General features: G+C 43.7%; 1 protein-coding gene across 2 annotated transcripts; it reads left to right on the top strand.

The window, feature by feature from the left end:
* Positions 1-24,737: 24,737 nt before the first annotated feature.
* On the top strand, positions 24,738-139,876 carry CYSLTR1 (cysteinyl leukotriene receptor 1). 2 transcript variants are annotated; one of them, XR_005773826.1, is made up of 3 exons: positions 24,738-24,867; positions 129,263-131,127; positions 139,866-139,876. XR_005773826.1 is itself a non-coding variant. In XM_040404897.1 (2 exons), exon 2 carries the CDS (start codon positions 129,272-129,274, stop codon positions 130,310-130,312), a length of 1,041 nt encoding a protein of 346 aa, XP_040260831.1. In that variant the 5' UTR covers positions 24,738-24,867; positions 129,263-129,271; the 3' UTR covers positions 130,313-131,587. The 2 variants fall into 2 exon arrangements, 1 of the variants encoding a protein (XP_040260831.1); XM_040404897.1 differs by lacking the exon at positions 139,866-139,876 and having other exon boundaries at positions 129,263-131,587.
* The last annotated feature ends 4,303 nt before the right edge of the window (positions 139,877-144,179 follow it).

Here is a 144,179-nt window from a genome sequence, read left to right as displayed (position 1 = left end):
TGAATACCAAGGCTGATGCACTATCTCGTTGTTTCCCTGGAGGGGGTAATGTGAGTGATCCGGTACCCATTCTTCAAAAGAGGAGTGGTTGTTTCTGCGGTACACTCTGCTCTGGAGGGGAAGGTGTTAGAGGCCCAGGGGGACGCCCCGGTCTCTTGCCCCTCAGAGAAATTGTTTGTACCGTTGAACCTGCGTTTCGAATTATTAAAGGAACATCATAATTCGGCACTTGCTGGGCACCCGGGTAGTAAAGCAACCTTGGAGCTATTGTCTCGTCGTTTTTGGTGGCCAAGGTTGCGTCAGGATGTATTGGATTTTGTGTCTTCTTGTTCTACCTGTGCGCGCGCAAAAGTTTCGCATACACGTCCTGCAGGGTCTCTATTACCACTCGTCATTCCCAATAGACCATGGACACATCTGTCAATGGATTTTATCACTGACTTACCTTTGTCTGCGGGTAAAACAGTTATTTTGGTAGTAGTGGACAGGTTTAGCAAAATGGTACGCTTCATTGCGTTACCCGCACTACCTAATGCTAAGACTCTTGCTCAGGTATTCATCAGTGAAATCGTGAAGCTTCACGGGGTCCCTTCCGATGTTGTTTCGGATCGGGGTACCCAGTTTATTTCTAAATTTTGAAAAGCTTTTTGTTCCCGTTTGGGGGTACACTTGTCCTTTTCCTCAGCTTTCCATCCTCAGTCGAATGCACAGACTGAGCGTACCAACCAAAACCTGGAGACATATCTAAGATGTTTTGTGTCTGAAAACCAAGAGTTGTGGTCATCATATTTACCGTTAGCTGAGTTTGCCATAAATAATCGTCGTCAGGAATCCACTGGCAAGTCACCATTTCTTGGTGCATATGGTTTTCATCCCCAATTCTGTACTTTCAAAGAGGGGGGGTCTTCTGGGGTTCCCGAAGAGGAACGGTTTTCGTCATCTCTTTCATCGGTATGGCAGAAGGTGCAAGCTAACTTGAAAAATATGGGAGGTAGGTCCAGACCTAGGAGTGAATGACTATGTGTGGTTGTCTACTAGGAATATTAAATTAAAGGTTCCCTCTTGGAAACTGGGTCCTAGGTTCATTGGCCCTTACAAAATTGTAGCCATCATCAACCCCGTGGCTTTTCGCCTGGAGCTACCTCACTTTTAAAATCCATAACGTCTTTCATAAGTCGTTACTCAAAAAATATGTTCCACCTCTAGAACCGTCACCGCTGCCACCCCCTCCTGTTGTTGTGGATGGTAATCTAGAGTTTCAGATATCCAAAATTGTTAATTCTCGTCGGGTCCGCCGCTCTCTTCAATATCTGGTGCATTGGAGAGGTTACGGTCCCGAGGGAAGAATGTGGGTTCCTGCGTCTGAGGTAAACGCCGACAGGCTAGTTCGGGCTTTTCATGCCTCTCATCCTGAGAGACCTGGTCCTGAGTGTCCGGAGGCCCCTCGTAGAGAGGGGGGTACTGTCACGAGGGTGTCAAGAACCACGCCTGACTCCGTTATACCCGGGGTCAGGAAGTCGCATCGGTTAGCTGCGCGCTCTATGTAAGATAGGGCTGTTTCCTTATGGTAGCTTTCTGGGTTTGCTTTGCAACCCTTTTTGGCTCACTCAGGGATCTGTAGCTCCTTCTCCTCAGCTGTTCCTTGTCCAGCACTCCCAACCTCCTTATATTCCCCTCTCACACTTCTCTGGTTGCCAGATATAGAGCTTCCTGCCTGGACTTCTATACTGACCCTCTGACTGCTGGTATTTAGGAGAGGGCAAGGGAGGGCTAAGAACCGGGCCGGCACCTCTGCCTACCTGTAGCTCCCCTTACTTAAAACTGACCCATATAATAAACACGCAGGACAACAGGTAACCTTTTGCTGGGTGATGATCAGCCACAGCTTATTTATTTTATACGGCAAAACCAAAGAATATCTTGGAGCGGTATGCCAACCGCCGGACTCCCGGCGGGCAAGTACGCCATCAGCCATCTCCAACACTCCGCTGTATCAATTGCCGCCAGCTGTGACTTCATATCTCAACTCATACCGCCCTTCTTAAAAGAAGAAGATAATGTAAATAACTTAAAACCACGGTAAAAGGTCCAACACCCACTCTTAACCATTTCTTATAACATCGTTATTCCTTCATCTTTCCTTATTTTTATCTCTTTTTCTTATATTTTTTTTATTTTTTTTATTTTTATATATATATATATTTTTTTAACCAAAACCAAAGGAAAATCCACCCTGAAATACCCATTCAAGGGCGGGAGGGTGGGCAACTTGGCTTCCGCTGCAAAGAGGAAGTGCAGCAGCAGGGGAGGAGGTTATATACCCTGCTAGAGGGAGGAGACATCTCCTATTCGTCCCCCAGTGACGTGCCACCATAACTCTATTTAACCCCTCAGGCACCTAAAAGAAACCGGCAAGGTGCTACTATAACCACGGCTAGGAAGGGGAAGGGGGGACCACCAGTCCCTAAGCACCCTCCCTAAAAGTCGGGCGCTTGCCAGACTGCTGGTATTTAGGAGAGGGCAAGGGAGGGCTAAGAACCGGGCCGGCACCTCTGCCTACCTGTAGCTCCCCTTACTTAAAACTGACCCATATAAGGGGAGCTACAGGACAACAGGTAACCTTTAGCTGGGTGATGATCGGCCACAGCTTATTTATTTTATACGGCAAAACCAAAGAACATCTTGGAGCGGTATGCCAACCGCCGGACTCCCGGCGGGCAAGTACGCCATCAGCCATCTCCAACACTCCGTTGTATCAATTGCCGCCACGGAGGAGACCAGCAGCCTTAAACGGGGCTCCGACCACCACCCAGCAAAAACATGGCCTGTTCAATACCGTCCTGCAAGCCAGAAATAAAGATGTCCAAACCAATCTCTGTCAAGTGAGCACCATCGGGCCTCATAAGGGATCTATTATCACCTTCTAGTTGGCGATGTCTCACCACAATACCCCCACGGGAGCGCACAAACCGAGACATGCGAGAATTGACCGTCCTCCTACATTTCTCGGCAGCCTCGGCATCCCTGGCACCGTGCCAAACCACCCGAGGAATGATTTCGGACCATACCAGCACCATCTCGGCAAAAAAGGAAGAGAACCTCTCAATGTCAGAGCGCATGAGAGTCATGAGCTGAGCCAAGCGTGATAGACATAGGTCATTGCCACCGGCATGGATGACAAGAATCACCGGACCCCTGGAATGAAAACCGATATCTACCACAACAGTCAGGATCTGTGACCACTTAAGACCACGGATACCCCTCCAGGATACATCCACTTCACGGAATCCCAGCATCCGACCACCAGGCCTGCACTCCGCCCTTTGAGCCGCCCAGAAAATGTACGAGTGGCCCACCAACCAGACCGCCGGGCGCACCACACCTAAAAGAAAAAACAGTTAGTACCAAATGTAACATAGGATAACGCTGCGAACCCGCGCTGCACACCCACTGGTGCATATCATGCATAACAGCCTGGGAACACAAGAATTCACATACATATAACATACATATAACACATTTTTTTTTTTTTATATCAAGAGATCCGGCCTGATGTACCTGGCATAACAGGCAGACTGCCACCTACCAATGCGCATAACCTCCGACTCCGGCAAGCCAGCCCTGGCCGCCTCTGTAGCAGCGCCAATGCGAAACGAGTGGGTGCCAAAATCCTTCGGCTCAATCCCCAGCCTTAACAAGCAAGCGCGAAAAACAGCTACAAACTGAAATTTTGTCAAGGGGGAGGTATCCTGGTGAGTGAAAAAATTAGCCCCACCAACGGGGACTCACCGTACACCGAGACTAAACGAACCGGACAAGCCACACCAGGAACCTGGTGGAGAGGGATCCACGCCCCCTTTCCAAACTGATCCGTCTTAGATCTGCGAACCCGGACCCTGACAGCCCCATTCCCATAGACCACATCCTGAAATAACAACCCACCTGTTTTTTTTGCCAGAAGGGGGAAGCAATTCACCCACCTGAAGAGCTGCAAAAAAGGCCAAGCTAAAACAGGCCGAGAAAAGCTTAGCTTCAAACACTGAAGTACACACCCCCGAACAAACATCGACCAGCCTGCATAACAGGACAAATGAAATAGGCCGACGACAATCCTTCGAAACATATTCCTTCTTCCAACCCTTCATAGCCTGCCTGATGACAAAATGCTTAGAGACATCAGGCCAACCACAAAGGCGAAAGAAAAAGGCAACCCCAGACAACCGTCGCTGCGCAATTGGTGCAGACACATCCATGGATCTAAGTTTTAGCAACCATTCCACTGTTACCTCCAGACGGAGGGAATCCTGTGTGGAAACGTTCCTCGCTCCCACCCCCGATAACCAGTCAGCCCATGCCTTATCGTGACCACGCCAGGTCGCAGGAGACACCGAAGCTCCGACCAGGGACATCAGTTGGTGACCACCAAAGGTGCTCCGGACATTCCTTCCCGATGTGCTCCGCTTCCGGAAGCAGCTCCCGAAAAACCTGCCAACGAAAACGGGAAAGAGCATCAGCAATACTGTTATCAACACCTGGAACATGTCGAGCCCTGAAATAGATATTATACTCCAGACAACGCAATACCAAATGTCGCAACAGCGCAATCACCGGGAGAGAAGAAGATGACAGACGGTTGATACAATGAACCACACCCAGATTATCAGACCAAAAGCAAACGTGGTGATCAGAAAGATCGTGACCCCAGATCTCCACGGCCACCACAATAGGAAACAATTCCAGCAGCGTCAAATTCTTACAAAGGCCCAGAGAGCGCCACCACTCTGGCCAGGGGGCAGAGCACCACTCCTTACCAAAAATGGTGCCAAAACCACAGGAACCAGAAGCGTCTGAAAAAAGGGACAAAACCGAATTGGGCATCTCCTCAGAAATAACACACGTGTGACCATTGTACGTGTGCAGAAAATCCTGCCATACCTGCAAGTCAGCTTTCAGGGACCTAGTCAGGCGAATGCGGTGATGTGGAGACTTAGCCCCCCGAGTAGCCAATGACAAACGCCTGGAAAAAACACGGCCCATAATGCCCATAGGCATGACACGGCATGCAAAACAAAGCAACCCTAGCACTGATTGAAGCTGCTGTAGGGTAACCTTACGCACTGCCAGAAAACCTTCTATCAAATGCAACAACTTCTGCAACTTATCACAGGGCAAACTAAAAACCATATTGACGGAATCTATTTCAATGCCCAAGAAAGACAAACACGTGACAGGACCCTCCGTCTTTTCTGCTGATACGGGAACCCCAAACCTGGACATACAGGACAAAAACGTGTTGAGGAGCAAAAGACAACCATCCCCCGATCCCGGGGAAACAAACAAAAAGTCGTCCAAATAGTGTATGACCGATGAGGATAACGTCTCATACCTGACCACCCATTCTAAAAAACAACCAAACATCTCAAAATAGTGGCAGGAAATAGAACACCCCATGGGACGACAAGTGTCATAATAAAACAAACCTTCAAAAGAACAACCAAGAAGATGATGACAATCCGGGTGAACAGGCAAGAGCCGAAACGCCGATTCAATGTCTGATTTAGCCAAAAGGGCGCCCTGACCTGCCCTCCTAACCAGAGAAACCGCACGGTCAAAGGATACATATGACACTGAGGCCTCTTCAGGCAAAATCGCATCATTCACCGACGAACCCTTGGGGTGGGATAAGTGGTGTATGAGGCGAAACTTACCAGGTTCCTTCTTGGGAACAATCCCCAAAGGGGAAACTCTAAGATTAGGAAACGGAATAGATTGAAACGGCCCCTTGACTCTGCCCAAAGACACCTCCTTACCCAACTTCTCACGAAGAACCTCAGGGAGCTCCCTAGCAGATCGCAAATTATCGGAAAAAACAGGAAACCTACTCAAGACAAAAGGAATAAAGAAACCAAACGTGAAACCAAAGCGAAGCTGAGAGGCAGCCGCCTTATTGGGGTAAATGTCTAGCCATGGGGACATCTCTGCTACACTCACCGGGGTCCTTAGGGTCTCCTGCACCAGGGGGCTTGAAAGGTCTGGATGTGGGGCGAGAGCACCGGTTAGCGGCGTGGTTGCCACCACATGCCGAGCACTCATGCTTGTACTTGCACAGGCCTGCATATTTGCAATGGCCTTCGTTGAAAAGCCAGCACGCCCCGGGGCGGCGAACGGCCACTGGCCCTTGACCAGAACTAGCTCCGGAACCAGTGGCCGCACTAAGAAAGGGGGGCTGCCGCTGGGACACCATGAGGCGAAGCCATACATCAGTCGCCTTGACACCCCAACCTACATCCGGATGTAACGCTAACCGCCGCCGGAACTCTTCATCATATCTCCACCAAGCGCTACCGCCATGGGCTCTGTAAGCACTGTAAATGGTATCTTGGTAGACAAATAATTCCGAACAGCGGTCAGGGTGACGCTGACCCATAATACACCCCAACACTGAAAAGGCTTGCAACCAGTTATAAATGGTCTTAGCTACCCTGGGCTTGCGATCAAACGGCTTATCAGGAAAACGCCTCTCCTTATCAACCGTATGCTGATCCACCGATATAAGAGACCAAATGTCAATATATTGGTTGGACCAAATCTTTTCTTTCGCAGTGTCATCCAAATGACAACCCAGGGGGCTAACGCCACAAAAGAAAGAGTCTTTATATACTCCCGCTAAAACTGGGGCGCGTGACAAAGAAGGAGAAGGGGCAGGAGAAGGGGACATCTTTGCAAGCAATGCCTTAAGCACCGATTCCATATCCCCACTAACCCCCCCTCCCCCCCATGCCCCGGTATATTGGTACTCACCAGGTGCGTCAGTCGCCAGAACCGGAGAAGGACCGGGTACCGGGATCTCAGTCCGGGGTTCCGTCACTGGGGCCAGGCTGGGAGCCCTGGAGGTATGACTAGGCACCCGCCTCTTTCGTCTTGAACCCGCCGGCCGACCAGACTCCTCAGATGCGCCCGTCGATCCATCCGAAGTAGACGGTGAGCGCCATCTTGAGGATCTGGAACGCCTGCTGCTGCTAGAAATCCTGGAACGGTGACGGGACTGTCGTCTACGTGCATGGCAACGATAACGTCGCCTACTATCTGTGGACGATGACGAGGATCCGGACATCCCCCTGCGCCTGTGCGACTTAATACTACCCACAGGGGTTTGAGGCTGCAGGGGGGGTTGAGACAGGGGGGGGGGGGAGGTGAGGCAGGGGGGAAAGTTGAGGCAGCTGAAGGGAGTGAGATGGCAGAGGAGGGGGCGCAGCTACCACAGGGGGCTCTCCCAGTGAGGAAGCAGGCCCCATTAATCCTGCCTGGCTAGAGACTATCAAATTCGGGGCAACCCCTGTGGCCCCTTGCACATCAAATACGCTACCAGCCTGAGCTATAGGCTGAGAAAGAGGGGGGGTCGGGGGGGAGTCACAAGATTCAACGCTACCTTGTGCTCCCATGATGTTTAACAAACTCGCCTGCCACGCGCTAACTAACTCCGGAGCGGCCGGAGATGACGACACAGGAAGGGGCGGGGCTAAAGCGCACTGACGCGCCGAAGAAGGCTCCCGGCCGGACGGGACAGCGCGTGCGCGGGACCGGGAGCTCCGGTGAGTGTCTGGTGCTCTATGGGAAGGAGCAGGGGGGCTATGACCTAAACGGGTGGGAGGGCGGGTGCACCAGGCGGACCGCCGGCCTCCTTGAGAAGTAACGGCGCTGCCGGCGGCTTGCGGCAGCGCCCCCACATTCCCACTAAACGCGACAGTAGAAGGGGGCAGAGGGGAACCAAGGCTGCTCAAAAAGGAATGCAGCCAGCCCTCTCCCCCTTTCGAATAGCTCGCCATAAGGGCCTCTCTCAAAGAAGCATCCCTTGCGGACATCTCTGGTACAGACAGCCAACCTTACCAACTTGGCTTCCGCTGCAAAGAGGAAGTGCAGCAGCAGGGGAGGAAGTTATATACCCTGCTAGAGGGAGGAGACATCTCCTATTCGTCCCCCAGTGACGTGCCACCATAACTCTATTTAACCCCTCAGGCACCTAAAAGAAATCGGCAAGGTGCTACTATAACCACGGCTAGGAAGGGGAAGGGGGGGACCACCAGTCCCTAAGCACCCTCCCTAAAAGTCGGGCGCTTGCCAGGAGCTGTGTTGCTGCGTTCTCTGGTTGTTGGTCCAGAACGTTACCCTCCGGATCCCTGTTGGACCTTTGTGGTCTGCTGTGGTCGCCCACCTAGGTGTATGTGTTTGTCTGTATTGTCTGTCCTCTCCCTGGTGTTTCCCTCTTAGTGTCAGTGGTGCGGACTAGCGATCCCACCGGCCCGTTCACTATTTAGGGCTCATTTTAGGGAAAGCCAGGGTTTAGGCACGTGATCGCCGCACGGGTGAGGAACCCGTCTAGGGACGTCAGGGCAGTCAGGTGCCAGCCGCAAGGTGAGTCAGGGGTCACCACCTTTCCCTCTCCCTTGGGCAGGGCTTTCCCTTTTCCCTCCCTGTGCGTGACGCCGGTCATTACAGCATCCTGGACTATAACAGGCACATGGGAGGGGTGGATCTTTCAGATCATTTTCTGAAGCCCTACAGTGCCACATGAAAAACTAAAATGTGGTACAAAAAGCTGGCTGTACACAGTGTACAGATGGCAATGTGCAATGCGTATGTGCTATTTCATTCTGCAGGCCACAGAGGAACTTTCCTTCAGTTCCAAGAGGTGATTATCAAGGCCCTAATTTTTCAAACCCAGGCCAGGGAGGGTCCTAGTACTTCAGGAAGTTACGGTGCCTGTGTTGTACCAGGGCAACATTTTCCAGGTCAAGTCCCCCAGACAGCAAGAAAGGGAAGGACCCAAAAAAGATGCAGGGTGCGTTCCAAAAGGGGGATAAGGAAAGACACTATTTACCACTGCGAAACCTGGCCTGTGAATGCAGGAGTGTTTCAGAATATACTACTCATCCATGGAGTATTAATTTAATTCTATCCTTTATGCTCCCTGTAATATTTCCACTTTATATCTCTGATTTAGTCCACCTCGCTTGCATATCCACTTTCCAACAACCACTACATATTCTTTTCTGTGAGACAACAGTTAGGTCAAAAGTGCCTTTTCAACCCCTTAAAATGTTTGTACAGGGGTGCTGTTTCCGAAATGGGGTCACTTCTTGGGGTTTTTAATTGCTGGGGACCTCAGGATTTTTTTTTCTGCGACATGGCAGCTAAAATCCATTATTGCCAATTCAGGCCTGCAAAAAACATATTTTGCACTTTGCCTCTGGAGCCCTGTTGTGTGCCCATACAGCAGGCTACAAGCACATATGGTGTGTTTCCTGAATGGGGAGAAAGTGGGGAACACATCCTGGGGTGTATTTTTTCCTTTAACCCCTTGTGAAATAAACTTGGGGTCTGCTAGAATTTATTTTTTTTCCCCCACAAATGTATGCTTTGAAAACCTTTCACAAGTGTTTCTGTCTTCTGCGAGACATCTGTTTGCTGAAAAGTACCCTTTCTACCACTTAAAATGTTCGTACGGGGGTTCTGTTTCCGAAATAGGTTCACTTGTTGGGGTCATTTATGGGGACCTTAGGAATTTATTTAATGCAACATGGCAGCTAAAGTCCATGTCTTTTTATTCATGCCTGCAAAAAACATATTTAGCTGTTTGACGACTAGAGCCCTGCCATGCACCCATACATCATTTTTTGAGCACATATGGGGTGTTGGCATATTCGGGGGGGGGAATGGGGAACAAAATTTGGGGTGCATTTTGTCCTGTTACCCCTTGTGAAAGTGAAAAATGTGGGTGTGAAACAACTTTTTCTGGAAAAACTTTAATTTTTCATTTTCACAGCCAAGCGTTTCTTAATTCTGTAAAACGCCTGATGGGTCAAAGTGCTCACTACACACCTTGAAATATTCCTTGAGGGGTGTAGTTTCCGGAATGGCGGTCACTTTTTGCGGGTTTCCACTCTAGGGCCACCTCAGGGTGTCTTCATATGCGACATAGCTCCCAATTACCAGTCCAGCTAAATCTTCTCTCCTAACGCCATATGGTGCTCCTTCCACTCTGAAGCCTGCTGTGCACCCATACATAGTTTTTTGAGCACATATGTTGGCGTATTCGGGGGGAAATGGGGAACAACATTTGGGGTGCAAACGGAAAATGCAAATGTGATCGCACACTACATCCAGCACTCTGCCCTCCATGCTGGATGAGACATTGGTTTATATTTTGGCCAAAGCATAGTAAGCCACTCACCGCGTCAAGGTCGTCTCAATTGAGTGGTCCCTAACTCTTGTTCCTACCTGTTTATGGGCCATGACAGCCACATAAAATCCAGGGAATGCAGGTCAGCATGCAAGCCAAGTACACTTTGCTTGTAACCCCGTCCGGTGCCATTACAGCTTTCATCGGATCCAGGGATGCAAGTACCAACATGCATGCTGAACCCACCATATACTTCTCCTGGAGCCAGATGGCTAATGGTAGGTTCTATATAAGCAGACTCAGTTTTATACTGACTTTAAAACCAGCCTCCAGGACAGATTAACTGGTCAGGTGTGCAATGACTCCAAGGAGATCGCCACGCCTCCAATATATACTACAAAGAAAAAAATAGGGGGTTGAGTCAGCACAACCTGCCTGTAGGTGCAGATCACTATGGCGAAATACATATACAAACGGAAAATGCAAATGTGATCGCACACTACATCCAGCACTCTGCCCTCCATGCTGGATGAGACATTGGTTTATATTTTGGCCAAAGCATAGTAAGCCACTCACCGCGTCAAGGCCGTCTCAATTGAGTGGTCCCTAACTCTTGTTCCTACCTGTTTATGGGCCATGACAGCCACATAAAATCCAGGGAATGCAGGTCAGCATGCAAGCCAAGTACACTTTGCTTGTAACCCCGTCCGGTGCCATTACAGCTTTCATCGGATCCAGGGATGCAAGTACCAACATGCATGCTGAACCCACCATATACTTCTCCTGGAGCCAGATGGCTAATGGTAGGTTCTATATAAGCAGACTCAGTTTTATACTGACTTTAAAACCAGCCTCCAGGACAGATTAACTGGTCAGGTGTGCAATGACTCCAAGGAGATCGCCACGCCTCCAATATATACTACAAAGAAAAAAATAGGGGGTTGAGTCAGCACAACCTGCCTGTAGGTGCAGATCACTATGGCGAAATACATATACAAACATCCAGCACTCTGCCCTCCATGCTGGATGAGACATTGGTTTATATTTTGGCCAAAGCATAGTAAGCCACTCACCGCGTCAAGGTCGTCTCAATTGAGTGGTCCCTAACTCTTGTTCCTACCTGTTCCAACATTTGGGGTGCATTTGGTCCTGTTACCCCTTGTGAAAGTGAAAAATCTGGGTGTAAATCAATTCATAGGAAAAGGTCAGAAATTGATGGAAACACCACCAAAATGGCTGGGGAACAGCATGGGGAGGATGTCTCGATGCATCTTGGACTCTCAAGTCGCTGCATGGAACCATTTTGTCTGAGTAGTATACCACTTTTAAAGACTGACAATAATACGCACAAAACCGGAAAAAAAATTTGAGGAAAAATTGTTAAGAAACATTCTTTCCTGTATATTTACTTGTATATAAAGTGCAAGTGCTGCCAAAAATTACAAGGAAGAGGTTCTCCGATACAACCTGTATATCACACAATGGAGGGCCTCATTCACATTGTGGTACAATAGTTCAGGTAGTGGGACTCCTACACTCATAAAGCCTATGCACTAAGTGAAAGGGCTGCCAAAGATTACAAGGAAACGGCACTCCAAAACACCCTTTGTTACACATAAAGGAGGGCATCATACACACCCTTGAAAAACTTTGATTCATGGCCTGTTGGTAACCCTCAAAAATATTTGGAGCAAGGGCCTGCTGATCTGACCATCTAAAACCTTAGGGGTGAGGGCATGCTGCCGCATTGGTGACTTTAAATAACCTCTGGGCAATTGCACGTCCCCGTGACAGCGACGATCCATTTGGATGTCTACCCTATCAACTTTCGATGTTCTTTTCTGCGCCTACCATGGTGATCACAGGTAACGGGGAATCAGGGTTCGATGTCGGAGAGGGAGCTTGAGAAAGGAATACTGCATACAAGAGAGGTCAATGGCTGAAATCTGATTGGCTGTTGTTGTCTTGCCACTTTCCCTAATTGTGAACCACACAGAGAGGGTGGGTCAAGTTATTAAAGCACAAGCATGCAAGGAAGGCAGCAGGCGCACGGCAATTACCCACTCACGACTCGGGGAGGTAGTGGCCTGTTTGGTATGGCCCGCCTTCTCCCTTTTGCCACCCCACTGCCTCTTCCAGCCTGTTGGGATGCTCCAGATTCCTCCCCCTCTGTACTGCTGTCCTCGCTCGGCTTGCCACTTTCCCAGGTTGGGTCAGTGACCTCATTGTCCACCACCTACTCTTCCACTTCCTCACTCTGATCATCCTCTTGATTTGTTGACCTAACCACAACCTCAGTGATTGACAACTGTGTCTCATCCTCTTTATCAACCTCTTGAGACAGTAATTGTGGTTGACTCATTGGCAACTGTGTCTCATCATCATCCACCTCATTAAACACTAATTGCTGTTCCCCACCGTCATGTTCTTGTGACTGTGGATGCTCAAGAGGTTGGGAATCAGGGCACAAGATCTCATGTCTCTCTTCAAGTGTGCTTGGCGAGAGGGCCAAATCAAGTAATGGCGATGAAAAGAGATCCTCGGAAGTTCCGAGTGTAGGATCACTTGTTTGGCCAGACTCTCCATGGTGGGAGGAAGGAGGATCAGGGAGAGGATTCTGTTGACCAGATTCTTGGCTACTGAGACTGGACTTGGTGGAAGACAGGGTGGTGCTTAACCGACTGGAAGAATTATCTGCTGCAATCCAACCAACCACCTGGTCGCACTGGTCTGACTTCAAGAGTTTTGTCCTGCAATGCCCTGCAAACTGGGACATGAAGCTAGGTATCATGGATAATTGTTTTTCTTGTGCTCTGGCAGCAGACACAGTTTCAACGCGCCCAGGGCCATGGACTCTAAGTGAACCATCAGCATCACGGCCACTTCCCCGTCCCTTAATGCCTGCCTTGCGCATATTAAATGTTATATGCACACTTGAGTATGGAAAAAGGAAAATAGATTTCACTTTTATTTCTCCAATCTCTGGCCCTGACACACAGAATGTAGTTGGACAGATGTCACTAGTCACTGCAGACACCCTCTATAGACAAAGTATTGAAAATTAAGGAAAAAAAATTGTCATTTTCACTTATATTTCTCCAATCTCTGTCCCTGACACACAGAAGGTATTGGACAGATGTCAATAGTCACTGCAGACACACTTTATAGAAAACATTTGAAAATAATGGAAAAAATATAATAATTTTCACTTATGTTTCTCCAATCTCTGGCCCTAACACACAGAAGGTATTGGACAGATGTCACTAGTCACTGCAGACACCCTCTATAGAAAAAGTATTGAAAATTAAGGAAAAAATATAGTAATTTTCACTTTTATTTCTCCAATCTCTGGCCCTGACACACAGAAGGTATTGGACAGATGTCACTAGTCACTGTAGACACCGTTTATACAAAATATTAGAAAATAATGGAAACAATATATTCATTTTCAGTTATATTTCTCCAATCTCTGGCCCTGACACATTGAAGGTATAATACAGATTTCACTAGTCACTGCAGACACCCTCTATAGAATAAGTATTGAAAATGCTAGGGGAAAGAAAATTGTACTGTAGCTATAAAATGGCCAGCCTGCCACCACACACAATAGTCCTTAAAAGGACTTTTGAGTTTTTGAAACATTTTTATACTAAATTAATTGCGATCAGACTCCCTACACCCTCTGTCCCTTCTGGAAATCTTCTCTCCCTGACTACAAATGAGCCGAACATGCGTCATCGGGTGCTATATGGAACCCGATGACGTGTTCCGGCGAGCCAATCACTGTAATGCCAGTAGCCAACATGGCTACTGGCATTACAGTGAGGGCAGTACTTACCTGCACGTTTATTGGCTCCATAGCAGCCGCAAAACATGCGGGGAGGAGACTCAAGCATGGCACTCGAGCACATGCGGTACTAGGCCGAGTAACGCCATGTGCCGAGCATAGCGATGCTCGAGCCAACAGCAGTTCGGCCACGCATGCTCGCACAACACTAGTGGTTTCTAATATGTAAGCACCAGAAAGTGACTCCTAACTGAACTGATCCTCCAAAAATTGGGGTTTGGAAATGTTCTTAATAAAATATAATTTTTAAAATGATTCAATCATGAAGTAGACATATGGGGAATGTAAAGTAAAAACTATTTTTGGACACTCGTTCGCCTCGCTTCCTCTTGGGGGAAGCGAGGCGAAATGCGGGTCGGGGTTGGCGTCTCCTCCAGGTTCCTCGTCAGTATTTGTTACTCTGTTTACCTTGCAGTATTTTCATTATTTGGTTTTTTGTTTGGTTTAGTATGGCTTATGCTTTTAGGTCTAATTGGGAATTATTCTCTGGGCACTGGCCGTATGACCACCATACCTCGGCAATTATTCATTGTGCTATGCAAGGTCTTGTACAAGGTTGTGGATGTTTATCCGTCTTGTGAGGTCAATCATTGTCAATTTTGTCGGACTCCAGCAGACATATCATTACCGAGTTTACAGTACATGATCCGGTGAACTTTGGGGGGGGGGGGGGGGAGTATATGCTGCTACAGTACTTCATGCATTGCTGCTTATTTTTATATTTTTTATGAATAATTGACTAATAAACTATGATGTTATATTTTATGTGTGTCCTTGTATATTTGGGGAGTCTTTGTGGAATATCACACATATTGAACTATTCACAATTTGTTTTAATTGGATATCTATTATAAAAGTAGAGAAATTTAAATTTGGAAATTTGCTAATTTTTCCATTTTTTGTAAATTTGGTATTTTTTTATAAACAAAAATTACATTTTTTGTCTCAATTTTACCACTGTAATGAAGTACAATATGTGACGAGAAAACATTCTCAGAAAGGCCTGGATAAGTAAAAGCACTTTAAAATTATTACCACATAAAGTGACAAATGTCAGATTTGCTAAAAATGGCCTGGTCCTTAAGGTGAAAAATGCTGGGTCCTTAAAGGGTTAAAGAAGTGATCTAATGTTCATACTTGGCCTTAATCCCAGCACACTTTTGAAAGTGAAGCAGGGTGAAGCAGAAGTTCCAAAACTTTGTATAAAAAGCCACGTGCGACAGCATTAACGACATTTTAACGCCAGAAAAGATACATACCAGATTTCATAAATGTCTCTCTTTAAGTGTAGATGGTTACCATTGTTTGGCATTACAATTTCTATAAATCTTTTATGTGCCGAGCATTGCTATGCAAGTTGCAGAATTTTAGCATTTTGCAATACATGTAACTAGCTTTAAATAACCGTAATACTTCTGCTTTTAGTTTTAAGTATGCTACATTTGCCAGCAGCAAAAAGTTATCACTTTCTGCATCTTGCTGTGTAAACAATTTTTACCATTTATTGTGTTTCTTTTTTTCACACTTCTATGCATAATTGCTTCCTGTGTTGCAGGGTTTTAACACATATATTGGAATTTTTTAGTCTACAAACCAGTCTATGAACGTGTTGCTCTCCTTCAACAAAGTACTTTTTTCATCTTATCTGGATATACCAAAGCCATTTTCTTTCAGTCTACATAATGGGGCAGATGTGTTAATACTGTGGGACGGTGTAAACTTAGACAGACAGGCAGTCTTAAAATGTGGCTGATACTGGATGATAAATCTGCCACACCTTTTGACTGCCTAGTCTAACTTTACACCATCTATTTGTTGGCCTATTTTACACCACAAATTGCACCAAACTTTTGCCACCTTTCCTGGTGCGTAATGTTGCCCTTTAAGCCACATCCTTTTTTGTGTGAAGTCATGACCACTTTCCACTTGGCTTTGTTGGACGAATCAATGAGACAAAACAGTGTCTAAAGAAATTGATCAATGTAGTGCAGTGTTTGTACGTCACTATTTTGGTGCAAATTGTTCTAGAATTATGCACGATTTGATTAGTAGATCTCCTCCGAAAGAATTGTTAAGCAGAATGTAAACATTTTTCAGTAGAAAGTACTGGAGCATATGGAAAGCATATGGAGCGTGAAGAGTCAATCTTTATTAAAAAAAAAGCCCTTCAAATTAAATTCTTTGTATCCAGCATTGCCAGAAGCTACATGAATGCATGCAGCCGTATTTGTCCAGCCGATTCTCTGCGTATTTGCCGGGTTGCAGCCGGATCTCCACCAGTCCCCATTATAGCTAATGGGGCCGGACAGCATTCTTGTAGCTTCTGGCAATGCCAGATACTAAGATCCGGCAGGCTGTTCTCCCAAACATTAGTGTGAAACTAGCCTTAATATACAATTATGCAGGGGCGGACTGGGAACTAAAAGTGGCCTTGGAAAAACCGGTAAAAGTGGCCTCATGTTGCAAGTGGGTCCTAATTGACAGAAAGCAGGGCAACATATTTAGATAGGGCCAACATATGTAGACAGGGGCAATATGAGTAGGCAGGGAAAGCATAGTGCAGAGCAATATACCGCCCCAGCTGAACCAAATACCATATAGAAGCACAAAATACTGCTACCTGCGCCATAGCATTCAACTGTATCAATGTCCTGAGGAAGTCAATTCAGGAAGGCACCTGCAGCTGCTGGTCAGGTGCATAAGAGTGAATCAGTTCATTATGAACCTGCCTGGAGGCCATGAGGAGAGCTTGGGTGGCCTTCATAGGCATCGGCCCACCAGGAAATTTCCCTGTAGGGTCTATGGCCAATCCATTCCTGCAACTTTGGGACATCATTTCTTTTCTCATATTCTTTAAAACAATACATGAACAATATGATTCTGGAGGAAACGTCTTCAACTTAGATAACAGTAAAAGTCACTGAGGATATGACCAATTTAGGAATCTTCACATGATGAAAACAGGATCTGCAATATTTCCAGAACAATGCTACAAAGGTAAAATACAGAAAAAAACAACAACAGTATAAAACAATCCTCTCTAGCGAACTAAAGTCACGTAGGGTAACAAATGGAACTCTTAACCATTTTCTATTTAAGAATCAGTTTGTGGTTTGTCTTTAGTGCACTTTAGCAATCCAATTTCTGCGGTCTGAGAATAATCTTTGGGACACGTAAAAAATAATACATCAACCATGATGTTCTAGAGACTGGTGAAACTGTGAAAACGTGACTCACAGTAGACAAAACGAATGTATCATTTTTTTATCCAGCAGCAGCCCCTATACTTGAAATTTTTCATGTTGAAAAGAGAGAGCAGAGCCAAATGGCAGAACAATTATGGAAACATATCTAAAATGTATAAATTCTTCAAAGAAATATTTATAACAAGACTTGTCATACAGTAGTTGGAGTTGCCCAAAAAGTCTTGAGCTGTTAAATGTCTGAATGAAAAGCTGGATAAAAGAATGTGATCATAATCTAGTATTTTTTAAAATCACCAATGGCAAGTCATGATAGTATTGAAGAATAAAATAAATAAAGCATTTAAGGATTTTTTGAAAGTTTATAAACTGTTTACAATCAATCTCACAAAACACAAAGGAGTTAAAATAGTGAATTCTTTTTTTGAGGGTCAGTTGACAAAACTTGCCATTTTTAAGACATTTGAGGAATTGAGCAGCTTTAGGACAGTACAGGTTGTATGCAATATTTACCCTGCATTATTCAAACATTTTTGAGAGGCTTCCTAAGAAATTAAACAGACATAGTGTAAAGGTAAAATAGATTGGCCTTTATGAATGCCTTAAGACAATTGCATTTTAAAAGATTTGATCTAATATGTGATGTTCTTTAAGAACTGTCCAATTTTTCTTTACAGTTAGGGTACGACCACACAGTCAAGTTTCCTGGTGCAGTTTTGGAAGCCAAAATCAGGAGTGGATTATACAAGGATAGAAAGTATAAAGGACAGATACAACTCCTCCTTTAACTCATTCCTGGTTTTGGCTTCCAAAACTGCATGCAGAAACCTAACGACGTGTCTGAACCTTCAGGGTGCCTTTACACATTTTGAATTTTGTTACAGAAATTTCCGCAATTTCTGCATGGATTTCTGCAAGCCCTATTCAGGTGAATGGAACTGATTTTCAGTAGTGGAAATTTATGTAACAAAATCTGTAAAGTGAGAAGGCACCCTTACAAGACTGAAGTCAGTTACTTGGGCAGATAAATGAGTAAATGAATCAGCTGATCAGTTTCCATGCTGCTCACGATTAAACCTTGTGGAAAGGAACATCCAGTTAAGGCCTCTTTCACACGACCGTATGGCTTTTTCAGTGTTTTGCGGTCCGTTTTAAACGGATCCGTTGTTCCGTTTTTTGTTTCCGTTGTGTTTCTGTTTCCGTTCCGTTTTTCCGTATGGCATATACAGTATACAGTAATTTGATAGAAAAAATTGGGCTGGGCATAACATTTTCAATAGATGGTTCCGCAAAAAACGGAACGGATACGGAAGACATACGGATGCATTTCCGTATGCATTCCGTTTTCTTTGCGGACCCATAGACTTTAATGGAGCCACGGAACGTGATTTGCAGCCAAATATAGGACATGTTCTATCTTTCAACGGAACGGAAAAACGGAAATACGGAAACGGAATGCATACGGAGTACATTCCGTTTTTTTTGCGGAACCATTGAAATGAATGGTTCCGTATACGAACCGTATACGGAACGCAAAAAACGGGCCGCAAAACGGAAAAAAAAAAACGGTTGTGTGAAAGAGGCCTAACGATGTAGAGTCAAAGGCCTCTTTCACACGGGTGTCACGTTTTGGCTCAGGATGCGTCCCGGGTGCATTGCGGCAAACCCGCTCAAGTAGGTACGCAATTTCAGTTAGCTTTGACTGTGATTGCATTCCGTTGTTCAGTTTTTATCGCGCGGTTGTAATGCGTTTTGCACGCGCGTGATAAAAAACGGAATGTGGTACCCAAACCCGAACTTCTTCACTGAAGTTCAGGTTTGGGTTCAAGGTTGTGTAGATGTAATTATTTTCCCTTATGACATGGTTATAAGGGAAAATAATAGCATTCTTTATAAAGAATGCTTAGTAAAATAGGGATGGAGGGGTTAAAAAAAATAAAAAAATTATTTAACTCACCTTAATCCACTTGTTCGCGCAGCCTGGCTTCTCTGCTGTCTTCTTTCTTCAGGACCTGGGTAAACGACCTTTGATGACATCACTGCACTCATCACATGGTCCATCACATGATCCATCACCATGGTGATGGATCATGTGACGGACCATGTGATGAGCGCAGTGACATCACCACAGGTCCTTTTCCTCACAGATGAAGGCAAAAGAGATGCCGGCTGCGCAAACAAGTGGATTAATGTGAGTTAAAACATTTTTTATTTTTTTTAACCCCTCCAGCCCTATTTTACTTAGCATTCTGTATTAAGAATGCTATTATTTTCCCTTATAACCATGTTATAAGGGAAAATAATAATGATCGGGTCCCCATCCCGATCGTCTCCTAGCAACAGTGCGTGAAAATCGCACCGCATCCGCACTTGCTTGCAGATGCTTGCGATTTTCACGCAGCCCCATTCACTTTTATGGGGCCTGCATTGTGTGAAAAACGCACAAAATAGAGCATGCTGCGATTTTCACGCAACGCACAAGTGATGCGTGAAAATCACCGCTCATGTGCACAGCCCCATAGAAATGAATGGGTCCGGATTCAGTGCGGGTGCAATGCGTTCACCTCACGCATTGCACCCGCGTGGAAATCTCGCCCGTGTGAAAGAGGCCAAAGATGGAGTCTAAAATATTCAAACAATTAGGAAGTTGATATTTAACTCAAAGATTATGTTAAGTAGAGATGATTGAATTGATTTGTCTCATTAGCCAGGCTTCTTCACCGATGAGGGGCTGTCCTCACAAGTGAAGAAGCTCCCACCTGCCATATGATTGATGGGGCCAGGCATCCTGTGTGGCACCGGAAATTTCCTGCCAGCACTGCTAACAAAGCTTAAATATGGCTTCAGAAGCCGCTACAGCACATGTGCCACTACCGGGAAGTATTCATTTTCATGGAGGAATGTACTCCACGCAGAAATCTGCAATGAAATCCACATTGAAATCTGCACCAAAAAACGCACCTGCACATGGGAAGGTACCCTTAAGCTCCATTCACACATCCGCAATTCCGTTCCGCATTTTGTTCTGCATTTTTCCGATGTGCGGCCCAATCCGGAAATGCGGACCCGCACTTCTGGGTCCGCATTTCCATTCCCGAAAAAAAATAGAACGTGCCCTATTCTTGTCCGCAATTGAGGACAAGATTAGGCATATTCTATTAGTGTCGGAGATGTGCGGTCCGCAAAATGCGGAACGCACATTGCCGGTGTTCGTGTTTTGCGGATCCGTGGATCCGCAAAACACACACTGATGTGTGAATGGACCCTAAGGGTCGGTTCACACAGAGTTTTTTTAGCGCTGATTTTGAAGAATTTCTGCCTCAAAATCAGCTGTAAATCTGCTCCAAAAATGCCTCACGACATTCATTTCAATGGGAAGCATTGTAATAAAAAAGCGTGTAAAAAAGAAGCAGCATGCCCTATCTTGGGGCAGAAACCGTGCTGATTTTCCCATTCGAATTAATGGGAAGCAGAATAAAATGCACCATTTGAGATGTAAATGCGCCAAAAAACACTTGCGGGAAAAGTACTATAGAATTTATTAAAGTAAAAAATCTACATGAAAAATGCTTTACAAAAAATGCATCAAAAAATGCGCGTAATATCGAGGCATAAAAATCTTCTTGGATTCAGCACTGATTTTTTACATGTGTGTTTTAAAAATCAGCCGTGTGAACCGACCCTAAGGTCCCTTACAGACGAGCGTGAGCGGAATAGGTCTGGATACTTTGCGGATGCATTCAGTGAAAAATGCGCGATTTCGAAAGCAAATTCATTCAGTTGTTCAGTTTTGCACGCTCGTAATAAAATACTGAATGTTTACAAACAACATCTCTTAGCAACCATCAGTGAAAAAAACGCATCGCATCCGCACTTGCTTGCGGATGCGATTTTCACGCAGCCCCTTTCACTTCTATGGGGCCAGCGTTGCGTGAAAATCGCAGACTATAAAACATGCTGTGATTTTTTTACGCAACGCACAAGCGATGCGTGAAAACCAACGCTCATGTACACAGACCTATTGAAATTAATGGGTCCGGATTCAGTGCGGAGACTGCCAGAGATCCAGATGTTGGCTGCATACCACTGACACCAAGTAAAATAAATACAGTGAAATAAGTCTGCTATTTTATATTTATTTCCATTATTAGCATTTCCTTGCTATATGGTTCCCTAACAGCTGGATTTCCTCTTTTTATTTCAATTTACATTACAGCTATCCTTGCTATGTGATTCGTCATTTTTTGGTCACCTTATTCCACCAAAAATTGAATAACAGTGATCAAAAAGTTGTATGTGCCCCAAAAATGGTACCAATAAAAACTACAGTTTATCCTGCAAAAAAAACAAGCCCTCATACAGCTCTGTAGGTAGAAATATAAAAAAAAGTTATGGCTGTCAGAAAATCGTGATGCTATGAAAATTTAGATTTTTTTTAAAGTTTTTTTTTTTTTTTCAGTAGCAAAAAAATAACATACAAAGTTAGTGTTGCTGTAATCATATTGAGCCACAGAATATGGCCGTTATGTAAATTTTAGTGCCCAGTAAATGCCGTATTATCAAAACCCAAAAAATCTTGTCGGAATTGTGTGGGGTTTTTTTTCACCCCCCACAAAGAATTTTGTTCCCGTTTTCCAATACAAGACATAGTAACATAGTAGATAAGGCCGAAAAAAGACATTTGTCCATCCAGTTCGGCCTGTTATCCTGCAAGTTGATCCAGAGGAAGGCAAAAAAAAAAAACCTGGGAGGTAGAAGCCAATTTTCCTCACTTTAGGGGAATAAAAAATTCCCTCCAGACTCCAATCAGGCAATCAGAATAACTCCCTGGATCAACTACCCCTCTCTAGTAGCTATAGCCTGTAATATTATTACGCTCCAGAAATACATCCAGGTAAATGGTACCATTAATATAAATACAACTTATTACACACAAAAAATGAGCTCTAATATAGCTATGTGAACAGAAAATTAAAAAAGTTATAGCTATTAGAATGTGGGGCCGAATAAAACGAAAATGCAAAAATCAAAAATAGGCCCAGTACTTAAGGGGTTAAAGAGTCTCTGACAGCATGATCAACCCTATTAAATCAGACACATTGCCTGGAAGGGTTGATCATGCTGATCAAAACGATTCCTTATTTATCTTTGTAAGTTGCAGCATTGTGAAGACGAGGATTTTTATGCAAATAAGGCAGTTGGAGCACCAATGGGTGGGCTGTAGTGCTTCAAGCACTGCTATAGCCACACCCCTATGCTCATTACTCTACACCTCCCCTTTGATTGACAGGGCTAATAGTACTGTCTAATGGTGCCTATGCTGTGACACACAAATATATGGAGTCATTGGTGTCAGTGTGTTTCATCAATATCATACATTCCCCTGGGAATACATGATTTGGATAATGAGTTGTGGCTTATATGTATGTGATTATTGGTGGCAGTGGAGCCTCTACTTGGCGAAAGTGCAGGCCACTCCATTTGAGGTACCCCAGTCTCCAGCAACTGTTCCCTAATGATACGACCTCGAGTAGCTGGCGCTTTGTCGTTAGTGTTGAGCGCGATTATTCGAATCGTGAACTTTAATCGTGAATATCGCCACTTTGAAAATTTGCGAATATTTAGAATATAGTGCTATATATTCGTATTCGTGAATAGTGTTGAATATTCTAATCGTGAATATATTAGATTGCCAATTTTGGCAATCAAGTAAACAATGACAGGAGATCACGAATTCTCGAATTTGCGAATTTGTGGCAAATATTCGGCCAAAAATTAAGCAAAATATTGCGAATTCGAATATTGCCTATGCCGATCATCACTATTTGTCATCTAGGAAGATGAAATTAGGCCTGTGTTGTTCATGCAAAGGCACAATGACTGGATTAATGATGTTCTTCAAGTAGTATGGGCTTGTCACTGTACCATTCACAAATTGTAGGGCAGTTCTGTATTGACTAGACACACCTGCCCACACTGTAACACCACCACCAAAGACTGATGCAGTGGCTGATACATAGCACACTCCTTGACGTCTCAAACATCGTTGGCGGCCATAATTTCTGCTCAGCGTGAATTGACTTTCATCAGTGAACAGCACTGAGGCCCACTGGTCCCTCGTTCAGTGTAGATGCTCCCTGGCCGATACAAGATGATGACACCTGTGCCTGGTGGTGTGGTCAGGTACACTTGCAGGTCGTCTAGCACGCAGTCCTTGCTAATGTAAACAGTTATGAATGGTCTGATGTGACATTTTGGTGCCTCTCACCTCCCTTAAATGTGCCTGGAGCTCTATGGCATTCATTATCTGGTTCTACAGGCCATTGCTCACAATAACAAGGTCATCAGTGTGGGATGTGGCCAAAGGATGTCCACTTCTATGCCTTTCTGTGGCTCTTCCAGTCTCTTTGTATCTCTTTTGCAACCTGCTGGTGACTCTCTGTGACACTCTAAGCTCAGTGGCCACTTCTGTCTGAGAACATCCTGCTTGAAGCCTCTTAATGGCGAGGTACTGTTGATCAATTGTTAGGTGTCGTCTTGGTCTCATGATGTCAAAATGTCAACAGCATGATGAGGAGGACTGTTTAAATAGCAATTGTAATTGAACCAGGAAATTTATTGGGTGATTTATACTTCAAACACTTGTTGTGAATTTTGCCGTTAAGCTCCTTGTTAGAGAACAGCAAGTTGTGCAAAAAGTAGTGCAACATTGAACAGTTGAACATGTGCATTCAAAAGCTTAGAGAAGGTAATTTCCCCTTTAAAGGATAGAGTGCATTTTAGGTTCATCCTGAATTTTCACCCACAAGCCAAATATCTCAAACTTTTTCTGGGGAGTATATTTTTATAACTGCTTCCCTAACAAACCGAAACAAAAATTCACTTATTTACATCCTTTTTTGCAAGACTTTTTTGCAGTTCAGCAGAATCGCAGTTTTCAGCTATGTCACTACACTGCCTCAGAGAAAATATTACAAACTAAAGAAAAAAACATGATTTATCATTACCTTTCTGCAGATATGGGAAATGCAGTCTTTAATGCTAATACAGTGGTCCCTCAAGATACAATATTAATTGGTTCCAGGACGGCCATTGTATGTTGAAACCATTGTAAGTTGAGTAATCGGTTCCAAAGCCCCAAAATATCATCCAAGATAAGAGAAAATGAAGATTTAAGTCCTTACATATAACATTCAGGAATAGCAGCTAACTAGCAACTATTTTACCAGAGAAGTGTCCTTCATTGGTTGGATTTGAGTCTGAGACATTGTACTGTATGTTGAGTCTGGTTTCAACTTACGATAGGTCAGAAAAGGCCATTGTATGTTGAAAATATTGTATCCTGAGAGCATTGTATCTTGAGGGATGACTGTAAATACATTTCACATCAAGTTCACTTCCCCTTTAAGGGCACAGGCTTTGAGTTTCCAGATTACGGTGTGTGACTGGGCGTGTTGCTTGGGAGGTCCATGCAGGCACATTATTTAGTCTCCAGTCTCCTTTGCCTCTTGCCAAGCACAGATGTGGATTTGTCTGCTTGTGTAACTTTCGCTAGTCTTTCAGCATTCCCCTTCTCTTCTGCGGCATGTGCTAATCTCTGACCAAATTAAGACCTGTATCCTGCAAGAACTGACTGGGTAAGTCAACGAGATGTTCACTCTCCATAAATTATTTATATGCACTTCTGAAATGCTTAAAACTTACAGACTATATGATAGGTAATTGCTGATCTTTCATCAGGGCTCATTCACACTTTTGTGTTACAAATCTGAATTATCGTTCATTTGTTTTCTTTTCATTGAAAAGACAGTGGCAATATAGTCAAATTGATTTATTTTTCACATTGAAGTATGTTTTATTTGCACATTTTATTCTTAAACAAACAGCAAGTTCTAACAGATCCTCATACGGTATGTACTGTATTTTATAGAATTCAATGATATTGCATGAAAAAATGCACGCTGAGTGTTTACTTAGCTTACATGTGATTACTTATTCACTTTTTTCATTTCCGTTCTATATTTTCTATTTATTTTTGTAACACTAACAAAAAAACAAAAATATGGATCAAAATTTACACCTTGTAGCGAAAGACGGAATAAAAACATATACAATATGCAGGAAAAAATTGAATGAATTAAAAAAAAAATCCATATTACACATTTGTATTTGCATCAGTGTCTTAGGTCTCTTTCAGACAGTGATACGGAATGAGGGTCTGATGGTTTTGCATGCAGGTTTAATCGGTTTTGCCTGCTATGGTGTTATGTTTCAGTTCTTTTTCTGTCTGCATTGCATGCGTTTTTTTTTTTAAAGAAAATACTCAGCATCTCCTAGCAACCATCAGTGAAAAAGACATTCCAACTGGATGCCTTTCATTTTTCATGCTGCCCCATTCACTTCTATGAAAAATGGACAATATAGAACGTGATGCGATCATTCCTGAACGCAAAGGTTATCAGTGACAAATGATGCTCATGTGCATAGCGCCATTATAGTCCTTATATCTCTGACATCAGCTGTCAAATGAAAGGCTACCATATATATTAGATAGTTGGCCAAACCCCCAAAATTGGCATGTTCAGCCAATACACATCTAATATGTACAGCCGGCTTAGGAGCTGTGCTGTTCCGTCTGTTACAGTCTGCTACTATGAACTGTGTTCACATGCGGTCCTGAAGTCGGTGGCTCATGCGGGCAGCACAGTGGCCCATTAGTAGGCAATGTTGCTTTGCATGATGTACATATGTTCTTTCTGTGTTCCCATAACTCCATTAGGGCTCATGCAGTCCACAAATCGCGGATCTGCAAAACACAGATCCCGGCGATCTTTTTTGTGGACTTCTGTTAAAATGTCCTAACCTTGTCTGCAAAACGGACAAGAATAGCACATGTTCTATATTTTTGCTGGGCCGTGGAACCAACAGGTGGATGTGGACAGCACACGGGTGTGCTGTCTACATCTTTTGCTGTCCGGATTCAATTCGCAAGAAACGCGGATCAGATGCGGATCAAAACTACGTCTGGGTGCAGGAGCCCGTATTATCATTACCGCCTGGTGCTTGCAAAGTTTGCAAAATCTGCTGATTTCTCAGATTTTCTATACATGAAAACAAATGGACCTGTGTGGAACAGGGGATAGCTGAACTGAAAGGGGTTTTCTGGTTTCAGAAAATTTCTGCAAATTCAACCTCATTCTATGTATGATGGAAGTTATGTAATTTTCTAATATACTTTCCGGGTCATTTGTTTTATTCTTTTTTAAATATTTTGGCTTGCTGCCATTTAATGGCGTCCTTCAGTGTTGACTTCCAGAGCTGAAAATCTGACCTGGTCCTATGTCGGAAATACAGGTGCACGGCTCATCGCAGAGATGCAGTTCCAAAACCTGTACCGTCCCTGTAATGACCTGTGTGATCACCACATCTCCGGAACATATTTTCACCTCTGAAAGACGAGAATGAAGGGTCTGATTTTTTTATGGCGTTGTGAGGGTGAGACGCGGATGGGCCGGCAGCCCAGGCACATTTATCACTATTTAGACCAGAAAGTGGTGCAAATAATGACTGAAATCTATGGTAGCTCTGAGCTGCCAGAGGAGGCATATTATTTATGATGAGAGCGTCTTTCACACCAGCGTATTGAGAACCATCAGTCAGAATACTCAGGATTGATGATATACCATCAGTATTGTCATCAGTATTGCTTCCGGATTTCATCAGGATTTACATGTGTATTTCTTCCTTCCTTCATTATTTTATGCACTGCACAGACTGTAATGTGCGTATTTGGAAAGACATGATGCAGATTTCAAATACTGACTGTCGGGGGGTAATAATTCAATTAAGAATTATTAATTATGGTCATAAAAATAATTAACCATTAAAAAAAAAAATTATAAAATTTGTCATAAATTCTTAAAATCATGACCTGGTGAATTGTAGACAACCTAATTGATACAATTCCCATCTGAGTCCGACTATTTCCTCAGATAAATAAGTTCTTTTTGACATGAGATGATAAAATGTAGTTCTGGATTACACAATAATACACAGGTATTATAAAAATACGCAGATTTATTGGTTACAAGGTTATAAACATATATAAGTAAATAAACACAATGATACATGCAAATGAATATCTATAGCGTTAATATAAAGCATTACAAGCTTAACAATACATGTGAGTGGAAATAACTTGTCACATTATAACCAAGCTATTATTAGGTTAGGATATCAAAATATGAACATAAGTTATATACATTACTTCTGTTCAGAGAAAACCTCATGCTATCAGGATGGGCATGTCTAATCCTAGACATCAATATAGAATGCTAAATACATTCTGCCCCCCTCTAACCAACTACACATCACATGGCTTCAAGATGGGCAAATCCATCCAAGGATATAACTTAGAAGAGATAACTGTATCCTTCCGCTCCATCCTGGACTATTTTCACATATATGACTTTGGTAAGACTATTAAGACAAATAACAGCGATCTAGGATCTTAAATGGGAAGGACTTGAAACAAGTCTTTCCAGTGGCAATCCATCACTTAGCTTGGCGAAGAATGTTCTATCAATATATATATATATATATATATATATATATAATGTAAAAAATCGGACTGCACTCCAAGCGTATCTTCAAACAAGTTAGTGTTTAATCGCCCATATGGTGGCAAAAGCAACGTTTCGGCTCCAGCATGAGCCTTTTTCAGAAAAAGGCTCATGCTGGAGCCGAAACGTCGCTTTTGCCACCATATGGGCGATTAAACACTAACTTGTTTGAAGATACGCTTGGAGTGCAGTCCGATTTTTTACATTTTATAAGTGGGTAAGCACCTTTTACCATGCTTGGATATTGCACCCGTTCATTATTTATACCTTTTTAAGGTGGTGCTGCCAGTGGTTTTTTTCCTATATATATATATATATATATATATATATATATATATATATATATATATATATATAAGCAATTATTTAATGCTTTGCTAGATTATGAGTCTAGATTCTTCTGCAGGTAGAATGAAGCCTCACAATATCCTAAGACTTCATCTCAATATGGAGATGATCAATTAATTTATTATTTATTTATTCGCCAATCTAGATGGTATAATTTCACCCACACTATCAAATTAGTCTTAATACAATGACATATCATTTTCTGTGTCTCTTACCAAGTCCTAGTAGGAATCTCACTTCTGCTCCTAGGAAAGCTGGGTGGTCCATCAAAGCACATCTCACCATGGCTTTCATCTTGATAGACCCCTCTAGAGAGCTCAACTTCTCTCTTTTCTCTCTCTCCTCCTCTCCTCTTTCTGTGTATGGTTTATAATCACAAACTTATCAGTTGGACACACCTTTCTAGTTTGGAACTTTCCAATCATTGTCGGATGGGCGTGACCATTGATAAAAAATGTGACATCATAACCTTACCCAGAATGCACTTTTGTTACTGTTGTAATGTCACCTACTCATACCTAGGTGGCACTGCTGTATAAGCTATTTGCATCATAGTATAAAGGGTTAACTTATGTAAGTCTGAATATACATTTGACCTTAAAAGCTTTAATTCAAAGCCATAGGGATGAATTCTGACACTTGTAGCAATTAGAGACAGACCTCTAGTCGTCTCTCTGAATGTTTCTCACACTGTTGATTTATGGACTCATAATAGTATGAATGGCCTTGTTTTCTCACAGAGATATCAGTACCTCCTGTCATACTAAAGATGTGAATAATTGTTACAAAACACACATCTTCACAGACACTCTTTTAGAGATGAATATTCTCCTAATGAGAAATATATATAATATACTGGATACATGTTGTCTTCGTAACCTATAACAATATAATATGAACAAATATATATATATATATATATATATATATTATATGTCCTACTGATTGTCTTATGCTAAGGACTAACTAAGGCTCATTAAATTAATACATGAATATTATATATTTTTCTTCATTAACAAATACCTAATTGTATAGGTAATTATCACCAGCTGCATAGAGCTTATCTTTATCTCCCATCATAAATTTAAAAGTAGACAAGGAGGATTCTTCTCAGACTGGTACATTCATGAGAAGAATAACACTAAAAAGCAGAAACCTTTGTGTGACCTTACTTCGGCCTACTCAAGACATACAAAATTGCAACTATAGTCGAGCATGGCTCTTAAAGGTAATGAACATCCATCTTGACGAGAATGAATTGGATATCAATGCATTTACCTATGAAAAGGCACAGCATGACGGAAATGATACGCCCATGTGAATAGCTCCATTCATTAACATTAGCAGCAGACTCCGGGACATAAAATCCGGACTATAGACGGATTGCAAATATGCTTGTATGAAAGCGGCCTATCTTGTCATAAATTAGATGCAACCACCAGCAGTGCAGGCCTTGCATCATTTACGGGTGGTGCGCGATGACATCATCACACCGCCTGTGTGCGCTCCTGAGACACGCTGCAGGTGGTCACAATGACATAATAGCTTTGCGATCACCTGTGCCATTTAACCGCCTTATAGGCTTCAGTCTATGAGGGTACCAGCCACAGTCTAAGGGCACATTCACACGACTGCGCCGTGTTTTGCACCAGGCAAATTGCGGATGCCGCCAGCATGCGTTCCGCAAATTTGCAGAACGGAATGGGCGGCCCATTATAGAAATGTCTACTCTTGTCCGCAATTGCTCTATATTTTTTGAGGGGCCGCAGAATGGAACGACAGATGCGGACAGCACACGGTGTGCTGTCTGCATCTTTTGCAACCCCATTAAAATGAATGGGTCCGCATCCGAGCCGCAATTTTGCGGACCCAATTATATGGTTGTGTGAATGACCCCCTATACTGTTGTCTACGACTGGGCAGGTGCACTGTACTGCAGTCAATGACTGATAGCAGCACCGGATCATAATAAGCACCAAATAAAACACCTTACAATGGAGCCCCACCCGTGACAAACATCCTCTATATCAAAATGACCGTTATAGAAAGGGGACATACAGTAATTCAGAACAAAAAGGTATTTTAGTTGCACTTTGTGCTAGTAAAAAAAAAAAAGGTAAAATATGGAAAACAGTAATTATATTTCTCCAATAAAAACAAATTAAAAAATATACTAAAATAAAAATGACATAAAAATTAAGCCCCATATATAACTGAAAAAAAGCAAAAACATTTACATAACCAAACGGGGAAAAAATGGATAATGTGTCTGGTCAGGAAGAGGGGTAAATGGGGGTAAACTGCTTAAAGGGCATCTATCAGCAGATCTGTACCTATGACACTGGCTGACCTGTTACATGTGCACTTGGCGGCTGAAGACATCTGTGTTGGTCCCATGTTCATATGTGCCGCATTGCTGAGAAAAAGGATGTTTTAATATATGCAAATGAGCCTCTGGGAGCATCATGGGCGTTGCTGTTACTCCTAGAGACTCTGCTCTCTCTGCAACTGCCAAGTCCTCTCCACTTTGATTGACAGGACCAGGCAGTGTAAACATGATCACACCTAGACCTGACTTCTCCTAAAGTGAATCAAGGTAGAAAGGCCGTGGCAGTTGCAGAGGGAGCTGAGCCTCTAGGTGTAACAACGCCCCTGTTGCTCCTAAAGGCTCATTTGCATAAGTTAACACTTTGTTTATCTCAGCAGTAGTGTTGATCGCGAATATTCTAATTTTTATCGCGAATATTGACACTTCAAGAATTCGCGAATATCTAGAATGTAGTGCTATAGCTTCGTAATCGTGATTTTTTTTTATCAATACCCATGATCCCTCACTGCTTCTTGCGTATGGGCCAATTAGAAGGCTGCAATATCTGTGACTTTAGGAGTAGTGCTGATCGCAAATTTTCGTATCGCAAATTTTTTATTGCAAATTTTTTTATCAGGAATTCTCCGATTGCCAATTTTCGCAATCAAGAGAGTAATGACTGGAGATCGCGAATTTGCGAATATATGATGAATATTCGCCCAAATATTCGCAAAATATTGCGAATTCGAATATTACCCCTGCTGCTCATCACTGCTCAGCAGTGCAGGCACATATGGACATGGGACCAACACAGATGTCTTCAGCTGCCAAGTGCACATGTAACAGGTCAGCCAGTGTCATAGGTACAAACCTGCTGACAGATGTGCTTTAAATGTCCCTCTTTTTGACTTAGGAAATAAAAGTCCAATAATAAACTTAGTAAATTGCTCCAGAAATTATCCCCCTGGTTCCTAACAGTTTTTTTGACCCCTACTTTTATCATTTGGTGCAATTTGGACCTTATAAACCTAAAACTAAAAAACTATCCAAGTGTATAGATAGGCATGAAAAAAACAATCTTTCATACTGTGAATAGAAATTGCTCATCCTTTGCCATCCAAGAAGTTGAGAGGTATACCATTCCCTTGCAGAGCTGGGCCCCTGGGTGTGAAACTGCCAACATTTGCACGGAGTTTGTATGCTCTCCCCTGGGTTGTGCTTCCTTCTCGTACTCTTCAAAAACATCCTAATGGTTTACTGGATTCCTATGTACAGTAACTGACCTTACTGGGTGTTTGATTCAGATTGGGAAATTAGATTGTGAGCCCTGATACCAATCTATGCACAGCGTAAAATGTTGACACTATATACGCAAGAGGAAAAGCATACTGTAGTAAGTACTAACTTGGCGACCTGCCACCAGAAACAGAATCTGACATCTCAACACTCAAATGACTGTGAGAACTTCTTCGCACAGTAGGTCAGATTGACTACTGAAAATGCTCCAGATTACTGGTGTGAATTGTACCATATAACTGGCGCACTTGCAACGAGCGCCTCCCCCTATGTTTTAGACACTTCTCAAAAGTGTCTAGAAGAAAGGGGCACATGTTACTATGTTACTATGTTATCTAAGGCTCATTTCACATCACCGTTTCTCCTTTCCGTTCTCCGGCTGCATGCAGGACTTTTGTCTCCGCTCAAAAATCATATTCTGAGCGGACACCGAACGGACCCCATTATAGTCTATGGGGTCTTTAGGCTCCGTTACGCTCAGTTAGGTCTCGGTTATCTGCAGAATCCGTCCTTTCCGTTCTCCTGCTCCTCAACGGAGCCGGAGAACGGAAAGGAGAAACGGTGATGTGAAAGGAGCCTAAGTAAAGTCCTAAAATGCGCCAAATTTATTAACAATGAGAAACACAATTTTGGCAAAAGAAAAAATACTGGTTTACAAAAAAGTAACCAAGAGGGGGTGTAAGAAAGTGGCTAGAGAGGAGCGAAGTATTGAAAATTTTGATTTGGCTGGTTCACCTAATTTTACAAAAAAAAAATATTTGTTATAAATTACTTTGCCAGAAATCGTATTCCTTTGTAAGTAGAGAGTGTGTAACGACCCGGAGTGGCATTACCACTTCTGCACCCTGCTACTATCTCTAATGGGCAAAAAAAGTGTCACCTTATGTATTTTGTTCAGGTCCTATACACTGTGCATTCCTAATCTGTTTGCAACTGTAATGTTCAAATGTAATGTCCCTGGTTCACCAGCAGGTGGCAGCAAACACGGCAGAGCTATAGTTAGGTAGAATGGAGATTTCCATTCCATTCTAGCCCCCCTGGAGAGCATTCCATTCTAGCCCCCCTGGAGAGAAGTGGGCGAGTCCTACTTCCTGCAGGAAGGATGGGTCCCAGTTTCTAGTTAGTCTAGCTTCCCCCCTGCTAGGGGAAGGTGTGCAGGGGCACGTCTCTCCTGGACATGACCCAACCAGCCAGAGCACCCTCCGCTTTGCTGGCCATGGAGGCCAAAGATTGAAGCCTCAGGAGCCAGGAAAAAAGTTCCCTAGCCTAATCTGGAGACAGACCATACAAAGAGAAGTGCAGCATACAAGAAGAAGCAAAGTCATACAGTCATCCTGTCAGTACAGCAGAGCCAGAGATAAACAGAGATGTAGCAGAGTCGAGTTTGCCTGCCAATTTTAATGCTGAAACCTGCTGGGATCAAGACAAAGTCTGTAAACTGATTTTGGGAACGTTTATGCAAAGTAAAGCTGCTGTTCAACTACATACAAGGTCTTGACTCAATCTTTCTTTCAAATCCCTCAATTATTCTCCCTATTTATTGCTTCGGAGCCAAAGCCTGGGGTCAAGCCGTATCTAGGTAGGAACATCGTGACACACATAAAAGAGACATTTTAGGCCGCACTATACCCATCGGCATTCCTACACCTGGGTCACGTTATAGAGGGGCCTAGGGGGAGGCGCTTGTTGCAAGTGCAATGACAGGGACCAGCGATTGCGCTGCCCCTGGTCATTGAACCCCTCAGATACTGTGTTCATACCTGATCGTGGCATCTGACAGTAATAATAAAGTGTAAAAAATTTAAAAAAAAATTTAAAAAATCATACTTACCTCCTCCGTCTGATTGCAAAGAGTCAGCTGCCACCATCTTGATTGATGTGGTGATGTCATTATATCAGCCGATGTACTGACGTCATATGTCACTGCAGACAGGATTTCATGCAAGATCTTCAATCAAGATAGCGGTGGTCGACTGTTCACGCTGAAACGAAGGAGGTAAGTATGATTTTTTTTTATTGATTCTTTTTTTTACCGCCATTCAGGGGAAATTCAGCTTCGTGGCGAATCAAACTTTCCCTGAAAATCGGATCAAAGTCTACTTTGTGAACTTCAATTTCCTCGACACTAGAAGTGGCACGTCTCTCTAATTTACTTTGCTCTCTTGCAAAGAACAAGAGAGAGGAGAAGGTTCTCATAGGGTATGTACAGGAGCAAGAACCCTGGTGGGTTACACGTATGTACAGTAGTCTGTGACACCTGTATTTGTTGTGCACAACTCCAGTAAAAGGCTTTATAGTGATGGAGGGTCGGTGCAGCAGATGCTATCTGGAACCCCAGTAATGGTGGCCAAGTGGGGAGAAGAATTGCACAGGAATGAGCAGCAGTATGGTATCTGCTACATCTCTGGATGGATAGTCCATCTAGAGACTTGGCAGATACCCTACCCAAAGCCATAACTTTTTTTTTTCTATTCACACAGGCGTATGAGGGCTTTTCTTTACTTTTACCGTATTTTTCGCCCAATAAGATGCACCGGCCCATAAGACGCACCTAGGTTTTAAAGGAGGACAATAAGAAAAAAATGTTTTTCATTAGACCTCAGATCAGACCACCAATCTGACCCCCAATGTTAATCAGACCTCAGCTCACAGCCCCAATCAGACCCTCAATGTTAATAAGACTCTTAATAAGACCTCAGATCAGCCCCACTGCCACAGATCAGCCCCTGTGCCACAGATCAGCCCCCAAGGCCACAGAGCAGCCCCCAATGCCTCAGATCATCCCCCGTTGCCTCAGATCAGCCCCCAATGGCTCAGATCAGCCCCCCTGCCTCAGATCAGCCCCCTACCTCAGATAAGCCCCCTACCTCAGATCAGCCCTCTGCCTCACAGCAAATAAAATAAAAAATCTACTTACCTCTCCTGCTACGGATGCCTCCGCTCCTCACCTCCAGCGCTCTGTCTTTTTCTTCCTGCCGTCAGCCACAGCACAGCCAACAGCAGAGGACCAGGAAGCGGTGAGTACAGAGCCCGGGAAGCGCTCATTAGTATTCGCCCCATAAGATACAGTGACTTTTCCCCCCACTTTGGGAGGGGAAAAAGTGTGTCTTATGGGGCGAAAAATACGGTATTTGCGAGACATTCTGAATTTGTACTTTCTAAAAGGTAACATTTAATATTGTATACGATGTAATGGGAACTGGATAAAAAAATCCAAATGAGCTGGCAATTCTGCCAGTTTTATGGCTTCATTTTTACTATAATACCAAATTTATATAGTTTTCTTGTGTTTGAATACATTTAAAAATATAGAAAATCTTTGAAAAAAGCTGTTTTATTTTCTTTGCATGGCAGTATTCTGACCCCATACGTCTGCCCAATATACTGAATACTATGAATAGCCCCTGGCCCTATCTTATATGAAGGATGGCCTTATGCCTATCCCATGCATGCCCCTTCACTGTATTTGCAGCTACCAGAGGAAGGCTATTCCATGCATCCACTACTCTCTCAGTAAAGTAATACCTCCTGATATCACTTTTAAACCTTTGCCCCTCTAATTTAAAACTATTTCCTCTTGTAGCAGTTTTTCTTCTTTTAAATATTCTCTCCTCTTTTACCTTGTTGATTCCTTTTATGTATTTAAAAGTTTCTATCATATCCCCTCTGTCTCGTCTTTCTTCCAAGCTATACATGTTAAGGTCCTTTAATCTTTCCTGTTAAGTTTTAACCTGCAATCCATGTACTAGTTTAGTAGCTCTTCTCTGAACTCTCTCCAAAGTATCAATATCCTTCTGGAGATATGGTCTCCAGTACTGAGCACAATACTCCAAATGAGGTCTCACTAGTGCTCTGTAGAGCGGCATGAGCACCTCCCTCTTTCTACTGGTAATGCCTCTCCCTATACATCCAAGCATTCTGCTAGCATTTCCTGCTGCTCTATGACATTGTCTGCCTACCTTTAAGTCTTCTGAAATAATGACCCCTAAATCCCTTTCCTCGGATACTGAGGTTAGGATTGTATCACTGATTTTATATTCTGCTCTTGGGTTTTTACGCCCCAGGTGCATTATCTTGCACTTATCAACATAAAATTTTAGTTCCTCTAGTTTTCCTAAATCCTTTTCCATTTGGTGTATCCCTCTAGGAACATCAACCCTGTTACAAATCTTTGTGTCATCAGAAAAAAGACACACCTTACCATCGAGGCCTTCTGCAATTTCGCTGATAAAGATATTAAACAATATGGGTCCCAGAACAGATCCCTGAGGTACCCCACTGGTAACAAGACCATGGTCTGAATATACTCCATTGACTACAACCCTCTGTTGTCTGTCCCTCAGCCACTGCCTAATCCATTCAACAATATGGGAGTCCAAGCTCAAAGACTACAATTTATTGATAAGCCTTCTATGTGGGACAGTATCAAAAGCCTTACTAAAGTCTAGATAAGCGATGTCTACTGCACCTCCGCCATCTATTATTTTAGTCACCCAATCAAAAAAATCAATAAGATTAGTTTGACATGATCTCCCTGAAGTAAACCCATGCTGTTTTTCATCTTTCAATCCATGGGATTTTAGATGTTCCACAATCCTCTCCTTAAGTATGGTTTCCATTAATTTCCCCACTATTGATGTCAGGCTTACTGGCCTATAGTTGCCCGATTCCTCCCTACTACCTTTCTTGTGAATGGGCACAACATTTGCTAATTTCCAATCTTCTGGGACGACTCCTGTTACCAGTGATTGGTTAAATAAATCTTTTAATGGTTTTGCTAGTTCACCGCTGAGCTCTTTTAATAGCTTTGGGTGTATCCCATCAGGCCCCTGTGACTTATTTGTATTAATTTTAGACAGCTGACTTAGAACCTCTTCCTCTGTAAAGACACATGCATCAAAAGATTCATTAGTCTTCCTTCCTAACTGAGGTCCTTCTCCTTCATTTTCCTTTGTAAAAACTGAACAGAAGTATTCATTCAGGCAGTCAGCTAGTTCTTTATCTTCTTCCATATACCTTCCTTCTTTTGTTTTTAATTTGGTAATTCCTTGTTTTAGTTTCCTTTTTTCATACCCAAAATAGTGAATTCCCGGGTAAAAGAAAGAGAGAGCCGTGACCTTCGACCATAAGGGACAGACTGAGAGACAATAGCAGCACATGTGCAATGGTGTTAACATTGACAAATGTAAAAAATTAAAATCAGACATCATATAGTACATGACAACCTCTTTTTAGAACCAGTCTGATACCTCACATGGATCCAGACATCTTTTTATTCATTGCTCTGCTAGACTTATATCAAGCTGACAGCTCAAGGGGAGTGTCTTTACTGCTGCAGCTCAGGGGGCGTGTCCATGCTCTCTTTATCACAGCTCAGGAGGCAGTTGAAGGATGAAACTGAGCATGTGCGGCCATCTCAGTGAGCAGGACAAAGAAATTTAAAAAAAGAACAAACGGCAGGTGGCGCTATACAGATGCATTTTATTGAATAACAGAGTGGCTATGCAAAATTTTTAATTACATACAATAACAGAAGTATTGAGATCCAGGTGCTGGTTTGAGAACTGTAGAATATTTTTCATGGGACAACCCCTTTACAGTGTAAGTCCACTTTGTCGTCATCAGTTAAAGGAATATATGGGAAATTCTGTCAGGGGTCAAATACAAGCACAACTGATTTTTTCTGTTTTCTTCAGCATGATGGATGCAATGAGATCGCATTACCATCCAATATAGGGCTGATTTTTATTCCGAAAGGGAAAATGATAGTCGTAACTCCTGTTCCCACTTCCCCTTTACACTGCCTGATATTCGCCTCGTTTAAAGGTCCGCCCCATTTAAAGGTGCAGCTGATTTCCCGATGAACGAGATGAATGCTCATTCATTGAGTAATAGATCTGTGGTGCGGTCACCTAAATTATCGTTTGTTGGCAGCAGATCATGATTTCTACACAGCACTCTGTTGCTCACAAACAATGATTCTGTATGGAGATGAGCAATTGCATTAGCGATCACCCCTCCTCATACTGTGGAAGAGAAGACTGCATGTAAATTGAGAGGTCACCTTCACTGACGAGCAGGCAATTGTTGGGAAGAACGCTTCCTTCCCGACAATTGTCTGCTCCATTGAGCAGTGTAAAGGGGCCATAATGGTGGATTTCCACAGCCCAAATATCTGACCAATTCTCGGGAATGAGCATTCCTATGAACGCTCATTCCAGATATTTTGCCCGTCTAAAGGTGCAGCAGATCACCCAATGAACAAGCGAAGCCCTTGTTCATCTAGTAAAATGATCGGAGGTGCGGACACCCAATCATTGTTCTCAGGCAGCAGATTGTGCTGTATAAACAGCAGTCTGCTGCCCAGGAACAATGATTTTCTATGAGAACAAGCGATTACAGTAGCGATCCCTCATACCCAACAATCGGCTTCTCCTCAGAGCTTGTAAATGCACCTTTACACATAAGGTTGTTTACTGAGGGTGGAAGAAGTTAGTAGAGCTTTATAGACAGTAGATAGGCCTCTGCGGGGGGCAACCCAAATGAAAAAAAGACTATTAAAAGGAGTGGACATGAGCTCGAATGTAGGGTTCTGTATAGTAGAGAAAAGTGACCATAATCAAAGGTATTACTAGAATAAAGACTTAGACATGGAAAATGTTTTGTGTAAGGTCTCAAAGTCGATTAACACCTATACCTGGAATAATTTACCAGTAGCGTTGTTCACTCCTCTAGCAATCCAGGTGGTAAGTGCTTCATTAGAAATATGATATTCTAGCATGTCTAAAGGAAAATCTAAGAAATAAAACAGTAACCTTGTTCTGGTATCGGACATATAGGACCAAACATATGTGCCGCTTGAATACTATACAGAGGAAAGTGATATGCAAAGCTTCTTCATGGGGGAGGCTGCCTGAAAGAGCCTATGGCCATGTTAACATCCCTGGTGAATTTTTCTGTAAGAAAATAGCCTTTTGGACTTCACCAGATTCGGCATTGCCGAATTGTACCTATTGACTACAATGGCATCTGGCAGTGATCCGGCCTCTTCCGACATAAATGTCAGGAAAAGTACCTCTGCATGCCAGAGTTGTGAACATGGCCTAAGTGAGTTTCATTTAGTAAAAGAGTCCTCTGTTTGTAACCATCTCTGGGGGCTAATTGGCTTCCACCGTTCCCTAACCTGATCAGCCAAACTAACAACATAATATTCATGCAAATCAGTGACTCCAAGTCCTCCATTTTTTATGGAAGAGTGAAGGGCTCGTTTACCAATTCCCCATATAAACTTCATCATATCAAACTGAAGCTGAGCAATTAGGGACTCGCAATGGGATACATCGAAATCTATACAATATTTTCGGAAGAATAAATATCTTCACAGCAAGGATCCTTGTAATCTAGGACAAACATAATACTGAATACCATTGATAATCTCATTTCAAGTCTTAACTTAGTGCTGATAATTAACAGCAACTAAATGCTTTACGGAAGGAGGTAATAAAATACCCAGATAAGCAAAGTGATCATCAGGCCATTAAAACTGATAAGTACGTTGGATATGACCTCTGGCGTCATCTGAGACACGGACAGGTAAAATATGAGATTGGGTTACAAATTGCAGAGAACCGCTCTAATAACTGATATACTGCCTCAGTCGGCAGTGGGTTGCCTTAATAGTTATAGCCACAAATGCTAGTTGGAGATGTACTTTAAAGGGAATGTAAAAAATGGCCTATTGCTTAAATCAAGTTTTTATGTAAAACTTTTTTTTTTACTTTTTGGTGATTTTTTTTTTTTTTCATTTTCCATGTCCCTCTCTATATTTAAGAAATAATCCTAAAATAATGCACTCTTCACACTGGTCACTAGGCTTAAAAGTGTAAAGACTTCCTGTTCTTTGAGATCAGCCATATGGGCCAAAGGCACAATGGACATGAGGGGACCTCAATGACTTCTTAGATTTTTTAGGCATGCTCCGTGATCTGTGCAGAGGTCAGGGGGGAGTAGATGAGCTGTGATATCACCTATTGCGAACGGTGGATTCTATGCTACCTACACAAAGGTGATAGCTGTCATGGCAATTCTGCCATGTGATAATAATGAGATGACTGCTGATAAGTTTTCTGTACAGAACAGAAAGGCTTAACATATTATGTCTAGTGACCAGTGTGAAAACTGCAGAATTTTAGATATTGTGTTAAAATATAGATAGTGGCATGAAAAATGAAAACAAAAATTCTTTAAAAATGTGTGTGGGAAGGGGGGGAAGGGGGTCATTTACAAAGACTGGTATTTTACATAGGTTTTTGTTTCTCACCCCTGCGCTTGTAAAGAAAGCACCTTATTTGTGATAAGGTTCAGGCCTGGTCATAAATTAGGCGCACAGCCGGCAGTCCATCCTCCTTGAATAAAAACGACTCCACCTCCCGACTGTAGTAGTTTTGACTCCACTTTTATGTCTGTTTCCAGGAGTAAAAGATTGTAAATGTGTTGGGCCCTGCTCCGCCATGCCCCCGTCACTCCCAAGAGGAGAGCATGGGCATTTAAAAAGTTGCAAAACTGGCTTTTATGACTTTTTCTACTCCAAAAACTGACGTAGCACCCGTCGTAAATGACCCCCATATTTTTAAATGCAATTTATTTTTAAATGGGATTTAAAGTTACAAAACTGTCTTTTATTACTTTTAGTACTCCAAAAACTTGCGTAGCACCTGTAGTAAATGACCCCCTATATTTATTTATGTAATTTAAATAATAGATTTCTTCTTTTCTTTTCATTTTCTGATGACATGTTCCCTTTAAATTTCAATAAACTGGGATTTTTTTTAAGGTTAGAGAAAACCTTTGTACCTCGACAGCAATTTTACTATAGTATTTTTCTCCTCTTTGTATCACTGTGGTTTCTGATTGTTTGTACTTTGACATAACAGCCAAATCTCACAAACCTCATAAAAAGCTACATTTTATCAGAGTTTATTGAAATTCCTTATTCATGATCCTTGTCAGGCGGATGTTGTCAGTTTAAAATTAGTTTGCCCTTGATTTTCTTTGAAGTTTCCCCTAAGGACAGGAGTCACCGGACGTACAGTATAGAGCTCTTTTTCCCCTCAAAATAAATATATGCTTGTTTGTCTGAGTTTGGGGGTGATAACTCTTGAAGGAAACACCTCGAGCAGTGATAACACATTGAATGTACTCATGTGTAGTCTATAACAGGGGGTATGCTTACCTGCGCGTCGTCTGTGTTGTCTACATTTTAAGCTTTGCTGTATTATGGCATGGCCTATGTTCAGTGACTCTTAGGCTCCGTTCACACGTCTGCATCCTTTCCGCAATTCTGCGTAACGGGTGCGGACCCATTCATTCTCTATAGGGACGGATTGGATGCGGAGAGCACACTATGTGCTCTCCGCGTCAGCATTTCCGGAGCGCGGCCACAAACTTCCGGTCCACAGCTCCGCAAGAAAATAGAGCATGTCCTATTCTTGTCCGCAGCTGCAGACAAGAATAGGACTTCTCTATTTAGTGCCGGCAAAGTGCGGCCCGGTGTACTGCGGATCCGCAATACACCACGGACGTGTGAATGGACCCTTACTTATTGAGAATCTGATGTATGTCCTGTATCTTCAGAGGTTTAGGATGTGCAGAAACACAAACCCACCACCGGGTGATTATTTCCCACCAATGGAAAAAATAGACTTTCAAGACTTTCAGATATATTAATAGACATTAGGGAGTTCCTGGGGATTATTTAAAAGCTTGTTTAAAGTAAATGTCCAGTTCAGATAGTTTTAGGTCTAATAGTCTGAGATAATTTCTTCATATATTTTTTTATAATCAAAGTCAGAACCTTTTTGTGATACAGCACTCCCAGTCATCTTCATAGAGTTCACAATCAGCAATTAAAGGGAGTCTGTCATCAAAGTTTCACCTTTTTAACCCTTCCCATAGCTTTCTAGCAGCCTTACAGTTAATAAAAATGTTACCTTTATGAGCAATCCTGGAGTTATAAAGCCGGCAAAAAACAACTTAGTAGCATATGCAAATGAGGGTCTCGCAAGTGCCCAGGGGCGGCGTTACCCTCGTAGGTGCCCAGCTAGCTCAGCCTTATTGTCGCTTCCCCCCGCCCATCCTTTCCCTCTGACCGGCCCATCTACTTACTTCTTGTTTCGCCGAGATCCCGCACCTGCGCACTCAGTCCGTCGGCCGGCGCATGCGATGCCCATTCCTTGTACGGCATCACAGTAATTAATGCGCATGCACCAGCTTACTGTAATGCCGTACAAGGAATGGGCATCGCAGTGCGCATGCGCCGGCTGACGGACTGAGTGCGCAGGCGCGGGTTCTCGGCGAAACAAGAAGTAAGTAGATGGGCGGTCAGAGGGAAAGGATGGGCGGGGGGAAGCGACAATAAGGCTGAGCTAGCTGGGCACCTACGAGGGTAACGCCGCCCCTGGGCACTTGCGAGCCCTCATTTGCATATGCTACTAAGTTGTTTTTTGCCAGTTTTATTAGTCCAGGATTCCTCATAAAGGTAACATTTTTATTAACTGTAAGGCTGCTAGAAAGCTATGGGAAGGGTTAAAAAGGTGAAACTTTGATGACAGACTCTCTTTAAATGTATGGATACTTGTAGTCACCACTAGGTGAAGCTTAAGAACTTAAAGGGGTATTCCAGTTGTTAGAAATTATCCCCTATCTACAGGATTGGAGATAACTATCAGATCAGTGGGGGTCCTCCCACTGGGACCCCCACTGATCACAAGAACGAGAGTTCCAAACCCCCTGCATCCAACCTGAAATGAACAGAGAGGCCTGTCGGGCATGCATGCAGCTGCTCCATTCATTTCTATGGGGATTCCATAGAACAACATAGAGTCAAAAGAATAGATGCTCCAGAATTGTTATACATGGGGAATGCAAGTGGTTACTAAAACGGACATGTTCAACCCTGGGGACCTTTTCTGCAGACCCCCCAGCATAGCTGGACCCAAGGTGGTTGGAAAATCATACTGACCCGATCCTCTTTATTGCTCTTCCTCAGGCGCTGAGCGTTCTGAGTCTCCCCGAGGGGCTGATGCAGCCAATGTCTGGTAACAGCAGTGACATGTCACCCATGTGTCATGCCACTGGGTCACATGACAGAAGAGTGACATGGCACTACTGTGTCCACTTATTGGCCTCAGCGACCAGGTGAACTACGATGTTGGACTGGGGAGACCAAGCGCCGGGGATCAATTAAGTATGATTCCAACTTTGGGTCAAGTCATGCTGGGGGGGGGGGGGGGGGTCTACAGAAAAGGTCCCCAGGGGCAAAAAAACTTATTCATAATTATTTATTACTAACTTTAATGTAAACATTCTTCAGCTCCCTCTAGTGGTGACTTCAGTCAGAGTTTTATCATCTAACTGCATGGGTATGGGATTTGCAGCTCTGCATCAGAAAAAGAAGCTTGGACTATCTATCAACCCTTAATGACCCAGTCTATTTGGTAGTTAGGATTTGTCAAAAGCCATAACATTTTTATTTTCTTATCAATGTAGCTGTATGGGGCTTGATTATTCGAATGTCCAAGTGCACTCACTTGATTAGCATTCCAATGCGTGTAAGTGTGTGTTTTGTTTCCATTTTCTGTTATTGCCTTAAGGCATTAACATGTCTCTCAATCCTGTGATTTCCATAATTCCACAGCTTTTCCTTCTTGGTGTTGCAATTTCAATGTTGAGGATTGTATTAACTTTTTTAGCCTGGTTAATTTAGGGGGGGGGTTTTGACAGGTTAGTCTTCCTTTAAATCTTCAGAGTTTCTGCACTTCTTTGTGGGGTATAGCAAAAGCTCTGTGAATTTGTTTTTAGATTCTTGTGTCAGTCTAATCTAGGAGTATTGGGTCTGCAGCGAACCGGACCGCAGGGGCAACACGTGAGCTACGGTGGGCCGATGGGGGTAGTAGTAGTTTGTACTCACGGTTAGCAGAGCCTCCCTGGGCCGGCGTGCAGTGATGGGGAAGACAGCACTAAATCCTCTGGGCACTCTCTAGTACAGGGATCACCAGCCAGATGGTAGTTGAGGTGCCCTTGATGGTATAGGTGTTTAGGGTGCTTTTGAGGCTGGGACCCCGGTGTTCGTGACGCCAGCACCATTAGGTGCAAAGAGTGGTGGTGGAAAAGATGAGGAGTCGGTTGTAATAAAACAGTTGAACTTTTACTTAGATCACTTGTCTTCAGGTAGTCAGTACAGTTCATTTATATGGCATAAAGATATAACTCAGATATTGGTATAGCTGTAGTCCTTATAACAGGCTTGGCAATTGTAACTTGAGGAGTTTTCCTTGTCTCTATATCTGTCTATACTTTGTCCACACTCTAGCACTCAGGTACTGAATATAATATCTCTTACTGGTCAGTAGCAATCCACAGGGCGGCTCCCTAATAGCAGGCATCAGTCTTCTGCTCCATTCTTTGGAAAGGAAGCTCACTGAAGAATTACGGTCCACTGTGTCCATAGAGGCATGTGGTAAAGGTACTGTGGTAAAGGCTGTGTCCAGGTACTTTTAGATTCCTCCTGGTCACTGTTGCTTGTGAAGTCCTTTGGCTAATTTAGCTCTAACCTCCACTAGACTTTGTCTATATGCAGGCTTAGACTCACTGGTCTGTGCTATGCTGCTGTAATTCTGTTCTCTATGCTCCCTTAGCTTGATCAGGGCCAAGGGGCTAAAATAGCAGCTACATTGTGGACTAGGCCTGTTCTGTTCCTCCATTAACTTCCTCAACTCAACTCTCCACTTGCTCTACACTTCCCAGACACCCCCCCCCCCCCCCCAGATATATATAAGTGGCGCCAGAACCACCTAGGGGCGAATAGATGTAATGACACTCTAACAGCCTGGTAACAGGAATTACAGCTTGATACCACAATACATTAAATACACATATGTCAAAAGTTTAAACACATAGTGGGACACTGCATTTCTACTATCTTTAATTGCTGCTTGTATAGTAAGGCTACTTGCACATATGTGTTTAAACCATCCAGCAGGCTGTTTTTCCGGCAGATGAACATCCTGCCGGAGTCCAAGCGCTGCCAGAGCCCAATGACTATAATGTGGGCCGGCAGGCATCCCATCTGTTTCTAGCATTAGTGCCAGGATTCGGCTGGACAAACAACAATACTTGTATTAGCTTTTTGCCTGTCTGAATCCCGGCACTTACAGTATTCCGGAAGCTGTTCGGATCCCTACCTGGTCCCATTATAGTCATTGGACTTCAGTGGTGAACAGCAGTATCTGGCTATGCCGGATACAGTGAACTCCACCAGGCTGTTTCTGTGACTGAAATTAGCCTTAGAGCACCCTGTCCCCTTTAACTTTCACTGGCTCAGCTTTTTGAGCATGTGGAGTACAGAATCAGATCTATAGAAAGAATATGGGAACAATACCCCATCCATACTGAGGAAAGCTGAAAGGGCAAAACACTTCTGTCACTTTGTTTTTTTAACAAAATTTTAGTTACCCTGTAAAAAGAGGTTCTTCAGCAGCAGTAGTGTGTATTAAAATACAAATCAACAGAACGAGTTCTCCAAATAATCTATTGTCACTGTACAGTAAGCCAGGTTGGACTGGCCCACTAGATTACAGAAGGATTCTCCAGTGGGCCCAGTCTCTAAAGCCATAGTAGGCCCCAAAGGACAAGGAGAAAATTAAAACATTTGTAGCTGCCTTTTGAGATAACTTGCTATTAGGGTCCCTTTCTTTGATTCACAATATATTAGAAATTATTGAGTATATACTGTCACGGCCTATGGTCGTGACTGTTTATGTCGCATGCAGTTGTCAGCGGTCTGCTTGTATGTTTGTCTCGCGTGTGGTTGCCGCTGGCAACATAATTATGTTTGGCAGTGTAGCAGCCTGAGTTGGATGCTAGGCGGCTCGTGGTCAAGGCATGCGGTTGCTTCTGGCAACATTTGTATGTATGTATTCACTTTCTATGTTTGGTGTGCACGGGATTCATGTTATGTGTACATTTCCCCTTTAACCCCTTAAGGACACATGACGTATGGGTACGGCATGTTTCCCGAGTCCTTAAGGACACATGACGTACCGGTACGTCATGTGTTGTTCCGATCACTGCCGCCCGGCCGGCTGTGATCGGAACAAGGTGCCTGCTCAAATCATTGAGCAGGCACCTCGGCTAAATGCGCGGGGGGGTCCCGTGACCCCCCCATGTCCGCGATCGCAACAAACCGCAGGTCAATTCAGACCTGCGGTTTGTTGCGCTTTCTGCTGTTTCTGATCGCTGCGGTCCCTGACCGCGGCGATCAGAAACTTTAGTGTGCCGAAAATATATTTTTATCACCCCCCCCTGCACCTCTGAATGATTTTAGCCCGGTGGGAGGTGCAGGGGGGGTGTTGCGGGCGGTGGGGGCGGTGCGGGAGGCGGGCGGTGCGGCAGGCGGGATCGCGATCCCCCGCCCGCCTCCCATTGAATAATCGTTGGTGTAGAGTGGGTATACCAGGGTGCCAGCACATTGCTGACACCCTGGTATAAACGGCTGACATCGGTGATGCGATGTCAGCCGTTTAACCCTTTCCATACAGCGGTCCGTACGGACCGCTGTATGGAAAAAGTTAACAGTAAGAGGGAGCTCCCTCCCTCTCCGATCGGGGGGCTGCTGTGCCTTTGCAGCCCCCCGATGGAGAGGGAGAGAGCTCCCAGACAGCCCCCCGCCAAATCCCATCCTTACCCTTCCCCGTCTGCGAAGTTCTGAGCAGACGGGGAAGGTTCCCATGGCAACAGGACGCCTCTCAGGCGTCCTGCTGTCCATGGTGCTGAACAGATCTGTGCTGAAAGCATAGATCTGTTCAGTGTAAGTAAAATACAGTACAGAACAATATATATTGTACTGTACTGTATTATACAGACATCAGACCCACTGGATCTTCAAGAACCAAGTGGATCTGGGTAAAAAAAAAAGTGAAAAAAAGTGAAAAAAAAGTAAAAATCCAAAAACACATTTATCACTGATTAAAAATTAAAAAAATAACATTCCCTACACATGTTTGGTATCGCCGCGTCCGTAACGACCTGATCTATAAAACGGTCATGTTACTTTACCCGAACGGTGAACGCCATAAAAATAAAAAATAAAAAACTATGATGAAATTGAAATTTTGCTCACCTTACTTCCCAAAAAAAGGTAATAAAAGTGATCAAAAAAGTCGCATGTACGCCAAAATTGTAGCAATCAAACCGTCATCTCATCCCGCAAAAAATGAGACCCTACTTAAGATAATCACCCAAAAACTGAAAAAACTATGGCTCTTAGACTATGGAGACACTAAAACATAATTTTTTTTGTTTCAAAAATGAAATCATTGTGTAAAACTTACATAAATAAAAAAAAAGTATACATATTAGGTATTGCCGCGTCCGTATCGACCGACTCTATAAAAATATCACATGACCTAACCTCTCAGGTGACCACCGTAAAAAAAAAAAAAAAAAAACTGTGTAAAAAAAGCAATTTTTTGTCATCTTACATCACAAAAAGTGTAATAGCAAGCGATCAAAAAGTCATATGCACCCCAAAATAGTGCCAATCAAACCGTCATCTCATCCCGCAAAAAATGAGACCCTACTTAAGATAATCACCCAAAAACTGAAAAAACTATGGCTCTTAGACTATGGAGACACTAAAACATAATTTTTTTTGTTTCAAAAATGAAATCATTGTGTAAAACTTACATAAATAAAAAAAAAGTATACATATTAGGTATTGCCGCGTCCGTATCGACCGACTCTATAAAAATATCACATGACCTAACCTCTCAGGTGACCACCGTAAAAAAAAAAAAAAAAAAAACTGTGTAAAAAAAGCAATTTTTTGTCATCTTACATCACAAAAAGTGTAATAGCAAGCGATCAAAAAGTCATATGCACCCCAAAATAGTGCCAATCAAACCGTCATCTCCTCCCGCAAAAAATGAGACCCTACTTAAGATAATCGCCCAAAAACTGAAAAACTATGACTCTTAGACTATGGAGACACTAAAACTTTTTTTTGTTTTAAAAATGAAATCATTGGGTAAAACTTACATAAATTAAAAAAATGTAATACATATTAGGTATCGCCGCGTCCGTGACAACCTGCTCTATGAAATTACCACATGATCTAACCTGTCAGATGAATGTTGTAAATAACAAAAAAAAAAAACGGTGCCAAAAAAGCTAATTCTTGTTACCTTGCCGCACAAAAAGTGTAATATAGAGCAACCAAAAATCATATGTACCCTAAACTAGTACCAACAATACTGCCACCCTATCCCGTAGTTTCTAAAATGGGGTCACTTTTCTGGAGTTTCTACTCTAGGGGTGCATCAGGGGGGCTTCAAATGGGACATGGTGTCAAAAAAACAGTCCAGCAAAACCTGCCTTCCAAAAACCGTATGGCATTCCTTTCCTTCTGTGCCCTGCCGTGTGCCCGTACAGCGGTTTACGACCACATATGGGGTGTTTCTGTAAACTACAGAATCAGGGCCATAAATAATGAGTTTTGTTTGGCTGTTAACCCTTGCTTTGTAACTGGAAAAAAAATATTAAAATGGAAAATCTGCCAAAAATGTGAAATTTTGAAATTGTGTCTCTATTTTCCATTAAATCTTGTGCAACACCTAAAGGGTTAACAAAGTTTGTAAAATCAGTTTTGAATACCTTGAGGGGTGTAGTTTCTTAGATGGGGTCACTTTTATGGAGTTTCTACTCTAGGGGTGCATCAGGGGGGCTTCAAATGGGACATGGTGTCAAAAAAACAGTCGGCGCACCTTTCACTCTACGCCCCGCTGTGTGACCGTACAGTAGTTTACGGCCACATATTGGGTGTTTCTGTAAATGGCAGAGTCAGGGCAATAAAGATACAGTCATGTTTGGCTGTTAACCCTTGCTTTGTTAGTGAAAAAAATGGGTTAAAATTGAAAATTAGGCAAAAAAATGAAATTCTCAAATTTCATCTCCATTTGCCAATAACTCTTGTGCAACACCTAAAGTGTTAACGACGTATGTAAAATCAGTTTTGAATACCTTGAGGGGTGTAGTTTCTTAGATGGGGTCACTTTTAGGGAGTTTCTCCTCTAGGGGTGCATCAGGGGGCTTCAAATGGGACATGGTGTAAATAAACCAGTCCATAAAAATCAGCCTACCAAAAACCAAACAGCGCACCTTTCACTCTACGCCCCGCTGTGAGGCTGTACAGTAGTTTACGGCCACATATTGGGTGTTTCTGTAAACAGCAGAGTCAGGGCAATAAAGATACTGTCTTGTTTGGCTGTTAACCCTTGCTTTGTTAGTGGAAAAAATGGGTTAAAATGAAAAATTAGACAAAAAAATCAAATTCTCAAATTTCCTCCCCATTTGCCAATAACTCTTGTGCAACACCTAAAGGGTTAACAATGTATGCAAAATCAGTTTTGAATACCTTGAGGGGTGTAGTTTCTTAGATGGGGTCATTTTTGGGTGGTTTCTATTATGTAAGCCTCGCAAAGTGACTTCAAACCTGAACTGGTCCCTAAAAATTGAGTTTTTGTAAATTTTGGAAAAATTTCAAGATTTGCTTCTAAACTTCTAAGCCTTATAACATCCCCAAAAAATAAAATATCATTCCCAAAACAATTCAAGCATGAAGTAGACATATGGGGAATGTAAAGTCATCACAATTTTTTGGGGTATTACTATGTATTACAGAAGTAGAGAAACTGAAACTTTGAAATTTGCAAATTTTTCCAAATTTTTGGTAAATTAGGTATTTTTTTGTGCAAAAAAAATAATTTTTTTGACTTCATTTTACCAGTGTCATGAAGTACAATATGTGACGAAAAAACAATCTCAGAATGGCCTGGATAAGTCAAAGCGTTTTAAAGTTATTAGCACTTAAAGTGACACTGGTCAGATTTCCAAAAAATGGCCTGGTCCTTAAGGTGAAAATGAGCCCGGTCCTTAAGGGGTTAAGTGACACTTACCTTGTCTGGTGTTGGAAGGGTTAACTCCTTTCCTAGTTTGTGTGTGTGGGTGTGGCTACTTGGGCTATTTAGCCTCTGCTGGATCCCTGTAGCTGAGGGGTACTCCAGCCATGCCTTATGCTGGAGTGATCCTCCTGGTCTTATACCATCTGTCCAGTGAGGGCCACCCTTGTGGTCATAAAACATGTATTGATGTTAAGCTTATGTTTGTGTGGTGTCTAACCTTATTGCAGCTATGGTTCTGGTTTCCTGTGTGTTTAATGTGTGTGTGCTGTCTCCCTCTATGTTTGGTGTGGACATCAGCGTTTGAGCATGGGTTCCAGTCACTGTGTCTGTGGCAGATAGGTGTGGAAGTTGTTTCACTCACCTGCCATATCCATATGTTGTATATGTTTCCCTTTCCTTGCAGCTTGGTAAGTTTAGACTCCTGTTCATCCGTGTCTAGGAGGAACAGGTCGTCTTACCCTGCTCCTAGTCCAGGGATATCCTGAGGGCTAGTAGGGACCCGAGGTTCCCGAGTATGAGCCCTCCTACCATCTGAGTTGGCTCATACGGTTAGGAGTCAGGGTCAGAGTTAGGGACGCTTTAGGAGGTGACCCACTCCCTGATTCTGTTGTCCTGGCCTAGCGGCTTCCCTTTCCCTTTAACATCGCACGGTGAGGGGTTTCCCCCACTCTTCATCGTGACATATACAGGTTCAGCTCTAAGAATAATTTCCTCTGATGGGCCCAAAGAACCCCATTCCAACACTGACAGTAAGTACGTTTTTTTCCCTAAACACCTTTGGATAAAAGGCAAGACAACCAAAAGGTTGAATAGAATTAGATAAAAGTGTATAGTCTAAACCATGCACCACATTTATTATCCAGCCTGAGTCACCGTGATAAGTTTGGTACATCTTTCGACTGTTTTGTTTATTTTTATACTGTCTAAAGAACGTACAGTAAGTTCACAAAGTGCACTGTTCATAGCTATCAATCCCAATGTTGGGTACTACAGCAGTTCGTCATAATAGATGCTGGTACCACTATAAGACACAACAACAAATAAAGGAGGAAGTGTATAAAATACTTAAAGGGATTCTGTGACCACATTTTACCCCCTACAGTAAAACATAGCTACTGGTAGGTCTCCCTGAGCTGTATTAAATGATGCCCTTATTAACTAATAGTCTTGATTTATTTCTTTATAAAATCGATTTTAGTGATTGGCTATTGACTTACATAAAGTGCCCAAGGGGATGTCCTTTCCTAACTTGGTGCAAAGCCGCACCCCTCGTTCCGGTGCTCAGCGGCGCCTTCCTGAGTCCAGCGCTGCCTCTAAAATAATATATTCAAGAGCCGGCGCGCTGACGTAATCCCTGAGCCTGTTTGAAATCCCGCACGTGCGCACTTCGCCCTACGATGCCATTACCTGTAGTCCACACGGGCGCAGACTACAGTGTGTAGTGCACACGCTCGGGATTTCAAAAAGGCTCAGGAAATTCGTCAGCCCGCCGACTCTTGAATATAATATATTAGAGGCGGCGCTGGGCACTGGACCGAGGGGTGCGGCTGGGCACCAAGTTAGGAAAGTACATCCCCTTGGGCACCTTATGTAAGTCATTAGCATATCACAAAAATCGATTTTATAAAGAAATAAATCAAGACTATTAGTTAATAAGGGCATCATTTAATACAGCTTAGGGAGACCTACAAGTAGCTATGTTTTACTGTAGGGGGTAAGATGTGGTGACAGAATTCCTTTGAAGGCTATGTACACCTTCAGGGGCAATTTTTTATGATTGCATTTTACTCATTTTGGGCTAAAAAATCTTTTTTCCAATTGGTCTTTATTAAAAATATTCAGCCGTTCTGTCACAAAGGGTTAACTGTTGGTCTAGCTGTATGGATAGTCCATTCATTTTGTCATAAAAAATTATTTCAGCTGCATTCTTAGCCATAAGATAAAAATTGAGCTATAATGAGTGTTTGGGAGGTCAGAGATGAAAGATAAGGAGCCGTCACCTGAGCTGCCTGACAGGAAAGAGTAAATAATACACAGCCTGCTATTAGAGAATCTCAAGGCTGTACAGAGAAAGAAACTCAACATTTTAACTAAAGTTAAAATTATTTTTATTTCAAAATGAGTACAATGCAATAATAAAAAGAATTGTCCACAAAATTGTTCATAACCTTTGACCATAGATGAGAGCAACCAGATGAAAGGCAAGTAGAGATCCATGGAATTCAGTACATTGTACATTGACATAAATCCCCAACATTGCCAGTGGGGAGCAGCAGAGTTAACTCCAAAAAATATTTGCATATGGAGACACTCCCATTAGGTTATAGCCTCAGAACTGCGCCATCAGGTTTGAGCAAAATGGTTATACAGATTCTGCATGTCTTGCTTGTAGTCAGTAACCATGGAGACTTTTTTAATCAAAATCTATTTTCAAGTTGATTTTATTTTTTATTTTCGATGCATTAAGGCCATAACAAAATAGTTGTAAAAATTCACGATCTCAGTTCATTTCATTTTTGTTGGTTTAAAATTAGTATAATATGACAACAAATGTTTTTCTATTTTATCTAAGTTGCTTTCTGGCTGTCATAATGCTGCCTACCAAAACTGACCTCAATTTCGAATGATTCATTCATGCACTCGTGGAAAAAATACAGCAATTTGAAAGTTACAGCTTATGGCACTGCTTCCTTGATACATAATTCGAATATCAATGGTAGTGGTCTCAAACAGCAGCATTAAAAGCCACGGACACCTTTGAAAGGTATTTTTTAGTAGTTCATTCTACTGATTTTGGGCTAAAATCATTTTATCTGTTGGACTTTATAAAAATGTGAACAGTTTTTCTTCTGCAGCTTTCAGTTTCACTGTATTTTCAGACTAGTAGGCTCTCTGCTTCAAGCTTAATTTGTAAGTGAACTGTTCTGTCCAGGCTCGGATTGGCCCACCGGGGAGGCAGGGGATTCCTCGGTGGGCCCCCAGTCTCCTGTACACGAGATAATATGGAGGAGTAATTATTTCTCCTTTCTCAGGAGAGATAATTATTGTAACCACTATGTGGCAGTATCGCACAGTGATGCAGCCCCCTACTGGTATAAATTGTACAGAAGGCCCCGCAGTATCTTCTAGACTTCTGGGGCTGCTGGCTGTGAAGGAGGAGATAAGGTGTCTGCCCTCCCTGGGCTCATTTCTCAGGTGTGTGCCAGTAGTGAGCTGTAGGAGACTGTAAGAGGGAAATAGGGAATGTGTTTATAGTAGACACAGATCTATGAATGTGTGCTGCTCTCTGCAGAGTTCATAGTGGCATTAGGGGGGGGGACTCTGCAATAGGTCCCCCCTAATGCCTCTGCTTTAGGTGCACCCCGATAAGTGCACCAGCTCCAGATGCCCCCCAATTCCCCCACTCTAAACGCACCCCAAATATTAAATCTTCTCCAGTTGCCCCCATAATACCCCTGCAGCTGCTTCAAGATCCCCACTATTACCCTGCCTCAGGTGACCCTAATGCCTCTGCTTTAGGTGCACTCCCATAAGTGCCCCAGCTCCAGATGCCCCCACTCTAAATGCACCACTAATATTGCATCTTCTCCAATTACCCCTGCTCCAGGATCCCCACTATTACCCGGCCTCAGGTAACCCTAATGCTGGGATGCACAACCTGTGGCCCTCCAGCCAGGGCCGCTGATAGGCCAGTACAGCTGGCCCAGTTGTACCGGGCCCGGCTGGCAGGGGGGCCCGGCAGTGGCGTAGCTATAGGGGTCGCAGCGGTCGCAATTGCGACCGGGCCCCTAAGTCAGGGGGGCCCACGGGGCCCCCTCAGCCAGGAGAACGCGGCCCCAAGCTGGTGAAATCAGATTCACATGGGGCGGAGGCGGAGCGGAGGCGAGGCCCTGCATGACGCGCACTGTGCAGGGCAGGGCAGGCTAAGTAGGAGGAGGGAGGGGGAGTGGCTTCAGTTGAGGTCAGAAGACGAAAGAGGAAGCTGTGTGCAGCCGCCGGTACTGACTGACTCCGCCTCCTCTCCTGGCTGAGAGCTCCCCTCCTCGGCTCCTCCTATCCTGAGCCTGCGAGTGCGGCTGCCTGCCAGACTGTCTGCTGTGCTGAGGTGAGCGTGGCTAGCTGGACCATCCGACTGGACCAGGGTCCTGGTGGTCCGGTCCAGACCAGTTAAAGTGTGTGTCTGTGAACTGTGAGTGTCCCTGAGTGAGTGAGTCCGGTCCGGGGGCCCTAACCCGCCTGGTGGAAGCGCCGGTGGCGGTGACATAGTCAGTGATAACTAAGCCCAGCAGCCCCAGACCAGACCAGTCAATACCCGCTCCTTTAGGAAAAAACTAATCAGTACTCTCATCACTCAGATGTGACTGCAGGCAGCACAGCAGCAGGCCAGAAGCGATCGATCAGCCAGGATTAATGTGCACAGCCTGGGTGGGAGGCCCCCCTTACCCTGGCCTTAGGCAAGTGACAAACTGCCCCCCCTCCTCAATCTGAATCCACAGATCCCCTCCATAACAGTGCCATCCACAGATCCCCTCCATAACAGTGCCATCCACAGATCCCCTCCATAACAGTGCCATCCACAGATCCCCTCCATAACAGTGCCATCCACAGATCCCCTCCATAAAAGTGCCATTCACAGATCCCCTCCATAACAGTGCCATTCACAGATCCCCTCCATAACAGCGCCATTCACAGACGACCCCCCAGCGCCATAAATATCACTTGTAGACAAATCTGCATGTTGTTTCAAGGCGGCGTCTGGGGAGGGGCCAAGGGCGGGGCCAGGGGTGTGGCTGAAGGAGGGATCAGGGGGTGGAGCTGAAGGGGGCCCCGTCATGTATGCTGTACGGGGCCCCATGATTTCTATCAGCGGCCCTGCCTCCAGCTGTTGTAAAACTACAACTCCCACCATGCCCTGCTGCAGGCCGATAGCTGTAGACTGTCTGGGAATGCTGGGAGTTGTAGTTTAGCAACAGCTGGAGGGCCGCAGGTTGAGCATGCCAGCCCTAATGCCTCTGCTTCAGTTATGACCCTCCGTTTGTGTCCTTTGCTCATGTTGTTTCTCTAGCACCTTTGCTTGGGCTTTGTTAAAGGTTGTGACCTGGAAAGGGGGTTGGACTTATGCCCGAAAAATTCTGCACAGTGTGTCACATTCTTCAGTATTGAAAAGTATGGTTTACATGGCGGCAGTGATGATATTCCGTATTTACAGGCATCACTGCTGCCATGTAAAGAGATACTGATGGTGGAGGATTTAAAGGGGTTGTGCAGGTTTTCAAGTTATTCTCTCCACACCATAGGGCATAACTATATGAAAAGTGGGGTCTGATTTTGCAACCCCCCCACTGATCCTAGGAACGGGTCCTGTTTCCCCTTTTTATGGTGTGACAGGCTACACATATGCCCTGCTGCTCCATTAATTCTCTTTGGGACCACTGGAATTAGCCAGCGCTGTACTCCGCCATCTCCAGTGACCCCATAGAGAATGGATGGAGAGGCTGGGCATATGCTCGACGTGCCACTCAGTCAAGAAGTGGGATCAGTGGGCTCCAGCGTTTACACCCCCACGGATTACTTAGTTATCCCCAATTCTGTGGATAGAGGATAACTAGAAAAGTGGACACAGGCCCTTTAACAGGCGAGCATTTCTATTTTAGTTTGATACATATTTTGGGCCAGGTTTTTAATTTTTATTTATTTTTACACCCAAAGAAAACCTTTAGGCCTCTTTCACACGGGCATTGGGTGTAAGGGCCGGACAAGATGCGGGTGCGTTGCGGGAAAATGTGGAATTTTTCTGCACGAGTGCAAAGCGTTTTAATGCGTTTTGCACGCGCGTGAGAAAAATCGGCATGTTTGGTACCCAGACCCGAACTTCTTCACAGAAGTTCAGGGATCGGTGTTGTGTAGATTTTATTATTTTCCCTTATAACATGGTTATAAGGGAAAATAATAGCATTCTTAATACAGAATGCTTAGTAAAATGTCCATTGAGGGGTTAAAAATAATAAAAAAATTTAAATCACCCCATCCACTTGATCGCATAGCGGATCTCCTTCTTTCTACTTTCTTCAGGACCTGGCTAAAGGACCTTGATGACGTCACTGCACTCATCACATGGTCCATCACATGGTCCATCACCATGGTGATGAACCATGTGATGAACGCAGTGACGTCATCAAAGGTCCTTTAGCCAGGTCCTGAAGAAATTAAAAAGAAGAGGAGATCCGCTACGCGATCAAGTGGATGGGGTGAGTTAAATTTATTTACTATTCTTAACCCCTCAATGGACATTTTACTTAGCATTCTGTATTATGAATGCTATTATTTTCTCTTATAACCATGTAATAAGGGAAAATAATAAAGATCGGGTCCTCATCCCGATCGTCTCCTAGAAACCATGCGTGAAAATCGTACCGCATTCGCACTTGCTTGCTTTTCACGCAGCCCCGTTCACTTTTATGGGGCCTGCGTTGCGTGAAAAACACACAATATAGAGCTTGCTGTGATTTTCACGCAACGCACAAGTGATGCGTGAAAATCACCGCTCATGTACACAGCCCCATTGAAGTGAATGGGTCCGGATTCAGTGCGGGTGCAATGTGTTCACCTCACGCATTGCACCCACGCGGAATTCACGCCCGTGTGAAAGGGGCCTTAAGGATAGGGAATGTGAAAAGGTGAAACAGCTATGACACGACAGCTGATAAGCAGTGGCGTAACTATCAGGGAAGCAGGGGAAGCAGCTGCTTCGGGGCCCGAGCTCAGAAGGGGCCCGGGAGCAGTCACTGTACTTCCCCCGGGCCCCTGTCAGAGCAGCTGACTTCTCCTGCACTTGCTCCGCCTCTCCCCCTCCTCAGTTCTTATGATGAACACTGACCAGCAACAGGACGGCCCGATGTGGGCGGAGCTATAATAGACCCGCCCCCTTTCTACCCGCGATTCCTGCAGCTTGAACGGTTCCTTCCATGCCCAGCAAGCTGAACATCAGTTGCATTGCCACAACTGCGCCAGTGATGTGAGTGGCAGGGCAACTGGGGTTATATTCAGCTTTCAAAGACTGTGCACATGTGACATGCAGTACAGTGGTAAAGCTGGGTGAATTATATTATGAAATGTCATCCAGCTTCCCTGCTATCCTGCATGGCACAAGTGCAGAGGCATTAGAGTATGGGGGAGAGGCACAGCAGGAAAGCTGGGTGTCTATATATGTGTATTGTATATGTGTGCGTCCATGTATGTGGTGACTGTGTGCATGACTGCATCTATGTATGTGGAGAGTGTGTGTATGACTGCGTCCATGTATGTGGAGAGTGTGTGTATGACTGCGTCCATGTATGTGGAGAGTGCGTGTATGACTGCGTCCATGTATGTGGAGAGTGCGTGTATGACTGCGTCCATGTATGTGGAGAGTGCGTGTATGACTGCGTCCATGTATGTGGAGAGTGCGTGTATGACTGCGTCCATGTATGTGGAGAGTGCGTGTATGACTGCGTCCATGTATGTGGAGAGTGTGTGTATGACTGCGTCCATGTATGTGGAGAGTGTGTGTATGACTGCCTCCATGTATGTGGAGAGTGCGTGTATGACTGCATCCATGTATGTGGAGAGTGTGTGTATGACTGCCTCCATGTATGTGGAGAGTGCGTGTATGACTGCATCCATGTATGTGGAGAGTGTGTATGACTGCATCCATGTATGTGGAGAGTGCGTGTATGACTGCATCTATGTATGTGGAGAGTGTGTGTATGACTGCATCTATGTATGTGGAGAGTGTGTGTATGACTGCGTCCATGTATGTGGAGAGTGCGTGTATGACTGCCTCCATGTATGTGGAGAGTGCGTGTATGACTGCGTCCATGTATCTGGAGAGTGCGTGTATGACTGCCTCCATGTATGTGGAGAGTGCGTGTATGACTGCCTCCATGTATGTGGAGAGTGTGTGTATGACTGCGTCCATGGCTGCAGTAGGAAAGGTACAGAGGCTAAAATACTTGTGGATATGTAGAGGTAAATCAGACATGTCTATTACAATTGCAGCGCAGGTTTTAACCCCTTAAGGACCGGGCTCATTTTCACCTTAAGGACCAGGCCATTTTTTGGAAATCTGACCATTGTCACTTTAAGTGCTAATAACTTTAAAACGCTTTGACTTATCCAGGCCGTTCTGAGATTGTTTTTTCGTCACATATTGTACTTCATGACACTGATAAAATGAAGTAAAAAAATTTTTTTTTTTACACAAAAAAATACCTAATTTACCAAAAATTTGGAAAAATTTGCAAATTTCAAAGTTTCAGTTTCTCTACTTCTGTAATACATAGTAATACCCCAAAAAATTGTGATGACTTTACATTCCCCATATGTCTACTTCATGCTTGAATTGTTTTGGGAATGATATTTTATTTTTTGGGGATGTTATAAGGCTTAGAAGTTTAGAAGCAAATCTTGAAATTTTTCCGAAATTTACAAAAACTCAATTTTTAGGGACCAGTTCAGGTTTGAAGTCACTTTGCGAGGCTTACATAATAGAAACCACCCAAAAATGACCCCATCTAAGAAACTACACCCCTCAAGGTATTCAAAACTGATTTTGCATACATTGTTAACCCTTTAGGTGTTGCACAAGAGTTATTGGCAAATGGGGAGGAAATTTGAGAATTTCATTTTTTTGTCTAATTTTTCATTTTAACCCATTTTTTCCACTAACAAAGCAAGGGTTAACAGCCAAACAAGACTGTATCTTTATTGCCCTGACTCTGCTGTTCACAGAAACACCCCATATGTGGCCATAAACTACTGTACGGGCACACGGCAGGGCGTAGAGTGAAAGGTGCGCCGTTTGGTTTTTGGAGGGCTAATTTTGCTGGACTGTTTTTTTGACACCATGTCCCATTTGAAGCCCCCCTGATGCACCCCTGGAGTAGAAACTCCATAAAAGTGACCCCATCTAAGAAACTACACCCCTCAAGGTATTCAAAACTGATTTTACATACGTCTTTAACCCTTTAGGTGTTGCACAAGAGTTATTGGCAAATGGAGATGAAATTTGAGAATTTCTTTTTTTTGCCTAATTTTCAATTTTAACCCATTTTTTCCACTAACAAAGCAAGGGTTAACAGCCAAACAAGACTGTATCTTTATTGCCCTGACTCTGCTGTTCACAGAAACACCCCATATGTGGCCATAAACTACTGTACGGGCACACGGCAGGGCGTAGAGTGAAATGTGCGCCGTTTGGTTTTTGGAGGGCTAATTTTGCTGGACTGTTTTTTTGACACCATGTCCCATTTGAAGCCCCCCTGATGCACCCCTGGAGTAGAAACTCCATAAAAGTGACCCCATCTAAGAAACTACACCCCTCAAGGTATTCAAAACTGATTTTACATACGTCTTTAACCCTTTAGGTGTTGCACAAGAGTTATTGGCAAATGGAGATGAAATTTGAGAATTTCTTTTTTTTGCCTAATTTTCAATTTTAACCCATTTTTTCCACTAACAAAGCAAGGGTTAACAGCCAAACAAGACTGTATCTTTATTGCCCTGACTCTGCCGTTTACAGAAACACCCCATACGTGGCCGTAAACTGCTGTATGGTAGAATAAAACAACACCCGTCAAGGTATTCATCTAGGGGTGTAATGAGAATTTTTAGCTTTGTTATGGGTTTTATTAGAATGCCAATTGAAATGTGGAGAAACGGGAAATTAGAATTTTTACCAGCATACAGTTTCAAGGGGGTGTTTTATAAAATGATCAAAGGGGGTTTAGTTAAAAGTCAACAGAGGTGTGGTAGATTCTAAAGCAATCTTTTATGCAAAGACCTGGCTTTGAGGGGCACGTCTCACAATGATGAATTGTGTCTTTCCTGATTCCATTTCTGGATCATACCCGACACCTTTTTTGTGGCCTTCTCCGTGTCTCTGTGGGGGGAACTACCCCAGGGAAATGCTGTCCTCGTATTATTCTGCTCTCACTTCCTGTGGCCCTGCTCCCTTCCCTTTCCTGTTCCCCAAATAAAAAGTTCTTTATTACTTTTTCTTGAAAGTGCAGGAATTTTCCTCTGTTTCCTGCACTTCTGTAAATTACAAAAGCATTATAGAGGGCAATTTGCGTCAGGTGCAATGCCAATTTTTTATACCATGCCCGAGTTTTGCGGAGGGCACTGTATGGTTGCAGTACGTGGTCTGACAGATCCACCCCTCCCATAAACTTATTATAGTCCTGGATGCACACAGGTTTGGGGACTGATTCTGTGGATCCACGTACTGGAACAGAGGTTGATCTGTCGGCATGTATGGTAGTAAGTACAAAGACGTCACGCTTGTCTTTGTACTTAACAAGCATCATGTTATCATTGCAAACTGCCCTGCTTTCCCTCACTCTTATCCTTTGATCTATAAAATTTTTAGGCAGATGTTTTTGGTTTCGTCTGATAGTACCGCATGCAACAGTGTCTCTGGAAAACAGGCATTTCAGTAGTGGGACACTTGTGTAGAAGTTGTCGAGGTACAAGTTGTACCCTTGACCTAGCAGGGGGTGAATCAAGTCCCATACAATTTTTCCTGCTATTCCAAGGAGAGGTGGGCACTCTGGGGGTTCAATTTTTGAATCTTTTCCCTCGTAAACTCTAAATTTATGTGTATAGCCACTTTGGCTTTCACATAGTTTGTAGAGTTTGATGCCATATCTGGCCCGTTTGTTGGGCAGGTATTGGCAAAAATGCAGTCTGCCCTTGAAGTGCACAAGGGATTCATCAATGGACAGATGCTTTTGGGGGGTGTAGACTTGGGCAAACTTGACATTATAATGATCTATAATGGGCCGAATTTTGTATAAACGATCGTATCCAGGATCATTAGGGGGTGGAGAATCGGCATTATTGTTATAATGTAGAAATTTCAGGAGACTTTCGAATCGGGTCCTGGACATAATGGTGCAGTATAGTGGTGTGTGATGTAGAAGGTCATTACTCCAATATGACCGTAGTGATGGTTTTTTAATTATCCCCATATTAAGTATTAGACCCCAAAATTTTTTCATCTCCAAAGGGGTCGTGGGAGTCCACTGAAGGGGTCTTGCATAGTATGAGTTCGGGTGGGCGGCTAAAAATTGATTGGCATAAATATTAGTTTGCTCCACTATCATGTCTATCAATTCATCAGAAAAAAAAAGGTGGAAAAAATCAGCTTCCGTGAAACCTGCAGTGTTCACATGAATGCCTGTAGTGGCCGTAAAGTCCGGCAACTGAGGTACAAAGTTAGTAGCAGAAGTCCAGCTGGGGTCATTTGTAGAAGCTGATGCGCTGCTAACTCTACTGCGTCTGTGAGAGGGTTCGTCAACTGAGGAATCAGATGAAGAGCTATACACAAGAAAAGATTCTTCTTCTCCACTGTCAGCGTCAGACTCTGAGGCAAGTATTTCATAAGCCTCCTCAGCGCTATACACCCGTTGAGACATTTTGTAAAATTTATATATATATATATATATATATATATATATATTCAGAAAAAAAATGGAAAAATAAAATTGTGGAGCTTTATATCACTGGTAGAAGATAGAGGTTCGGAGGTATGGGGGGGTTTGAAACAGAGTATTTATAATCGGGGACAAGTACGGACGTCCCCAATATTTTTTTATTATTTTTTTTATTATTATTATTTTATTTTATTTTATTTTATTTCAATAAACGTCTAACTTACCCTAAAACAAGAGCTCTAACCCTAATAACTCCCTAACTAACCCTAATGATTTGCCAAAAACTGGTATGGATGACAGGGACTGGGGTGCTGATGTACTGTCACTATTGGCAGACAGCACACAGGCACAGGGTCACAGGGGACTAATAAGTGGGGTGATGAAGGGCACAGGAGACAAATGAGGGGTGATGAGGATCACAGGGGACAGATGAGGGGCACTTTTGGTGTGTGTGTTTTATCACAGGTCTAACTGCACTGCCTCCAACTTCTCTGACTGAAATGACAGGATCGAAGGTGAGAGATAGCGTCCTGTACATAACTCATTGTGATTGGTCCTGACTGTGGACCAATCACAATGAATTATGTTCAGACAGCTATTTCTCGTCTCCGATCCTCTCATTTCAGCGACAGCCGGGTGCCAGAAGAGGAGGAGATGTGTGCGCGCATGCGCACACGCGTGAGATCGCTCTTTTGAACGAACGGGATCTGCGGCGGTGATCTGCGGCCGGGACCACTGCTGATCGGTCCCTGGCAGTCAAGGGGGAGATGTTTGGTCCCCGATACAGCACGGTAATATGCGCATCAGGTGCGCGATCTCGGCAGGGGAGCTTTTAAATGAACGCCGTGCATGTACGGCGTTCTGCGTTCTGGCACAGTTTTCCCCGCCGTACATGCACGGCGTTCTGCGCTAAGGGGTTAAAGGGGTTGAGTTGAATATAAACTCCGTCAGCAACTGGAAATGTTAAAAAACAAAGTCGTGCTAAAAATGACAGTAAATACAGTAAATAAAAAGTCACAAAATAGCCATAGAAGAGGGGTTTGCACAGGAGGAGGCGGTTTGTGAAGAAGTGTGTAAGTGTGTGTGGGGGGCCCCGTACAAAAATTTGCTGTGGGGCCCAGTCAGTTCTAGTTACGCCTCTGCTGATAAGTGTCTGATTGGTGGGGGCCTGACTGCTGGGACCGCCATGATCAAGGGGACGTGGTCTTAAAGGGGTTGTCTCACTTCAGTAAATCAGATTTATCATGTAGAGAAAGTTAATACAAGCCACTTACTAATATATTATTATCCATATTGCTTCCTTTGCTGGCAGGATTCATTTTTCTATCACATTATACACTGTTCGTTTCCATGGTTATGACCACCCTGCAATCCATCAGTGGTGGTCGTGCTTGCACACTATAGGATAAAGCACTAGCCTATGTGTCCTTCAATGGTCCCGCCACCAGAGAGGCTGACGCTTTTGCCTATAGTGTGCAAGCATGTCCACCACTGCTGGATTGCAGGATGGTCTGTAACCATGGAAACGAGCTGTGTATAACGTGATGGAAAAATAAATCCAGCCAGCAAAGGAAGCAATATGGGTAATAGCAGTATATTAGTAAGTTGCTCGTATTAACTTTCTCTACATGATAAATGCCACTTACTGAAGGGAGACAACCCCTTTAAGATCCTTGTGTACATAGATTGGCAGTAATTTAATTGAATGTCTCAGGACCCCTTTTTTCATGATCAGTGGGTGTTCCAGCAATCAGACCCCCAGCAATCTGATATTCATCACCTATCCTGTAGATAGGCGATAGGTCATTATGGTAGGACAATCCTTTTAAATATACTGTAGATTATGTGCAATCTGAGGAGGTTAAGATTTGATCAATTTCATGCTAGACGTTTATGCTTAAAGGGGTTGTCTCACAAGGCACTTACTACTATATTGTTATTATCCATATTGCCTCCTTTCCTCCACATTATACACAGCGTGTATCCGTGGTTACATCCACCCTGCAATCCAGCAGCGGTGGCCGTGCTTACACACTATAGCAGGGATGCTCAACCTGCGGCCCTCTAGCTGTTGCAAAACTACAACTCCCGGCATGCCCTAATAGCTGTAGGCTGCCCAGGCATGCTGGGAATTGTAGTTTTGCAACAGCTGGAGGGCCGCAGGTTGAGCATCCCAGCACTATAGGGAAAGGCTGGAAGTGCACATAGGCCAACACCTTTACCTATAGTGTGCAAGCACGGCCACCACTGCTGGATTGCAGAGTGGTCAAAACCATGGATACGAGTAATTTATTATGTGATGGAAAAGAGACAAAATGGAGAATCAAAATACATTAGTAAGTGCCTTGTATTAACTTTCTCTACATAATAAATACCATTTGCTGAAGTGAGGCAGCCCCTTTAAGTGTGCTACACTTAATAGGGTTAGGCAAAAAATGTCTTGGTGCGTGCATTGCATGTTTGCTATGTGTGATAGGAACTGCATGTGTCTTGTTTCTGACTGACTTAAGAGCAGGATATCCATATATGTGTAAGGCTACTTTCCCACTTGCGATAGCAGGGTCTGGCAGGGTATTCCACCGTGCCGCCGGAGGTCTGCTCCGGCCCCATTCACTATAATTAGACAACAACTGCTACTGACTAGTGGTTCCCCCTCTGAGGAACTCAGAAGCCCCCTCACTGGAGGAACAACACACAGGGAAATGCCTTGCATACATGCTGGACGAACAATACCAAAAGACCAGACATGAAACTAAAACAAGACGTACACCACACCCTGAACATAAACCCACAGCAAACATCAACACAGGTAAGGTAGGGAACATGGAGGATACATAAGGGATGACAATCTATGTCCAACAAGGGGGCCCTCAAACTGACTCCTAAACTCAGGCTCCAAGCCCAAGTACTATAAAAGCCCACACCCAGCTCCACCTTGCTCACACTTTAACCCAATACCCACCAGAATGGGAAGGGACAGCAACCTTAAAGGGGAATGTTTATTAGCATGCTAATAACTACACGTTGCAACCGTCAACAAGCATGCACGGCTAAAGTGTCACGGTCCACTACCACCAGACCATGACACAGCCGTGACAATAGTATTCCTAGAGAGGATACAGAAGTATATGATTATACAGTACAGTAGAGATAGTCCATACCTCCATCCTGGAAAAACAAGGGAGAAAGATTGATTGTCATAGAAAACTACCCCTTATGCAACTTCTGGGAACTAATCTGAATCACTGTAAAAGCTGCCTTGTTGAAAATGACTTTTGCATACATTGATGACCTTTGGATCAACTTCAGTAAAGTACTAGGAGTTTGTTAAGAAACTTGGTCTCATTATTCCACATCATCTCCTAATTGCACCTCACGTTGCTGGCATCACGAACACAGGGGCCCAGCCACCAAAGCACCCTAAGCATACCCATTACCATCAAGGGCACCTCAACTTCCATCTGGCTGGTGGTCCCTGCAATAGAGAGTGCCCCGGAGGATTTAGTGCTGTCTTCCTCATCACTGCACGCCGACCCAGAGAGCTGCAAAACCATGAGTACGACTACCACCCCCATCAGCCCCCTATCAGCCAAACCAGCAAATTGCGGAAGGGACACAGGGTGGCATCAGTGTTTTGCGGATCCACAAAACACGGCATGGTTGTGTGAATGAGCCCTTATGAGCTGTCAGGATTCAGAAATAAGAGCTACAGATCGAGCCCTGAGAACAGTTCTCTGAAGGATTCTGTGTGAAACAGAGAGCCCGATAGTCTGCAAATGCACTGAAATCTGAAAGCTGTAAAAGAAAAACTGTTCAAAATTTTTAACAAAGACCAATTTGAACAGAGGATTTTTAGCCCAAAATGAGAATACAATGATAAAAATGTATTTCTAGGTTTCCATAGCCTTTAATACACCTGCAGATACTTAAGTGCAAAATAAGGAAGATGGACTAAATATTGAAATATAAATGTAAAATTGGGTATAGAAAGCAGTGGATTTCATGGGTATGATATAGTCTGCCTGAGCCCAAACCCATGTGGTTTCAATTACATCCTTTAAAATGAAGATTTGCTCTAGTTTACAAATTTAAACTGCTGACCCTTTAATGAATTCAAAGAATTTAAGATTGCCATCAAGAAATACGTAGGAGGTGATCAAACCTCACTGACACAGCATAACTGTTATATAGGTTAATTGTTGAGGAATTAGTAAACCCAAGAAAACACAAGTGCTTGCATATACAGATTAGTAATATAGATTACACAATGCTGTACTATAACATTTTCTAATTAGTTTGTATTATGCTCTAGTTTCACCAGTGCCATCTGTTCACATGCAATTGTCAATTAGTCAATCAGGCCACCCTCCTATGGGTGGTCAATGGGGCATATGTTATATACAGGTAGCATTATTATCCCCACCTGCATTTGGAAGACCGGGGTGACACCCAAAATTACCTCAACTTTCATTGCCTGAAATAGAGGCTCTGCCTAAATGCACAAGGATAATGCAAAGGAGCACATGTTTCGGGAAAGTTGAGAAGTGTGATGGTGGCCATATTGGAACAGAATATTTCTCTGATTTATGTTATCTTAATAACATTTATTGATCTCAAGGTAAATTTACTTTAACAATATGTCTTGGCATGTAGCTCAGGCTCAGTACGAAGAACAGGCAGAGGTCAGATCAGGTACATGGATGGTGTACCTTAGCAGTACACTACTACACCCTATTGCTCAGGTACCTTCCCATAGAGAAGGTGTCTTAAAAATCCAAAGATAGTCAGCCATTAGATGGAGAAGTCTGAAGTTTTTGGACACTGACCATTTAAAATCTGATCCTGGTCTGCTTTGGCCATTTGTTATTCTCTTTGCCCCCGTTTCTCCTGCTGACCTCCTGTTGCCAGTCTCTGCCTGTTATTGGACTTGAATTGCCATTGCTATATCACCATAACTGATGATTAGTATTGGAGTGGGGACTCCTGGAACATCATGCAACCACAGCATGAGAAATATCTGACTGTTTGACACAACCCTTTTCAATGTGTGCTATCATTAGAATAGCGCACAGGCGTTGAAATGATACGCAAAGGTGTGCGAGTGACGGGGTACTTGTCCCATGTGTAGTTATGTAGAAATGTGGTGGTTCTCTCTCGCTCTCTTAAACAGTAGATGTGGTGTCCATCCCTCTGACCACGCTCTTTGTGCTTTGCATGCTTCTGACCATGTGGCCCTCTGACACACCTCTGTTTGCAAACGCTACAAATATGCTCAGAGGAGATAGGCCTGAGATATTAGCAGCAAGTGTCAACTGTAATGTATAGCAGACATCTTGCTGCAATGGTCAGGCCTGGACCAAACTCTGATCCCAGTCTTATAGCCTCTTCACCCATAATTGTTTGATAGAGGATGAGGTCCCTCTGTACCCCAATGGCTTGTTCTCGTTATGATCTTGGGGCAGCCAATAGATTTCTATAGCAGCCGAAGGGCCCAGGAGCGGTCTCTAAGTCCGCCAAATTCTGCCTGTTAGTCCACAACTGACAGGCATATGTAATAATACACTGCAATACAGAAGCGTTGTAGTGCATTATACCAGAGATCACCTAGGACGGAAACAAGTTAAAATAGTGAAACTAAATTCTAACAAAAACAAAACAAAAAAAAACACTAATACATATTGTCATGCCCATAGTGACCCAATCCAGAAAATTACCATGTTATTTATGCCACAGAGGGAATAAAAACAAAAGTAAAACAATACCAGCATTGCTCCTTTATGGTTACTTTTACCCCCCAAAAATGGTAAAAAAAAATAAAATAAAAAAAAGATCAAAAAGTCATAAGCATGTTGCTGCGGTGTTGCAATGTGCATGTTTTTTCATCAGAATGCAACTAACCTTACTGCATTAATTTAAGTAAGAGTTATGACTGTGCACTGACGACACAGTGATAGATGGGAAGTTCGGCATATGAACTATAGGCACAATGGACTGGAGGGGACCTCATTGGGAGAGGCATACTTTCTAAGCATGCTCTGTGACCTGTGCAGAGATCATGATGGAGAAGATAAGCTGTGATATAACCGGTGTTGCATTGTATATTTTTGTGTGTATTTAGCCATGGCAACATGCACTTGCACATTGGGATGTGCTGACTGACCCCCTTTTCCTTGCAATATATATATATTGTGGGGGGGTTAGCTCTTTTTCGGGGGTTGCAACCACACACTTCTTCACAGACACCAGGATTTAGGGGCCAAACTGTGCTTTATTGTGGCACATGGCATAACGAAAAAAAACATACAAAGCCAAAATAACATACCTTGCCCGTCTGGGCTCTACCTAAACACATAGGTTTCCCTGACTCACCTAAAGCATAACACAGTTCACACCCGTGATGAGATGCGGCTTTCCCAGCCCAACCTCCAGCAGCCTCCAGGTTGCTCCCACACTAGTGTCTCTTGGGGGATAGTAGTCTCTCAGACCACACAGAGCCACTCCAGCCTTCTGTGTGCAAGTCCCCACCCCCTCTCTCTCTGAGGATTCCTTCATCCCCAGGTGATTACTACACCTGGTCTTTTTTCAGACCTAGTGATTGTGGGAAAGATACAGCTAATCCTGCCATATATCTCCCCTAACAACCAGGAGGCCTGTCACTGCCTCACATACCTCCGCTCTTTGTTCAAGCCCGTATGGGTGAACACTAGCATCAAATCCAGATGCTCGTGAACGGGCATCGACCTGGCCTTGTCTTCCCCTTATTCTGCCAGACCCAGGACAACAGCGCTTGGTTTGTCACCCTCATGAGTTTATTACAGAGCCGAAAAGACCAATGAGATTTTCTTGCCCATCTCATTAGCCGCTACTCTCTTTCTAGATTTTCTGGCTTCTGCACATGCTCCTCACGTCTTTTCTTGGACTGCTGCAACTCTGGACCGAACTGGTCCCAGTCATGGTTGTGTCCTGACCCTTTCTCTTTTGCCTTGCGGGGCTCCTTCAGCAGAGCAGGTTTCTTACGACTCGCTCCTTTTCCACGCATCTGGACCACTTTCCCTTTATTCTCAGCAGGGGTTTCTTCGGGTTTGGGCCAGCTTCAGAGTCTTCTGCGTCTTCAGTGGCTTTTCTCACTTCGGCAGTCGCTCCTTCCACCCTAACCTTGGTCTCTGGAATATCCAAGGATTTCTCCCATTTCAAGACCTCGGCCTTAGCTTCTTCGGCCTCTATTTCTTTGGAGTCTCCATTTACTTTATTAGCCTTTTCATCCTTCACGGACATGGCATCATATCTTTGCCTTCTTAACTCCTCCTTCTCATCAAGGTTGGAGGCACTGGTGACATCAGGATCTTCACCAGACTCATTGCCTTCTGGCAAACCTTCCAAAGGTTCACTCAGGATATTGTTCCCCAATCGTTTAGGCTCTAGGAGAGCTATCTCACAGTAGTAGACACCATCTGCATGCTGGTCGTCTTGTCTCCTGGTATTTCTTCTTCAGCAGACCGCTGGCTTTCTGTAAGGCAATGACGGCAGAGGGAACATCTTTCATGATCAGGTCCTGGCTACTCATTGCCACGAGTCTCTTGGCCTCTGCATTCACATCAGCCCCATCAACTGGGCTCAGCAGAAAGATCTTCCGTCTTCTCCGCCTCGGTCGGTACCACGGCGCCACCATCTCCAGAACCATTCTTTACAGGCTCTATCTTAGACTTCTTCAACTCATAGACGTCCTTCCCAACATCCTCTTATGAGCTCATGACATCTTCAATCCCTTCTATGAGTTGCTTGTTGAGCCTCTCACATTCATCTCGCTCGTCAAGCGATTCTTCAAGGGATCGAGCTAAGGAGAGGGCCTCCTGTTCCAGATGCTCTTCACTCTGCTCTGCTGCAGCCGATGTAGGAGTATCACCATTCTCTTTTAGCCACCCTGTGGGGGTTCCACCCAGGGTCCCTTTAAGCACTTTGTTTGTGTCTACTGCAGTCTTCTTCAGTGACTCTGTGAAGACAGCTAGTCCCTTCTCTATCATATCTAGGGACCGTGTGGAGAGAGAAAAATCTTCAGGAATGCAGCTATACTGACGTGTCAGGTCATCTACCCCTGCCTGGGTATGGGTCTCAGACACTAGGCTGCCATCTCTCCAGCTCTCGTCACGTTAGGTATAACGGTCGTCTGGTCGCTACTAGTGACCGCCTGAATTTCGCAATACCTTGACCTGGTAGCTTCTCTCTCGGAGTTGCTAATGGTCCCAGCACATACATCGCCTATGTCACTCGTGTCATTATTAATGCTGACCTCTAGGGGCACTGCCAAGTTAATCCCTACCTGGGACATTACTTTATTGACCATAAAACACTGTGGAGACTGCATGTCCACCTCTGATACGTGTGATACACCCTCTAGGACTACTACCATTTCTTGCACATTCACCAGGGTAGGATTGCTCCACTCAGTGCTCACAACATTTATCTGCACTTCTGCATCCTTCACATGTTTTCCACCCGGGGGCGCTATTCCCCTGACCACATCCTGCAACGGAAAATGCATGTCATCATCACATATTTCACCTGTCATCACCTTTTCATTATGCCTTTCCACAAACTTGGCACAATCGCTTTGCACCTTATCAGCACTATTGTTTTCAATAGGCAATATCCTTTCCCCATGGCGGTCAATCTGTAGCTCCCTTAGACCTTCATTTAAACGGGCAAGTACAGGTTCTGCAGGAGTTTTGTCACTATCTGCAGAAGTGTCTACCTTACCCCACAACAACGAAACAATATCTTAGCCCAACATCACATCATATATGAACATATTTGTAACATCAGGTCCACAAGACCCAGTTCTCACTGGAGACTCCCCCTCAGTGAGAACCACCTGCACTTGCTCAGGCTCTCTTTCAGGTGCCTGGTTCACATTATAGGTCACACCTCTTTCATCTATCTTGCACCCGAGCTCACTAACCATAGAACCCTCTGGCACTGTCACATTTTTCAAATTTTTACCAACAGGGAAAGCTTTTTCCCCAGTCACATCCTGCAAAGAAAATGCATTGACATCCTCAGACATTTCACAGGAATCCACATTACTTATATGCAATTCTTCAAACCTCCTGATCGAGTCATAAAGTTCTTCTTAAACAATACCGGGTGAAGAAAATAAACCTTCATTATCACTACATATTTTACATAACTTCACACCTTCATCCGGAAATGCATTTAGCTTGACATCTTCCCTTAAAGGGACAGGTACAAATTCTGCAGGAGTTGTATCACTGACTGCAGAAGTGTCTCCATTTCCTGACAACTCCCAAAGCGAGGGGAAAGCACTGCCCAATTTCCTATCCGGCATGAGGGTATTGGCAACCCCAAGCTCATAAGTCCCAGTTCGCACTGGTGTCTCACATTCAGTGAGAGCCACTGGATAGTCCTTCCTATCCGCACGAATGTCCCGCACATTGTCCCCAACTACACAATCAATAATCGGAACAGTCTTACCCTTTGGTGCCACTGGTTCGCCGGGCTTAGGAGGTGAGGGGTCTCCAGGGCCATCCCCTCCGAGGTCATCATCCTTCTCCTGGATAATAGGTACCTCCCACCTTGGATTCCTGGACGTATGTCTCCTGACCATCGGACAATCAGGTGCACACTTTCCGAACCAATGGCATCTCCAGCAGCACTCTCTCTGACGCGGGACAGCTGCACGCGGTCGTGCTGGGTTGCTCCCAGCAACGGCCTTGTGACAGTGACACCTCCGGAAATCATCTCTAGGATTCTCTATACACTTGCAGGGACCACTCGAAGTCCTAAGAGCCGAACCGTTCTTCCACGCTTTTTCTTCCCGACGGTTGCCCTTGGCACGCCACCTGCCTCTTGGAATTTTACATGTCCAGACCGTATTGAGGACCTTCTCTTCAGAAAATGATTCGTTCTCTGCTCTAGCTGCATCATTATGTCCTCCGTGGCCCTTGTTTTCTGCCAAACTGGAGCACAATTCAAATGGGATGTCATCTTGACCCAAAAATTTTCCCCGAGACCCATGACCAGAGTCAGTCTCGCAGCAACACAGTTCACTTAGAGAGCACAAAACCACACAACAACAAAAAAATTTGAAACAAATTTATTTAATTTTTTTCTCAAGTCGGTCTTTCTCACCTGGCCCTTTAAATCCTGCACAATAACTCCTTTGCAACCCAGCAAAAAGTGTCCAGAACAGCATGAGCAGCACTTGCTTCTTTCAGTGATGTCGTTGCCCCTAGCAAACACATTGCTTTTTACTTTTCAGCACGGACATGTGCCCGCATCCGACACCAATTTTGGGGGGTTAGCTCTTTTTCGGGGGTTGCAACCACACACACTTCTTCACAGACACCAGGATTTAGGGTTCAAACTGTGCTTTATTGTGGCACATGGCATAACGAAAAAAAACATACAAAGCCAAAATAACATACCTTGCTCGTCTGGGCTCTACCTAAACACATAGGTTTCCCTGACTCACCTAAAGCATAACACAGTTCACACCCGTGATGAGATGCGGCTTTCCCAGCCCAACCTCCAGGCTGCTCCCACACTAGTGTCTCTTGGGGGATAGTAGTCTCTCAGACCACACAGAGCCACTCCAGCCTTCTGTGTGCAAGTCCCCACCCCCTCTCTCTCTGAGGATTCCTTCATCCCCAGGTGATTACTACACCTGGTCTTTCTTCAGACCTAGTGATTGTGGGGAAGATACAGCTAATCCTGCCATATATCTCCCCTAACAACCATGAGGCCTGTCACTGCCTCACAATAAATATATATATATAGCGGGGATTCGCTCTGGTAGGCAGGGTGAGCGGACGCAGAACAGAGGCACCAAAACAGTTCTTGATAAAACTGCAGTGTTTTATTCACACAAGCAGGTTTAACAGCTCAGTAAACTTCACCTTAATTGAAAGTCCTGGTGTTCATTCACACTATGCTGCAGGTTCTGCATAAAGAGTCCAAGTCCAGACGTGTGTTCACACTTTGCCAACAGGTCCCCGCCAAAGTTTAAGTCCAGGATTTAGTCGACCTGTCTTCCCCAAACAGGTCGCACCTCGCAAGCATTCATCCAGACACAGGCCTCATCTGCCCCTGCTGCCGTTCAGCTGGCTTTTAAGACAGTTAGGTGTCGGCAAAGCCCGGACCAGCACCTAAGATCCAGTCCGGGGGGGGGGGGGGGGGGTATGTGACACAGTAAAAGGTCAGGTTTGGAGGGGAAGGTATTTGCCTCCCAGCATTTATTCACACAAGCAGGTTTAACAGCTCAGTAAACTTCACCTTAATTGAAAGTCCTGGTGTTCATTCACACTATGCTGCAGGTTCTGCATAAAGAGTCCAAGTCCAGACGTGTTGGCAAAGTGTGAACACACGTCTGGACTTGGACTCTTTATGCAGAACCTGCAGCATAGTGTGAATGAACACCAGGACTTTCAATTAAGGTGAAGTTTACTGAGCTGTTAAACCTGCTTGTGTGAATAAATGCTGGGAGGCAAATACCTTCCCCTCCAAACCTGACCTTTTACTGTGTCACATACCCCCCCCCCCCACTTTGTTCAACCTTGAGGGGGTAAACACTTTCCAAACAGTGCACCCGGAACAGGACATCCGCATTTCCCTGTAACCGGCCTGCTCTGTGCTCCACCGTAAACTTGAAGTTCTGCAATTACAAAAACCATCTGGTGACCCGGGCATTCCTCTCTTTGGCCTTGCTCATCTACTTGAGAGGGAAGTGGTCGGTCACCAGGCGGAACTTTCTCCCCAACAGATATTAGCGGAGAGACTCGAGTGCCCATTTGATGGCCAGACACTCTCTCTCCACTATACTGTACCTGGTCTCGGCTGGGATGAACTTGCGGCTCAGGAAGACAACGGGATGCTCCTCCCCGTTGATTTCCTGAGACAGTACAGCTCCAAGGCCTACTTTTAAGGCATCAGTCTGTACCACAAACCCCCTCTTAAAGTCGGGTTTCACCAAAACCGGTGACTCACACAGGGCCGACTTCAAAGCGGAAAAAGCCTCTTCCGCCCGATCATCCCAGCGAGCCATCACTGACTTCCGTCCCTTCAATAACCTTGTCAATGGCACTGCTAAAGTATCAAAGTGGGGAACAAACCTCATGTAATACCCCACCATCCCTAGGAACGACTTTATTTGCCTGATGGTGACAGGTCGTGGCCAATTCCGTATCGCCTCTATCTTACTCATCTGGGGTTTGATGACTCCATGCCCAATGATATACCCTAGGTATCGTGTCTCCTCCAACCCTATAGCACATTTTTTGGGGTTACCGGTTAGCAAGCCCTTCAGAAGGAGTCCACTATGGCCTGTACTTTTGCCAGGTGACTTTCCCAGTTGGTACTATAAACGACAATATCGTCGAGGTAAGCCAAGGCATACCGGCGATGCGGACAAAGCACAATGTCCATTAACTGCTGGAATGTGGCAGGAGCGCCATGCAGGCCAAAGGGTCCCAGTCCCTCCCATCTTTGGACACCACTCTTTTTAGCATATTTTTTTTACGTTTGGTTAAATCTCTCCACCAGACCGTCAGTTTGCGTATGGTAAACGGACGTCCGTAACCGTCCTCTGGTCTGTCAGTACCTCTTTAGGTATTCCTACTCGGGAAAACATCTCCATTAACTCCTTAGCCATGAGTTTGGCAGATGTATGATGCAGTGTCACCGCCTCCGGGTACTGGGTGGCGTAGTCAAGAACGACTAAGATGTGTTAGTGACCCCTAGCGGATTTAGGTACTGCTCCTATGAGGTCCATGGTGATTCTCTCGAAGGGTACCTCGATAATCAGGAGAGGTACTAGGGGACTACAGAAGTGTGACTGGGGGCTAGTTATGTGGCAGGTTGGGGAAGACCTACAAAATTCTTCCACCTTTCTGAACACACTGGGCCAGTAAAACCGCTGCAGTATACGGTCCTGAGTTTTCTGTAGCCCCAGGTGGCCACTGAGAACATATTGGTGGGCCAGATCTAATACCAGCTTACGATATGCCTTGGGCACGAGCAACTGTTCAACATTCTCAACTCGTACTGTAGTTGGGTGACCCGATACAAGAAATCGTGGTGAACCACAAAACACGGAAAAACCGACTCTGCTCCAGGTTGTTGTGGTTCCCTATCGACTATTAACACATTCTGCCATGCTCGGGGATAGAGTCTGATCCCTGTGTTGTGCCGTGCCGAAATTGTCACCGGAGACATTCAGGTCTGACAATTCAGGGCCTGGCGGCAAGTCCTCCACCTCCCCAACTATCACATTCAGCGGGGTTGTCTCCCCCTCATCCACCGGAGTGGCGGTCACCCCTACCGCTGGCCCTTCTGTCTCAGGCTCCCAGGGTTCTGGCCTCCCATCTGAGCAAGGCCAATCCGCTGGGGCTATACTTGACTCTTGGGGATCGGTAGGTCTAACTGCTGGCCACGGGGCCGGGAATAATGGGAAGTCTCTTCCTAGTATTAACTCATAGTGCATGTTCATGGCCACTGCCACGTCATGGACCTGCCTGCTGGCAACCGTGTTTAGAGACACCAGAGCTGCGGGGTAGTCTTTTAAGTCTCCATGTATACATAACACGCTAATTTTGCGGCCAGTAAACTCAGTGGGTCGCACTAGGGTAGCCCTCACAAGGGTCACTAGCCTCCCCGAGTCCAGCAGTGCCACTGCAGGAGTAACTCCTACTTCCACCTGATACAAATGTTTGTTATTGAGAGACTCTGGGGTGCCTGTCGCACACACCTTTCTGGCATACAGTGACTGTCGGTAACCAAAGTTTTTGTCCATGGGCTCAGCTAGATGGAGACAGTCGGCCCTTACTTGGCCAGGCTGATGACACCGTCAACAGATAATCAGAGCCAGATCCGCAGTGGGTACATCCCGAGCGGTCTTTTTCAGCTCTGGCCGCCGGGTCTGGGGTAGGGATTTTCTGGGTTTTATTGACCCCCTCCCCAGAGAGCCCCCCTTTAGGTTCTTGGTAGCCTCATACCACTCTACCAGGTCCACCATCTTAAGGGCACTAGCTGGAGACACCTGGCCGACCCAGTGCTGGAGGGGGTGTGGCAAAGCCCTCCAGAACTTGTCAGCCACAATACGGTCCAGCATAGCAGTAGGATTTAGTACCTCGGGCTGTAGCCATTTTTGCAACAGGTGCAGCAAATCGGCCGGGTTAAACTCCCACTGATGCACCCGCTGGGCCCGGACCAACACATTCACTCCCAGTTGTGCCAGGATCTCACCCTTGACTTTATTGTAGTCCGCTGCTTGCTCGTCCGGTAAATCAAAGTAAACCTGTTAGGGTTCTGATGCCAGGAACAGAGCAATGACCTCAGCCCACTGGTCTCAGGGTAGACTCTCCCTCACGGCCACTTTCTCGAACACCACCAGGTAGTTCTTGATGTCATCCGTTGGTGCCATTTTGGAGATCGCCGTGCGGACTGGTTTGTGAAGCAGAGGCTCTGTGTGTGGCCTCAGGAGGACTGAGGGGCCACAAGGCTTTGAATAGCCTGAGGTTTGGAGGACCTAGCGACACCTAGAGAACGAGGGTTGCATGCCCAGCGTCTGGAGGACTACTGGGCCACACTCCCCCAAAAGGTACTGGAGTTGCCACAGCCTGGAGGCTGCAGTATTGATATTGGCTGAGGAAAGCCGCATATGTTGTCCATGTGTGAACTGAGCTCTATGAGTGAGGTAGGGACGTATTTTGTTTAGGTAGCGCCTAGACGGGCAGGAGTTTATTTGTGTTTTAAGTGTTGGCGGTGCGGGAACCTCACCCCACCCAGTGATGTATAACTGGACTATACTTTATAAGAAGACTGTCAAAATAAATGCACAGTTTGGACATGAAAATCTGTTGTCTGGTGAGATATCTGTGAGTGTGACCCCCTGAAAAGAGACGATCCCTTACAATATATAAAAAAGGACGTATGTATGTGTGTATGTATGTATGTATGTTCCGCGATTACTCAAAAACGCAACCATGGATTTTAACGAAACTTGGTATACACATCCCTTGCTACCTGGAAAGAAATCTTGTGGGGGCTCAGCTCTCTAGGACGTACCGTTCCTGAGATATTCCCAAAAAATGACCTGCATTAGCCAATACAAGCCTGCAAGTCTTTCTCTTCATATCCCAACTGTCATACACACGGTCACATGTCCCTTATCAGCCAATAGAAGCTCGCAAGCCCTTACTCTCCATACACAGCTTTACTCCAGGTTTCCATAACAACCCAGCCAACCCAAGTCACACGACACATAGGGCACAACTACACTGCTACATGCATCCATCTTGGATGGATTTTTTGCGATTGTCGTGTTGCAGTCGCAACATGTCGCAGTGCGACACCATAACCTATCATTATAAAAATTGTTAAGACAAAATGTTGCGCAACACATGTCGTCATGTAGCCCTAGCCTTAAAGGAGCAGGGCCCTGTGGAGGTCACTGTTAAAGGGGCGGGCACTGTGGAGGTCACTGTTAAAGGGGCGGGCACCGTGGAGGTCACTGTTAAAGGGGCGGGCACCGTGTAGGTCACTGTTAAATGGGCGGGCACTGTGGAGGTCACTGTTAAAGGGGCGGGCACTGTTGAGGTCACTGTTAAGGGGCAGGCACTGTGGAGGTCACTGTTAAAGGGTCGGGCACTGTGGAAGTCACTTAAAGGGGCAGGCACTGTGGAGGTCACTTAAAGGGGTGGGTACTGTGGAGGTCACTGTTAAAGGGACAAACACTGTGGAGGTCACTGTTGAAGGGATGGACATTGTGGAGGTCACTGTTAAAGGGACGAGCACTGGGGAGGTCACTCTTAAAGGGGAAGACACTGTGGGGTTCACTGTTAAAGGGGTGTGCCCCTGAGAAGGTCAATATCAAGGGAGTGAGGTGCTGTGAAACTCACCGTTAAAGGGGTGGGCTGCTGTGAAGCTCAAAGTTAAGGGGACGGGCTGCTGTAGACGTCCCATTGTAGAAGGCGGGGCACTGTGGGGGGGGGTCAGTGTTAAGGAGTGAGGGGCTGTGGAGTTCCCTGTTAAGGGGGCAGGGTGCTGTAGAGGTCACAGTTATGGGGGATACTGTAGATATCTTTTAACGACACACAGAGACATTAAATGAAATAGATAAAATATACCCGTGCAAAGCCGGGTCCTTCTGCTAGTATATATATAAATATATATATATACTGTATATATCTGTCACTCTAATCCTGTCTATAATAATAATAATAATAATAATAATAATGAGATGACTGCTAAAAAGTGATCTCTACATACCAAGAAGTGGTGCCTACTATTAGGCTAAGCGGCCAGTGTGAAAACTGCAGGATTTTAGTTTTTTTAAATAGATATTGACAAGGAAAATTAAAGGGTCATTATCTATGTCATAGAGACATTTTAAAAGTTTAGATTGGTGGGGTTCTCAGTGCTGAGACCCCTACTGATCCCTAGAAATATGGGAGAGAAGCGCATACATAGCGCTTGTAACATGAGTGCCCAGAACAGAATAACTGCAAATGGCTTTGTTGTCATTAGAATTTGTTTCATGTAATGTTCTGATTCAATGAATTGTACACATAATAGTTCTGTATGGATTGGTCAGGTTTAACCCTTTAAGGATCTCCGCCATACATGTACGGCAGAGGTCCGGTCCCCAAACATGGCACCCGCTCGCACGTGCAGCGGGCGCCATAGCCGCCGCGTTTCTGCTATTTTAAATAGCAAAGACCCGCGGCACATGTATGCGATCAGCCATAAGGCTGATCCCATACATTTTACCTTTCAGATGAGGTGTTCAAATGTGACCATGGCATCTGCGCAGTCCGGAAGCGGAATTCGCACACTTCCACTCCGGTAACAGTGTTCCCCGGCAGAGATCGGAGAACCTGTTGCCTTGCACTAATAGGCTGAAGCCTCAAACAGGCTTCAGAGCCTATTAGATGACTATACCAATACAGGCCACTAGGTGGCAGCATTGTATCCGTATAGTGCAAATAAATTGTTCAATGATGTCTATATAGACATCAATGAACACAAGAGGCAATCTAATGATTGCCAGTTATTGTCACCCAAGGTGACTTAAAAAAAAGTTTAAAAAAAAGTAAAAGTTTTTACAAATATAAAAATAAAATAAAAAATAAAAAAAATGCCCATACTATTAAAATATAACAATATTGATGGAATTTTTTTCCCGCTTCCTACTACATGGTATGCCACTGTAAATGGTGCCATTAGAAAGTACAACTTGTCCTGCAAAAAATAAGCCCTCATAAGGCTATGTGAATGGAAAAATAAAAAAGTTAGGAGTATAGGAAGGCGGGGAGTGAAAAATGAAAACGCAAAAATTGAAAATCCCAGGGTACTTAAGGGGTTAACTATGCTGATTCAGCCCCCTTTTAGGATGCTAGGAGATGGACTAAGGTCCACCCCTAGTTCAGTGTGATCAAAGAGAGTGTTGTATGGTAGCTGAGGAAGAGAGAGTTGCTGTATGTACTCACTCCTCAGAACACTAGCCCTGAGTCTCAGAGAAACATCATCTATGAGACATTTACAGCAAGAAAGCCATTTCTACATTAAAGGGCTTCTGTCGCTCCACTAAACTCATTATTTTTTTTTGTCTCCTTAAAATCCTTATGCTGCGATTTCTCAATATATATATATAACTCAGTTTGGTTCAGTAGTTATATAAAAAAAACTGACTTTTATAATATGCAAATTACCTCTCTAGCAGCAGGTAGGGCGGCTACCTGCTGCTGTCAGTCGCATCCTTTATTCATAATGACGCCCCCTCCTCATGTTGATTGACAGGGCCAGCGGACGCGCTCATTCTCTGCTGGCCCTGTCTGCGTTTTAAATCTCGCGATGGTCTTCAGTTGGCGCAGGCGCACTGAGTGGAGGACGCTCGCTCGCCCACTCCATCCTCAGTGCGCCTGCGCCGGGTGACGTCATTGGCGCAGGCGCACTGAGGATGGAGCGGCCGAGCGAGCGTCCTCCCCTCAGTGCGCCTGCGCCGACTCGAGACAGGTACGGCGCCGGCGCCAGATTTTGAATGCAATCAACATGAGGAGGGGGCGTCATTCTGAATGGAGGATGCGGCTGACAGCAGCAGGTAGCCGCCCTACCTGCTGCTAGAGAGGTAATTTGCATATTATAAAAGTCAGTTTTTTTATATAACTACTGAACCAAACTGAGTAATAGCCCTATATATTGAGAAATCGCAGCATAAGGATTTTAAGGAGACAAAAAAAAAATAATGAGTTTAGTGGAGTGACAGAAGCCCTTTAAAGTACTCCAGATAGAGAAGCAAAAATGAGAAGGTCCAGAATCTACAAGGTTGTGCACTGGAGGCAGTCAGCAAGGTATTGTGCTTGTTTAAAGAGAACCTTTCACCACTTGCCTGTTTTAATAGCTACATGCCTTCCCCATGTAAAAACAATTCTGGAACATCTATTCTTATGTCTGTATGTTGTGCCATTCCTTTATTATTTCTACTAGAAGTTATAAATGAATTGCTAGCAGTCTGCAGTAAGGGTACAGAGTGGAGGTAACAAGTTGGGTGTGTGTACCTGCACACTGTGAAAATGGCAGCACTGATTGGATAGAGTGAGTCAGGGCAGGGACACACCCCCAACTGGTTACCACCCCTCTGTACCCTTACTGCAGACTGCTAGCAATTCATTCATAACTTCTAGTACAAATAATAAAGGAATGGCACAACATAGAGCCACAAGAATAGATGCTCCAGAATTGTTATTAAATGAGGAAGACATGCAGCTATTAAAGTGTAACTGCCGTTTCTTTTTTTTATACTGTAATGGTATAGTGTACCCTGCAGTATATGTGCATTTGTGTTTTAAAATTTAATCATTTTCTGTTTTACATGATAAAAACTCCCACAAATGTGTGCCACTTTACCATTGTGCAGCCCTCTCCACAGTGCGTTGCCATGTGCAGTCCGTCTTCTCTATCTTCAAAACAAGAGACGGATCAGCTCTGGGAGGAGGCGCTCAGCCCTGGATGCGCGTTCACAGTGTTGTAGGACACTGGCCCCTCCTCCCAGACTTCATGCCTGCAAGGAGTCAGGGCTGCGCTTGTATTCCTTCACAGCACCGCGATCTGACAGTACATTGCGCTGCTGGAGGGGAGAGCTGTGTTGGAGCTTGCTAGGAGGAACTAGGTGAGTATTTGGCTGTGTTACTAAAGTATAGGGGGTACCTGTCTGCAAAAATATGATGCTTGTGCGCTAGTGCATGTATGGAGAGCAAGGGCTTATGGGTAGTGAAATGGCAGTTACACTTTAAAACAGGCATGTCAGTCGTGGTGATAGCTCCTCTTTAAGACTGATAGAGACTTTGCTGCGGTAAAAGGCAACATTGCCAATACACCCTTCCACGTTTTGACATGGTTTTGCCAGCCTGTATCTTAATCCTGTACCCTTTAGTCTGATAATTACAGACAAGTTTGCCACATAGAGAGAGAGAGAGAGAGATTTTGGCAAGATAGAGGGAAGGAGTACCACAACCTCCATCATTGCTGCTATTCATACATTGCTATTGGACTGTGATTTGTTTGGAACTGTACTTTAATATAGTTGGAGGTACTATAACTCCCATTCTGCACTTTAGTGAAAAGAGACTTGTCTATTCTCTACAACTGGCCTGGTTACTGACTCCAATCACCAGCCAACAACACCCACATCTCCTGCCTTGCACCCTTACAAAAATCTTAACACCAACGGCACTTCAACTACAAGTGGCAGGAGTGCCAACATCAGGGTGTGCCCCAAGGGAAGAAAGGATGTGCCCTGCTGTCACTGTCCAGCCCTAGGGAGCATTGATGTGAGGATAACACTGTGATTTGTGTGAACAACTGTCGTTTTCCAAAAACACTGCCACTCACATCCTCCTTGGCTTGTGCGGCACATAAATTATTTTAAAAGGACCTCTGTCTCCTGGGTCTCGGGATGTTCATGTTTAGTATTGTGATGCAAAAACTGTCTAAAATATGTCTTAATTGTTGCCCCAATAAAGACTATCTTCAACCAAAACCTAAAGATTCACACAATAGAAACCTAATCTTTGCAGGTCATACAAATCTAGGAAGCTGAGAACTGGAGATGTGCAAATCGATTCAACTAATTCCAAATTTGTTCCAAATTTGACTAAAAACTTGGATTAAAAAAATCTCAATTTGAGCAAATCACACACAAAGACAGAACCACACATAACACTCTGTTGCAAATGAACCATGTAACACAGTGCTCTTTTCAGAATGATGGGTGCCCCACTTCTCTGAATGAGACATGCAAGCCAACTCTTCTTCCAAAATGACAAGAATACTGAGTGTCTCAACATAAAATTGCCCCGGTTAGCTGAGTGGCCTTGGGGTTACTCCTGGGAGGTGTTATTTTTTATTAGGTAGACCAACAAGTATGCATTAAGAATATTGTACTCCAGCCAATTCTGCTCAGCATTTCTGGGAAACATGTATGTATGGACATTTTAGTTTCTTACATCTGCTGGCATCGGATGCGCATAGTGTTTTTTTTTTTTTGGGGGGGGGAAGCTACTATGCATACCTAGGCCAAGGCCACTTAGCTAACCAGGGCAATTATTTCTTGAGACACCCAGTACCCTCATCTTTTTGGAAGGAGAAGCGTAATAAAGGGACACCCAGTATTCTCATCTTTTTAGAAGAACTGTATTACACATTTCATGTGGAGTATTACATTTGGGTTTCTCTTTGGTCTTCTAAGATTCATGTGTTTTTTTTTAAACTTTCAAAAAAAATATGACTTTAGGAGACCAGACACTGCTTTATACCAATTTTTAAAGCAATTGAAGCATATTTGATTTGGGTAGAGTTGAATTTTTTGAAATATTCTCAGAATCGGACATGAAATGAATTTCAAGAAATTCAAGAATTTCATTTCCATTGAGATTCATTGTGGTGCTTGACCAGCTCCTTACACTTAAGCGTTGTTTTAGGTAGCTTTCACTTACACAATGGTGTCCCTGCCTAGTCATGGATTAAAGAGATACAAAATGAAATATTTCCTGTTAGGATGCTGAAATAGCAACATCCCATTTCCAGTCACGCTTTAGGCTGTCGCCGTCTTTCCCCAGACTTCCCTACACACAAAAACGCTAAACCAAAGCAGGCCTCAATATACCAACATTAAATCAGGACATAACTGCAATAACCATAATGTACCTACAATGTTGTTCACTCGAAAACAGCGACACATGCCGAAAATAGTCAAAAAATATAAATCCATTTTATTGCATAGAAAATCCATATACAAAGCATATCACAATATAAAAAAAAGAATGAAGAGGAAACAACAGACGTATAAGGGTGCCAGAATAACCTAACCTCTGCTGCTACCCTCAAACAGATGTTTGACCTGTGCTGTTACCCCCTGTAAGGCTAAATTAGGCCCTTTGCCTAAATGTGTCCCACAAGATTTCGGTGATCAGCTTGAATTAAGCCCTATTCGGTACCGAGAGAATGAATTAGATGGAGACCAAAAACACGTGTCTTTCTCTGATCCATTCTGGTTTATTCACTGCGTGCCAACACTTAATATAGGGGAGGATTGGCCTCCCATTACATCCAATCATATGTTAGCATTAGTCTTATCGTATGGCCTGAATACACATGAGCTCTGCACTTACAGAAATAGATGTTTCATAGTAGCGACAGTTAATCATTCAGGTATAAACATGAGAATGACCTTGTGAAGTAAGGCTGGTTAAACAAATGTATGGGCCTTTTCTAATCTGGTCTCAATACTACAGAGGGAGAAAGACACAAATGGAAATCTTAGAATAGTGCACTGGCCTGATGCAATCGTAATACATGTGGCTGAATAAGACAAAATGGAGTTACTTATACGCCATCAATCCTCTCTTTAGAACCTTATATTTATCTTAAACTATATGGTTCTTTCTCTGCTCTTCCTTTGTTTGCTTGTAAGCCTTTAGGTATTCCATATACCCTTCAGGAGTATAATCCTCAGGTTTGGTTGAGGTTGGGTTTACCTCTTCTACCTCTACCGGAGTATAGAGGAATGTTGAGTGTACCCCTCTTTCGGCCACATTTTTTTTTTACATATGGCTAGAAGGGAGGGCACACACTACAGACAACAGCAGAGACCCACTATTGCAGCGACCACGGCGAGTGCCACTCCTAAAACATATCTTATTTGACCAAAGTCAGGTATTCAGCCAAAAAGCCAGTCCCACCAACCTTGGTCAACATCCTGTTTTATATGTTTCCTCATCTCCTCTAATTGGCCTATTTTATCTTTTATTCCACGGGAGTGATCTAATAAATTGAAACAACACATCCCTGCGAACGCTGAGCATCCTGTACCATGCTGGAGCAATAAATAGTCAATAGTTGCCCTATTCTGCAGGATAGCCTTTTCATACGATTGTATATCCAGCAGCATATCTTGCAGAATTGCACTAGTGACATTTATCTGTTTTATCATAAAACAGGCAAGTTTTGATATTGTCCTGTGGTTATATATGGCCAACCTGGTACTCCTACCAAAGACATCCCTAAACTCATATATTCTGATCTAGAGAGGAGATTCACATTATAATCACAATTTTCTGGTAACTGCAGGGAAGTGTCTCTCGTGTGTCGTGTCTGCACTGCTGGGAATAGTGGTAACATTGCTAATGTCAACCTGGCTATTGTACAGGGTCCCTCTGTAATATTGGCCGGTATGTATGTGTAACTAGTATTTCCACAGGCCAATACCCATCCTGTTGGTAGAGGTACATGTTTGTCTAGGGATGGTACTGTTTTTGTAATATTACATTGCATATTCTTTCCTGATATTATCTTTTTACAACTACCTAAATCTCTATCACAAATATTTGGCTTAATCTTATTCTGCATTTTTGCTTGTATGCAGGGAGGCAATAGTGTCTCATCACAGGTGAAGTTATAACATATTTCTGCTGCTGTGACAAGACCTGTAATTATTTCTATCATATTACTCTGCAGAGTCTCATATGTAGGACAGTCATAACAAGCATGATAAGGATTTACATATCCATATTTAACATCATGATCCTCCATATCTGCGTCATTCCATTGGGAACGTAGGAGCTCCGTCCATACGTCTAGTGGGGTGGGGACTGCTACCAGACATGTCTCCAAAATGTTAGATGCCGATAAAGTGGTTCGGAGACAAAAGTCAGTTAAGTTCAGAGTTTTGGCCAGGTACAGCCATAAGTTCTCCTTTGTCTTCCACAGATTGTCTTCCCCTCTGCATTCTGTTTTCAGGTATATCTGTCTGTCCCACAGCCATGGGACAGTAAGTAGGAGACACAAAATTGCAATTATTAAGGCACTGCATCTCAGCCATCTCGAGGAATTTCCCAACTGCGTCATCTCGTTGAGGGTCAAGGCTGTCTGCCTCCGTTAGTACCCCTTCTGTATCTTCTTCGAGGTCAAGGCTGTCTGCCCCCGTTAGTACCTCTGGGCCTCGTTGGAGGTCAGGGCTGTCTGCCCCCGTTAGTACCTCTCTTTTCTTCACCAACTTAATCCTTGTGGCGTGGATCCACGTGGGTGACTGTTCAGTGAGGACTGCTGTTCTGGTGATCGCGACTACCTCGGTGGGTTGTCCGTAGGTGAAACTTCCTGGTTCCTTTCCCTTCTTTAAGATCTTGATCATCACCTGGTTGCCTATCCGGAATGGACGGGTTGATTCCTGTGAAAGAGAAGGAGACTTACAAGCCACTTTTTCTTCAGTTTTACTGAGGACTTTGATCAGATTAGTACTTCTCTCTGATCAGGTCCAAGTCCCCTTCCTGCACCACCAGGGGGCGTCTTGCCCATGGTGTGGGGAAAGGCCTACCCATGAGTATCTCAATGCTGTTTATGTCCTACTCTGTGGAATGTCCTACTCTGTGGAAATGTGCTACTTAAGATGGAAGCACTGTGTTGGGGAATGCATAACTTCCCCTCTTCGCAGACTAATCCTATCTCAGGATTTTTCTGCAATACTGGATAACACCGGTCCTGCTGTTCCTGTTCAGTGACATACCACTGAAGATCAGTAAGTATTTGCAGCATCTCAGGGGTTGGAGATGCCAAACATGGCATCTCCCAATGGTTATACAAACCTGTGAGGTTGCTTTTGGCAACTCATTTCGCCATCTTAACTGCCAGCGCATTGCCCTGTGAGACATGTTCCTTACCATCTGCTGCCGTAAATCCTCTCCTCTGCCAGATCATACCATGGTCCCACACTACCCCATGTGCGTACCTACGCTCAGTATAAATGGTGACAGGTCTATCAGTATGTAGAATACATGTCCTAGTGAGTGCAATAAGCTCAGCTGCCTGCTGTGTTGAGTGCGGATGTCCTTGAGTAGGCCTACAACATCATGAGTGGTGTGCAAAATGGTGTAATGTCACATTGTGAAAGAATTTGCAGACTCTACCATCATAGCACAGGCTGCAAGAGAACGCAGACATGCCGGCATCCCCTGGACAGAGGTGGGCATTACCTTTGAGAAAAACACACAAGGACGCAACTTGCCTCCGTTTTCTTGTGTCAGTACACCCGCCATGGTTTTACAATTTTGGCGTGCAAACATGTGGAAGGGCATATTATAGTCAGGGAGGCCCAGCCCTGGACTCAACATGAGTGAACATTTCAGACAATCAAATGCATTGTACATTTTAGAAGACCATTTAATCAGATCTGGATTTCCATCCAGAGTGGCTTGCCTCAAAACATTGTCAATAGTAAAAGCAATCAAGAATCCATTGTCTACAGTAATTTATCATACCAAGGAAAGATAACATTTCTTTCTTGGTGTGCGGGGCGACCAAACCCGCAATAGACTGGACTCTTTCTGCGCTGATTCTCCGTTCACCTTTTGTGAGGACAAAGCCCAAATATTCAACCTGCATTTTACACCATTGCATTTTCTTAAGTGTCACTTTGTGACCACATCCTGACAACCATTGTAACAGTGATAAACCATCCTGAATGCTGGCCTCCGCTGACATGCTACACAGTAATAAATCACCGACATATTGCAGCAGCACAGAACCTTGGGGGGATGTACCATGACTCTAACATCGCTTGGAGGACTATGCTGTACACTACAGGTGAATCAGCATATCCCTAGGGTCTGCCCCAGGTCAGTTGGCGTCTGTCAAAGGAAAAAGCAAAAAGTAGTCTGGTTATCTTATCAACTGGGATAGAAAAGAAAGCATTTTTCAGATCTATCACACTGAACCAAACAGCGTCTGCTGGAATGGCAGATAATAATTAAGTGACATCAGGTACAACAGGGGCTATAGGCACAATGATGTTGTTGATGGCCCTTAAATCCTGTACAAAGCGGGCAGCACCATCTGCCTTTGTCACTGGATTCACGGGCGTGCTGTAGGGTGAAATCACCTCTGCCAGGATTCCCTTTTGTAGGAATTCTTCTATCATTGGCCTAAGCCCATCAAGTTTCTCTTTTAACAGCAGGTATTGTTTCTGGAACACTGAGATGACACCTGGTTTCACAGTAGCTGTGTAATGTGTGCAATCTATGAATCCTGTGTCATATTCATTTGAGGACCATAATGCAGGGTTAATGTTATTCTGGGTGGTCCTGTATGTTCGCAAGAATCAGTGGCACTGGTGTAGAGACTGGAATGAGACCTGAGTGTACTCTTATGTCCTGATTCTTTGCTGATACCTGCAAGTTAAGCTTAATGAACAAATCTCTCCCTAATAGGCTGACTGGGCAATCTAGTATAATGCTAAATACATGACATGATGTATTCCCTGTCCATGGTTTCTACTGGTAAGGAATCTGTTCTGTATGTCCTTGTCAGTACCCCATTTATTCCCATAGAGGGCTCACATTTCCTTCCTGACACTCTGAGTCACCTAAGTCCGCCCCTTTTGGTGGACGCTTTGGTCTGTCTTCTGTTCTGCCATTAGTATCTTAGCTGTCCATATGAGCAGAGCTCTGATGTTAAGCACAACACTGAACATGTAACATGTAACTGCAAACATTGAAACAAACAGATCTGACAATACAGACATGAACACACAAAGGGCCCATAAAAACTTTTCATTGAAATAAAAATGTACAGCTTGATCAATGCTGTTGGTACCAAAAACCCAAAAAACTTCCAATAAAATAAAATTCTTAATGCGCATATTTAAAAACAAATACCGTATTCCATATGCATTCATATACATTTTCATGTACTCATCTTCACAAACCAGCTCATAACCACGCCCTTATACATAAAATATGAATTACACACACAGCTCTGCTACGTACATATAACTCAGAGCCACACCCATTCACATTCCACTGAATCATGTATCTTTCACCCAATCACACAATCTCTTTGTTACATCCCAAAACTTGCAGCACAGACAAACACAGCAATTGCTGATGGTCTGTCGCTGTAAAACAATATACATGTTAATCATACAGTCATTTTGTTAAAATTAACAAATCATCTTATATGCCATGTCGTTTTTTTTTTTTTTTTTTTTTTTTTTTTTTTTTTTTTTTTAGTGTTACACAAATCGCCACTTATTGTATATAACTAACACTTCCCCCATTTCCTCTGCCTTGCGTCTCCTATTTCAGGAGTGTTGAAACAGGGGAAGTAAAGCAATACATCAAGGACATTCAGCTGTACCACATGTTCCTCAAACTTTTACTCACATCTGAATAAGAACTTATTGGGTGCAACCTTAGATTGATACGAGTGGACACTTCCAATTAGCATCATCACTGCAGGCACATTTTAAACCATCGGAACATGCAATTTGGAAAGATACAATCAATACTGGAGCCCTGTCTGGAATATCTTATAGATAACACAGGTTAGTATCTTCACATTGCTGCTTATGCATTACCAATTAGCAGCCCCCCTCCCCCCTCAACCCCCATATGAAATTCCTGAGCAGAGGAGGGGGGTGAGATGGGAGGGAGTTCTCTCTGAAAACACATCTCAAACAGGACAGGAAGAAGTTTTTTTGTAGTACTACAAGTGACATTTTGGAATGTGGTGGGGGGGAGGGATGCCTCATGGCAACCTTTGTTCTCTATAGGATTCAAAATCCTCCATCTTGAAATAAGAAATGCTGCTCATTTCATTTCTCTAACTTCAAGTTCTCTCAGTCACTTCCATATACACTTTTTCACCATAACTCAGCTTGCACCAGGCTATTATTATCCTTCAACAACTTCTCTCTTCAACTATCAATACACTTATGCATTAACTGTCCATCTTTTAGTGCTGTAATCTCTAATTCTAGGACTATAAATCGTCACTATTTAAACACACACAGATCATTAGGGCAACAAAACTTAACCAGTTCATTTCTGAACGTTTAACACAAGCCCTTTCTAATTGCAAACACTGAGACACTTTTTCCCTTGCCATGAATTAACTTCCTGACTCTGCTGTGTCTTGTCACTCACTATAGCCCCCCTTCACAATCACAGGAGCTCTGATGTAACCAGTCTGTAAGCTTCTAACAGATTTTTGCAGCTTTTCAATCCTGCCAGCCTAGCATAACATTCTGTTTCACATTTTATTCTACTTGTACTGCGTGTAGTATAACTAGTATGCGGTGTGCCAATATTTAGACCGTGCTCCATTATGTTTCCAAATGTTGGCATGGGGGGTCGGTATTTTTCTTCTAGTTCTAATGGTATAACCGCTGTTACAGCATCTTCCTCAATCTGAGTCAGAATTGGATTTATTATAAGGTGGAGGGGATTTCTGACTTCTCTTCTTTGTACCTACCTCCTGTTCTATTTCATGTAGAGACCAATCATTTTTGGGACTTTTTAGATTCTTATTCTTCTTGCTATTACCTGCATCATACCAGTGGGGGGCTATTTCCAGCCATTGTTCTGCACTCCTGGACATGTACTCCATGTCCCAGGAAGGATCGGCATTGAAATGCGGCCAGGCTGTTTTATCACCTAGACATAGTCCTTTGACCATATCCATATGATAAATACTATTATCACCGTCCCTGGGGAATGGATCTGCAGCATCCATTACCTCGGTCCATCCTGCTAGATTATCTACCCACGGGTTGATCAGGTAATAGTTTGTTGGACTAACACGGGCTACATAGATTTTGCAAGTTTCTCCTGGTTCTGGTTTAGGGAATTTAGTTTTAGACCCTTGTCCTCCCATGTTAGTATTTATAGTTCAAAGAATAAGTGAGACAATCACTGTCAGGACTGGCTGTACTGCACTGAAATAGCGCCGACAAGACCTGTCAACTGATCAGCTGATTCGTATCTTAATGTCTCTCTATACTCTTTGGACCCCTATCGACTATTGTTGTTTCGGACCGCCACTTGCGTTCAAATTTTCCGGGTCAACAGATCGCTCTTAGCCGAAAAACTGGGGCGTCTTGCAGTCCTCCACAACACAAACAATTTTACACATTAACAGTAGTTTAACCCAAAATACATCAATTTGATAATAACAGTGGGATGCGACCGTACACTTACCACCCGGTCAGTATCTCACACAAACAGATAATCTTATTACTTCTAAAATACTTATACTATATATATATATAGGAGTTAATCCAAGCTTGTACCTTCTGTTCCCGGAACAGATTATTCATATTCATAGTGCACTTTTTATATCTCACGATATGGACTCCCGGAGCCTCTTACAATCAACTTTTGCGTGTGCCCCAGACACCCCAGACACCGCAATTCACCGAAATCATAAATAGATGGTTCAACTTACTTTAAGTCGAGATTTTGGTCAGTGCCTCCAGGTCCGAAGAAGACAATTGATGTCTCTTGTACCTAAAGATGGCCCTCTCGATCACGGACGAGCCGCCAAAAGCTGTAAGGCTAAATTAGGCCCTTTGCCTAAATGTGTCCCACAAGATTTCGGTGATCAGCTTGAATTAAGCCCTATTCGGTACCGAGAGAATGAATTAGATGGAGACCAAAAACACGTGTCTTTCTCTGATCCATTCTGGTTTATTCACTGCGTGCCAACACTTAATATAGGGGAGGATTGGCCTCCCATTACATCCAATCATATGTTAGCATTAGTCTTATCGTATGGCCTGAATACACATGAGCTCTGCACTTACAGAAATAGATGTTTCATAGTAGCGACAGTTAATCATTCAGGTATAAACATGAGAATGACCTTGTGAAGTAAGGCTGGTTAAACAAATGTATGGGCCTTTTCTAATCTGGTCTCAATACTACAGAGGGAGAAAGACACAAATGGAAATCTTAGAATAGTGCACTGGCCTGATGCAATCGTAATACATGTGGCTGAATAAGACAAAATGGAGTTACTTATACGCCATCACCCCCAATCATGGCTTTTTGTGATATATTGCATCATATTGCATCATTGAGCCCTCGCTTTACCATTGCTTCTGGTTAGTAGTATCTATTAGGCCTCATGCACACGACCGTTGTTTTATTCCGTGTCCGTTGTTCCGTTTTTCGTGATTTTCTGCGGACCCATTGACTTTCAATGGGTCAGTTGAAAACTCGGCTAATGCACCGCTTGTCATCCGCGTCCGTGATCCGTGGTTCCAGTCCGTCCAAAAAATATAACCTGTCCTATTATTTTCGTGGAAAACGGTTCGCGGACCCATTCAAGTCAATGGAAACACTAAAAAACAGGGAGGCACACAAGATTGTCGTGCGCGTCCGTTTTTTTCCTATCATTTGCATGGCAAACCTGTCTTAGATTTTTTTTTACTTTCCTTCATGTCTGGTGATCCTCCAAAAATAAAGAAAGACACACGGAAACAAAAACGGAAACAGATCACGGAACAACGGAACCCAATTTTGCGGAACGGAACACAACAACGGTCGTGTGCATGAGGCCTTATTAGTGTTATTATACACTTCCTAGGTATATAATCTGTATGGGAATATAGCTATATTGTGGGATATGCCCAGGGGGCATATAAGGCTGGTCACTATCTGCTATTTATGTTCTATAAGTGCACATATATATATTTGTGACTACGCCGGACTTGTGTAACATCTGTTTGAGGGTAGCAGCAGAGGTTAGGTCATTCGTTATTCTGGCACCCTTATACGTCTGTTATTTCCTCTTCATTTTTTTTTTATATTGTGATATGCTTTGTAGATGGATTTTTTATGCAATAAAATGGACTTATATTTTTGGACTATTTAGGGCATGTGTCCTTGTTTTTGAGTGAACAACATTTTAGGTACAAAAAAACTAAAGCTTGCACGTAGCAACACAATGAAACGGAAGAGAAATACGTTTTCATATGGGTAGTTGGGCAGAAAAACAAAAAGTTTATGGTTCTTGGCATGCAGGGAGGAAAAAACTGAAACGTCACCGCCAAAATTTGCTTTGTCTTGAAAGGGATAAAGTGGCATTCACCTCAGATTTACAGTGTTTAAAAATACCTGCACCTCCGGGGGTTAAGCTATACCACACAGGTCTGGACCTGTCGCCTCTCCTGACATGTCTGCTTAATTAACTACTTGCATCCCCCAAGTAATACCAATTCTGGAGCATCTATTATTATGACTCCATGTTGTGCCATTCCTGTATTATTCCTGCTAGAAGTTTACAAATAAATTGCCAGCTGTCTGTCGTAAAGGTACAGATGGGTGTTACCAGTAGTGGGTGTGTCTGGCTTTGCCCAATGAATGCTGCTAGTTACAGACTGTGCAGGAACACACACCCAACTGGTAACACCTATCTGTACCTTTACTGCAAGCTGCTTGCAAGTCATTCATAAACTTCTAGTAGAAATACCTATTAGGTATAATTAGGTGAGGGCCTGCAGGTGAGCTGACCCTGTAAAAGATTTTAGGTGCGGGCCAGCAGGTGAGTTGACCATATAAAAGATTTTAGGTGCAGGCCTGCTGGTGAGCTGACCCTGTAAAAGATTGTAGGTGAAGGCCTGCTGGTGAGCTGACCCTGTAAAAAATTATATGCCATGGCCTGCTGGTGAGCTGACCCTGTAAAAGATTTTAGGTGCGGGCCTGCTGGTGATCTGACCCTCTAAAACATTATATGCGAGGGCCTTCAGGTGAGCTGACCTGGTAAAACATTATATGCGAGGGCATGCAGGTGAGCAGACCCTCTAAAAAATTAAATGTGAGGGCCTTCAGGTGATCTGACCCTGTAAAAGATTTGAGGTGCGGACCTACAGGTGAGCTGGCCCTCTAAAAAATTAAATGCGAGGGCCTTTAGGTGAGTTGACCCTGTAAAAGATTTGAGGTGAGGGCCTGCTGGTAAGCTAACCCTGTAAAAGATTTGAGGTGCAGACCTGCTGGTGAGCTGACCTTGTAAAAGATTTTATGTGCGGGCCTGCTGGGGAGCTGACCCAGTAAAATATTGTAGGTGAAGGCCTGCTGGTGAGCTGACCCTCTAAAAAATTATATTCGAGGGCCTGAAGGTGAGCTGACACTGTAAAAAATTGTAGGTGAGGGCCTGCTGGTGAGCTGACCCTCTAAAAAATTATATGCGAGGGCCTGCAGGTGAGCTGACCCTCTAAAAAGTTATATACGAGGGCCTGCAGGTGGGATGACCCTGTAAAACATTATATGCGAAGGGCATATATGCGAGGGCATTATATGTGATGAATATGCATGTTGATATGATGGAAGAGGAGGAGGAGAATGAGAAAAGGAAGATTCAACCATATACCCTTGTTTGTGGTGGAAGGGGTGCATGGGAATACAGTGTATTTTGTACATTATAAACAACACATTTAAAGTGCCTTTATGTTCAGCCGCTTTCCTCTGGTGGAGTCGAGAAGTCATGGTCAATCCAGGCCTTTTTTATAAGAGTCAACCTGTCAGTCAACCTGACAGGCGGATACACTTATCTGTTATAATGCCACCAGCAGCACTAAATACCCTCTCAGACAAAAAACGCTGGCAGCAGGGCAGGCCAGCACCTCCGAAGTGTAGAGCGCCAGTTTGTGCCGCGTGTCCAGCTTGGACACCCAGTAGTTGTAAGGCACTGAGGGATCATTGAGGACGCTGACACGGTCTGCTATGTACTCCTTTACCCATCTTCCAAAATGTTTCCCTCCTTGTGACAGTAGGCCGCGCATCAGGGCGAGGGTGCTGGCAGGGTGTCATGAACCTGTCCCAAGCTTTAGAGAGTGTTGCCTTGCCTCTGTTGCAACTGTTGTGTTTCCCTTGTCTCCCCTCCTCGGTTGGTCAAGGAACTACGGACTCTGCCGCCAGCGTTGTCAGATGGAAATTTTTGGAGGTATTTTTTAACAAGGATCTTCGGGTATTGCCCCGTTTTGCTCATCCTCTCCACCATAGGAATGAGAGATGAGAAATTCTCTTTGTAGCGGGGGTCGAGAAGGGTGAACAACCAGTAATCCATGTTATCTAAAATGCGTATAACGCGCGGGTAGCGGGAAAGGCAGCCTAACATGAAGTCAGCTATGTGTGCCAGAGTACCAACAGGCAAGACTTCTCTGTCGTCATCAGGAGGATCACTCTCAATCTCCTCATCCTCTTCCTCCTCTTCTGCCCACCCAGGCAGAACAGATGGAATTAAACTTCCATGGGTACTACCATCTGTAGCGGAGGCAATGTCTCCTGCTCCTCCTCATCTTCATCGTCCAATTCGCGCTGAGAAGATGATCTTAGGGTGGTCTGGCTATCACCCTGTGTAATGTCTTTCTTCATTTCCACCTCTTCCATATGCAAAGCGTCGTCTTTAATTGTGAGCAGCGAGCGTTTGAGTAGACACAGAAGTGGGTTGGTTACTCTGATAATAGCGTTATTGCCACTCACCATCTGCGTTGATTCCTCAAAGTTTCTTAAAACTTCACAGAGGTCAGACATCCATGCCCACACCTCGCTTGTGAATAGTGGAATCTGACTGGAAAGGCGACGACCATGTTGCAGCTGGTATTCAACTACTGCCCTCTGCTGCTCACAAAGCCTGGCCAACATGTGGAACGTGGAGTTCCAGTGCATGCTCACGTCGCACAACAGCTGATTAACTGGCAATTTCAAGCGCTGCTGCAGCGTTGATAGACTGGCTGAAGCTGTCGGTGACTTGCGGGAATGTGTACACATGCGGCGCACCTTCACCAGTAGCTCAGGCAAATTGAGGTAGGTTTTGAGAAACCACTGGACCACAAGGTTGAACTCGTGGGCTAGGCATGGAATGTGTCTGAGCTTGCCGAGCTCCAAAGCCGCCACCAAGTTACGGACATTATCAGACACAACCATGCCTGGTTCTAGGTCGAGTGGCGAGAGCCACAGCTCAGTCTGGTCTCTTATCCCCTGCCACAGCTCTGCGCCGGTGTGCTGTTTGTCCACTAAGCATATCAACTTTAGCACGGCTTGTTGCCGCTTCCCCACTGCAGTGCTACACTGCTTCCAGCTACCAACTGATGACTGACTAGTGCTGCACGCGGATAATTTGGAGGTGGAAGTGGAGGAGGAGGCAGAGGAGGAGAAGTGGGGATTTGAGCCACTAACGTAGGTGCTGGCGGAAACTCTGATCGACGTAAGCACCTGTGCCATCCCAGGGTACGACTTGCTCCCGGCCTCCACAACGTTCACCCAGTGTGCCGTCAGGGAAATGTAGTGTCCCCGGCCGAATGCACTTGTCCATGTATCCGTGGTTAAGTGGACCTTCCCAGTAACTAGGTTGGTCAGGGCACGTGTAATGTTACGCGACACATATTGGTATAAGGTGGGCACGGCACACCTTGAAAATGGGGGACTGCGTAAGGAGGGAAGGCCGCCGACATCAGGCTGCGGAAGGCCTCAGTGTCCAAAAGCCCAAATGGCAACATTTCTAGGGCCAGTAATTTGGAAAGGTGCGGATTTTGTGCTATGGCCTGTGGGTGGGTGGCTGGGTATTTGCGCTTGCGTTCAAATGCCTTGGGTAAGGACATTTGTACGCTGCGCTGGGACACGAAAGTGGATTTGGACGCTTATGGTGCTTGCAAAGGTCCAGGTGCAGGGCGGGATGCATCCGGACCTGCGCCTTTCATAGGGGATTGGCCAGCACGTAACACAGGGGAAGAGAAGGCAGTGGTGTGACCCACAGACACAGATTGTGGACCCAGGCATTTGTGCCACTTAATACGGTGCTTGGATGCCATGTGGCGGATCATGCTGGTGATGGTGAGTTTGCTAGTGTTCACGCCATGGCTCATTTTCATATGGTACAGGTTGTAAACTACTATTCTTTTGTCGTCCGCACTTTCCTCAAAAAAGTGCCATACTGCGGAACATCTACCCCTTGGCAATGGAGATTTCCACAAGGGGTTGCTTCGTGGCACAGTTGCGGGCCTGTTTGGTGTGGCCCGCCTTTTCCCTTTTGCCACCCCACTGCTTCTTCCAGCCTGTTGCGGTGCTGCAGATCCCTCCCCGTCTGTACTGCTGTCCTTGCTCGGCTTTCCATCTTCCCAGGTTGGGTCACTGACCTCATCGTCCACTACCTCCTCTTCCACTTCCTCACTCTGATCATCCTCCTGATTTGTTGACCTAACCACAACCTCAGTGATTGACAACTGTGTCTCATCCTCTTTATCAATCTCTTGAGACAGTAATTGCGGTTGACTCATTGGCAACTGTGTCTCATCATCATCCACCTCATTAAACACTTATTGCCATTCCGACCCTCATGTTCTTGTGACTGCGGATGTTCAAGAGGTTGGGAATCAGGGCACAAGATCTCATGTCCCTCTTCAAGCGTGCTTGGCGAGAGGGCCAAATCAAGTAATGGCGATGAAAAGAGGTCCTCGGAATATCCAAGTGTGGGATCACTTGTTTGGTCAGACTGTAAATGGTGGGAGGAAGGAGGATCAGGGTGAGGATTGTGTTGACCAGACTCCTGGCTACTGAGACTGGACTTGGTGGAAGACAGGGTGGTGCTTAACTGACTGGAAGCATTATCTGCTGCAATTCAACCGACCACCTAGTCGCACTGGTCTGACTTCAAGAGTGGTGTCCTGTGCCGCCCTGCAAACTGGGACATAAAGCTAGGTATCTTGGATGATTGTTTTTCTTATGCTCTGGTAGCAGGCACTGTTTCTCTGCGCCCAGGACCACGGCCTCTGCGTGCACCATAAGCATCACGGCCACTTCCCCGTCACTTACTGCTCGCATTCTTCACTTACTGCTCGCCTTCTTCACTTACTGCTCGCCTTCTTCATTTTAAATATGATATATGCTTGAAAGTATGTCACACGTACAGTAGCGTAGGATTAGGAAGTGTATGTGCAAAAAAATTTACAAAAGTATTTGGGATGAGGAAACTTTATATAGGACAGGTACCACAGGTAATGTCACAGTTCGCAGTGTCTACGGAAAAAGTGTACTGGATGTCACTGATATTTTTGGGATGCGCACACTTTAAACAGGAGATGTGGTGCAGATAACTTAACTGTCCGCAGGGGACACCATCTACGGAAAAAGTGCACTGAATGTCACTGATATTTTAGCGATGCGCAGACTTTAAACAGGAGATGTGGTGCAGATCATTTTACTTTCCGCAGGGGACACCGTCTACTGAAAAAGTGTACTGGACGTCACTGATATTTTAGGGATGCGCACACTTTAAACAGGAGATGCGGCGCGGATAATTTAACTGTCCGCAGCGGACACCGTCTAAGGAAAAATTGCACTAGATGTCACTGATATGTGAATAATTTAACTGTCCGCAGCGGCCTATTACACGGTATTTTGTGCAGGATGCGCTAAAAATATATATTGCTGCTGTCACACACAATAGTCCTTAACCCCTTAGGGACGCATGACGTACCGGTACGGCATGTTTCCCGAGTCCTTGAGGATCCATGACGTACCGGTACGTCATGAGTTTAAAATGAGATTGCGGCGCTGCGGGTGTTAATCCGAACAGGATGCCGGCTGAAATCATTCAGCCGGCATCCTGTCACAACGCCGGGGGGGGGTCATGTGACCCCCCCCCCCCGTATCGGCGATCGCAGCAAACCGCAGGTCAATTCAGACCTGCTGTTTGCTGCGCTTTCTGCCGATTCTGATCCCCACGGTCCCTGACCGCGGGGATCAAACTTTAAAATGCCCCATATAAAGTTTTTTTCACCCCCCCTGCACCCCTGAATGATATTATGCCGGCGGGTGGTGCAGGGGCGGTGTTGTAGGCGGTGCGGGAGGCGGGCGGTGCGGCAGGCGGGATCGTGATCCCCCGCCCACCTCCTCTTAAATAATCGTTGGTGTTCAGTGGGTATATTAGATTGTCAGCACATTGCTGACACTCTGGTATAAATGGCTGACATCTGTTATGCGATGTCAGCCGTTTAACCCTTTACATACCGCGGTCCGTACGGACCGCTGTATGGAAAAAGTTAACAGTAAGATGGGGCTCCCTCCCTCTCCCATCGGGGGGCTGCTGTGCCTTTGCAGCCCCCTGACAGGATGGGGTGACAGAGGGAGGGAGCCCCCCTCCTTACCCTTCCCCATCTGCGCAGTTGTGGCCACAACTGAGCAGACGGGGAAGGTTCCCATGGCAACAGGACGCCTTCTCAGGCATCCTGCTGTCCATGGTGTTGCTAAAGGCATAGATCTGTTCAGACAAAGTGTAAGTAAAATAATACAGTACAATACCCTATATAGTGTACTGTACTGTATTATACAGACATCAGACCCACTGGATCTTCAAGAACCAAGTGGATCTGGGTCAAAAAAAAGTTTAAAAAAAGTGAAAAAAGTTAAGATAAAAAAACATTTAGCAATTTAAAAATTAAAAAAATAAATTACACTACACATATTAGGTATCGCCGCGTCCGTAACGACCTGATCTATAAAATAGTCATGTTACTTTCCCCGCACGGTGAACGCCATAAAAAAAAAAAAAACTATGAGGAAATTGAAATTTTGCTCACCTTACTTCCTAAAAAAGGTAATAAAAGTGATCAAAAAAGTCGCATGTAAGCCAAAATAGTACCAATCAAACTGTCATCTCATCCCGCAAAAATCATACCCTACCCAAGATAATCGCCCAAAAACTGAAAAAACTATGGCTCTTAGACTATGGAAACACTAAAACATGATTTTTTTGTTTCAAAAATGAAATCATTGTGTAAAACTCACATAAATAAAAAAAAAGTATACATATTAGGTATCTCCGCGTCCATATCGACCGGCTATATAAAAATATCACATGACCTAACCCCTCAGGTGAAAACCGTAAAAAAATAAAAATAAAAACGGTGTAAAAAAGCCATTTTTTTTGTCATCTTACATAACAAAAAGTGTAATAGCAAGCGATCAAAAAGTCATATGCACCCCAAAATAGTGCCAATCAAACCGTCATCTCATCCCACAAAAAAAGAGACCCTACCTAAGATAATCGCACAAAAACTGAAAAAACTATGGTTCTCAGACTATGGTGACACTAAAACATGATTTTTTTTGTTTCAAAAATGAAATCATTGTGTAAAACTTACATAAATAAAATAAATGTATACATATTAGGTATCGCCGCGTCCATGACAACCTGCTCTATAAAAATACCACATGATCTAACCTGTCAGATGAATGTTGTAAATAACAAATAAAGAACGGTGCCAAAAAAGCTATTTCTTGTTACCTTACCTCACAAAAAGTGTAATATAGAGCAACCAAAAATCATATGTACCCTAAACTAGTACCAACAAAACTTCCACCCTATCCCGTAGTTTCTAAAATGGGGTCACTTTTTTGGAGTTTCTACTCTAGGGGTGCATCAGGGGGGCTTCAAATAGGACATGGTGTTCAAAAAAACAGTAGCAAAATCTGCCTTCCAAAAACCATATGGCATTCCTTTCCTTCTGCGCCCTGCCGTGTGCCCGTACAACAGTTTACGACCACATATGGGGTGTTTCTGTAAACTACAGAATCAGGGCCATAAATAATTAATTTTGTTTGGCTGTTAACCCTTGCTTTGTAACTGGAAAAAAAAAATTTTAGGGAAAATCTGCCAAAAAAGTGAAATTTTGAAATTGTATCTCTATTTTCCATTAAATCTTGTGCAACACCTAAAGGGTTAACAAAGTTAGTAAAATCAGTTTTGAATACCTTGAAGGTGTAGTTTCTTAGATGGGGTCACTTTTATGGAGTTTCTACTCTAGGGGTGCATTAGGGGGCTTCAAATGGGACATGGTGTCAAAAGACCAGTCCAGCAAAATCTGGCTTCCAAAAACCATACGGCGCACCTTTCCCTCTACGCTCTACTGTGTGCCCGTACAGTAGTTTACGGCCACATATGGGGTGTTTCTGCAAACTACAGAATCGGGGCAATAAATCTAGAATTTTGTTTGGCTGTTAACCCTTGCTTTGTTACTGGAAAAAATGGATTAAAATGGAAAATATGCCAAAAAATTGAAATTCTCAAATTTCATCCCCATTTGCCAATAACTCGTGTGGAACACCTAAAGGGTTATCAAAGTTTGTAAAATCAGTCTTGAATACCTTGAGGGGTGGAGTTTCTAGAATGGGGTCATTTTTGGGTGGTTTCTATTATGTAAGCCTCACAAAGTGACTTCAGACCTGAACTTGTCCCTAAAAAGTGGGTTTTTGAACATTTCTGAAAAATTTCAAGATTTTCTAATCTAAGCCTTGTAACATCCCCCAAAAATAAAATATCATTCCCAAATTGATCCAAACATGAAGTAGACATATGGGGAATGTAAAGTAATAACTATTTTTGGAGGTATTACTATGTATTATAAAAGTAAAGAAATTGAAACTTTGAAATTTGCAATTTTTTACAAATTTCTGGTAAATTTGGTATTTTTTTTTTATAAATAAAAATGTTTTTTTTTTTACTTCATTTTACCAGTGTCATGAAGTACAATATGTGACGAAAAAACTGTCTCAGAATGGCCTGGATAAGTCAAAGCGTTTTAAAGTTATCAGCACTCAAAGTGACACTGGTCAGATTTGCAAAAAATGGCCAAGTCCTTAAGGTGAAATAGGGCTGAGTCCTTAAGGGGTTAAAAGGACTTTTGGGTCTCTGAAAAGTATTTTGTATAAAAATCTTCCTATTACACCCCCTACACTGTCTGTCCCTTTTTATGCACAGCTCTCACTAACACTGAGCAATTAGCGCAGGTTGCGCTACAAACATATATTGCTGCTTTCACACACAATAGTCCTTACAGGGACTTTTGGTTCTATGAAGCATTTTTGTAGAAAAATTTAATTCAATTACACTCCCTACACTGTCTGTCCCTTCCTATGCTCAGCTCTCCCTGACTTAGAATGAGCTGAACACGCGTCATCGGGTGCTATATAGCACCCGATGATCTGTTCCGACCAGCCAATCACTGTAATGCCAGTAGCCAACATGGCTACTGGCATTACAGTGAGGGCAGTACTTACCTGCACATTTATTGGCTGCTTAGCAGCAGCGAAACTTGCGGGGAGGAGACTCAAGCATTGCGCTCAAGCACATGTTGTACTCGGCTGAGTACCGCCATGTTCCGAGCATAGGGATGCTCGAGCCGAACTGGTATTCAGCTGAGCATGCTCGCTCAACACTAGTCCTTACTAAAAATAGACGAGACGACAATTCCTGTTTAAATCTATCACAGAGTTTTCTTTTTTGTGGAGCCAGAATAAAATGGTAATATTTGAGATTGCAAAACTCGATGCTCTTGGATGACATTAACTAATCATATACACAGGGGAAAGATTCAAATTTTTAAGAACAGGTTCCCTACTCAACGGCAAATACGCGGCGTCACGAGTCATGACACATGTTTACATATACATACACCATATACTGTATATGCAACACACATACACATAAATACCCCATGTATACACTACACACATACCACAAAAATTTTAAAAAGCCTAAGGAGCTAAACTATCAATGTTAAAGTTTTTTTTCCAGCACATGTCCCAACCCTGCTTAGTCTCCATTGTGCCCCACACACAGTACATAGTTATGCCAGATCTGGGATGGTTGGGAGGTATGCATACATAAACAGACTATATAGACACTACACTCACATAATCACATATACAATATACACCATACAGTATATAAATGACCCCTAGGCTACACTTACCGTAGATTTACCTACACCATATACATTTTATACACATTTGTACCTAGCACTAAAGACATATTTGCATACATATTATATTCTGTGCTATCCAGAATACAGCACTACATACCTCTTATATCAAGTGACTTCTCTGATGCAGACCTTCTCTTTCTTCATCTTCTCCTTTGAGAGCAGACCACCAGGATGATTTTTCACCCATCTCTTGTCTCTGCAGTTTGACAATCTTAGGTTCCTACTTTTCCATCATCCTTCTTAACAACTCACCTGCCACCTTCAATAATAATAATAATAATAATAATAATAATAATAATAATAATGATGTGCACTAGTTCAAAAATGCTCCCGTTCTGTGTGCCAGTACAAAAAAATCCCTCAGTGCCCCCAGTTGAGCTAATGTCCCCATAGTGCCCCCATAATGTGTGAAAGTATAAAACACCCCTATATAATGCGCCTGGTAAATGCTCACATAGTGCTCCTCTCCTCTTCCCCATAGTGCCCCCATAATGTGCCAGTATAAGATTCCCCCATAGTGTCCCCCAGAATGTGCTAGTATAAATGCCCCTTCTTAGTGCCCCCATAGTGTGCCTATATAATATGCCCCTATAGTGTTCTTCCTCCCCTCCAACACCATAGTGTCTCCATAATGTGCCAGTATAAGATGCCCCCATAGTGTTCCATATGTGCTAGCAATGCCCCCAGTAGATGCCCCCCATGTGCCAGCAATGCCCCCAGTAGATGACCCCATAGTGTCCACATGTGCCAGCAATGTCGCCAGTAGATGCCCCCCATAGTGTCCACATGTGCCAGCAATGTCCCCAGTAGATGCCCCCCATAGTGTCCCCAATGATGTGCCAGTAGAAGCCTCCATAGTGTCCCCATGTGCCAGCAATGTCCCCAGTAGATGCCCTCATAGTGTCCCCATGTGCCAGCAATGCCCCCAGTAGATGCCCCCCATAGTGTCCCCCATGTGCCAGCAATGCCCCCAGTAGATGCCCCCATAGTGTCCCCTTTTTGCCAGCCATGCCCCCAGTAGATGCTTCCATAGTGTCCCCCATATGCCAGCAATGCCCCGAGTACATATCACCATAGTGTCCCCCATGTGTTAGCCATGCAGCCAGTAGATACTCCCATAATGTTGCATATGTGCAAACAATGCCCCTAGTTTTGCCACAGAAAAGCAAAAAAAAACCACTTACCTCCACCCTATCAGCGATGCGATGCAGGCCTCTTGCGGCCTGTGTCCCGCGCTGTACGGCTCAGGCGGCGCGATTACGTCATCGCACCACCTGCACCGGCCTCTGATAGGCTGCTAGCCTTACGCCTCTCCCTTACCCTGCTGCAGTGTTCATCTGCATCGCCGTCCTGCACCGCCGTACCGGATTGGGATTCAGCCGGTTCTCCGATTCGGCTGTAATTTTAACAACCGGATCTGTAGAACCAGAGCGAACTGGCTGAATCCCATGCCTGCATATGCATATTTCATTTTAGGAAGCATGCCAAGAAGTCTAGACTCCAGGGTCAAGAAAATATTAAGACTTTATTTTGGGCCCTTTCTGTAAGTATTAGGATTTTGCTGTTTACATGAGGCATTTCTATTTAGATGCAGTTAAGATCTTTTAAGACAGTATCCAGTAATCTAGAAAGTCTATATTAATCTGGTACATGACAGATGAGAAATGAACACATACATTGGATTCTGCAATGGTATTTAGTACCAATCAGTGATCAGCAGCAGGGGTAATACTCGAATTCGGGATATTTCGCGAATATTTGGGCAAATATTCGTCATATATTCGCGAATTCGAGAATTCGTGTTCTTCAGTTATTATTTTCTTGATTTCGAAAATTGGCAATCGGAAAATTAGCGATAAAAATTTGCCATAAAGAATTAGTGATACGAAAATTTGCGATCAATACTACTCCTAAAGTCAAAGATATTGCAGCCTTCTCATTAGTCCACAAGCAAGAAGCAGTGAGGGATCATGGGTACTGATGAAAATAAAATCTACAATTATGAAGATATAGCACTATATTCTAGGTATTCGCGAATTAGAATATTCAAAATCAACACTAGTACCAATATGTAAATCCAGTTAGTGCAGTGTATATCCAATTACTACAATGTTACATCCAGTTAATACAACATACACTACTCACAAAAAAGGGATAGTTGGCTTTTGGGTGAAATTTATAGAAAACGATTTCCTCATCTCAAACAATTTATTGAAACAAAAGCCAACAACAGTGGTGGGTATACACCCACAAAAATGTCAATGACTCAATAACTTGTCATGTGTCCTTGAGCATAAATTACAGCTTGACAACGACATCTCATGCTGCTTACTCATGACTTATTGTCTGTTGAGGGATGGCATCCCGCTCTTCTTGAAGGGCGGCCCTCAGGTCATTGAGGTTCTAGGGTACAGAGTTACAAGCCTCTACATGGCGACTCAGCTGATCCTATAGGCTTTCAATGGGATTCAGGTCTGGAGAAAGTGCACGCCACTCCATGCGACCTTGGTTCCCTAATGATGCGACCTCGGTGAGCTGGCGCATTGTCGTCCATGAAGATGAAATTACTGTTGAATAAATTGTTGATGAGCGAATCTAAGCTGACGAAGTGGAATTCGATCCGAATTTCAGGAAAAATTGGATTTGCACCGAAGCTGAATTCCCCCGCGCTTCGTGGTAACGAATCACATTTTTTCCTAAAATGGCTGCTACACGTGTGAGGACATGGAGAAAGGAACTCTGGAAAGGCATGATCACCCATAAGTCCATGCATGCAGCCAATCAGCAGCCAGCCCTGTGAAGCCAAAGCCCTATAAATAGCGTCAGCCATCTTAGATTCTGCCATTTACCAGTGTACTTAGTGTAGGGAGGGACGTCTGCAGGCATTAGGGACAGTCATAGGAAAGGCTTGATTGTGGTGAAAACTATTTATAAGTGCAGGGAAAGGATAGGGAGGAATTGCTCCACAGCATTTATGTAGAACAGGGTTCAGTAGGGGAGGTTACAGCCTGGGTAATAGCCTAGGAACAATCCTATTACACCTTGAAGCACTGACTGGTGATCCAAATTGCCATTATACAGCTCTGTAATTCCAGTAAACCTTTCTTGTTATTGGGGTGCAAGTGCTGTTTGATACAGCCATTAAAAGGGTTTATTACAAGGAAATATTTCTACAGTACGTCTTATTTGCCCTTGTGCGATGCAGTTATATGTTGTAAAGCCCTTTTTGCCGTGTATTAGTGCAAAAGAAAAATATATTTGCCCTTGTGAGGTGCAGTGATATATATTCGAAAGCCCTGTTTGCCATGTATTAGTGACGAAATAAAAATATAACCGCCGTTCAGCGTTGCACTTATCTGCTGAAAAGCCTTTTGTGTTGTGTAAAAGTGGAAAAAAATGACGGCCTAATTGCCATTGTGCGGTGCAGTGATATATTCTAAAGCCCTGTTTGCCCTGTATTAGTGGCGAAATAAAAATATGTTCGCCGTTCAGCATGGCATGTTATATGTTGAAAAGCCTTTTGTAGTATAAAACTGGGAAAAAATTAGGGCCTAATTGCTGTTCAGCGGTGCCGTGTATTAGTGGCGAAATAAAAATATATGGTGTCACGATCTTGTTGCTGTTTGCCGTGACACGTTTGCCGTGTATGCGGTTGCCAGGGGCAATGTGTCATTTACTCTGCATGTGTGTGCATTTCCCCTTTTATCTTAGTTCCTTCCCCGTCTTGTTCTGGAGGGATTAACTCCCAGGCACTAGGTTTATTTAACCTGTGACTTAAAGGCTGGAGTTAGTTGTCCTCCAGCCTTTGTTGGTGCTGGAGCTTTGCTCTTGTCCGGTTTATTCCATCTGCCCAGTGCTTGAGGGCCACCTTGTGGAACAGCAAGGTCTCAGCAATGTCTCACCTATGTCTTCTCGGTGTCTCCTTCCCTTCCCTACCCTACTTTCTGTGTGGTGTCGTTTGTAGGGTTAGGTGTTATGTCTGGTTGTTGTTACATGTTTTCTAGACATCGTCCTGTCTATCAGTGATTCCTCCAGAAGGGAGTAACAGAGTTTCCTGGAGGGGGAACTACTAGTCTGTATGCAGCTCTGCCTGGGGCCGCCATGCGTCCTGTTTGCATGGGGGTCCATGCAGTAACTGGTGTGCTGGATACCTGGGTGTGGTTGTTTGTACTTTGTCCTGTATGGTGTGTGGGCACCTGTACTCATGCTCGAGTTCCAGTCGTTGTGGCCGCGGCAGGTAAGTGTGTTGTTCTGTGTGCTTACCTGACGATTCAGTAGCTGTATACAGTCTTTACTTTTTCTCTGGCATTTAGGCCGGTTGAGACTCCTGTGCTTTCGTGTATTGGAAGAACAGGTCATCTCAGCCCTTTCCCTATTTTTGAGGGATTATCAGGGTAACTCAGGGTCCTAGGTTCCTGGGTATGAGCCGTCCTACTATCCAGGTCCGCTCATATGGGTAGGAGTTAGGGCAAGGGTTAGGGAAGCAATAGGAGGTGACCTGCTCCCTTTTCCCAGCCTCTGGCCTAGTTGCTTTGCGATCTTCAGCCTTACGTTGTACGGTGGGGGGTTTCCCACACTCCCCACTGTGACAGTTGCACTTATCTGTTAAAAAACTTGAGTAGTGTAAAAGTGGAAATAAATTAGGGCCTAATTGCCGTTCAGCGGTGCAGTTATATATTCTGAAGCCCTTTTTGCCATGTATTAGTGAATAAAAAATATATATTCGCTGTTCATTGTTGCACTTATATGTTGAAAAGCTTTGTGTAGTGTAAAAGTGGAAAAAAAATAAAGGAATATTTGCCATTGTTTTTTAAGGTGTTTTAATTTCCTTTTTATTTATTTATTGGATCTAACAGTATGTCAGAAGTGCCAGGCCCTGCACAGGGGAGTGGCAGATACCTAAATTTTTCTGGTGCAGGCAGAGGTCGCAGCAGAGTAAGGGGGCGTGGCAGCAGGGGTCGCAGCGCTGGGCCCCATCTAGCGGTCGTGTCTTGATCAGCAACCCAGAGGTTCTTGAATGGTTGACTCGGTCATCCACTTCGTCCCAAGTGACATCAGACATCCCCAGCCAAGAGTCGGTGTGTCCCTGTGACACGACACATAGTTGGCATGGCCCGGGAGCAGGCCCTGTGCCCCAACCTGTCCTGAACCTTCCTCTGTCCTTTTCCCTCACCTCGAGTAGTATTTGCTGCCATAGGCTCGGCTCCACTTTTCAGCGAGGAAGAGCTACTAGAGGACAATCAGCAGCTACTGCCCAGCCAAGATCTGGAGGAGACATCCGCTGTCCTCCGGTAGGCGGGAAAGTAGTGATGAGGAGAGTGGCATGGGAGCTGGTGTTGCGAGCGGTCAGGCTCCTGACCCAGAGACAGCGGCGGAACCAGCAAGTCGCTAGCGTGGCCAGGAGTCAGCCGGGTGGCTGCAGTGGGAGGTCGGTAGCCAGTGGCACGCACCCATTTTCAGGCAGTCAAGGCTCCACCACCTCCGCCGAAGGGAACTTTCTGTCCTTCCCATCATCTGCTGGTCCTGATGCTCCTGCTCCTCCTACTCCTCGTCACTCATTCCATAAGCAATCGATCACCTAAGCGATTGCCAAGAGACAAAAGTATGTGTGCACTCATCCAAACACGCAGAAGCTGAACGTGCTCCTGTCCAAGTTGCTGGTGCTGCAGTCCCTCCCTTTCCAGGTGGTGGACTCTGCACCTTTCAGAGAACTAATGGCTTGTGCCGAGCCGAGGTGGAGAGTCCCAAGCCGTCATTTCTTTGCCAAAAAGGCAGCACCAGCCCTGCACACACATGTAGAACAGAAGGTAGGCCAGTGGAAGGAGCTGTGTTTTTGCTTGTGTGCTGAAGCTCTGAGAGAGGACCGGGAGGCTACCAACGTGAGCCTGGGGAAGCGCTTCCCTTTCCCCAAGGGGTGGCATGTTCTCCTGGTATGGAACCTGGTTTCTCAACACATGCCGGCAGCCATGGTGGAGCCCAGCAAATGGCCCCTGAGTTTGGAGACTTAAGTCTCGACGTCCCAACGCTGTTAGACACTGGAGACAGGATGCCTAAAGGGCGGGAGAAGATGCAGAGAACCCCGCAGCGTGCAGCCTGCAAGCACTGCGGGCAGGAGAGCTGCTGCGACAAGGAGCAGCCGCGATCCCCAGAGAAAACCCAGCGGAGTATCGGGTGGGATCCAGAGAGGTCCTGGGAGGACAACCAGCCTTGGATCCTCTCTGGGCTCATCGTTAGAAAAGATTGATCAACACCTGGGAAAGCTGGGTGCTGAGGAAAGGCCTGCTGCTGAACAAGCAACAGGTGAATTCATGGCAAAGTCAGCGAGTCAAGCTGCTATCCAGGCTGCAGGACAAGCTTCAGGACAAAGGAAGACTGCAGAGACAGAGATAATGGTTCCAAGGGTCGAAGGTATGTAATATTACTCATAATGTTTCTGTGCCTCGTCCCAGAAGTGGTAACATTGTCTCTAGTACTAGTAGCAGTGTTTCCTATGATATATCTCCCGGAGGGGCCAGAAGATGATTTAATTGGGGGGTAATGGGCCCCACAGAATCCCCGTGTTTTTTTTATTTTTTTTATTTTTTATTTTAAGAGATAAACATTTAGAACAGTTCAAAGAACCAGATTCACACAAATCAGTGAAACATGTTGGCAACGGTTTGGTACATTAAACAGATGTCATAAAAGTCTGGCAGTGTGATTCCTTCAGGGCTGCCTTTTCGCCGTTGCTTCATAATAATTATCTTATACATTTTAAAATCATTCACTCTCTCATACACCCCCCCTGCAGCGCCGCCATGCTCCCGCATTACTTTAGACCACCGACATTCTAGCAGTTAACCACAGTCCCCATATTTTGTCAAATCTCTCAGGATTATTTCTAGTCAAATAAGTCATTTTATACATTGGTAAGGCTTCATCTATAAGTTGCATCCAATGTTGGATTGAGGGGGCTTTCGGGGGCTTCCAATTCAATAGGATAGACTTCCTAGCATAGAACATTAGAAGTCGATATAGTTTTTTAGAGTATTTGGTTTGCAACATATCATCCACAAATCCTAACAGGTTATTTTCAGGGGAGCATGACCAGAATTCCGCAATTTTTGGACATTCCCAGATCATGTGCATTAGAGTGCCAGTCCCTCTATTACATCTAGAACATACATAACTATTAACCCCTTAAGGACTTAGGACGTACCGGTACGCCATGTTTACCGAGTCCTTAAGGACCCAGGGCGTACCGGTACGTCCTAAGTTTAAAATTACATTCCGGTGCGGCGGGGGTTAATCGGTGCAGGATGTCAGCTGAAATGATTCAGCGGGCATCCTGTCACAACGTCATGTGACCCCCCCGCTGCGGTTTGCGGTTTTACCTTATCCGGCGGGCGGCGGGGAGCAGTGCCATCGGGTCCCCATGCGGCTGTAGGGGGGACCCGATGGCATGAAAGGCAGCGCAATGCCTTCCTTAGGCATCTGCGCTGCCTTCCAGTGACGAGCCTGTGAGATCCAGCCCCCTGGAACTCACAGGCTGAAAGCTGTATGAGTAATACACACTGTATTACTCATACAGCCAATGCATTCCAATACAGAAGTATTGGAATGCATTGTAAAAGGGATTAGACCCCCAAAAGTTGAAGTCCCAAAGTGGGACAAAAAATAAAGTGAAAAAAAGTTGAAAAAATAAAGTTTTCCCCCCAAAAAATTAAAAGTTTAAAGTAAAAATAAACAAAAACGTCATTTTCCCCAAATAAAGTAAAAAAAAAATCGGTAAAAAATAGGGAACAAAACAAAAGTAGACATATTAGGTATTGCCGCGTCCGTATCGATCGGCTCTATAAACATATCACATGACCTAACCCCTCAGATGAACACCGTAAAAAAAAAAAAAAAAAACTGTGCTAAATAAACATTTTTTTTTCACCTTACATCACAAAAAGTGTAATAGCAAGCGATCAAAAGGTCACATGCACCCCAAAATAGTGCCAATAAAACTGTCATCTCATCCCGCAAAAATCATACCCTACCCAAGGTAATCGCCCAAAAACTCAAAAAATTATGGCTCTCAGACTATGGAAACACTAAAACATGATTTTTTTTGCTTCAAAAATGAAATAATTGTGTAAAACTTACATAAATAAAATAAGGGGGCAGGGGGACCCCTCGGATCTAGTTATGTTGTCCTCTGGGGATAAAAGCATGCCTGGGGGCAAGCTGATGGCGCAAATCAAGCAGCTGGAATTTCCAGTGGGCATGTTGTATTTTGGAGATGAGGAGGTCTCTGAGGATGAGGTGGTAAAAAGGAAGAAGAAGAAAACCATTAAGGAGGAGGTTTTCAAATATGTACTGTCTGAACCCGCTGCCGAGCCCAGCCCAGTTGCTATAGTAAATGATGGCAACGGGGAGAGAAAGGCGCTCATGGGGTGAGTATGTCAAATAAACAGTGTCCTCCAAACACAGGTGGGTTAATTATGCTCACCTGTTCAGGTTGCACCAATATTGGGCGCAACCACAATGAAGGCCAACCGGAGAAGTTACGGGTGACTGGTTGGTGCTACCTGTTCTTTTCAAAATCTCCTTAGGCGGGGGCCAGACCGCCAACCGGGTGAACAATTGTATTGGAGCTCCACTGGATCATAAGAGTCAAGTGAGCATGTGGACACAAGGTGCAAGATCACAACCAGATGTAGAATGTAAGGAGGTTTATTGGGAGACAACGCGTTTCAGGGTTCTACAGACCCCTTTATGAAGTTAAAAAAATATAAAATAGAGTTGTGTGCAAATAAAAGATAGTGATAAAACCAAAATAATAGATGCAATAATCTAATTATTAGAAAAGGTACTAATATACAGGGTGGGCCATTTATATGGATACACCTTAATAAAATGGGAATGGTTGGTGATATTAACTTCCTGTTTGTGGCACATTAGTATATGTGAGGGGGGAAACTTTTCAAGATGGGTGGTGACCATGGCGGCCATTTTGAAGTCGGCCATTTTGTTGTCAATGCAACCCTCTTCTCCCACTCTTCACACACTGATAGCAACACCACAGGAGAAATGCTAGTACAGGCTTCCAGTATCGGTAGTTTCAGGTGCTGCACATCTCGTATCTTCACAGCATAGACGATTGCCTTCAGATGATACGAGATGTGCAGCACCTGAAACTACGGATACTGGAAGCCTGTACTAGAATTTCTCCTGCGGTGTTGCTATCAGTGTGTGAAGACTGGGAGAAGAGGGTTGCATTCACAATCCAACAAATGGGCAGTATATTGAACACATTTTATAAGTGGTCAGAAACTTGTAAATAACTCATGAAAGAATAAAGTTACGTTAAAACCAAGCACACCATTGTTTTTCTTGTGAAATTCCCAATAAGTTTGATGTGTCACATGACCCTCTTCCTATTGAAAAAACTAAAGTTGGATTCAAAATGGCCGACTTCAAAATGGCCGCCATGGTCACCACCCATCTTGAAAAGTTTGCCCCCTCACATATACTAATGTGCCACAAACAGGAAGTTAATATTACCAACCATTCCCATTTTATTAAGGTGTATCCATATAAATGGCCCACCCTGTATAATTGAAATGAGAGAAAAGTGATGCATAATAAATATGGGGAAAATTAGAGAGTAAAAATAATTAAATATATGTATATATAGGAGGTAAAATTACTTGCGGTCCGAATATAGGTAGACAGTACATAAATAAATAGATGAATGAATAAATACATAAATAAATTGATTCATAATTCAAAAAGCTTGAAGATCAGAATATAAATAAATAATTAATTAAATAAATTTATGCTTAACCCCTTAAGGACCGGGCTCATTTTCACCTTCAGGACCAGGCCATTTTTTGCAAATCTGACCAGTGTCACTTTATGTGGTGATAACTTTAAACCGTTTTGACTTATCCAGGCCATTCTAAGATAGTTTTTTCGTCACATGATGTACTTCATGACACTGGTAAAATGGAGTAAAAAAAAAAAAATCATTTTTATTTATAAAAAAATACCAAATTTGCCAAACATTTTGAAAAATTTGCAAATTTCCAAGTTTCAATTTCTCTACTTCTATAATACATATTAATACCTACAAAAATAGTTATTACTTTACATTTCCCATATGTCTTCTTCAAAGTTAGGATCATTTTGGGAATGACATTTTATTTTTCGGGGACGTTACAAGGCTTAGAAGTTTAGAAGTAAATCTTGAAATTTCTCAGAAATTTTCAAAAAACAACTTTTTAAGGACCAGTTCAGGTCTGAAGTCACTTTGTGAAGCTTACATGATAGAAACCACCCAAAAATGACCCCATTCTATAAACTACACCCCTCAAGGTATTCAAAACTGAATTTACAAACATTGTTAACCCTTTAGGTGTTCCACAAGAATTAATGGAAAATAGAGATACAATTTCAAAATTTCACTTTTTTGGCAGATTTTCCATTTTAATATTTTTTTTCCAGTTACAAAGCAAGGGTTAACAGCCAAACAAAACTCATTATTTATGGCCCTAATTCTGTAGTTTACAGAAACACCCCATATGTGGTGGTAAACTGCTGTACGGGCACACGGCAGGGCGCAGAAGGAAAGGAATGCCATATGGTTTTTGGAAGGCAGATTTTGCTAGACAGTTTTTTTGGACACCATGTCCCAATTGAAGCCCCCCTGATGTACCCCTAGAGTAGAAACTCCATAAAAGTGACCCCATCTAAGAAACTATACCCCTCAAGGTATTCAAAACTGATTTTACAAACGTCGTTAACCCTTTAGGTGTTCCACAAGAGTTATTGGCAAATAGAGATGAAATTTCAGAATTAAAATTTTTTGGCAAATTTTCCATTTTAAGATTTTTTTTCCAGTTACAAAGCAAGGGTTAACAGCCAAGCAAAACTCATTATTTATGGCCCTAATTCTGTCGTTTACAGAAACACCCCATATGTGGTCGTAAACTGCTGTACGGGCACACGGCAGGGCGCAGAAGGAAAGGAATGCCATACGGTTTTTGGAAGGCAGGTTTTGCTGGACTGTTTTTTTTGACACCATGTCTCATTTGAAGCCCCCCTGATGCACCCCTAGAGTAGAAACTCCATAAAAGTGACCTCATCTAAGAAACTACACCCCTCAAGGTATTCAAAACTGATTTTACAAACGTTGTTAACCCTTTAGGTGTTCCACAAGAATTAATGGAAAATAGAGATACAATTTCAAAATTTCATTTTTTTGGCAGATTTTCCATTTTAATAATTTTTTTCCAGTTAAAAAGCAAGGGAAAGGAATGCCATGCGTTTTTTAGAAGGCAGATTTTGCTAGACAGTTTTTTTGGAAACCATGTCCCATTTGAAGCCCCCCTGATGCACCCCTAGAGTAGAAACTCCAAAAAAAGGGACCCCATTTTAGAAACTACGGGATAGGGTGGAAGTTTTGGTGGTACTAGTTTAGGGTACATATGATTTTTGGTTGCTCTATATTACACTTTTTGTGAGGCAAGGTGACAAGAAATAGCTTTTTTGGCATTGTTTTTTTTTTTTGTTATTTACAACATTCATCTGACAGGTTAGATCATGTGGTATTTTTATAGAGCAGGTTGTCACGGACACTGCGATACCTTATATGTATACAATTTTTTTATTTATGTAAGTTTTACACAATGATTTCATTTTTTAAACAAAAAAATCATGTTTTAGTGTCTCCATAGTCTGAGAGCCATAGTTTTTTCAGTTTTTGGACGATTATCTTAGGTAGGGTCTTAGTTTTTTGTGGGATGAGATGACGGTTTGATTGGCACTATTTTGGGGTGCATATGACTTTTTGATCGCTTGCTATTACACTTTTTGTGTAAGATTACAGAAAATGGCTTTTTTTACACCGTTTTTTTTTTTTTTTTTACAGTGTTCATCTGAGGGGTTAGGTCATGTGATATTTTTATAGAGCTGGTCGATACGGACGCGGCGATACCTAATATGTATACTTTATTTATTTATGTAAGTTTTACACAATAATATCATTTTTGAAACAAAAAAAAATCATGTTTTAGTGTCTCCATATTCTGAGAGCCATAGTTTTTTCAGTTTTTTGGCGATTATCTTAGGTAGGATCTAATTTTTTGCGGGATGAGATGACGGTTTGATTGGCACTATTTTGGGGTGCATATGACTTTTTGATGGCTTGCTATTACACTTTTTGTGATGTAAGTTGACCAAAAATGGTTTATTTACCACAGTTTTTATTTTTTATTTTTTACGCTGTTCACCTGAGGGGTTAGGTCATGTGATATTTTTATAGAGCCGGTCGATATGGACGCGGTGATACCTAATATGTATACTTTTTTTTTATTTATGTAAGTTTTACACAATAACAGCTTTTTTAAAACAAAAAAAAATGATGTTTTAGTGTCTCCATATTCTGAGCCATAGTTTTTTCTATTTTTTAGGCGATTGTCTAAGGTAGGGGCTCATTTTTTGCGGGATGAGGTGACGGTTAGATTGGTACTATTTTGGTGGGCGTACGCCTTTTTGGTCACTTGCTGTTGTTCTTTTTGTGATGTAAGGTGACAAAAAAATTGTTTATTTAGCACAGTTTTTATTTTTAGTTTTTTTACAGTGTTCATCTGAGGGGTTAGGTCATGTGATATGTTTATAGAGCTGGTCGATACAGACGCGACGATAGCTAATATGTCTATATATCTTTTCTCTATTTTTTTTTACTTTATTTTTGGAAAAGGACGCTTTTTTTTTTTTTTTACTTGAAACTTTAATTTTTTTTGTAAAACTTTAATTTTTTTTAACTTGATTTTTTTCACTTTATTTTTTGTCCCACTATGGGACAGGGTCTGATTTTTGTTTCAATACAGCACAATACATCTGTATTGTGCTGTATTGAACTGTTAGTGTCTTACACTGTAAGACGCTAACAGTTGCCTAGGAGACCCAGCCTGGGGGCTGGGCCTCTTAGGCTTCCGTACATGACAGGCCCCAAGCCTTGGAATGGCTTGGGGCTGCCATGGCAACCATCGAGTCCCCGCCACAGCAGCGCGGGGACTCGATGCATGAGGTGAGGGAGCGCAAACCTTCCATATGCCGCGGTCAACGCTGACCGTGGCATATGAGGGGTTAATCCACCGGCATCGGCGTTATCGCCGATGCTGGCGGATGCAGCAGGGATCCGGCTGTCAGTAACCGCCGGATCTCTGCTGCTGATCGGGGGGACCTCACCTGGGGGAAGGAACGACTGCAGGACGAGAACGCTCGTCCTCGAGTGCTAAATGCCGGCGATTGAGGACGAGCATTCTCGTCCTGGGTCGTCAAGGGGTTAATTTAAAAAAGCTTGAGAATAAAGTTATAAATAGATAGTTACAAGAAATGGATGTGCACTTCATATAAATATGTATTGCTGCCAATTTCAATATGAGTATTTAAAAAATAGAGGACTTGGTAGATTAGGGAAATATATATGCATATATCCCTATATATAAATGAGAGGTGAATGGTGATGTTCTGGATTAAATGAACAAGCTAAAAAAGACAGAGTGATTGTGAGAACTGACAATTAATCCAAAACTGGTGATGTGGAGGCAAGACAATTAATAAAAAGCTTGTGGTGTGAAGGAAAACCAGAATACCTGTGAGGCTGCAGAGGAAGGGACACAAAGCACAGCCGTTCGCTGTCGGCACGTGGGGCGTCTTAATCGCTATGCTCTCGGAGCGCTGATTGGACAGCGTCTCTGGCAAAGCGGAGATAGTGAGAGGAAAGATACTGACTGCAGCGCTCGCCGAATGGAGCGGTACAGTTGATCTACAGAAACCAAGCACCAGACAGTGAGTCTATACACCAAGATGCAAAGAGCCTAGTGAGGGTAACAGCTAAACTTAGCTTATGGACCTCATCAGCACAAGTGACCAGGAGTAGCTTTCCGAGTCCTGGACAAAAATGGATGATTAAGGCCATAATTGTCCCTATCCACTACACAAGCCTTCCGGGTCATAGTGGAAAAACCTATTTATAAGAGTATCCAGCAAATAATGAAGCAGATGTGTTTGCCTGCCACAAGAGAGATCGCCTTTAAAGGATAGCTCATAGTAACTACATATATATATATATATATATATATATATATATATACACTGAACAAAAATATAAATGCAACACTTTCGGTTTTTCTCCCATTTTGAGCTGAACTCAAAGATCTGAAAAAAATTTGACATACACAAAAGACCCATTACTCTCAAATATTGTTCACAAATCTGTCTAAATCTGTGTTAGCGAGCACTTCTCCTTTGCCGAGATAATGCACCCCACCTCATTGGTGTGGCATATCAAGGTGCTGATTAGACAGCATGAATATTGCACAGGTGTGCCTTAGACTGCCCACAATAAAATGCCACTCTGACATGTGCACATTTTTGCCTTACTGGGGAGTGGGGTCAGAAAACCAGTAAGTATCTGGTGTGTCCACCATTTGCCTCAAGCAGTGCAACACATCTCCGTCGCATAGAGTTGATCAGATTGTTGATTGTGGCCTGTGGAATGTTGGTTCACTCCTCTTCAATGGCTGTGCAAAGTTGCAGAATATTGGCAGGAACTGGAACACACTGTCGTATACGCCGATCCAGAGCATCCCAAACATGGTCAATGGGTGACATGTCCGGTGAGTATGCTGGCCATGCAAGAACTGGGATGTTTTCAGATTCCAGGAATTGTGTACAGATCCTTGCAATATGGGGCAGTGCATTATCATGCTGCAACATGAGGTGATGGTCGTGGATGAATGGCACAAAAATTGGGGCTCAGGATCTCGTCACGGTATCTCTGTGCATTCAAAATGCCATCAATAAAATGCACCTGTGTTAGTTGTCCATAACATACGCCTGCTCCTACCATAACCCCACCGCAACCATGGGCCACTCGATCTACAACGTTGACGTCAGCGAACCACTCACCCACACGACGCCACACACGCTGTCTGCCATCTTCCCTGAACAGTGCAAACAGGGACTCGTCCGTGAACAGAACTCCTCTCTAATGTGCCAGACGTCATGTGAGCATTTGCCCACTCAAGTCGGTTCCGATGACGAACTGCAGTCAGGTCCAGGCCCTGATAAGGATGATGAGCATGCAGATGAGCTTCCCTGAGACAGTTTCTGACAATTTGTGCAGAAATTCTTTGGTTATGCAAACCGATTGTTGCTGAAGCTGTCCGGGTGGCTGGTCTCAGACGATTATGGAGGTGAACATGCTGGATGTGGAGGTCCTGGGCTGGTGTGGTTACATGTGGTCTGCGGTTGTGAGGCTGGTTGGATGTTCTGCCAAATTCTCTGAAACGCCTTTGGAGACGGCTTATGGTATAGAAATGAACATTCATTGCACGGACAACAACTCTGGTAGACATTCCTGCAGTCAGCATGCCAATTGCACGCTCCCTCAAACGTTGCGACATCTGTGGCATTGTGCTGTGTGATCAAACTCCACATTTCAGAGTGGACTTTTATTGTGGGCATTCTAAGGCACACCTGTGCAATATTCATGCTGTCTAATCAGCACCTTGATATGCCACACCTATGAGGTGGGATGGGTTATCTCGGCAAAGGAGAAGTGCTCACTAACACAGATTTAGACAGATTTGTGAACAATATTAGAGAGTAATGGGTCTTTTGTGTATGTAGAAAAATGTTTCAGATCTTTGAGTTCAGCTCATGCTAAATGGGAGCAAAACCGAAAGTGTTGCATTTATATTTCTGTTCAGTGTATATATCAACATCTTTAGTGCCAGAGTGCTGTAAAGAGTCAACTTAGGATTACAACCGGGATCTTTGCCTGTAAATTATCAGCATTAGAAGAATCCCTCCATTGACAACTGCCACTGCCTGATAATAGGATTACAAGTCAACTTATTATTGCTATACAAAATGCTTTCCATTGATGAACTGTACCAACTGTCCAGAGACTATTGATTTAGTAAATGTTCAACTGGTTTACAACAACCGACTCCTCATTCTTACTACTACTCTCAACATTTGCACCTAACAGTGCTGGCGTCGCGAAAACAGGGTCCAGCCGCCACAAGCACCCTAAACATCCCCACCATCAAGGGCACATCAACTTCCATCTGGCTGGTGTTCCCTGCAACAGAAAGTGCCCCGGAGGATGCTGTCTTCCCATCCACTGTACGCCAGCCCAGGGAGGCATCTGCTAACCTTGACTACTTGAACTATTGCACCCATTGACCCACCGAGAGCCCCTGTGGTTTGGTATGCTACACTTCCGAGAGGTGAAAAGGGGAGAGACTAATTGGACAAATGAGACCGTGCGTTTTCACTCCTCCTAAAATACAGGTGTACTCCCTCTCCCCATGCCAAGAAGAAACCAGGGTCCACAGACATCCTTTACTTTAAAACATCCTGTGGAACATCAAAGTGCGCTGATAGTGAAATACAGCTGCACGTATTTTGATCTTATTACAATTGCGCTATTATACTCACAAGCGCAAGCAGGTTACAGGCACATTAAGTGAATTCAAGTCTCCTTTTTCCCTTTGCATCAGCCCAAACGATATACACTGCTCAAAAAAATAAAGGGAACACAAAAATAACACATCCTAGATCTGAATTAATTAAATATTCTTCTGAAATATTTTGTTCTTTACATAGTTGAATGTGCTGACAACAAAATCACACAGAAATAAAAAAATGGAAATCAAATTTTTCAACCCATGGAGGTCTGGATTTGGAGTCACACTCAAAATAAAGTGGAAAAACACACTACAGGCTGATCCAACTTTGATGCAATGTCCTTAAAACAAGTCAAAATGAGGCTCAGTAGTGTGTGTGGCCTCCACGTGCCTGTATGACCTCCCTACAACGCCTGTGCATGCTCCTGATGAGGTGGCGGGCGGTCTCCTGAGGGATCTCCTCCCAGACCTGGACTAAAGCATCTGCCAACTCCTGGACAGTCTGTGGTGCAACGTGACGTTGGTGGATAGAGCGAGACATGATGTCCCAGATGTGCTCAATTGGACTCAGGTCTGGGGAACGGGCTAGTCCATAGCATCAATGCCTTCGTCTTGCAGGAATTGCTGACACACTCCAGCCACATGAGGTCTAGCATTGTCTTGCATTAGCCGGAACCCAGGGCCAACCGCACCAGCATATGGTCTCACAAGGGGTCTAAGGATCTCATCTCGGTGCCTAATGGCAGTCAGGCTACCTCTGGCGAGCACATGGAGGGCTGTGCGGCCCTCCAAAGAAATGCCCCCCCACACCATTACTGACCCAATGCCAAACCGGTCATGCTGGAGGATGTTGCAGGCAGCAGAACGTTCTCCACGGCGTCTCCAGACTCTGTCACATCTGTCACATGTGCTCAGTGTGAACCTGCCTTCATCTGTGAAGAGCACAGGGCGCCAGTGGCGAATTTGCCAATCTTGGTGTTCTCTGGCAAATGCCAAACGTCCTGCACGGTGTTGGGCTGTAAGCTCAACCCCCACCTGTGGACGTTGGGCCCTCATATCACCCTCATGGAGTCTGTTTCTGACCGTTTGAGCAGACACATGCACATTTGTGGCCTGCTGGAGGTCATTTTGCAGGGCTCTGGCAGTGCTCCTCCTGTTCCTCCTTGCACAAAGGCGGAGGTAGCGGTCCTGCTGCTGGGTTGTTGCCCTCCTACGGCCTCCTCCACGTCTCCTGATGTACTGGCCTGTCTCCTGGTAGCGCCTCCATGCTCTGGACACTACGCTGACAGACACAGCAAACCTTCTTGCCACAGTTCGCATTGATGTGCCATCCTGGATAAGCTGCACTACCTGAGCCACTTGTGTGGGTTGTAGACTCCGTCTCATGCTACCACTAGAGTGAAAGCACCGCCAGCATTCAAAAGTGACCAAAACATCAGCCAGGAAGCATAGGAACTGAGAAGTGGTCTGTGGTTGCCACCTGCAGAACCACTCCTTTATTGGGGGTGTCTTGCTAATTGCCTATAATTTCCACCTGTTGTCTATCCCATTTGCACAACAGCATGTGAAATTGATTGTCACTCAGTGTTACTTCCTAAGTGGACAGTTTGATTTCACAGAATTGTGATTGACTTGGAGTTACATTGTGTTGTTTAAGTGTTCCCTTTATTTTTTTGAGCAGTGTATATTCCTAAGGAAAAGGTTGCTTTCATAGTGAAATACCATCAATGAATGTATAAAAAGTGGTTTATTGTACTCACAAGCGTCTTATAAAACAAGCGCATCGAACAAATATCCCGCGTCCTCAACCGCCCTCGGGAGAGACTGTCTGGACTCTCCCTACAGCCAGGAGGGACTGTAGGAATGTGGCCCGTCTCTATTGGAGGAGTGAGGAAGCAGCATCTTCTAGGAAGGACGTTGTGGAGCTTCTCTTGGGGATGGGCTTTGTGGCAAATTACATCTTTGCCCTGATTCATCCCTACTGTACCAAGATGTTTGATGTCAGTTTTGTTAGACCAAAGGGTCTTGAACTCTTCTGGTCTAAGTATGAACTGGCAAAGAGCACCCCGGCCTGGCGGGGGTTTTCTGTCCAGGCTATAACCCACCAAACGATGGTAAAGAGAATGACGGTCTTAACTTGTAACAAATATCTCTCTAGCATGGATATAATGACCTGGCTCAGTCATTATTGCGAGCTTGGGCAGTTCCCTGCCAAAGTTTTGGATGATCATGGTATCTGGTCAGGCGCCTGGACCTTCAGCATAAAGCTGTTGGCCCATGGCAACTCTGTTGCTCATATTCCCTCTTCTGCCTTTTTAGGTAGGGACAGGATTATGGTCTTCTATCAGCCAAAGGTCTGTCACAAGTGTGGTAGTCCCACACACTTCAGCGCACAATGCGATGTTTGTAAGTGCGCGAAGTGTGGGGATGTCAGCCACCTTGCCGCGTCTTGTAGATGGATCCAGTGTAACCTTTGCGGAGACCTGGGTCATCCCTTCAGTCGTTGTCCGCTTGCCTTCGCCAATAAGGCTCAGGGCCAGGCTCAAACGCTAGCCGTGTGGCTGGGTCTGTGGTTGAGGAGGGACCTGCTTCTGGGACTGAGCCGGTTGGTGAGGGAACGAGTGTTGGAGCTGGAGATACTAGCACTGGAGGAAGCAGACAGGATCTGGTTAAAAAGCTAAGGCCATCCAAGATTAGACGGCAGGAACAACGCCGCAGAGATAGGGAGCAGATGGCAGCTTGTCCCTCAGTTGATCCTCTGGTTGGTCTTTTGGCTGAGGATCCCGGTTGTAGTGACCCAGAAAGGAGAGGGTCGTAAGCCCTCTCTGGAGTGGGATTAATCTGTCCTACTCACCCTTGACCAGGTGCCAAAGGAAGGAACAACTGGGGCCCTTCTTGTGGATCTCTCCAACCGGTATCAGGTCCTTAGCGAGGATCCTCAAGTTGCTCCAACTGGGGAGGAGGAGGGCGTGGTGCCAGGGGGTGTGAAGGCCTCCACACAGGTTTCCGGGCCCTACCCTTCATCCTCTGGAAGGGGGGCTAAGCCTGTTTCCTCGGGCAAACAGTATGGTATGGATGTGTCAGTATTCTTAAAAAGGCAGAAAGAGAGTGAGGGGTCTGGTGATAACGAGGTTGATGGTGGTGGAGGAAGGAAGAAGAAAGCTGTCCAACCCGATCATCCATGATGGCGGAACTTACCCCGTTGATGCTAGCAAGTATTAATGTTGCTAGCATCAAGTCAGATGCAGCTCATTTTGTGGCCTTTGATTTTTTCAGCCGTATTAATACTGATATTTTATTTTTGTAAGAGACCTGGTTAACAAGTGTTGCATTGTTGGAGATAGCCAAGCGGGAATGGCGACTTGGTCCATCATTCTGGTCTCTTGCGGCCGAACCATGTAGCGGGGTGGCGGTACTTTTTAAAACCGCCGAAAGAGTGGAATGCAGGAGGATTATTGAGTTGGAAATGGGAAGGTGCCTGATTCTAGATGTCCTCATGGGGAGACAGAAATTAAGATTAATTAACATCTATGGTCCACAAACTAAGTGGGACCGCAAATGTCTTCTTATGAGGATTAAGCCTTTTCTTTTTACTAGCCGGCAAATAATCTTTGGAGGAGACTTTAATAATGTGACTAGAGTCTGTGACAGGGGAGGCTCCAAAGGTGGGCTGGATGCTGATGGCGTCGCCTTGAGTAGAATAGTTGAGGAAGCTCGTCTGGTGGATGCCCATTTACAGCATAAGCCAGATCACGTGGATTTTACCTTTTATCAAGGTAATAATAGGTCTAGAATAGACAGGTTTTATTTAAAGGGGAAGGCTGTTTTTTCGGCTTTACAAGCTGAGGAAATGGAATTCTCCAATCACTGTTTGATTAGTTTCTCTTTGAATGTTGCAGAGACTCCCTGTATGTGGAAGTTGAATTTGTCGCTCCTGGAGGAATAAGACAATCTTTTGAGGAATTCCTTCAGAGCCAGGAACCGTTAGTGGACCTTTGTAACAGTAAGTCAGAGTGGTGGGAGATGTTTAAAAATAGGATGGCAACGTTTTTCCGAAAGTTCTCTAACCTCAGGAGTTGGGACAGATACCGTCTCTACCAGGAACTGAGGAAGAAACTTGAAAGACTTGTTTTGACGGGAGGTAGCCGTGAGGATATTTCTTGTGTGAAATCCTTACTTAAGAGGTGTCAGTATGATAGGTATGCCTCTTTGGTTGCCGAAAGGGATTTCAGGAACCCCCGCTCGCCCGACCCTTTCGAGAACTGTAAGATGGCAGTAAGAAGTAAGCTTGTGGTAGGCCTGATTGACAGTACAGGCTCCCTGAATAGGTCCAAGTCAGGGATCCTGGAGATCGTCAGGTCTTTCTACTCTCGCCTCTTGGGTAGGAAGGAACTAGATCGAGACAGTTTTTCAGCTCTCTTGGCTGAGGCGGTTCCCAGGGCAGGAAAGGACTCCTCTCTTAATGTTTTGTCAGAGCCTATCAGGGAAGAGGAAGTGAGACTGGCTATTTATGGGCTTAGGCCCAGGAAATCACCAGGTCCGGATGGCTTAACATTCGAGTGGTATAAGACTTTTAAGGAACAGTTGGTTCCTCTCTTGACCGAGATGTTTAATGAATGTCTTACCTCAGGCACTCTGCCAAAGTCAATGGGTAAGTCAGCCCTGATTATTCTGTCAAAGGGTAAAGACCCATCCCATATTGAGAACTGGAGACCCATACCACTTCTCAATACGGAAAGAAAGATCCTGATGAAGATAATTTTTTGTAGGTTGGTGAAGTTTGCACCGAGACTTATTTCAGAGGCCCAGCACTGTTCAGTTCCCGGTCGGAGAGCTTTTAGTGCGGTTCTCAGTGTCCGAGAGGCCGTGGAGTGAGGCAGGGCGGGCCTTTGGAAAGGTTTTCATCTTTGGATCAGGCCAAGGCCTTTGACCGAGTGAACCATAAGTACCTGTGGTCTGTCCTTTTGTGGTATGGTCTGCCAGGGAGGTTTGTGGATTGGCTGAAGACTTTGTACAAGGGGGCGGAGAGTTTTCCGTTGGTTAATGGTTGGTTGGGTCATCCTTTTGAGGTGTCCGTCAGGGATGTCCTTTAAGCCCCTTGCTGTACGTGTTTGTGATTGATCCCTTCATTAGAAGGGTGGATCGTGGACCGTTGGCAGGGATGGAACTGGCGGTGAGGAGACCATCTCTAAAGGATGATGTCACTATCTTTGCCTCTTCGGAAGAGGAGGTGGGGCGGGTGATGTCTGAAGTGGACCGCTATTCAGAGGTTTCTGTGTCTCAAGTCAACAGGGACAAATGTGAAACTCTCTGGTTGGGGAAGGAGATGCTGCTTTTGATCTCCAGGACACTCTTCCAGAGCCTCAGAAAACAGTAAAAGTTCTCTGCATCAATTTCGGCCAGGATGAGGATTATCATCGTAAAAATTGGGAAAGCAGACTAAAAGATGTCGGCCAAACGGTGGACCACTGAAAGGGTTGGTCTTTGACCCTTAGGGAAAGGGTTCACTTGTGCAAGGCCTACTTGATCCCTGTACTATTGTACTTGGGCAGTGTCTGTGTCCTGCCAGGATCTCTCTGGGCGACGGTCTACAGCCTGTATTTCCAAATGTTGTGGGGAAACAGGCTGAACCTAGTCAGGAAAGAGGTGAAAGGAGACTAGGTGGTTCAGATATGGTCAACCCAGTGGTATTCTTAACAAATATCTTCTTGAAAATAAATTTTGCAAACCTCTGGAAAGAGAGGGCTCCATTGTGGATAATTTCCTGTAGGGAGTGGTTTAGGCCTTTCTTCCAGAACTGGGAGACAGGAGGGCGTGTGAAAGACCTGCATGCATCACATGGATATCTCCCGACTTACGTTGCCCCGGTTCTGAGGATCATAAGACGGTGGAGTCTGGGGAGGGCAGAGGTAGAAACTATGTCGGGGGTTTCCCTTGACAGGGGGGTCCTGTCCTCTCTCTTCCAGGCTCTATTGGCCTTGAAGGATTTCTCAAGTCAAGATCTAGAGGGTGGGTTACTTTTGCTCAATTCAGAAAGGATCCCTAAGAAGGTTTGGGATGTAACTTGGCGCTGCTTTCATGGTAAGCTATATGTAAGGGACAATGTGAAGAGTAGGAGCTCTGAGGAAAGGGACTGTCCCCGGGAGGAGTGTGGGGGCGTGCTGGAAAGCATGACCCATCTCATGCTTCACTGATTCTTTAATATAGAGGTATACAGAAGGGTGGGGACTTCCATCAGTTGGCCTAGGCTGGCCGCCCTGTCCTATGGTGCATTCAAAGTCGTAAAATCCTCCCGATGGATACGGTATATAGGAACATTATGGGTGACTTGGTGAAGGTGCGTTCTTTTGAGTACAAAAGGTGGGGGGACCCCAAGGCCTCTCGTTTGTGGAGGGGCATCTGTTTTGGGGTACATTGACTGAATAGTACTCTTCCCCTGGTGGTGGGCTGATTTAAAAGGCACAGTTAGATTTTTGTTTTGTTTTGTAATAAAGTAGGTATGAGAAGGTTTACAGGCTATTGAACCATAGCTGATAAGTTGTGGGAATTGGCTTGTATATTGTATATTATAAAGTTGTACTATTATGTATATTATGCTTATTATATGTATTATATGTATTATGTTGTATTATATTGTATTATTGCATTATATTATTTTGAGCTAGTAGAAAGGGTGTAGTGGGGTTTAGTGAGGTTGGGAGGAGAGGTGTGGGGGGTGTGGGGGGTGGTGTGTGTATATATATTTTTATTTTTTTCCTTTTAGCTATTATTTTTAGATTTAAAAAAAAAAAGAAAGAAAGAAAAAATATTTTTTTTTCTATCGTGTGTGCAAACTGGTCAACCCCAATCCGACTGGGGATGAACTTTGGACTGACAAATCTCTGGGTTACCCTTTGAACTTTGGCGGGAGATCAGTTTGTGTGTTTGCAGTGTGGGGTGGTAAAGGGTTTAGTAGTTAGTATTTAAGTAAAGTTTCTGTATATTTCATTTGTGTGTTTTATCTTTTGTTTTTTTGTTTTTCCTTTTTTTTGTTGTTTCTTATATTGTTGTATAATTTTTGTAAATATTTTGTATATATGGTTTTAATGTAGGCATGTAAATATGTAAAAATTGTGGTAAGTGTGAATGTGTGAATGTTAATGGGGGTTTAGGGTGGAAGACTGGTCGGAATGGGGTTCTAGTAAGTTGAAAAGTTCTAGTAACCTGAAAAGTTCTTCGTAAATAATTTACTTATTTATTTATATTTTATTAAAAAATCCAGTCCTTGAGCCTGTCGATGACTGCCAAAGTGCAAGACAGCGCCGACGTGTGGAGCTGTAACTACAGTCAGGGACAATCCATTTCCTTTACGGCACACTAGGTGAATGTGGCTCCTTCACAGCCACACCAGCAACTTAGCCAGGTGACGCCGCTTCCGGCTCTATGTTGCCACGCCGTTGGTCCAGTGACAATGTCCGCCTCTGCCTCCTCATCCTCCCCCATGTCCTCAGCCTCCACTGTAGGGACAATTCACAGTGCCCCTCCAGCATACCACATGTGCAGGGCACGGCGGTGTCACGCTGTTCTGCACCTAGCTTGCCTGGGTGAACTACTATAGAGACATCCTATGTAGTCAGTTGGCCGCTGCCTATCTGCGTCATCGTCCATTCTCTCACAGGTCTAAACGGGGAGGCCCTCTGCACTCACGTTTCACTGCCATGGCTGCTGGGGAGGGGTAGGGTGGCAGCAGCAGTACCAGCTCCATCAGCAGCTGTCACGGCGGGCGTGCACTCAGTATAACAGATAACACACCAACCAGGCTCTGGGCGAGAGACAGGGGAAGGGTCACCTCCTAGCTAATCCCTGACCTCTTTCCCTGCACTGCTCAGCCCACCTACAGACCTTTAAGGTAGGTATGAGGTGTTCCCGTGCCTGGGCTGACAAAACCCTGAATTCCCTGAGATGGTGAAGTGGGAAATAGGGGCAGCCTGCTCGCACAGAACCTGGATGGGATAGATGACGTAAAACAACCAACTTGAAATAACACTTATCTTCCTGAGCTGAAACAGACAGCCAACCTTCCTTCCTAGCTTCCAAGACCACAATGAGGAGTATAATCCGCTCAGGGCACTGGGCTGAGGAGCTATTTAAACTAATGACTCCACCCAGTGCACCTGATGAGGGGCGGATCCAGCACGACTCCAAAACAAACACTAAACTCGTGCTGCAATCCTGGCCGACCTCCGCACATCGTCAGAGTGGGGCATGACAGCAGCAGCCTGAGTCTAGAGTCGCTGATGAGCAGCTTTCTTCACCCGTATAGTGAAGAAACTACTCACCAGCAGCTAGACGTAGAGCAGGTGGTGGCATACTTGGAGTGCACCCTGTCAGCCGTCATTGAAGATCCGCTGGACTACTGGGCAGCCAAACTGGATTTGTGGCCGCAACTGGCCGAGTGCTGCCACCTGCCTGATGCCACACATCTGATACCAAGTGCTCCTTCTTTTACCCACCATCTTCAGCGGATACTGGTATTGCCACCCACCTCCACACTATGTCACTTTGCCACTTTGTGGTTTCCTCATGCTGCTGCCATCTCCACACTGTCACTGTGGCCTTCTGATGCTGCCTCCACCTACAGACTATGTCATTGAGTCACTCTGTGTTCTCCTCATGCTGCTGCCACCTCCACACTATGTCACCTTGCCACTCTGTGGTCTCTTCATGCTGCTGCCACCTCCACACAATGTCATTGTGCCTCTCTGTGGTCTCCTGATGCTGCTGCCACCTCCACACTGTCATTTCGCCACTCTGTGGTCTCCTCATGCTGCTTCCACCTCACCACGATGTCATAGGGCTACTCTGTGGACTTCTTATGCTGTTCCCACCCTCCCCACTTCATGACTGGGCCACTATTTAGCCTTTTTGGCTTGGCTGACATCATCATTTATTTGACCCTTCTTCTGATCTGTCAGAAGGAAGGTAAAATTAGATGAACAATGGATCCTCTCTGTGTAGCAGCTGTAAGGCCTGTATGGTCCCATCAGAATTGGCTTATGATTTGGTAGCCAAAAGCAGGAGTGTGTACAAAACACAGAAGACTTGCAAATATTCCGTTCACGTGTCATCTCTGTTTTGGATCCACTCCTGTTTTTTCTTGGCATTAGCAAAACTGATGGATTACTGACCAAATGCTGACCAAGTGAAGGCGGATGCTACACAGACAGGATCCGTTTTTGGTGGGTTATTGTTCTGATGGATCAGAGGAAGGGCAAAATAATTAGTGACATCAACACAAACTTACTGCTGACACCCTCTCCACTCTGTTGGGGGGGCTCTACTTGTATAAGCATTTAAAAGAACAGGTTCTGTTGACATCTATGTGGAATAAGCTGATGATGGTGTAAAAGGAGTGTGCTTCTTTTTGGCTCTAACATCGACCTGTGAGTTCATACTTGAGTTCTTTGGTCAGTTTTGGCCCTGTGACTGCCCAAATAAGTGAAGTGTGTAGTGATTCTAAGAGTGACGCCTGTCATCTGCATGTAATACGGACTCACAGTATTATTTCACTACCAAAGCAGACTCCCTATGTGTGTTACTGCAAGGCACAGTGTTCTACACCACTATAAAGGCTCTCAGCAGCCAGGAAATAGCTGTTTTTAACGAAATTCACCACGAATATATTCGGATCGAACCAAATTTTTCCCCAAAAATTCGGCGAACCGGCGAATCGAATTTTTTTAAAATTCGCTCATCTTTACTCATGATGTCAAAATGTGAACAGCGTGATGAGTAGGACTGTTTAAAGACCAATTTTAATCTAACCAGGAAATTTATTGGGCAACTCATGGATCAAACACCTGTTGTGAGTTTTCCCATTAAGCTCCTTGTTAGAGAACAGCAAGTTGTGTAAAAAAATCTGAAACATTGAACAGTTGGATATGTGCATTCAAAAGTTTAGAGAAGGTCACATTAAGTTCACCTGTAAAGGTTAGAGAGCATTTTAGTTTCACCCACAAGCCAAATATACCTAACTTTTCGTGAGTAGTGTATATCCAGTTAGTGCAGTGTATATCCAGTTACTACAATGCTAGATCCAGTTATTGCAATATATTTCCAGTTACGGTACTACAATGTTTATCCAGTTACAGCTTTTTTTTCAAAACTTAGTTTCTATATAGACTTTAATAAACTCGCTGTTTGTTGAATCAAACATGCATTTACCCATAGCTATGTATGTCAGTGTCACTCTGACATTATTTGCTATTGCTGTTATTGCATTCAAGAGCTTAAAAGGGGCAGGAGCAAGAATTCATAAAAAATTTACAAAAAATATTTAACATCTTTTCATAAAAATTTGAGTCCTTGGAGATGTCAGAGTTTCATATACCAATTTTCAGGCCAGTTGAAATATATTTGATTTGTGTATAATCAACCGGAGTCTGAATTGAATTTTTTGAAACATTTGCAGAACTGGACACAAAACTAATTAAATACATTTTCTCTTCTCAAATCTAATGTTATAAATGTATTTTCTTCTGGCATGTTATCTTAAAATGGAATGTGATATTATCGACAGTCTTTAATTCAAAATGATAACGCAATTCAAAATGATAACTCCAATTTCAAATTTTACTGGAATGACTCCATAGAGTAAAGCTGGGCACATACACATAATGTAAAAATTGGCCATACCCACTGATTTTGACAGGATCAACCAATGATCTTATGCTATGGGTCTTCCCGTTTCTCTTCCAATGGCAAATGGTAAAAGAAGGGTTGGGCTTGTTAGCTTTCATCCCACCAATCCCTTATTATCGTGGTAGATAAGCTGCTGCCAAAAGTGTCCAGCAACAGTTTTTTTCTCTTTCCCCCATGACAAAAGCATGTACAGCTGAGAATTGGGCTGATTACTGTCTCATATGCATGGCTTTTACTTGTTATTGTGTCAAACCATAACATCTCATTGACACTAAACAGAACCATGAATGTCAACGTAAAAAGCTTTTTAAAGTGACCTGCATGCATTACAATTAGTACATAAAAGTCCCTACATTTGATCAAATGGAGGTCACATTTGCTGAAAAGTTGCTCCTCTAGCAAAAGCAACACTGAGGTCTCCTCTGCTCTTCTGTTTGACAAAATTGGTGACTCTGACATCAATATCTCTGACCATACAAAAAAAAACTTTGATGTTAGTCAAACACCTCACAGTCCTAGATGCACCACACACACACCACCACCACCATAAAGCATGATGATGATTAGCATCCAAGTTAAAACTGAGCAATATGCCCTGGAAGGCTTGCAAGTATACAGTTAGTGCAAAAACATACAAGGAAAGCCTACTGCAACAGAGAAGAGAATTTTTCTATATAGACAAGTATAAAAAAAAATGTTTCGCATTTTAATTTTTATTTTTTTTCCCCTAGATACCTGAGATGTCGAATATTACAATCCCATATTACAATGCATCAAACTGCAGCATCGATGATTTCCGTAACAAAGTCTACTCTACTGCGTACTCATTGTATGCAGTATTCGGTCTTATTGGCAATAGCTTCGCTTTAATCGTTCTGTTAAGGACCTACAGCCAGAGAACAGCTTTCCATATCTACATGCTCAACCTTGCCATCTCTGATCTGCTGTTCATCTGCACCCTTCCATTGAGAGTGGTCTATTACGTCAGCAAGGGACAGTGGTATTTTGGTGGGTTTTTATGTCGAATCAGTTCCTATGTCTTCTACGTGAACTTGTACTGCAGCATTTTCATTCTGACGGCAATGAGCGTAACACGCTTTCTGGCTATAGTTTTCCCAGTTAAAAATCTTAAATTTGTGTCTATAAAGAAAGCAAAGTGGGCATGTGCAGGAATATGGCTCTTTGTAACGCTAACAAGCTCACCATTTATCATGAGTGGGTCATATGTAGACCCCCAAACCAATCTAACCAAATGTTTTGAGCCACCGCCTTCTGAAGGTAGAAAAAAAATGGTGCTCATTCTCAACTACATTTCATTCATTATTGGCTTCATTATTCCATTTATTGTAATATTGGTGTGCTACACCATGATTATAAAAACATTGCTCAAGAACTCTATGGCAAAACAACAGACTTCCAGGAAGAAGGCCATTCGAATGATTATCATTGTCCTGATTGTGTTCTTCCTAAGCTTTATGCCCTATCATATCCAACGGGCAATACACCTTCACACCGTAAACAAAAAGGACTGCAATGAGACGTTATGGGAGCAAAAGAAGGTAGTGATAACATTAGCCCTTGCAGCCTCTAATTGCTGTTTTGATCCCATGCTCTACTTTTTCTCGGGAGAAAACTTTCGAAGGAGGCTCTCAACCTTCAGAAAGCACTCAGTTACAAGTATAGCACAAGAGGGTAAAAAGAACAGGAACAAGTCAGGAAGTTTACATGACAAGTCTGAAGTTTTTCCTGCCTTGGAGAAGCAAGACAGTGATGAAAGTTAAGTACCTGCATCAATCTCACATTGGCTGACCTATAGGGTATCCTTTATCCATGCAACAACAATTGAGATAGATCGGGTCATGGTGCATGTCTTCGATAAACACAAGCTTTTAACCATGCCCAAAGAGCCATATGTAGCTTTATCTGCGAAAAGACTAGAAGGTTTTGTGCTCTAGAAAAGAAGGAGGCTTCCATACTCCAATTTTACTGGTTTGATGGTTAGAGCAGTAAATTTACTTTCCATTGGTGAAGAACAGAACTGTATCCAGGTAGACTACCTTATGAATATGCTAAAAAATCTATTGTTGTGGACGATGAGTGCAACGGACATCTACTATGAACTTTTTTTTTATAGAGACCTTTATCTTCATTGCACTATTTTGAGGGCTTTGTATTAAGCAAATCAAGTTTTACCTACTCTTGGGTACAATATACAGATGTTGCACTGGATCAATTAGCCAAAAATGGACCTCTGAACCATAGTATAATTTACTCAGGAATTGTAAGACTTTATTGCACTGAGGTACATGTGTTTTTTTTTTGTGTTTGGTGGAAACAGTATATGTAGTTAAGATTTACTGAAACTTTCGACAGGCTTAAAAGGACTTTGAGAAAATATCAAGCTTTTAATAGTGTTACTGTTAATGTCTATGTTTATCCTGGAAAGTGTCAATATGGTAAGCATTCTTGTATCTTGGCTCACGGGCACAAGTCACAAATGTAATAACTTCATGATTTATGTCTTATATTCTAAACCAGTGAAAAATGTTGGTTTTCTTCCCTTTCTTCTCTGCACCAGAAATCCTGAGATGGATGAGTGGCACAAAAAAATTACTTAGAAGCTGTTAATTTCATGACACTCATCTCAGGATTTTTAAAACCAGGAGAAAAGGTAAGGAAGGAAATATCAGTATACTGTATATCAATGTAATGACTACTGCCTAGTTGTACAGACTTGAAGAAATTGTAAAGGTCTAGCAAAGCCATTTATGAATATGCTATTGGGGAGGGCCATCATGCTATTGGAGAGCAGCTAAAAAGATCTTTTCTCAGAAACAGCCCATTGATTACAGTTAAAATTCTGTAATACTTCATTTCCCCTGTGGTGGCACTGCAGAGGAATTCAACACTTGTTACCTAGTTATTTCCTTTACATAATACAGCTGATCGCTCAGGGTACCATCTCTTCTTCACCTAAAAATAAGCATATTATGTGTAAAGGATGTTTTTTGCTTAGAATAGTAAAACAATTCACTAGCTTGAAGAATGCAAAAAAGTCATTGAAATAATGTAAAAATAAATACTATGGTCAAAAAGAAAAGTAGTGCCGCTATCAAGGATCTGACTGTTTCCTCCACTATAATTGGAATAAACAAATGCGACTAAAGCACAAAAAAAAACTAAAAACGTAAACCTCTCAAATGACATACTAATTATACCAACACAGGAAACATAATAAAAGCAAGACCGTCTTTATACGCAAACATAGAAGTCAACGTTAAAAACAACAGTACAAAAATCTGAGAGTGAATAAAAAAAAAAAGTGAAGAAGACGTATCTGTCCTTTCTTCCTTTATGATCGACCTCTGATTTTAGCTTCCAAAACAACATCAGGAAACATGAATGTGTGCCTGTGCCCTAAAAAAAAATCTAAACCTATGGGGGGTCATTTATCATTTGTGGTTGTTTTTGTGCCAGTTTTAATTCTGGCTTTGCTTTGTGTGTCTGCACCAGATTTATGAAATGGTTCACCTTAATAATATACCGTATTTTTGTGACTATAAGACGCACCGGACTGTAAGACACACCGGACTATAAGATGCACCTAGGATTTGGAGGAGGAAAATAAGATTTTTTTTTATTTTTCATCAGACCTCAGATCAGACCCCCAATCCTCATCAGACCTCCAAATCAGTCCCCCTGCATCAGACCCTAAAATCAGACCCCCAAGCTCCATCAGCCTAAGATCAGATCCTCAGACCCCCAAGCTCCATCAGCCTTAGAACAGACCCTCATCAGACTCAGATCAGACCCCGATCAGACCCCATCAGACTCAGATCAGACCCCCATTAGAACTCAGATCAAACATTAAAAAAATATATAAACTTACCTCACTTGCCACTCACTCACTCACCCCTCCTTGGTCTTCTTCTGGCCTGCACTGCACTGAGACCTGACGTTGCACATTTGTACGCCGTCAGGACACAGTGCAGAGCGGGGCCCCGAAGAAGACCAGGGAGGGTGAGTAAAGCAAGCACAGCACTTCCCTCACTGCTCCCCGTGCCTCCATAATGATGACTGCTTCCATAATAAAAGTGGTCATTAGTAGAGATGAGCGAATTTCTTAAAAAAAAAATTGCGCTGCCCCGTCATTGTACACCTCAGATGCCGTGTTTATACATGATCGCGGCATCTCAGTTTAAAACAGTGTAAAATTAAGAGTAAAAAAAAAAGACATCAAACTTACCGCCTCCATTTGCTCGCAAATGGGCGGCCGCCGCCATATTGCTTGAAGATCTCGGCCGAAATCCCGTGCAGCGCGAGATTACATCATCACTCCGGCCGGCGTGATTATGTAATCTCGTGCCGCACAGGATTTCGGCCGAGATCTTCAAGCAAGATGGAGGCTGGCAGCCCGTCGCAAGCACATGGAGGTGGTAAGTTTGATTTTATTTTATTTTTTTATACTATTTTAGGATAAATCAATTCGCTGACACGAAGCATGAGGAAATTCGGGTTCTAGATTCGCTCATCTCTAGTCATTAGCATTTGGACTATAAAACACACTGCCACTTTTCCCTCACTTTGTCTTATAGTCAGAAAAATATGGCTTGAGTACAATGTGGTTCACACCAGGGGTTGCCTGGCGTAGGTTGCGACTTTTTTGCAACCTTTGCAAAAGTCGCACATAGTAAAGTAGTTTTAATCCAGGTCTAATCTCACTTATAGCTCTTAAATATTATAGACAACTGTGAAAAGTTGCGAGGATCACGAAATGTCACAAATGTAAACAAATGTCGCAGAAAATGTCACAGTCACCATGACTTGCGACTTTTATGACCACAAAACTGCTCTATCTGATTTGATAAGTCTCCCCCATATTCTTTCATTTGTGTTTGCATATGAAGACCAGTCTTGCTTATATTTTTTAAGTATACTATGTGGGCATAATTTCTTAAATAGGGATCTGTTCGCATTTGTGCTGTGGTTTCGATTTATACTATTATAAGGTTTTCCCATTGGGATCCATCATGATGTCTGCCATTGGTGTCAACATTCAGCACTATTTTTCTGGTCATATGTGACTGAACATGCAATGAAGCCTAGAGTACAGATGTGAGCATAGCTTAAATGGGCATGCATTTTGTGTGTTTTTCATTTTTTCCTTATTTCTTCTCTCATCTTCCTCAGTGGCCAGTCCTTACTTTTTATTGATTTCTTTTTAGAGTGGTCTGCATTCCAAATGTATTATGTGTTTTAGACACTCTTTAAGCCTTACTGCCTGGTTGGGAGATGAGGTGATTAACATGCTCCAAAGTTTATCAAAAGTGCACCAAAACTCTGACACAAAATATTGGCCAAGCGTAAGCTAACCAAAATTTGGTGTAAGACAGGTAAAAGTGTCCAGCAAAACATGTCTAGCGAGATGCACCAAATCTATCACTGGAATAAATTTGGTGCATCTTCTGATGTTTCTAGTTTTAAGCTGTCTAATAATAATAAATCTGCCCCAATGTGTTTGGAGAAGGGGACTGACATTGTGGAATATACTTGACTACATTTCTGTCAAGTAAAAATAGAAAACAAAGAACAGTACATATTAACCACCAAAATCAGGAATCATCTTTTGGAGTATTCTTTCATTCCTTTTATATCCTGCATAGAGATGAGCGAAAAGAGAGAGACTCCCACCCATAATACAGGGTGGGCCATTTATATGGATACACCTTAATAAAATGGTAATGGTTGGTGATATTAACTTCCTGTTTGTGGCACATTAGTATATGTGAGGGGGGAAACTTTTCAAGATCGGTGGTGACCATGGCGGCCATTTTGAAGTCAACTTTTGTTTTTTCAATAGGAAGAGGGTCATGTGACACATGAAACTTATTGGGAATTTCACAAGAAAAACAATGGTGTGCTTGGTTTTAACGTAACTTTATTCTTTCATGAGTTATTTACAAGTTTCTGACCACTTATAAAATGTGTTCAATGTGCTGCCCATTGTGTTGGATTGTCAATGCAACCCTCTTCTCCCACTCTTCACACACTGATAGCAACACTGCAGGAGAAATGCTAGCACAAGGCTTACAGTATCCGTAGTTTCAGGTGCTGCACATCTCGTATCTTCACAGCATAGACAATTGCCTTCAGATGACCCCAAAGATAAAAGTCTAAGGGGGTCAGATCGGGAGACCTTGGGGGCCATTCAAATGGCCCACACGACCAATCCACTTTCCAGGAAACTGTTAATCTGAAGCTGGCACGTTCCCTGAGTTTTTCCAGCAAGATGGTGCACCACCACATTATGGGTGTCAGGTCCGAGCATTCCTAGATGAACAGTTTCCTGGAAAGTGGATTGGTCGTCGTGGGCCAGTTGAATGGCCCCCAAGGTCTCCCGATCTGACCCCCTTAGACTTTTATCTTTGGGGTCATCTGAAGGCAATTGTCTATGCTGTGAAGATACGAGATGTGCATATCTCTTTTCCAGTGGCATATATGTGTGGGTCTCTCTCAAGGTACTTTTGATATGGATAGAATTAATTAATATCTAAAAAAATTGACGAATTGATCCAAAATGAATTTCAGGAAATTAACTGACCTCTAATCCTGCTATTTTGTAATATGATAGCCATTTGGCAATGCTTTTACACAACATATACTTTCATATACTGGAGAGATTACAAGAACAATGCATTGTCTGCGCTCAGTCTTTTGTGCAGTTGCAAGTAATGTTGTATCTCCATATTTTCTTATGTCCCAATTTACAAATGATTCATAGTCTGATTCTTTTTCACTTATAAGTCATAAATGAGGTTGGCTCATCACAAACTCCTGTTGATGATACAGACACATTAATGGCTGTACATGTAATACATTGACAACTTGAGTCTACAGGACCAGGAACTGCTGGTTGTCAGCAGTTTTCCATCCTGATTCATAGAGGGGGCACAAGGAGGGAACATCTATTTACCCCAATACGGCATATGAATGAGGGTTGCCCTCGTTAGACAAAATCTTTAAAGGACAGAAGAGTCTCCTGACAACAAGCTGATCACTGGGAATGCCAGCAGCGAGAACTCCATTTCCTTGCAACGCACCCACGAGAGAAATTAAGCTTGAATGCCCGAAAAAGGCTTGTGCCAAAGTGAGGTGGTAAAAAACACCAAATCTGCATAAAGACTTGCACAATTTTATTAATGCACATTTTATTTTTGTAAATGTGCACCAGCCTTGAGACTGTATAAAGAAGAGAAAAGTTTATAGCCAGTTGTGCCACGATTATCATGTTATTTCTGCTGTTTGGAGCAATTTGCAACATTTTTGTTGACATAATTTCACATCTTTTACCATATTTCATGCTTAATCTTTCAAAATGTTTACATTTATTATGAATTTGATTTCATTCTAAACTATGGGCTCCCTAAGCATAGCAGAGAGAATGAGACCGTAAGTGAAATGCACAAATAAGGCATCACATGCAACATTGTAAAAAAAAATGCCACTGCAGTTTTTGATGCATTTTTTTTTTGCCAAAGCCAAAAGTGGATCCAGCAGGAAGGAGATGTAGAAGTTCCATTCCTTTTTGATCCGTTTTTGGTGTGCGCTCAAAGAAAATGCATCACAAACTGTAAACTCACCCTTAAAGGGGTTATCTCATGATGGGTGTAAAGCATGAAAATCATATAGCGTGGGGCAATCTCTTTCTAACAAAGCTTGTACCTCACATGGACCCAGAGATCTCCCCATTCGTTGCTCCAATTGCTCTGGTAGATTCTCTTCAGCCTGGGCAGCTCAAGGAGTGTGTCCTTTCTCAGGGTGTGTGTCCCTTCTCCTGCAGCTCTCACCCTGTAACTGACACAGCTTCTAACAATAGATATGGCTGTTGAAGGATGGAATTGAGCATGTGCGACCACTTCAGTAGGTGGATGTGCGCATTACTGTACAAATTAAAAACCAGGGGACACCATGATGATGATGAAGTAAAGGGAATATATTGCAAATTGAGCATTTTGTATCAGGAAGTAAATTACAAAAGTAACCATTCTTTCTTGCTGAATTATATTAAAATAACATTTAATGGTGGCATAATCCCTTTAAAGGGAAATGTGATTTTTATTTTTATCCATCAGCCGACCTGTCATCACACAATGACAGCAGCAAGGGTGCTGCTCAGATGCTGTGAAGGACACAGGACCAAAGAGGCATGGTATGCATGTAGCATGGGTACATCACACTGGATGGATAAATCACAGTATGTAGCACTGTGCAAATTTTCCACATATTTCACGAAAGGTTGAAAATCTGCAGATAGTATTACCATACTGCCGATCAAAAATCTGTAGTCTAGATGTGAAGATATTTATGATATTTCCAAAACCTTAGTTCATGTAGTCTCCATTTAAAGTTTTAAACATATGTACTGTGCAATGAGTGTGTATTTATAGTACTCTTATACTTGAGCTCAAAACAAGTTAAGGCTACTTTCACACTAGCGTTTTGGCTTTCCGTTTGTGAGATCCGTTCAGGGCTCTCACAAGCGGTCCAAAACGGATCAGTTTTGCCCTAACGCATTCTGAATGGAAAAGGATCCGCCCAGAATGCATCAGTTTGCCTTCAATCAGTCTCCATTCCGCTCTGGAGGCGGACACTTAAACGCTGCCTGCAGCGTTTTTCTGTCTGCCATGTGGTGCGGAGCAAGACGGATCCGTCCTGACACACAATGTAAGTCAATGGAGACGGATCCGTTTTCTCTGACACAATCTGGCACAATAGAAAACAGATTCCATCTCCCATTGACTTTCAATAGAAATCATGACGGATCCGTCTTGGCTGTGTTACAGATAATACAAATGGATCTGTTCATGATGGATGCATGCGGTTGTATTATTGTAATGGATCAGCTTTTGCAGATCCATGACGGATACGCCCAAAACACAAGTGTGAAAGTAGCCTTATGTGTAGGCCTTCAATAGCCATACAGTACATCCACACTGGCGAAGGCTGGTCGATGAGGTCTTGGCATTGACCAGTTGATGCTTCTAAAAGCACTTAATAAAATGCATAATTTCTGTTTGAAGCACCTTGAAGGGGTTCTCCAAGAATAATGAGTTCATGCTCCGATGCTCTCCCTTGCCCTGCGTTGAATCACGCAGAACACGGGCTTTTTCTGGAGATCCGGTGACGGGCTCTCCATGGTAGAGATGAGTGAATTTCATATTTTGCTTCGTTTGGTGGTAAAAGCAGAATTGCGTTATGGATTCTGTTACCATGGACCATAACACAATTCTATGACGGAATGTATAACGGAATGCCTTTAGAGGTATTCCGTTATTCATTCCGTCATAACATAAGTCTATGGCCTGCATACTGGATCCGTCCCGTTCCGTTATGCAGGGGATTCCTCTCCAGAAGCCTCCCCTGCAATTTATCATGCAAATGCTCCGATGCTCATATCAGGGGGCCTGTCTGGGTGACAATGGGGATATGTCCAGGTTCAGCTCTGAACCTGGACAATCCCTTTAAGCCATAAAAATATGAAAGACTTATATGGTAATGACCCATTATCTCAGTTCTGAATCTAATTCTGTGTAGTCAAAAATCTAACTAAAAGTTTTGTGTTCAGACAATGTGTGGTCCTCCAGGGAGCCCAATGCCAGCCAGTTCTTAGTTCCAACTAAGACCCTATTATATGCTATACATGAGAAATGATGTTTGTTAACGTTCTGTGTATTTATGTGGATATGCATCATCCGATTGTTGAAGCCATAGCACAGCATGTGTTGACATACAAATTCAGCTTGACATGTGGAAAGGTGGACGCCTTCATCCAAACACCCACAATACTAGTTTTATTTACCAGGGGATCTCATTGCTAGAAAGTAAATAGCTACCTTAAGTCCAAAATGTGCTGATTAATTTCTTCATATATATTTGTGGAGCATAGAAACAGATACAATTCTGACTACTTAATGTCACCACAAAAGGGAGCTTGCTAAAATGTTTTATCATTGAGTTTAACCCCTTAAGCACCCTGCCATTTTTTCACCTTAAGGACCTGGTCATTTTATGCAAATCTGACATGAGTCACATTTTTGTGGTGATAACTTTAAAACGCTTTTACTTATCCAAGCCATTCTGAGCTTGTTTTCTCGTCACATATTGTACTTCATGACAGTGGTAAATGTGAGTCAAAATATTTCATTTTTATTTATAAAAAAAAATTTAAAAAATTACCAAAAATGTGGAAAAATTCGCAATTTTATAAATTTCTATTTCTCTGCTTTTAAAACAGATAGTGATACCTCCTAAAATAGTTATTACTTTACATTTCCCATGTCTACTTCATGTTTGGATCATTTTGTAAATTACATTTTCTTTCTTTGGGACGTTAGAAAGCTTAGAAGTTTAGAAGTAAATCTTGAAATTTTTTTGAAAATTTCCAAAACCCACTTTTTAAGGACCAGTTCAGGTGTGAAGTCACTTTGTGAGGCTTACATAATAGAAACCACCCATAACTGGCCCCATTTTAGAAACTACACCCCTCATGGTATTCAAAACTGATTTTACAAACTTTCGTAACCCTTTAGGTGTTCCACAAGAATTAAAGGAAAATGTAGATGAAATTTCTGAATTTCACTCTTTTGGCAGATTTTCCATTTTAATCCTTTTTTCCCAGTAACAAAGCAAGGGTTAATAGCCAAACAAAACTCAACATTTATTGCCCTGATTCTATAGTTTACAGAAATACCCCATATGTAGTCGTAAACTACTGGACGGGCACACAGCAGGGCGCAGAATTAAAGGAACGCCATATGGTTTTTGGAGGGCAGATTTTGCTTGCATAATTTTAAGTTGCCATGTCACATTTGAAGACCCCCTGATGCACCCCTAGAGTAGAAACTCAAAAAAAAAAAAACATTTTGGAAACTACGGGATAAGGTGACAGTTTTGTTGATACTATTTTAGGGTTCATATGATTTTTGGTTGCTCTATATTACACTTTTTGTGAGGCAAGGTAACAAAAAATAGCTATTTTGGCACGTGTTTTATTTTGTTGTTATTCGCAATGTTCATCTGACAGGTTAGATTATGTGGTATGTTTACAGAGCAAGTTGTTACGGACGCGACAATACCAAATATGACTATTTTTTCGTTGTTGTTTGCTTCAGTTTTACATAATAAAGCATTTTTTAGTGTCTCCATAGTCTGAGAGCCATATTTTTTTTGGGAGATTGTCTTAGGTTTTTGGGATGAGGTGACGGTTAGATTTGTACTATTTTGGGGGGCATACGCCCTTTTGATCGCTTGGTGTTGCACTTTTAGTGATGTAAGGTGACAAAATGTTTTTTAGCACAGTTTTTTTTTTTTTTTGGCGGTGTTTACCTGAGGGGTTAGGTCATGTGATATTTTTATAGAGCCGGACGCGGAGATACCTAATATATAAACTTTTTCCCCTATTTAAAAAAATATATATTTTTACTTTATTTTGGGAAAAGGACGCTTTTTTTTTTACTTGAAGCTTCCTACCTGTGAGATCCAGGGGGCTAGATCTCACAGGCTGTCACGGAAGGCAGCCACGATGCCTAAGGAAAGCATCGTGCTGATGTGATGGGGACCCAATAGCCACCCCACACCCAGCACGATCCCGCGTGTGCCGCGGTCAGCGCTGACTGCGGCAGTGCGAGGGTTAATGCGCCGGAATCGGAGCATACAGCAGGGGTCTGGCTATCAGTGGCTGCCAGACCCCTGCCGCTGATCGGGCGCTGGTCCTTAAGTCACGTCCACCAGTGCCGTACATGTATGGCACAGGTCCTTAAGAGGTTAATGTACAAAAAGTAAGCACATAGGCTCCTTCTTGGTTTTCCAGGACTAACTTGTTGATGATCTATTCTTACCATATTTTATTCAGATCACATACTAATAACTATGCATAACTGTGTGTTAGTACCAGTGGCCCTTGCCCCACTGCACTGCTCTCTCGAACAGGCACAGGCACTGTCTTACCCCTCCCATCCTGTCCACTGCCTTAAAGGACCAGTGTATGCACACCCTAATTCTTTCTTAGCTTATGACTACCGGACTCAGGGTATTTAAGGCACCATTCTAACTGGGAGGGTGCCTGAGCTCTAAGTATTCTGACTTGCTAGTTCTAGTGAAGGTGTGCTTTTATGTTTGTCTGTCTGTTTACTATATTGACCTACTGATGCCTGCATTGACTTCAGACTTGTTTTATGGATACACACAAACTCTGCCTGCCCTGACTTCGAACTGTTTTCCTTGAATATTCACACCAGAGTCTCTGAGCCCCATGAGTCATCTGCCAACTACATCGGGACTTATCCAAGAGGTAGTGGCCTGGTGGCTCCCCTGCAGTGAACACCAGATCCCTGTATAGGGATTAAAAAGGAAAATCCAGGGTACATCCAAGATAATGCACTTAGGTCAAGCCCTAAGTCAAAATGGTTAGTTAATACTATGGTTCCACACCCACCTTTACAGAGAGGAAATTATCATGTCCTGTACTTCAGAATTCCATCTCCAGAAAACTGAAAAATATGGCTTTGTGGCTTTTTGGGGTTACCTGTTCAAAAATATTTTAGACTTTTTGACTTATCACCCACTCAAGTTTTGAAAAGGGTGTGGGGAAATGGGTGTGGCTAGCTATATTATTTAGCCTCACTCCCGATTAATCACTGCAAGTTTTTTAAAAAGGTGCAAAAAAAGTTGCAAACTCACTGCAGTAGGGGATGGCATAAAATGTGGAGTAGCATTTCTAGAAGAAAAAAAAAGTGTTACTTCGGAGGAGGACATTGGGGAAGACTCTGACTGAGGGTAAAAAAAAATATCTGAGCAGAGCATTAGTTTGTACTTGGGAAGTACAGTTTACCTGTCAGATGATGTATGGGAGGAATTTCGCTGCTGGAGGACAGCACAAATGATGTTACATATTCTGGTAAGAAAACAGGAGAAAGATCCTTTACGTAATACAAAGAGGAAATATCTAATGTCGTCAATAATTTTGTATCTCTCCCTTTTCCATGGTAATGAAGCATGAGATTACTCTATGATTAATAATTAGAGGTGGGACGAATCCAATTTTTTTCAAATCCGAATCCAAAAAGGTTCTCAAATATATTGAATCTTTCGAATCTCGATTCCTACGAATCCTGTACATAAGAATTGTATGGGGGTATCTGTGGATGACACTGCTATGGGGGGGATCTGTGGATGACACTGTTATGGAGGGGGATCTGTGGATGACACTGTTATGGAGGGGGATCTGTGGATGACACTGCTATGGGGGGGATCTGTGGATGACACATACTGTATATAGCACCTTATGCTATATGTGTCATCCACAGATCCACCCCATGACGGTGTCATCCACAGATGCCCCTCCCTATATCATTGTCACCCACAGATCCCCCCCCGCCACCATAACAGTGTCATCCACAGATCCCCAGGAGTGTACATTTGACAGTCACATTTCTAAACTGTAATCCATATCCTGCAGTAACTTTAACTTTAAATAAGCAGCCGCTCATCTTTACTAGTACCTTACACCACTCCTCAGCTAGCTTCGGTAACAGGGCCAGGCTACAGCCTACAGGCAGTGCGCGGGCAGTGCTCACAGTGACATCACGCACCTGCGACGCCTAGTGGTGGGAGCAGGCGCACCGCCCGCACTGCCTGTTAGTTGTTACCAAGCGAGCGCTGATTTAAAGTTAAAGTTACTGCAGGACCAGGTCAGAGGATACCGATTACAATTTAGAAGAAATGTACACTCCTGTAAGCGGTCAAAATGAATAGGGGCACATTTCAGTTGGGGGGGCACAGCATGATGCCCCCCCCCCCCCTTGGCGACGCCACTGGTCTCGGGAGGCGCGGAGACATGGCGCGGGGATGTGACATCGCGACGGGATTCGTCGGATTTGAATTTCATAAATTACGTTGGGATTCGAGTCCACGAATCCAGCAAAATTCAAGGGATTCGTGGATTTGACGGATTCAACGTCCCGCCTCTATTAATAATATATGGATTATATATAGTGTATGACTGTGATGTTTATTGAATCAAAAAAGTATTAAAATATATTATTTTTATTATTATGGAAATCTTCATTATAATTTATTAAGGCTTGCCAGCTTTAGAATGTATGTTGCTTACCCTCACGAAGATCTTTTTAAAGCGCAAGACCATCAATAAAATCTGTTATCATATGTGATTGGGGATCTCAGGATAAAAGGGCTGGTTGTAATGGGGTGTAGTGTGACACATTGTCTAAAACAATCAGGTAGATTTATTAATATTGTTGAAAAGTAAAGGGTAAAAATGTATTAAAGGGCTGTTTCAGGAGGAAACTGGACATCCCTTGTAATCCGCCTGTAATAAACTCTGTAATAGACTCTGCAATGCATACTGGTTCTGTTGGATCTATTTAACCGGCTGCAGTGGTGATGTCACATCAATAAAACATGACCTCTGCAGCCAAAGGGCAGATGGAAAAAAAAACCTGGGTCAGCTGCAAGGGGCTACACCCAGCAAGGCACAGGACATACAGTACAGACCAAAAGTTTGGACACACCTTCTCATTCAAAGAGTTTTCTTTATTTTCATGACTATGAAAATTGTAGATTCACACTGAAGGCATCAAAACTATGAATTAACACATGTGGAATTATATACATAACAAACAAGTGTGAAATAACTGAAAATATGTCATATTCTAGGTTCTTCAAAGTAGCCACCTTTTGCTTTGATTACTGCTTTGCACACTCTTGGCATTCTCTTGATGAGCTTCAAGAGGTAGTCCCCTGAAATGGTTTTCACTTCACAGGTGTGCCCTGTCAGGTTTAATAAGTGGGATTTCTTGCCTTATAAATGGGGTTGGGACCATCGATTGCGTTGAGGAGAAGTCAGGTGGATACACAGCTGATAGTCCTACTGAATAGACTGTTAGAATTTGTATTATGGCAAGAAAAAAACAGCTAAGTAAAGAAAAACGAGTGGCTATCATTACTTTAAGAAATAAAGGTCAGTCAGTCAGCCGAAAAATTAGGAAAACTTTAAAAGTAAGGGCTATGACCATGAAGGAGAGTGATGGGGTGCTGCGCCAGATGACCTGGCCTCCACAGTCACCGGACCTGAACCCAATCGAGATGGTTTGGGGTGAGCTGGACCGCAGAGTGAAGGCAAAAGGGCCAACAAGTGCTAAGCATCTCTGGGAACTCCTTCAAGACTGTTGGGAGACCATTTCAGGGGACTACCTCTTGAAGCTCATCAAGAGAATGCCAAGAGTATGCAAAGCAGTAATCAAAGCAAAAGGTGGCTACTTTGAAGAACCTAGAATATGACATATTTTCTGTTGTTTCACACTTGTTTGTTATGTATATAATTCCACATGTGTTAATTCATAGTTTTGATGCCTTCATAGTCATGAAAATAAAGAAAACTCTTTGAATGAGAAGGTGTGTCCAAACTTTTGGTCTGTACTGTAGCTGATCTCCTGGGTGAGCAGCAAGGTGCAACACCCAGCAAGGCAGAAGATAGACTGACCACAAGCCCCATAGCTCACAGATATAAATAGCTGCAATAAGGAGGGCATCTGATAAACCACACCCAGGACCAGATTAGGCAATATTAAC

The sequence above is a fragment of the Bufo bufo genome, chromosome 8, assembly GCF_905171765.1.
Source record: "Bufo bufo chromosome 8, aBufBuf1.1, whole genome shotgun sequence".
Lineage (NCBI taxonomy): Eukaryota > Metazoa > Chordata > Amphibia > Anura > Bufonidae > Bufo > Bufo bufo.
This window is presented reverse-complemented; position numbering and strand designations above follow the sequence as displayed.

Coding starts and splice junctions, on each gene's coding strand:
- CYSLTR1 (XM_040404897.1), top strand. CDS start 129,272: ATGTCGAATATTACAATCCCATATTACAATGCATCAAACTGCAGCATC.